Genomic DNA, 144179 nt, shown 5'->3' with positions numbered 1-144179 from the left:
TTGAATCTTACCACTACTTCAGGGTAATAAGTAAAAGCATTTATCCTAAAATACTCTTCAAATATTGTCTAGATAAAAGCCAGAATGAAGCATAAGGACCCTTATAACTGTAGCCTTTCTTTGGCACTAGCATCATCAAATAATATTTTTTTCCAAAATCTCAACATATAAAACATTGCCTCTACTGAAATATCTCTTTCTTATCCCTTGCTTCTGCAGTCAAAACCTGCCCCAAAACACTAAATCAAAATAAAATAGAAAAAAAAAGTCTTGAAAGACTGCATTAAATCAAAACTGTAGCTATTCCCAACAGCCATGAAGAAGCAGGGAAATCCCAAAGGCCAAAAGAACCATTAGTTTATCAAGTTTCACATTTTAAAGTAGTACAGTACATGCTTTGAGGCAGCTGGTTCCAATTGCAAACCTTGAATTAAAAATGGATAGCTATTCCTAGACCTTTGGAGACCCAAAGCCATTAAGAGCGGGCAATAATTTATAAACTTCCTATGTTCCTGTTGTCAATAATATAAAATTCAACTTACTCGCATATGAATTTCTTCATTTATTGATTCTTTTTTATTGGTCTTCTTAACATCTAGGTATTTTACCAGTGGTCTAATAGTGATTCCCTTCATTTGAAATAAAGAAAGAAAAAATCCAACCATTAAATTGTGCAACTAAACAGTACAAATGAAATGCCTATAGTATTAATTGAGGCCTAGCATTCTTCTACCTCCTGATTATTTCACATGCCAAAAAAGCTTCTAAGGAGGAAAAGTACCGTATTTTTTGGAGTACAAGACTCCAAAGTAAGACGCATCTTAATTTTGGGGAGGAAAATAGGGGGGAAAATTCTACCTACCAGGTGTTCATCTGGCTAGCATCCTTAATCTGGTCAGCTTCAGCATATTAGTTTGCTGGTTTTGAGCCCATAAAAAGCACGCGCTAAAAAGCACGTTGGGGATAAAAAACAGCTTCTAAAGTACAGCTGATCATCGGGAAAAAAAGCAATGAGAAGAGCAGGCAAAGCTGAAGATCGCTTCATCTGCTAGTGCCTCGTTACGGCTGAAAAAAAGCTTCAAAAAGGCTATATTCGGAGTATAAGATGCACCCAAATTTTCAGCCTCTTTTAAGGGGGGCAAAGTGTGTCTTATTCTCTGAAAAATACAGTACCTGGTATTTAAAAAAGCCATTTTTACCAGCATGATGCATTTACCCATGTGCACAAAATCACGAGTCCATTTTTGTAAGAACACTGGATCCAGTTCGATGAATGGATGAGGAAGCTCTCCAGGGGAAACATGCCTCCAATAAAATTTGCTCTAATACCTGCAAGATGCATTGATGCTTTGTGATGAAATATTCTCCTTACCTGAATGAAAACAGTAAAGTATATCACCACAATAGTAGATGTGATAAACATCTTCTTTCTAGGGAAAAGGCTTGTAGGAAGCAAAAATGCAAGGGAGAAGCTGCTGGCTCCTCTTAGCCCACTATAGGTAACAATAAGTTGATCCTTGAGAGTAAATTTGTAAGTGCGGAACTTGTTGCAAATGGAGAACAGAAAGAAGACACCTAGGAAACAAAATAATAAAAAAGCATAACCTCCTAATAAAACAGAACTGGAAACATGCATGTTATGCAAATTATTCAAGGCAAACAAAGAATGCTGTATAGTGATGAAGGATCTAACATAGCTTGCTTATCCTGCCTTAAGCAATATATCCAGAGGAGTTCTATAGGTAATACATTCTCTCAGCAAAGAAAATTATGCGTCAATCTATCTTAGCTAACACTGTACACCTGAAGTCTTTGTTAAACTGGTTAGACCAGTCAGATCTGAACAGTCCCAACATTTCTCTTTCTGTTTTACATTCTCTCCCTCTTACTTTCTGTCTCAGCTAGCAATGTTCAAAGCCTTTTATCCATCCAGTTTGTTTTCATGTTGCCCATGCAACTTACTTAGTGCTCTCCAAAGCATGCAGAAGAGCAGGGTGAAGCCAATGAAAGCCCAGTTCCATTCGTGGTTCCGACCAACTGTAGACACTCCCATGAACACAAAGATCAGGGTCTCACTGATACTGCTCAGCATTTTCATGAAGTATTTTATGGTTATGTAGGAATTTTGAGAAATATTGGCTTCCACGTATTTCTTCATTGTCACTGCACATGCTGTGATCCTGTTGAGTCATAAACATTGAAGAAAAGGAGTAAGAGCCATTGGAAACAGGAACAGGAAAAGAGAATTCTTGCAAAAATGGCAGATTTCTACATTCATTGTGAGGGTTATTTTATGGTGTCAATTAGAAATTTGAATTGGGGACAAAAGGAGACACTGAGAAACAACAGAAACTTCTCAATCAACATGCTTGGAGCAACATGGAGATTTGCAGAAATAAGCATCCATTAAAAAAATAAACATTGGGGAATTGGTTGTCCTCCCTCAGAAAATCAGCATGGATTAAGCATGGTTTGTGGGCATGCAATTATTATGCATCTCCTAGTAAAGAAACTTGAAAACTAGAAAGCAGTAAAACTCATATCCTCCAAAGTACAGCTTCCAGTTTATCGTGTCCTTAATTGCTTGTCATTCTTTTGGCTAAGGTCTACGTAGTATAGCAGCTTTCCTAACACTCTGATCTCAAGATGTGGAGAAGTTACCACTTACAATATTTATGCATTCTCTAAAGAGGTTTGATGTCACACTTGGAGGCAAACAGAAGCCTGGACCATAACATTTCGATTCAGCTTCTGATTATGTATGACTATTGTATGCTCCCCCACATAGCATACAGTTTTCTACCAATAGGTACTTTGAAAGCAAGAAAAAAAATAATTTTAAGGGAAAATGAAACATGAGACAATCAGATGAAGAACAGAGTACCTGCCACCTGCCATATGTAATGTTGTTTAGTTGTGCATTGTTGAGTAGGGTAGGGAAGATTAAAGAGTGGAAGGGCTTCAGAAAGTGCCAAGGAGGAAGAATGATCTACAATAATTTTGTTTCACTAGTGCACAGGAATTTGACTGCTATTTCAATACATTGCTGATGCTAAGGCTATCTAAATGGGAAATCAGTCTACAGATTGTCCACTGCAGGGTTAGTTGGCACAATTAATTTTGTTCATTCTTAGCAGAAGATGTACAGCTGAACTCATACCCTTTGAAATCCTGACATCCCCAAATTCTTATGGTCTTGTCATGTTTAATGAAACAATGAAAGAAAAAACAGGTAGTCCTTGACTTACAACTATTCACTTAGTGACAGTTCAAAATTACAATGGCACTGAAAAAAGTTACCTAATGACCAAGTGACAATGAGCTGTGGTGGTACAGTGGAGTGCAGTACTGCAGGCTACTTCTGTTGACTGCTAGCTGCTGCAGTTTGGCAGTTCGAATCCCACCAGGCTCATAGTTGATTCACCTTCCATCCTTCCGAGGTCAGTAAAATGAGGACCCACATTGTTGGGGGCAAAATGCTGACTCTTACATTCAGATGCTTGATAACTGACTCACATTTATGACATTTGCAGTGTCCCAGGGTCATGTGATTACCTTTTGCAACCATCTGACAAGCAAAGTCAATGGGGAAACCAGATTCAATTAACAGCCGTGTTACTAATTTAACAACTGCAGTGATTCACTTAACAACTGTGGCAAGAAAAGTTGTAAAATGGGACAAAACTCACTTAACAAATTTCTCACTTAGCAACATAAATGTTGGGCTAAATTGTGGTCATAACCTGAGGACTACCTGTCTTTAAATCCATGGAAAAGAATAACCATGTTATCTATGTTTAGTTTAAATTGTTTAAATGAATCAAAATCAAACATGACTTGGTTCTAATATTTTCCTACACTGTTCACAATCTTAAGTATAATCCTTGGTCCAGAAAAAGCTAGGTTCTGCTGCAGTTCCAAAAGTCTGTTCATGAATGGAGCTCTGCAACCATTTCACCCTGATTTTATCTTGAAATTTGGTTAATAGCAGAAATCACTCTAGTGTGAGAAAAAGTATCCAGCATGAAGATATACTCTGACCTTGACATAAGCAGCACTTAATAAAGATGTAATTCAGTACCATATGCTGAGTTCATTATCATCAAAGGAGGGAAAGGCCTAAAACTCATTTGTTTAAATGAATCATTGCCTGGTGCCTAAAGCCTTGTGCTTGCTCAAATGTTCTTTCTTATCACCCAAGGCAATTACTCAAGGGTGTAAAACTAGGAAATACTAAGTTAATAAGAAGGTGCCAGCTACGAAAATAAACATTGCAAGTTTTACTTACGCCAAGATGCCAGATATGTAAAGTGTTTCTGCGGTTAAATAGGACAGGTAACTGAACATGAAGACCAAGAGAGGTTCAATGGCAGAAATGTTTTGAGTGAATCGAGTCATAAAAGCTGCCACAAATCCAAAGACGATGCCAAACAGCAGCCCTCCAAGACTGACTACAAAAAAGCGAGCACAACCAGCTAGAATGTCAACAGATTCAATTGTTTCGTATTTATGCATCTGGGTAAAGTCAATGAATATATTGTATAGGACCTGCATAGGAGAAAGAAACAAAACATTTCATCCTTAGTTCTCTCCAGAGTTGCTCATTGCCATTATCCTTTAGACCAGCTATTACAGAGCAGTGGATCAGTGGTAGGTTGCCCCCAGTTCGGACCGGTTCTTGCGAACCGGTAGTAAAATTGGGGGAGGCTCCACCCACCGACCCCGACATCATCAGGAAGCTTCTGCGCATGCGCAGAAGTGCGTCTGCACACGCACATGCGGTTCCTCTCCGAACCAGTAGTAAAGATAAGTAGAACCCACTCCTGCAGTGGATGCTTTGCAGGAAGATGCCACCTCCACGATAGCTTTAAATGAACAATGAATTATGAAGAACTATTTTCCCTCCTATCATTCAGTGTCCCAATGTAGTAAAGAAATTCAAATACACTTTAAAAAAAATTTTAAAATGGTTTTCCAATCCCTTTTAAGAAGAAATTGAACAGCAATTTATCTGAAATGGTATAGGGATTCCTGCTTGAGCAGAGGGCTGGACTAGAAGACCCCCAAGGTCCCTTCCATCTCTGTTATTCTGTTCTGTTAAAAATAATACAAACACCTGAGAATAAAACTAGATCTGACTTCATTGTATGGCATCAAAAATACATGACATTTCAGTGATATTTATATCCATTTTATCCTCTCCTGCTAGAGGTATCTTTGATTCAGATTGCTGCAAAATGATCATCTGTCATAAATTAATAAATTAGTCATGTGCAGAGGCATCAAGGATGCGGGTTTTTTTTCTGCTGCTGCTTCATTAGACATGAAAGAAACTAAATACATAGAAAGTATGAAATACATTTGCATTCTTTGCTAGAAAGCAGGCATGCATGCTAAATGAGTGATCTGTATATTTTAAAATAAATGAATGAATGATTGGAGCCTTTTTCCTCTTGCTAACTAACTTTGTTTTTAGTCAGCTGTGTGAAGTTAACTTTGGTGCTATCATTCTGGTCATGGAAAGTCCCTCCCAAAGAAATGACGCCTTCTCTACATTTTTTGTTTTGTTTTATTTCTATCTACCATTTGAAGGTTTGTTTTGAAAAAAAAATGACCTGTGCAAGATACACTGCACATTTGTACTCATGATATCTAGATTTAACTTAGATTTTTATTTACATTCTAAAATGTGAGTTTGTCTTTTTACTGTTATAGCAGGTCCTCAGGGGACTTTGTTAGTGGTGAATGCAAACATTATAACAAAATAAACCAACTAATGAGTGAAATACTCTTTATTTGCAACGCCCAGCTCTGAATAATTCACTGCGATGATATAAGTACTCGGAGAAGCATTATCATATACTCTCACTGCTTCAGCTGGCAAATTTGTCTGACTTGTAAACAAGGTTGGGTTGATCTTAGGTAAAGTTTGTATGAGAAAGTAGGAGGAATATTGGAGGCTATGGATTAAACTAAGCCAGTGATGGCGAACCTTTCTGGCATCAAGTGCCCAAACCAGAATGCATGTGCATGTGCATGCACATGCACGCACCGGAGCGCTGGAAACCTGAAGACCAGCTGGCCAGTGCACATGCCTGTTTTTTGGCCGTTTTGGCCATTTTCTGGGCTGTTCTCAGGCCCTTTTTGGCGCAGAAAATGATATGAAAACAGCCCAAAAAATGGCTGGAAAATGGTCAGGAAACGGCCTGGAAAATGGCCCCAAAATAGCCTGTTTTTTAGCCATTTTCAGGCCATTTTCTGGCAATCCGGTGCCCGCAAAGACCAGCTGGCCGATGTGCATGTGCAGCTGATGATAGTGCGCATGCCCACAGAGAGGGCTGTGCGTGTTACCTCTGGCATGCATGCCCTAGGTTTGCCATTACGGGACTAGGCAGTTGAAACAGGTCCTGGAAAAAAAGAGTAGCAAACAACTTTCGTATGTTTGCCAAAAAACAGCACAACAATCCTAAAAGATGCAAGAGGGCTCCTGAGGAACGCCATCCACAAGGACTCAGGTTTGAAGTTTCCCAGTGATGGTTCTCTTTTATGGATCAGACTATCTGGAGATACTCAGTTTTCCTTCACTATGTTGGGCTTCCAAAAGGCTATAAAGGCTTGGAAATTTATTAAAAGAATTGGGCATCACTGTCATAGCACATCAAGGAGCCAGAAAACTCTCCTTTAGGCATGGAGGCCAGCTGGGTTACTTTAGGCTAATCATTCTATCTTAACCTCCTATTTAGATGCAAAATAAGTATTTACCAACTTGCACTGGGCCAGTATGGGAGATTATGCTCCAAAATGTTGAATTAAGAGTCTTCATGCTGCAATGGATTGATTCAGCTGGCTATAGATAAGTATCTGTACTCAAAGCAATCTCAATTAACAATGGTATCACTGATTGTAGTTTAAAACCCTAGTGAGAATCATTACTTGATAATAAAAATATGTGATTGGAATTCTTAGTTGGTATGAGACAAACACCATGGTTCTTAATGCTTAATGAAATGGTTAGCTGTAAATTAATTCCCAACTGTAAAAACTAAAGGCATGATTTGTTGCTTAGGTATCGTTTTGATTAAGGATCTCAGTCACTGCTGTTCCTCAACTATAAAGTCAGCATGATCTTTGTAATTAAAGTTTTCTAAAGGCAGTACAACGAATGTACATTTGGTAGTTTATTTGATTGTAAACTTGGCAGATTGTAGCTTAAATCTGGACAGTATTGTATTTTTCACTGTTCACCAAGTAAGAGGTCTAGACTCCATTTGACAAGAGAACCAGTTCTAATCCTTGATCAACCACCAAATATATGGGTTATTTTAGGCCTACTTCAAAAGAGTATTCAGATAACAAAAGAGGGACAATTTGAGTTCCTTTTTCCTACTTGGAAGAAAGAGAGAAATGTATATACCTGTGCATTACAAAAGCTCAATTTTTACAAAAAGCTGTAACATACTTACTACAGTTATCCCATCATTTAATAAGGATTCTCCAAATATCATCATGTAAAGTTGTTCATTGACAGACATCTCCTCAAAGACAGTTAAGACGGCTGTTGGATCCACTGCTGAGACCATGCTGCCAAATAACAGGCTGTCAAGCAGGCTAACATCCTTGAGGCCAAAAGGTGTGATCTGGCAAATTCCATAAAGTGACAATCCAATGCCAAAGGAATTTATAAGGGAGCCCATTGCAGACCACCAAAGAATTGAACCAAAGTTTTCAAAAAAGGGACGGGTGGACATAAAATAGCCTCCTTCAAGGATAATGGGTGGAAGGAGGTATAAAAAATAAATACTGGTAGTCATAACTGGTGGAGATTTGTGCTTGGTGCCAAAAATAATCCCGCCAACCAAAACACCCATGGCAATGTGGACGCAGTTTTCTGGCATGAAGTGTGGAAGACGATGGTAGAGATGGAAACCTTGAAAGGAAAATAAAACCATCATGATATTATATTGGGGTTTGGGAATTAAAAAAAAAATCTTACTCTGCCCTTTGCTCTTCATATTGGATATCAGCAGTGCATTAGCCTGATGGAGCTCTAGGATAGATTACTCACACTCTTGCTAAAGGTAAAGGTAAAGGTAAAGGTTCCCCTCGCACATATGTGCTAGTTGTTCTGGAGGGGGGGTCATCTCCGTTTCAAAGCCAAAGAGCCAGAGCTGTCCAAAGACATCTCCGTGGTCATGTGACCAGCATGATTGAATGCCAAAGGCGCATGGAACACTGTTACCTTCCCACCAAAGGTGGTCCCTATTTTTCTACTTGCATTTTTACGTGTTTTCAAACTGCTAGGTTGGCAGAAGCTGGGACAAGTAATGGGAGCTCAACCTGTTACGTGGCGCTAGGGATTCGAACCGCTGAACTGCCGACCTTTCAATCAACAAGCTCAGTATCTTAATCACTGAGCCACTGCATCTCTTTTGCTAAAGGTGGACAATTTGTTGCCTCTCCAGCAACAATTCTACAGAGGGCCCATTCCTTGAATGAACGGAAAAATTTCTGAGCAGCCAAAATGCATAAGGAACATTGAAATACTACACAACCAGAGTTATCAGATAGCTTAATTGTCATTGTGATTAATAGATTTAAACATTTAACTTTCTAAGTTTTTTTTTAAACTTAAAGTCCTTAATATAAAGGTTTTATACCACACAATGGTTTGTGATCCTTAGATACTTCCAGTTTGTAATTCAGATTGACCCAGAATGCATTAGGAAAGTTTCCACAATATGAATTTCCCTTCTAGATAATGAATGAGAAGATGGATCTCAACTGATACTTTCAAACACTTCCTTTGAATCAGAAGGAAATGGATTGTGGCCATACCAGAGAATCTGATAAATGGTCTACACAGATTTCACTGATTAATTAAGTACACAGGCAGAGACACAGCTTGTTTTTTTGCATCCAGCAACCTAGGAACAAATATGTGATCTGCCTTTCTGAGTAAATCAGTAAAAACTTGATGTTGTATAGCTAGACTTTTTTTGTGTGTTTTGGTGTTATGTTTCCTTTTCCTTTCAGTGAAGTGGCCTTGTCCTTCACTTATTTTCTTTTTAATCCAATACTCCATCATATGTTATCCTCTATTTTTCCAGAGAAAAATATATTGTGTCTAGGGTGATTTTTATGAAATATCTTCTCAGCTTCCCTGTCACATCCTATGTTTTCTAGCATGACTTTCTTAGACTTCAATATACAAAAATAGCAGCAATTTTTGTGCATTTTCCTCATAGAAGAATGCAGCAGATACACTAGCATTTTTGTTCCGTGACTCTTAGAAATTATTTTCAGTTGACTAGATAAACAGATAAATAGGTAGACAGACAGACAGACATCAATTAAATAATTCTTCATTATATCAGAGCAGTTTTCACAACTGGAGCTAAAGTCTTCATTATCACCATAAACATAATATAATGTAGACTGTTCCTTTTTCTGTAAGCAATCTGCATATGGTTGTATATTACTGAGATCTTTTAAAAGTGTTCAAGAATATTGTATTGTAACTTCACAGAATTCAGGCGAAACACTAGTCATCAAGGACAGTATTCTTAGTGATAAAAAAGGGAAACATTATAAAATAATTTAAATTTAAATTCTGTGTATCTGTGACAATCGTCAAGTAAAAACTAAATTATTTTTAGTTATTTTTAATGTAAGAATTTTAAATTATTTATAATTTAAATACATATGTAGAATGTACTTTTCTTAAATTTATATTGATCTTCTTTGAATTTATTTTCAAAAGTTGGGAATGAAAAGTAACCATTTAAAATATTAACAGAATATATTTTCAAGTACTGTGATTTGAATGAAGCAAATCATTGCCTTCCTTTGGAAAATGTAAACTGTTGTTAAAATTGTAGGTCTGTTCACAACCATCAGTGTAATAAAACCAATCTATTATAAGTATATTTACATCCAAATAAAAGTGCAAGGTATTTTACTTTGTAAAATCCTCACCTTTCATACATATTATAACTGGAAGATTAAAAAAAAAACATTTTACGTTTGAAAATAGAACTCCAAACTGCAAAACCATCAGTGCTTTTCTAAAGTTAGTTTATTGAAAGCTGACCCCTTTGATGTGCTTTTCTAAAGTTAGTGAAGTGAAACTTTTAGAGCAAATTTTAACTTTTTCACACTAAATGTTGCATATGCTCTTGAAGGTGTCTGAATTAAAAAATTGCAACACAGCTCTCAAGTTTTTCACATTCACAATTTCACATTTCAAATGTAAATCACATAGAGGTTAATTCTAGGTTCATCACAAAGTAACTTCAAGACCTTTAGCAATGTATCTGTTCTCACAGGGTGACAAGCGTATTTAATTTTTCAAGCCTCAAGTAGAATCTTCTTTGCAACCTAAATTATCTCACTAAATTGTTATTTCCTTGGTAACAAGCTGATTCCCTTCCCCATTTTTGCAGTTTTACTTTTTCACACCGACTTTTATTAAAGAAGCATTTTTCACTCACCTATTTTTGCAAGAGAAGCCAAGAGAATCCAAAGTGTAACTTCATATGGTATTTGCACATATTCATAGTCCAAGGTGAAAATGTGTAGCCTCTCATCTCGTCCTGATTCTTTAGCATCAAAGGGGTCAGCTTTCAATAAAGCACTAGCATTTGTATGAGAACGTTGCAAAGTCAGGTCTCCAGCAGCAAAATAACTATCTAGGTTGGATAGCAGCAACAAGCAGCTAAAAACATTTGGACACCCAAATATCTTAACAGCCATGATGAGAAAAATTTTATGTATGGGACGTCTTCAAGGCTTTCAACTGAAGCCTGTCACTCCATTTGGAAGTAAAGGAAAAAATACAATTTTATGGCTGGTGGTACAATTATTAGTCTGAGTCTACTACAATATAATCCACCAGACTTTCTGAGTTACAAGGAATCCAGAAACAGAAATATTTGACAGGTCCACCTCCAACAGTAGTTTTTCCAGGTTTACTTACAGTGAATCATTTCTGGGTTTGTGGCAGAAACACATCAAATGTTATGTTAGAGACACCTAATGGAAGTCACAAGACTTGCAGCCATGATTTTACCGGAAGACACCAGGATATGATTGAGATTATCAAGGGATCACTTGTTTCTTTGTTTTGTTTATTTATTTGTTTTGTAGATTTCTTTTTTATTGCCTCAATTGATTGCAATCTAAACAACGTACAATATTAAACTTTGATAAAAAGTACATTTTCATTACAGTATACAATAATAACATCAAAATGGCTTCATTACACCAACAAACATACATTCAGATGCTGGAAGATATGTACCGGTAGCTATAATCTCCAGTGCATTTCACAAAAACCAGGGACTTTACAGATAATAGCCAAAACCTGGAACTGTATTTGGAAACAAATCATAGGCAATGGTAACAGGTCTTACATTATACAGGTAGTCCTCAAGTTATGACCACAATTGAATCCAAAATTTATGTTGCCAAGTGAAACATTTGTTAAGTGAGTTTTGCTCCATTTTATGACTTTTCTTGCCACCATTGTTAAGTGAATCATTTACTAAGTTAATAACATCGTTGTTAGGTGAATTTGGCTTCCCCATTGACTTTGCTCATCAGAAAGTTACATGACCCATCATATATATGAACCAGTTGCTAAGCACCTGAATTTTTAACATGTGACCATGGGGATGCTCCAATGGTTGTGTGAAAAATGGTCCTAAGTCACTTTTTTCAGTTCCATTGAATGATCACTAAATGAACTGTTGTAAATCAAGAACTGCCTGTAGTAACCAGGCTGACCATAGCTAGTCATTTTCTATTTCTTTGAATGAATGATTTTTTAAAAAACTAATGTATTTTTTCTCTCTCACCCTCTGTATATATGTGCATATGCCACTTTTAATTACATTACAACCAGAAGCATCTTTAAAAGGATAAATACGAGTCAAGCAGCCCCATCACATCCAACTGAATAGCATGTCTATAAATAAATATGGAATAAACAGTACATTTCCATTTAACATTACACAATACTGCATTAAATAATTATAATAATTTTTGTGAAAGACTAAAGACACAGTTATTAAACTGCAAACTGGGAATGATCATCAATTGACCTAGTAACTTACAGAGCCCACTTAGAGATGGCTGAATCTGTCCATTTTGGCTTTTCCATACTATACTTCCCATTTTTCTACGGATAAATGTGGTTCTTCCTGTTTCCATATTAGAATCATCATCATTCACAGTTGTAAATGAAGTGCACATTTTTCTATTTCAACAAATTGTGCATGAACTGCCTCCAATATGCATTTGGGATCGGGGAGGGGTTTTTGTTTGTTTGTTTAATGGTCTTTATTACGGGACCGCCTGCTGTTACCTCATGCCTCCCACCGACCCGTACGCTCACACAGAGAGGGACTTCTCAGGGTGCCGTCCGCCAAGCAATGTCGGCTGGCGGCCCCCAGGGGAAGATCCTTCTCTGTGGGGCTCCTACCCTCTGGAACGAACTTCCCCCGGGTTTACGCCAAATACCTGACCTTCGGACCTTCCGCCGCGAATTGAAAACACACTTATTTATTCGCGCGGGGCTGGCTTAAATTTTACTGGTTTTAAATTTTACTTTTAATTTTTTAATGGGTTTTTAGTTTTATATGTTTCAAAGTTTTTAGGCCAATTATGTAATAAGTTTTTTAATTCGTATTTTAATTTGTATATTGTACTGTTTGTTTTTACTTTGGCTGTACACCGCCCTGAGTCCTTCGGGAGAAGGGCGGTATAAAAATTGAATAAATAAATAATAATAATAATAATAATAATTTATTTTAAAAAAACAGTTGGTAAAATGGATGATAACATTCACAGAAGAATGACTTTCAGAGTTTCAGTTGAAAGCGGTCATATTATAAGTAAAATGCAAATGAATTTTTCTCAAATTCCCAGCTTTACCATCTAATAATCCTTTATAGCTGTGGAGAGTTTTGAAGTACTGAGCTATGGCCTCTACTGTATTATACTCTACTTGCTCATCCTTTGTTTCTCATTTTCTGTTACCAACACCAACGGTTGCTGATGGGAAATGAAGACCACTTGTCCATGGCACTGTTGCTGTGTTTCACTGGCAAGTGATACCGTAATTTCTTCCAGAACTGCTTATTAGCTGAAGGGGAGGTAGATGTTCTCCAGGTAATCCTGGGCAAAATCCTGAGGGCTTTCTTCACCTTAGGAGATACTGAAGGTAGCTCCTGAAAAGTCTCAACTTGTATTAGGATGGATTTCATTATTTTATCTTCCAAGGCAATTTTGATTGCTGCTTCAAGTTCAAAGAGAGCTTGGCTATTCTTAGCGTAGTTTGGACTCAAAATGATGATGACCCGTCTGCTTTTTTTCATGGCACTTACAATGTCATCAGTGTAGGCTGGCAAAAGAGAGCATGATTAATAACATACTTTATTTCTTTTTTCATGTCTTTGAAATGATGCCCTGAATTAGAGGTATAAAGCAGTATAAAATTCAACCAAAACAATAAATTCTGAAAAAGCAAGCTAATTAAATCTGAGAAGTAAAAAGTAAAAATATGTTCCTTCTTTTATCTACTGTCTCTAAGTCAGGAATGAGTCTGTGTTTTTTTGTATTTTCCACTGATCAATACTGTCAATGACTTTTATAGAATCACTGTATTTTATTCAAACAGGTCATATCTTAGTAAACATGATTTGGGTTTGGGTTTGATTTTACAGGCAGTCCTCGACTTATGGCCACAACTGAGCTCAACGTTTCCATTGCTAGGTGAGACAATTGTGAAGTGACTTTTTCCCCATTTTATGACCTTTCTTGCCACAGTTGTTAAGTGAATCGCTGCAGTTGATAAGTTAGTTGTTACCGTATGCCTCCCACCGACCCGTACGCTCTCACAGAGAGGGACTTCTCAGGGTGCCGTCCGCCAAGCAATGTCGGCTGGCGGCCCCCAGGGGAAGGTCCTTCTCTGTGGGGGCTCCCACACTCTGGAACGAGCTTCCCCCGGTTTTGCGCCAAATACCTGACCTTTGGACCTTCCGCCACGAACTGAAGACACATCTTTTCATTCGCGCGGGGCTGGCTTAAATTTTATCGATTTTACATTTTCTATTATTAATTTTAATGGGGTTTTAGTTTTATATATTTTAAAGTTTTTTAGGCCAATTATAAAATAAGTTTTTTAACTTGTATTTTAAATTGTATATTGTATTGTCTGTTTTTTACTTTTGGCTGTACACCGCCCTGAATCCTTCGGGAGAAGGGCGGTATAAAAATCAAATAAATAATAATAATAATAATAAAAAAAAAGTAACACGGTTGGTAAGTGAATATGGCTTCCCCATTGACTTTGCTTGTCAGCAGGTCGCAAAAGGGGATCACATGACCCTGAGACACTGCAGCTGTCATAAATATGAATCAGTTGCCAAGCATCTGAATTTTGATCACTTTTTCCAGTGCCACTCTAACTTCAAACGGTCACTAAATGAACTGTTGTAAGTCGAAGACTACCTGTACTTGCAAATGACGCTTTGTTTAACATTAGGCTGTCCCCTTTCTACGATGGAAAATATTATGCCGCTATTTTATTCTAATTATTTCATGAAATCAAAGAAAATAGTACCTCCACCTGGAAGGATGTCTCTTTCTGTGAGACATAGCTTATATCCATAATCGTGTTCTAAAACGAGTGGAAGAAATTCTAGAGCTAACTGCTCCTCAGGGCATGGTTCTTGGTTGGCTTCAATGAACTCCGGTTTTGCATAGGTGACAAAAGCATCAAATTCCTTCCAATCTAAAAATAAATGAACTAATTAAAATAATGACGATGAAAAGAAACAAATGGGTATTAAAACTTAAAAAGGAGGAAGGAAAGGCAAAGGAAAGGAGAAAGAAAGGAACATCTTTTCTGAATCAGGGTGATGGAGAAGAATGTTTTGCTTGTCTTGGCCACTACCACCATGTATACTCAGACAATGCAAGGAAGGAGATCAGGAAAAGCAGAGATATTCTGGCAACAGTGTGCCTGTGCATGCCTGATTGTATTTGGGTATATTATATGAGTCTCCCTCTGTGTGTGTTTATAAGAAATAAAAACAGCCACCATAGCTAGGGTGTCTTTCAGTGGTGGGTTGCTCTTGGTTCGGTCTGGTTCTTGAGAACCGGAGTAAAACCGATAGGAGGCTCCATCCACCGACCCAGACATCGTCATGGATGATCTGTACATGCGCAGAAGTGTGCATGCGCATGCACCCGCTGCAAACCAGTAGTAAAGGTAAGTAGAATCCATCCCTGGTGTCTTTTCATACCAAAACCGTATTAAATGTTGTGTTAGACAAACTATCCTACATATACAGATGAACTATAGTCAGTGGGTTGATGAGATGAGAACACTGAACTACGTCTGGATTTCAGCTTCTTTTTATACAGAGCCTCCATTATTGTACTTAAGAATTAAGGCTCTTAATTGTTATGAAAATAAAATAGTAATAAAAATAAAATAAAATAAAATAAATAAATAAAATAAAAAATCCTATCTCTCACACAAAATTAATTCGTTTTCTAATTCTAATTCCTTATTTACAAAATATTACTCATGAAAATAACACTAAAGTAACACATGAAAACAAATATACATGCCTCTTCTTTCATACAAACTATGTATCTGCCATGGTGATGCAATGGTTAGAATGCAGTATTGCAGGCTAATTCTGCTGACTGCCAGCAGTTCAAGTCTCATCCTTACGAGGTCAGTAAAATGAGGACCCAGATTGTTTGGGGCAATATTCTGACTCTGTAAACTGCTTAGAGATGGCTTTAAAGCACTATGAAGTGATTTTACTACTGCTACCTGCAAACAATGTCCAGAAGTCATTATTCGCCTACAGCAACATTGTGCATTACTGGACAAAGAGGGCATTAAACCAAGGTTTCTGCAATTTCAGTCAAGCACTCTACAATGCCACATTATTCTAAAAATAATGGCCTCTGTGGCTCAGACTGGTAAGACAGTCTGTTATTAACACAGCTGCCTGCAATTACTGCAGGTTCAAGTCCCACCAGGCCCAAGGTTGACTCAGCCTTCCATCCTTTATAAGGTAGGTAAAATGAGGACCCAGATTGTTGGGGGCAATAAGTTGACTTTGTATATAACTATACAAATAGGATGAAGACTATTGCTAACATAGTGTAAGCCGCCCTGAGTCTTCGGAGAAGGGCGGGATATAAATGCAAATAAAAAAAATATATATATATATGCTGATCTAGCTCACTGGAGTATTATATCATTTTTCATTTTGCCAGCAGAGGTTGCTCTAAAACAAATTCTGTAAGCCATCTGAGCAGTGAGTTAATTATTGCATCAGTATTCTTAATCCACTAATGGTCACAAATTTTGATCTTGGAGTATTTTCTTATAAAAAATTAAGTGGTTCCCATATCTAAACTAAAGTGCAGCATGCAGAAATGTAAATGGGCATTCAGCACCAGTGCTTGGAAACGAGACAGAAAATTTATGAACGGCAATTTGTAACATACAAAAATCAAACTATTTTATATTGACTGTGTAAGAATCTTGTGCAAATAAGATATTATCAAACAATTATGATTGCTATTTATTAAATTTATTATGGATACCCACGCCAGAATTTATCCAAACATAAATTATAAAATTGTTAAAAGCATGAAATAAACATGGCAGTCTAGACTGACAATAACCGTACTAATAAAAAACAACAGGGATTTCACAGACACACTAACTCAAGTCCTGAGCACAGAGCCAAATCTTAAAATCCTTTCAGAATCCCAGAAGACCAATCCTATCTCTGTAGGGATGCAGCTCCAGCAAGAAGGGGCAACAACAACACAGAAATCACACTTTCTCAATCTCACAAGATGATAATATTTAATGGAGAGATGTGAAATGCACTCTGTCTGAATGTACCATACAGGCAGAAACAATTGGAGATAGGCAACTCCTCAAATAACATAGACCCAGTGGTGGGTTGCTACCGGTTCGCTCTGGATCGGGCAGTGGCGGCAGGAGACTCCGTCCACCCACCCAGAAGCTTTGCACACACCCACGAGCGAACCAGTAGTGATAGGTTTTGAAACCCGCCCCTGCATAGACCTATGCATAGACCTATGCCATGAAGAGCTTTATAAGAAACAACCAGCATTTTGAATTGCACTCAGGAGTCAACTGGCAGCCAATATAGTTCATATCACAGTAATAATACATGGGCATAAGAACAAAGGCCTGTTACCATCTGCACTGCTGCATTTTGAATCAGCTGTAGTTTCCAGATGAGCAATTCCATGTAGAACACATCTACAGTTTAATCAGCCTTAATCAACCTGGTACTCTCCAACTACATTAGGCTTCAACTTGTAGAATTCACTGCCATCTGAAGTTCTAACATATCTAGACAGTACTCAATTGGAGATGTATTATAAAAGAAAAAGTGATTTAAATCTACATCAGAGCCTGATAGTATTATTTTGAACTGACCTACACTATGTAGATATATTAGATTCAAATTCCTGCTTATCTCTGAAATTTGGAGCTTTTCAAACTGGTGAGTTATAAGCAAAAAATTGCTATGCTATTGGTATGTATTTATGCATGTGGATATATGCATATTATGTGCATGTTTGTGTGTAAAAATTATCACTATAATTTTTATCTTTCACTTTTTAATTCTGTACATTTTTAAATAAGTAGATCACTAATGAGCATTTGTTCTACATTCACAGCTAGCTTATAAAAAGAATAATCAGAATTGCTTGACAATAAGAACACAGGAAACGAAATGTTTTTAGCTACCAGCTCCTTTCAGGTGTCCTAAAGTTTATTATACAATTCACTTTTAAAACTGATCATATACTTTAATTATAAAAACAGCTATATAGAAAGTTAAGGGTGGAGGAGGGATGAAAGTCTTTTTTTTTTAGAAAATGAACATTTTTGACCTACATTCATTTCCTGAATTTAATATCTCTGTGGTAAACTAGTATTAAAAACATGTTAGTTAACAGGATTCTGTAACAGCCGCTATAGATTCATCTAGGGTATATTCATAGCAATTCTCCCCTCGTTCTACTTTCTCCAATATTTTTATGAAATCTGCCCAATGTTTCTCTATTGTCTCTGTTTTTAAGATTGAAGTTTAACTACTGTACTTTATTTGTAGTTTTTAATTTTGTTCATTGAAGTTGTACAGTAATATTTGAAATGTTTGAAAGTTGAAGCTTCGATCAACTGAATTTAATAAAAGAAATGGAAAAAAAGAGTTCATCAGATTTTTCTGATGACTTCGATAAAGATTTTCTTCCTGTGTATTTAAAAGGTCACATTTTAAGAAATGTGGGTATGTGCAGTGTTTTGATTTGGGTTTTTTTTTCTGGTACAATCTGATTCATACTGAAAATTCCATCTTCCTAGGACTGACTTTCCCTAATTTTCCTTTACCATATCTGATTGATGAGTTATAAGATGATAGCTAAGGGCTTATTAATAATCATTTTTTTCCAAATGATGACTAAATGCTACTATTCAAATACTACAGACTGTGTTGAATATTGTTGCAGTATAGCTGTGCATTGGGAATGGGGGCAAGAGGATTTGAAACATAGTTTCTTAAATTTCAATCCAATATTTCATTCACTGGGTCAGGAGAGATGCTTAATTCTACAACCATTGTATTAGTATTCAATATTGGGAATGGGTTGCTGAAATCCCTGTATGTCAAGTTAAGATACTTTGAAACAATGGGTGAGGTAGCAGCAAATATAAGTAAGATGGGGAGAGAGAGAGAAAGAACTGATAAGAACCAGTAGTATTGACCAATCTTCTCCCATTAGTAAATTGGCCAATAAATGCTATTGTAATATACTTACCACTCAGAGTTTCATCTTTGGCTAGGTAATTCCGATAAAATAATACAAGTTCAATCCAGTGCCTATAAACTAGTAGGCCTCCTGAAACCACTCCAAATAGTATTATAATAGTGCCACACAAAGTAAGCAAGAAAAGAATTGCTAAAGAGAAAAGAAAAATAGATAAAACATAATGCAAACTTAATGATGAAATTAATGATTAACAGTGAAGGTCAAGATTAAATATAACAGTTGAGAAAATGTGTGCTGGATAGTGACCTGAACTTGTCCCTTGAAGAAATAGATGTATTTCAAAGAGCAATAAATTTTGTTTGATTGAAGATAGACATGTTTACAACACAGAAGGTAGTTCTATTCAGGTGCATCAGCAAATTGTACTTCCATTCATAGAAACATCCAAAATTCTAAAGTTTTAGAGGGCTCTATGAATGCTTAAATTTAAAACCTTAAACTCTTCCATTTTAGGCAAACAGACAAGAAGTGCAGCGGCTTGCTTTTCTGTCAGGGCTTTTGGGAAGGAAGAGAAAAATCACAAGAAGTTGCTGTATTTCTCTAGAAACCATTGAAGTATGGCAAGTTGTTGACACCTTAGAACGCCAATTAGTTATTTCTCAGATTTCTGATGTGCTGAAGATAAAACCTAAAGTAAATATACCACCACAGTATAGTTAATGTTGTGATGACAGTTGTTCATGAGATTCTCAAGGAGTCTTAACCTTCTTCAAGGAAGATTATATAATTTTATCCAAGATAAATATCAGGACTATCAGCAGCTATCAAAGTATGGCACAAGAAACTGGAACTGTTTTTACAATAGGAAATTGAGGTTAAGGCTCATGAAATTCATGTAGATGTTTACCCCATAACGTAATAGGTCAGGAAACCAAAGAAAAATGTTAATGAGGTCAAGTAGAGCAGTGATATTATCTTAGTGGTTTGACATTTTACCTTTTTCTGTTTTCCTCTTTAGTTTGATCACTCCAGTAGCATTTCCAATAGAATTTTGGGCCAAGCAGATGAAGTGGCTGTTTAGATCTTCTTCAGTTATTTTTATCAGTTTGAAGGTAAGAGTAAAGGTTTGTCCATCCAGTCCCTGTGGATGAACTCTAAAAAGAAAAATACTCTCATCAATCATCAGTCATGCTCCCATCCAAGTGCAGATATTTGCAGCTTTTCATGATACCAATGAAGAAATATTTTAAATATGGTATAGAGGACTCTTTCTATGTCAGACACAAAAGGAATAAAAAATTGTGGCAGTCACATCTACCAGTCATATTGAAACTCTTGTTTTTTTTTTAACAAGAAACAGCTCTATTTATGGTTGGTCAACATGGTCTTCCAGAAGCCACCTCATGAATCTGCCACTCAAGTACTAATATGTTTCTTCTATAACCCAGCGTTCCAGTAAGAATCTTAACATGCGATGCACTGAACCACTTTATACCGTATTAATTTCCCCAATTCCTATAGCTAATTCATGTGTTACAGAATATACACAACTGATTGAATAAAGCCAATGAAAAATTAAACCCCAAACAAGCTTGCTAAATTAAATGACTAAATCGTAGGAAAAGTCATGGACATAAACTCGAACAAGCCACATTAGGATTTAGCAAGTTATGAACTGAGGGATAATGCACTTAAAATATTTGGGTTTTATGATATTTATTAATATGGAAGTTTGTATTTTATATCTGTTGCTTTTTATATTTGTTTTATTTTATTGTTCTATGCGGCCCAGACTTGCTTTTTGACAGATGGATAGTTATATAAATTTGATAGATGAGAGGGGAGGGAAGAAGGGAGAAAGAGAAGTATAATAGGCCATAATCATATGCTTCTGACCATATAATTTGCAAGTTCTAGTTTCATAATCTACCTACTAAAACATGGTGATATCTGCATGTTCATATACCTTTCTGCTTGCTATACTTATTTGCAAGTATAAAAAATGAACAAGCAAAAAATGCAAAGTCCTTTTATTTTTTCTGCAAAAATAAAAGCAGAATTAATTAAATATCCACAGAGTAGGGCAAATTAAAGAAGATTGAGATGGCAATAGACAATGTACTGGTTATTTTTTAAAAGTTGTAATTTCATCTGCAGTTCATAGTGGCAAATGTATGAGAAGACATATTTTATGTCTGAGATATAGAACAATTTCCATACTTGGAAATTGGAGGACCACATATTGACTTTGAATAACATGTCAGGAGTCTTCCCCAAAAAAACTTGTGATGGGAATAAAATTCTTTTCAAAATTAAAAATTAATATTTGAGGTTTAAAAAATTTAAACTGACTTCATCTAACTGAGATTAAAAATAACTCTGAGTACTCAGATATATTTAATAATACAATGTTAAAAAATACAATTTGAAGACAACTTTGGGAAATACAACTAAGGCCTCCAGGGAGTATCTGGACATCTGGAATTTCAGGGAGATAATCACTGGTCTACAAATTTTGGGAAATGTTCTTCCTTCCTTCCTTCCTTCCTTCCTTCCTTCCTTCCTTCCTTCCTTCCTTCCTCCCTCTCTCTCTCTCTCTCTCTCTTTCTTTCTTTCTTTCTTTCTTTCGACTGAGACATTTTCTTTCCCTACCTCTCTTGCTGTACCAGTTGCTTGGTTTTATTGGTTTCTTGGTACCACTCTAGTGAGGACGAAACATTCATTTCAAAACCAAATTGTGCTTTGCATTCAAGATCAATCGGTTGACCTTAAAAAAAAAAAAGATGAGGGTGGGGGGGAAACAATATGAATATTTTCCATGGATCTGAAAATATTTTAGAGTAATTTGCAAATGTTTATGAGTTTCTTTATAAACGTCTTGAAAATTCACCAATTACTAATATTAAGTAGCGTATACAAAGGGTCTTCAAAAAATAATACATGTAGCTATGGACTTTTTTACACAAAAACAAATCTTGTTGCATCTAAAAGACTAGTATATTTACTATTTCATTAGATTTCATCACACACCACCTCCAATCTATCTTTCATGCATTTGGTGGAAAGGAGGTGATACTGAAGCACATAGGATAAAAATTATACTAGATGTGTGTGTGCTTGTGTGTGTGTGTGTGTGTGTGCGCGCGCAAGTCTTGATTCTTAGCAACTACTTGGACAATTGCAGTTTTCTTGGCAAGGATTTTCAGAAGGATTTGCCATTTCTTGCTTTCTATGGCTGTGCGAGTAGGCTTTTTGCCTAAAATAGGATTGCAATTTACAGTCTTCCAGTTTGTAGCCTGATGCCTTAATCAATACACCAAACTGTCTTTCTCCTATTAGGTTTTAACAGTGACATATTTGAAAAATGTTGCATTTAATTTGATAAATGTGTGTCTTCTAATGTAATGTTACAGATACATATTAATTAGAACAAATTGCTATAGAATAATAATCTGCAATAGTTCTATCAAATGCATATCATTAAGAGGCAGTCATTAACTGGTGAATGTACATATGGGAACCAGTTGGGAGTTAGAATAAATTGTAACTTTTCTCCAACTTTTCAGAATAGAATCCTGCTGTTTTGCTAAAACAATAGACGATCTGTGATTTTTATCATAAAATAATTAATCCAAAAGTACCCACAGCTAGTTCATTTTTGATGAGATTAAGCTCAAGCTTAGAGTGGAATGCAGTCAATGTAAGATACCTATTATATCATAGGTTGCAAAATAAATGCGAACATTTAATTATCTTACCAATTTCTACTTCAAGGATCATCCCATCATTGGGATTTAAAACCTTTGGAGGATGGATAGTGTCTTTTGCTAAAACATGAAAAACGGTGTGTTAGAAGTTAAAAATATATATGAAATAATAGAAAATACTTGTGGCTTGGGTTTTAGATTTTGGCAGTGGTTTGCTCTCCAAGCTTGTTTTAATTTAGTTTCTGAACATTTCATTATCAGACTAGATAACATCATCAGCAGAATTTTCTTGGTCTATTCTTCTTTAGCTTATATATGTCTTGTGTGTCAGTATCGTCATGTGATTGGTTGTTTATTTGGAGCCATCCAAGTTGCAACAAACTTTCTCAGCTCAATTGGGAAAGAACAAAAATCACTGGCCATGCCAACACCACCACACACGTGAATGTATTGAAGCCTAGTATTCTACCAAAGGCACGATTAACAAGCTTATTGATTTATATTCAGCATAGGAATATGTAAGAAACTAGATCATTCAAATGACCAATCAACAAGAGAACCAATCAACTGCTCAGAATTTAAATGTACTGTAGCTCCAAACAAACAACCAATCACACCACCAACTGACCACACTGTCACACAATGTTATGTAGCCCTACTTTTGACATCTCAACCAAGTAGCAGAAGAGAGTTATTTCCATAGGCCTGATAGATAACAGACTTTTGAAATCAAGCAGAGAGCAAAGAAAAACAATTTGCTTATATAAAATAAAAATAATGATTTTCAGAGTATTCCCTAGTAATGGAAAAGATTTCTCCTGTCCAGTCATTTCTGACTCTAGGGGGTGATGCTCAACTCCATTCTTGGTCGAGGGAGCCAGCATTGTCTGAAGGCATTTCTGTGGTCATACGGCCAGCATGACTATATTGCATAAACTGTTACTTTCCAATTGAAGTGATGCCTATTTATCACATTTGCATGCTTTCAAACTGTTAGTGGGCAGGAAATTTCATAGTCTTCTTACACAAATTCACACACACACACACACACACACACACACACACACACACACACGTACTGCAAGACAAATGGCATATCAGGGTTTAAATTGGTGCTGCTCCTTTAACAGAATTTTTTCCATACGATATATAGACTTTCCACTGAAATTATCTTAGCATGCATAATTGAGCTGCCATAATAATCTGCCATAGCAGATTAGCTCCATCAATCTTAAATAAGAATTATCTGAATGCATTCTGGTGAAGTTTTCCAAAATAAAATTAGATCCATTTTGAAAAAGAAGTGCAATCAGTGATTTATTTACTTAATTAGATCTCATTTTTTCTATTTTTAAAAAAAGTTTATTAAACACATGTTTGTATCTTCTGAGTAAATTGCTTTAAGGGACTGTCATAACTGCTTAGACCAGTCAGGAATGAAAAAGATAAGCAAATAATTCAAATAGTAATTGAATGTTACTATATAATGATAATTTAACAAAATTAAAAAAAACACTAAATAAGTCTGATATAGTATATCATAACACCTATTTCACTGCCAAAATGTAACACATTCTATGAAATGATTTATTATGCTGAATTTTGTATTGTGACTCACAGATAACATGCAGATTCAGTATTGTTCTCATTTTCCATTGTATTCCGTGGTCAGTCAACATGTAATCACATGTATAAGTGCCATTATCTTTATCATACACAGAACGCAGCACTAGTTTATCATGGTAGAACTGAAGGCCAGGTCTTTTCTTTTTAAGTTCTACTTGTATTCCATTCTACAAGAAGATAAAGATGAACAACTCAAATATTATGATACATAAAAATTCTCAAGTTAACCACCAGATACTTCATAGCAACTGGTATTTTCATCCTCAAATGAATTATAAAACTATCATGATTATCAGTCATTATCAATCTAAGTTCTTTAATCATCGTGTGATTAAAGAACTTTGAGTGAAAAAAGTTTTAATCTGGTTTTCTTCCTGCAATAGCCTTCCCTTTACCAGTGGATGCCAAATATGTGGTATTCCAGTTAATATGAATCCCAATTTGGTTTTGACCATGCTGGCTAGGAACTGCACAAATTGTGATCCATTCTAACCAAAGAGTGTCAGTTTGTGAAATCCTAGGCTACATAAAACGAGATCCTACAACTTTCTCCATCCCACCTTTCCAACAGCAATTAGGAATAGCACTTAGATTTATATACCACTTCACAGTGCTTTACAGCCCTCTCTAAGCAGGGTCAGCCTATTGTCCCCAACAAATTGGGTCCTCATTTTACCGACCTCAGAAAGATAGACGGCTGAGTCTGTCTTGAGCTGGTGAGGATCGAATTGCTGGCAGTTGGAAGAATTAGCCTGCAATACTGCATTTTAACCACTCCACCACCATGGCTCTTAAAATAAAATTTAAATTAAATTAAAACTAAATGACTTTGTGGTTGCCCAACCAATAGCAGCCTGCCTGGCTAATCTTGAACGTACATCAAAGTACTCACAAGATCCAAACTTGCTTAGATTTTCAAGAAACCAGGGAATGTTAGGGTAAAAGGTTAAACTGGGAAGTCAAAGAAAATATTCCAGTCAAAATAGTGACAAACAATCTCTCTATAATTTTTCAAACAAATCAAAGCTATTTGTTGTGAAATGCACAGCAATTGAATGGATTCAAAGGAGTTGTTACCTTAAAAAAACTTACTTTGTACCATTTCACTGATGATTGTGGAAAATTAGAGTAACAGTTTTTCCCTGGGCAACCAACAGATGTTCCTTGATCCACAAAGAGATAAATGTCATTTCTGTTGTTGACTGAACAATTAGCCATATATTTTGTTTGAACATTTATTAAAATATTGACACATGGTGATATGTTATCCCTGTGTGACACAAAAAGAAATTTCAGGTGAAATAATCCAGAGATTAATTCTGTGCAGGAAAATAAAAAAAACAAATCAAATATATTGCTGAACCTGAAATGTACTGTGGTACCTCAGTACTCATCGTTAATTGGTTCTGGGAGGTGAGGTGAGTACCAAAACAAATTTTCCCATAACGAATAATGTAGTGAATCACAAGGCAGCTGACACTGACAAGTTCTAGCTTGTGATGTACCAAACAACCGATGAGTACCAGACAACATTTTCATGTTAAAATGCATTGAGTACCAAATTTGATGAGTTTCAAAGCAGTTGAGTACCAGGTACCATGATATTATTAAAATCTTTGAAAAAAAGTTGTATTGATAATGTCCCAGTATATCTTAAGATTGTAGTGGAGATTTTATTTATGGAAGAAATTGACACAAAGGTTTGTAGATTTGATATGGCACAAAATTGTATGGAAATTGTGAGCCACAATTTGGGAGTAAATATTTTGAGTTTGTTGAGTTGTTTGAGTAAAAATTCCTGTTCACTATCCTATCATTGGATAGTTTTATATCCTGGCCTAATTTATCTTGTTCCAGAATTATATTATGCAGTATCATATCATTCATAAAATTATGTAGCTATGATCACACTATACAGCATCTGTGTATATTCTTAGTAGCTTCCATTCTTTTTCTGAATTAATTAATTAATATGAAGATGTTTAAATAAAAATGTATTTTACAAAGAATTAACTGCAGGTCATATCAGATTAAAATAAAAGGCCTGATTGCTATTTATTCTAGACATTTGGTCTATTGGCATAGTTAAAATGGTTAAAGAATTTAACATTATTACAGACTGCACAAGGGAGTGGAAGAAGGAGGGTAGGTTATAATTTTATTTATTTATTTATTTCATTTTATTATTTATTTTTTTATTTTTCAAATTTATATAGCTACCCATGTCACCCAAAGGACTCTGGGTGGCATTGGAAAACATGATCTATCCCAATTATTACCATTAATTCCCAGTTGTTTTTGAAATAAAGATAACTTTGTGCCTAAACCACTTCTTCTACCACCATCACCCACAAATTGTATCCAAAATAGTTAAGAAGTTGTTGGAATGGTAAAACATTAGCAAACTAGAAGCTCATTCATACAACCAACCTTTTCATACAGATGTATATTCCAGAATGTTCAGTTTGTATTGGGTTAAACCAAAGTGAATTCCCCCAAGGAGTAGGATTGGCAGTTTTATCACTGAGGATCATAGAGAATCTTCCATCACTGGATTGCCGAAACCACATCACATGATTTTCATAAAGAGGAGAATGGTTATAAATTGATGTAGTGTCTTCAGGTGGCAGGTCACATGATACAACAAATTTGTGGTTGCTGATGGCTCTGTACCTCACATTGATAGGCTTTTTAAGGCAATCTGAAAATTTTTTAAAAAGTCAGTATCTTTTTTTAGGACATTTTAGTTATTATAAGCATTCAGGAACATATGTAGGCCTTTCCTTTTGAGAAACAATCAAGTTCTCAACTAGTAACAATAAGGCATCAGATTTGCGAGTATGCGATATTTTATGAATTTCATTGCCAACATTAGTTCTACAGCCATGAATAAGATTAGCAAGCTGCATTCCTTAGATCCTCTAAAACAGTTTGAAGACAAACCACAAAGATATCAAATCACTGAGACATTGCATGTCCCAAGCATCTGCAGGTCCTGAAATAGCAGAAGTCCATTTACCCTCACTCTACTGGAAAAGAAAATGCTTACACACAGAGAGAGAGAGAGAGAGACACACACACACAAGCATGGACATGTCTTATTTCATACTGAGTGAATTTGGCAGCAGGTAAAAAAGGGAAAAAAAACTAATTAAGACTCCCCTCCCAATTCTGTAAGGAGAAGCCTAAAAGCCACCATTTGCCTGGTAAATCTATTTGAGGAGATTAAAAAAACTAGTACCAAGAAATGTTCATACAAATGACGAAATGGACTCCCCACAAACCATACAGAGCACAGCATTTCAAAGAAAATTCTGCAGTTTAAAATATACCACAACTGTCAGACAAAAAAATGGCTGAGTTATTGAAAACAGATGTTGGATTAAGATAACAGTCTCTATCTGATTCAGCATTAGTTCAAAGATTCTATAGATTCAACATAAATTAAAGACATATTGATCTTCAATATGTCTTCTTTCTCCAGGATTTCTAACAGAAACTTCCAGAATGATCAGGAAATGTTGGGAATTAAACTCAGAATCTTTTTTCAGATGAAGTGTGTTCTTTGCATTGAATCTTTGCATTGAAATCTTTTTATCATCAGGAGCTGAATAAAGTGTATAAATAACACATTTAAGAAAAGGTAACCCTTATTTGATATTCAAGACCAACTTTGATACTTTCAGAAGAGGATGGAGTTTTGAAGGGTGAAAAGTGGACAAGAATGTATGTATTCTTGAAAAGCCTTATATTGTTTATTGACATGCACAAGAAACTTTTGTAGCTAACAAGAAAAATGCATATTCCTGTCCACTAACCTATGAAGCCCTCCCTATCTAGAAATAATTAAAATCTGCTTTTGTGAAAGATATAAGTTTATATTTTTGGTAGGAAAATACATGTCAAATATGTGCCCTGTCGGAACTTATGTCCGAGGAGGCGGATGAGACAGCTAGGGCCGATAGAAGAATGAAAGGAACAGGATGAAGCAGTCCCAGGTCTCTCGGGCCTGGGAGGAGTCATCAGGGTGCAGGATAACCAGGCAAGGGCGAGGAGAGGGCAAGCAGTGGAGCAAACAAGCGACAGAGCTCTGGCGATGAAAAATTACCTCCCCACACCCCCAATCCCAGACCATAGAGAATGGAGACAAGGCGAGATCAGTGCAGGGCGATCTAATGACTCAGGAGGAGGGCGCCCTGCCTCACTTCACAAGGCTCATCTAGGGAATGATATTTAAAGAGATACTGTTGGAAGGGGCACTTGTCAGGAGTGTCACATGCTGTTACAGACATCTTTGCTTGCCTTGCCCTGTTTGCCTTGCCCTGCTTGTCTTGCCTTGCTTGCCTTGCCTTGCCATGCCCTGTTTGCCTTGCTCTGCGTGCCTTGCTCAGCTTCGTGTGAGTTTGCAGCGACACAGTTCTTCTCCAGGTTTGATGCATTCAGGGGTGGGTTCTAAATTTTTTTACTACCAGTTCTGTGGGCGTGGCTTATTTTGTAGGAGTGGCTTGATGGTCATGTGACTGGGTAGGCGTGGCCAACTCAGTGTCTCTCATGTCAAGGGGTACCTCGCCTGGCCCTTCCCCTCCCAGCCATTCCTTGTCACACCCAGCCTCAACGTATCTATAGTTCTGCAAAAATGTTGTTCACCTTTTTTCAACTTTATTATCTACATACTATAGATCAGGGGTCTCCAAACTTGGCCAGTTTAAGACTTACGGACTTCAACTCCCAGAATTCTGCTAAGACAGTCTGTTATTAACACAGCTGCTTGCAATTACTGCAGGTTCAAGTCCCACCAGGCCCAAGGTTGACTCAGCCTTCCATCCTTTATAAGGTAGGTAAAATGAGGACCCAGATTGTTGGGGGCAATAAGTTGACTTTGTATATAATATACAAATGGATGAAGACTATTGCTTAACATAGTGTAAGCTGCCCTGAGTCTTCGGAGAAGGGCGGGATATAAATGCAAATAAAAAAAAATATCGTCAGCCAGTTTTGCTGTCTTAAAGTCTTGAAGTGGCCAAGGTTAGAGACCTCTGCTATAGATGCACTTTCATGGACCACTGAAAGGAGGAAATGGCTCACATGCTTTGCCCAAGAGTGTGATAGTCAACAGTCTTTTAAGGGGCTGCTAGAAAGAAGGGGGGGAAGTATTTTCCAAAGCACCAGAAGGCAAAACAAGAAGCAATGGATGGAAACTCAACAAAGAGAGAAGCAACCTAAAACTAAGGACAAACTTCCTGGCAGTGTGAACCTATATAGGTTTCAGTCATAATTTCACATATAAAATAGCCATTCATGTAATACAACCTGCATATTGTTCAAAACAATCATTAGTATTATGGCTGATGTTTGACAGAAAGCCTAAAATCCCCATTCCCTCCCCACTCCAGGGGAAGGTTACTTCAAAATCTCCATTTCCTCCCCACCCCACTAATCTGTTCTGGGAAGGAATCAAACTCCCCCCTCTTCATTTCCCAAATAAAATATCCCAGATAATTAAGGAATAATCAAGCTGCTAGCAAGGAACCTGCCTGGAATTCCACATTCCTGCCAACTGCATAAAGGAAACTTCGTAAGCAGAAATCATAGAAAGTGGAAGCCGGAAGTTCGGCTCCATTTACAAGCAGGCAGAAAACTCATTCAAGACAGGATACTTCACAATGGAAATCGCCCAAACCTTTTTAGAAACACAAAGCCCATGTTGCACAAACCCCAAAACTTCAAAAACATTGAACCATATAAGAATTCTTCCTCTTATCCAATTTGTTGTTTAGCTGACCCAGAAAGGAGCTTCTAGCCGCTCTGCCAATTTAAAAAGACAGCGTTTCCCCCCACCCCCCACTTCTTTGCCAAGCGATCTCCTGGCTGAGAAGCGAGCCGATCAGTTGGGAGGCTTCTTGGCTTCTCAATTTAAAGGGACGGTGTCTTGTTTTTTTTTCCTCTTCTTCGACAAGTGAGTCTTGATTTTTTCCTTCTAGCTGATCAGCTGGGAGTCGGGAGGCAGCAATAGATTGGGGGTGGGGCCAGGCAGAATTTTTACTACTGGTTCTCCGAACTACTCAAAATGTTTACTACTGGTTCTTGCAAACTGGGGAGAACCGGTAGCAACCCACTACTGGATGCATTCCCAGTGAACTCTTCCTGTGATGAGGATTCCTTGGAAACAAATTCCCTGAACTGTGGCTGCTTCAGAACTGTGCTGCTCCTCTGGACTAATAGCAGCCAGGAACTATTGGAGGTGCATGTTTAGAGATTTGCTCCTAGACTTGCAGTGATCAGTGGGACTTTTGGAGGAAAGTTGGAGCAATAAAGGGGAGTTAAGCCTTCATTCCAGTTGTGTTGCTTCTATGCCCAGCCCTGGGTCACAAGGTATCACAATACCAGGGGTGAAATGCTCCTGGTTCGGACCGGATCAGACAATCCTGTAGCCATGGGGGCAGGTAGTTTGGAGAACCGGTAGTAAAAATCTTTGCCCCCCCCCACCCTGCTGATGCCCACCCAATCGCCCACTTGCCTACTTGGCAGCTTGCTGCTCACTCGCTGCCTTGCTTTGCTGCAATCAATTGCATCAGCTAGCAACTCAATCTGCCTGCCTGCAATCCATCTCATTGGTGAGCAAATCAATCTGCCTGCCTTGTCCCATCAATTGGGTAAATAACTGGGAAGGGGGAAGCTTTAAAAAAATAGTTAACTGGGGTTTTTTTAGGAGTGTTTTTTTTTTTAGACATAGCAATTTAAAGTTAAGGAAGTTTTAAATTTAGCTGCTTTTATCTAAAAATATAAATTAAATAAAATAATAAAATAAAATAAAATAAAATATTTGTGCAGCTTTCTGAGATTTGGTGTGTTTCTGTAGTGTTTCACTCTAACTACACAAACACACAAAATCTCACAAAGCTGTATGTGGCATTTTGTGTGTGTGTGAGAGAGAGAGTCAGTTGTATTGTTTGTGTGTAAAGTGTGAAAGTTGGTTTTTGAGCTTTTTGTGGCTGTGTGAGGTTCGTGCTTGTTGCAGGGGTCATTTTGGGTGAAGTGTAGTTGCTTTTACATTGTGTGTGAGTCAGTTGTGTTTTTTTTTAATTTTTTATTTACATTTATATCCCGCTCTTTTCCGAAGACTCAGGGCAGCTTACAGTGTATAAGGCAATAGTCTCATTCTAATTGTATATTTACAAAGTCAACTTATTGCCCCCCCAACAATCTGGGTCCTCATTTTACCTACCTTATAAAGGATGGAAGGCTGAGTCAACCTTGGACCGGGCTTGAACCTGCAGTAATTGCAGGCTACTGTGTTCTAATAACAGGCTCCTTACAGCCTGAGCTATCCACGGCCCCTTTTGTTGTTTTGTGTTGTGTTGTGTGTGTGTAAAGTGTGAAAGTTAGCTTTTGGTTCCTTTTTTTGTTTTGTGTACTTTGTTTATTATTTTTATTATTTATTGTTATTGGCTATGCCCACCCGGTCACCTGACCACCAAGCCACACCCATCAATTAAGCCACGGCCACAGAACTGGTAGGGAAAATTTTTAGATATCACTCCTGCACAATACCTTTAAAAACACAACCCCTTATAGCGAGGGTCCCACTACTGGGCCTGGTTCAGAACCAGGCTGTTCCGAAGTAATGAGTGAGCACACACACATCCCCATTTGCTTGAGCAGTGGAAAAGCGCAAATGGAGCTGTGCATGCTTGCTGGCCACTCGTGCAGAACCATTCCCTCACACACACACACACACACACACACACACACACACACACCCCACTCACTGGAGAAGTTGGGGGATTCTGCCTTATAGGAAAACTGAGAAAGTAACATCAAACAATGAAGATTTGCAGTAAGTGTAATGACATAGCTTACCAGTAACAGTAATATCACCAGCTTCCGCTCTTGCCACAAGTAATAGAAAGCACCCAAAAAAAATAAGCATTGTCGACTAAGTTTTCATTTCTGCAGCATTAAATCTTTGGCAGTAAGCTCCAGTGGCAGACATTGAAACTCTTTTCATTGCTATGAAACAATCAAACATAGTTACCTGAAAATAATTTATTCCAGACAGAAACTACATGGAAAGTGTATAGAGGTAAGCAGAAATTCTTTGTGACATATTTCATACTTACTTTATGGAAAAGGATTTCTTCTAAAACATCTTTTTAAAACATGAGACCAGTAAGGTTCATAAAATCATAGACTCATAGGACTGGAAGGAATCTTGGAGGTTTTTTAATCCAACCCCCTCACAAATTGTTGTCCAATCTTTTTGTGAAAACCTCCAGGGATGAAACAGCCATAACTTTAGGAGGCACACTGTTATATAACTGATTTCATTTAGGATCTGAGAAATAAAAACTACTACATTAGTCTAATTAACACAGAAAATTTACTTAATGGAGATAATAGATTTATAGGTATGCTTAATGAAACAAATCCAAAGGCTTTTCAAGCCAACTACTTGCATTCAAATAAAAAGTTAATTCAAATAGTTAAATTAAGGAATTCAAAGGAAAGGAAACAATATGTACGTATTATTTGTGGCATTTTAAAAAAACCTTAAATATTATTTGAGGTAGTAAATCTGAGAAATTGTAATTTGAAAAGGGATTATTTTCTGAATGAAAAATCTTACCTTTCAATCTTATCAGATGCAGCAAGTGTTGTGTTCCCTTCTAAACGGAATTTCATATGCATGTTTCCTTTTAATCAGCTTCCTTGACCTCAATGTCATCATTTCTTCCTCTTTTACCAAGTCATGTTTCCGGCTTCATTTTGTGAGCAAGAGGTGAATCTGTATTTTCTTACTATACAATAAGAGCAGGCAAATATTCCTTTCCCAGATCTGCACTGATAGAAACTAACAAACTTTAGTACTGCCTATGATAATAAATTCTCCTTCCCTTATATGTGTCTTCTGTCTCTGCTCACAACGCTCTAAAGTGCTCCTTACTTTTTCAGGCAGGTCATCTGAGTAATTGATTTTTTTAGATCTAGGTCTGAAGTAGGAAACCACAGCCATTGCTACCATTAGTTAAATCCAATTCACATTTGTGTAAATAGTGACATGACAGACACTGCCAATAAACCACAAACAGAACACACTGTCTTTTTTTCCACACTGTCTACATTTTTTGCCCTATTTAATTTAATAACTCAAATGTCTTAGGTTGGTTAGCTCTGAAACATTAACAATTTTTGAAAACATAAACTCAAACCTGGTTAAAAATCCTGATAGTCCAGGGTTAGACTGAGAAGGAAAAGAGGATAAATACGGGAAAAAGATAAATCACTTCCCTGTTATCATGAAATACAGTGATATATCCTAGTAGTTAAGGCAGTTGTTATTTGGGTTCTTATTGCCAGAGAGTGGTGATACACTTCTCCCTGGCAAATGGTGAAGTCAAAAGTTTGACTGATTGATAAAAATTCATTGGCTGCACATCTTACCATCTGGGCAGTTTACAAATACATCTCAGTTAAAACATAAAATATTAAAATCAAACCTTACAGCCAAGGTTTGGGGAGGGCAGAGGCAGAGGGGGATCTGTTATTACTCAATGGGGAGGGTGGGGAGAGGAGACAGGGGAGAGTGGGGGTGGAGCGGTGGGGAGGTGGGATCTGTTATTACTCAATCAACTACCTCCATTGTGCTGATCCCCCACTAGAGCCCCAGGCTGACTGGCACAACCACGTCTTTAGGCCCTTACAGAAAGATAGGAGGGTTCTGGCTAACCTTACATTGGGGAGAGGAGGGCAGAGAAGCAGAGAAGATTGCTTCAGGAGAATAGCCCATTTAGAAATCAGTCTGGGATTGTACATACATTTCGCTTCAGAAGTGCATGCAAATCACTGTAGCTGAAAAGAAAGAGGAAATTCACAATTCATATCTGATCAAGAGGGATTTAGATAATTTGTAAAGATATGAGGATGGTGAAGCAAAACAGCGTAAGAACCTTGAACAACAGCACTAGAAATTCTCAGCAATACTCTCTGCATGTATGTCTAATTAGCTAGTCAGCTAGAATCCTGAAATCATCAGCAAAAAGCCTTCCATATTTGCCAATTAATACATTGAAGTTGAATTTTTACCACCAAGAAGGAGAAAAACACTTACGCATTCACCCTAAGCAAGACAAATGTTCTATATATATTCATACAACTGAAGCCAGGCTAGTTTTACCTCAACTGATTGACTCATTGTTTTTCCATTACCTTGGACTATTTCCTGTTGATGTCTCACTTTTCAGTTTCAGAGGCTTCAGATCTCTTTCGTACGAGACTTCATGGAACCAGCTACGGGGTAAACAATATGATTTTGCACCTTCTTTAAAGCAAATAATACTGTGCTATGTGCACATGTTTAAGGCTAGGAAGTGATGATCAGCCTGCAGAAAGGTTTTATCCTTCCCTGTGTTGAAGGCTGGATGAAAATCATCTTGCCTTTGAGGAACGTTATCATGGACACCATGGGCATTTGTCCATATGTATTGTATGTAGGTGGCTAAAGGCATTGAGATAGAAGTTAGGAAAATCAAGATGACCCACTTAAAAAAAAACGAGTAGGGATTCAGTCATGCCATTTTGACTGCTGGTTTGCTTTTTTTGGACCTCCCCTGGACCTCCCTAATTGATTATTACAGAATCAAACAAAACTCAGATATCTATGTAACTACTTTTGAAAAGAACAATTGTAACACATTTTTTCTGTATTTTTTAAAATCAAAATTGCAAGAGTCAGTAGCTATTAAAATCGAGGCATACTGCAACTGAACACATTTCAGTCATTAGACTTCAACATTTGAATGCAATGAAATTTTAATACAGCAAAAAGTCAGTCAGCTTGTTTAACAAATGTCTAATATGGAAATCACAGCAAATCAATGTCTAGCACGCATTTAGTCTTAAAGTGGCCTTTATTCCAACCAGACCTACATTCCCTTGGTTGTCTCCATGCTTCTCTGCTACTTAAAGGTGTGTGTGTGTGTATGTGTGTGTGTGTGCGTGTGTGTGTAAGCTGAGAAGTGACTATGCAGAAATGGTTTTCCGTCACAAACTGGAACAGGATTGCATAACAAAAAAAAAACATGGGTTCAAGGTAAAGAAGTAGGGAAAATCAGGAACAACCCAAATTTAAATAAGAGTTTATGACTTTGAACATTATTTTCTTTCTGACACAGAAAAAAACAACCTACAAGGACTTGAAGACCTGCAAACTGAGGTTAGGTACCCTTTTACTGAAGATTTTTGTTCTGGAGAGAAATATTTTATGTAAAGAGAAATTCCTCTATTAAGAGCATCCAGTAGACATAATCCATCAAATTTAATGTGTTCTCACATACAAACCTGGGGAATTCCAGGGTAATAAGTTAGTATATATTATAAATGTATTTTAGTCACCTTGTAGCAGCAGCATTATGTTAGATGAATTTTCTCAGGCTGATGCCAACCTGATCTGATAATCTAGTTGTGAATGATAGATCTGTACAGCACTCCATATTTGAAAGCAAAAGGATGCTTTAGAGCAGGGGTCTCCAACCTTGGCAACTGTAAGCCTGGTGGACTTCAACTCCCAGAATTCCCCAGCCAGCAAAGCTGGCTGGGAAATTCTGGGAGTTGAAGTCCTCCAGGCTTACAGTTCTCAGGGTTGGAGACTACTCCTTTAGAGCACATATAGACTACATATGCAGCACCAGACTCCAACTAGCAGCCATTCTCAGGACTCTTTGACAACATTAGGACTTCAGGGAATACACCAGTACTTTCAAGAGTTATAGACAGATGCTATGTTCACAGTTATAGACACTTAAGGGTAGTGTCAGCATGAAGTTTCTGTAAAAGCAGAGTATTGCCATTGCAGCTGGTTCTTTTAAACATATTTCATATATGCAATACCCAGATGAAAACTAAAATTGTCACTGATTCCTGCCCAAGTTAAATAACACAAGACCAATGAATTCACATGTATTAGGTATCTCTCAGTGCTTTCTTTCCAATGTCTCTCTCTCACATACATAAACAGAGCTGAATTCCAAATATAGTTCTTGTTAATTGGGGATAATGTAAATGGTAAGTCAACCATCTTTCAACAAATGTTTGCATTTTATGCACCGTTCTAGTTGATGTTGCAATGTTTTGATTGTCTCTCTTGGGCTTCTGATTCTTTTTTCAGCATCTGCTGCATTTAAGGTTCAAACAGCAATAAAATACAAAGAAAACATGATTGTTCTTTGACATGTTGACATTGGACCCCCACTTTACAAATAAATCTGTAAGACAGAAGTTCGGCATTTTGACATATTGTGTAAAAAAATGGACAACCATAGGGAATATACTTTGAATAAAACAATATATAAAGGTAACCAAGTCTAATGACACAGATAGAACAACCTGAAGCCCCCAGCCTCAATTCTGCAGCTTCCAAGTATCTATGAACACATTCTTATATTTTGCTTCCAAAGCAACAGTGATGAAGACCTATTAGCAGGCAAGTGATGGCTCAGAAGTAACATAACATAACATAACATAACATAACATAACATAACATAACATAACATAACATAACATAACATAACATAACATCAGAGTTGGAAGGGACCTTGGAGGCCTTCTAGTCCAACCCCTTGCCCAGGCAGGAAACCCTACACCATCTCAGTCAGATGGGTATCCAACATTTTCTTAAAAATTTCCAGTGTTGGAGCATTCACAACTTCTGAAGGCAAGTCGTTCCACTTATTAATTGTTCTAACTGTCAGGAAATTTCTCCTTAGTTCTAAGTTGCTTCTTTCTTTGATCAGTTTCCACCCATTGCTTCTTGTTCTACCCTCAGGTGCTTTGGAGAACAGCCCGACTCCCTCTTCTTTGTGGCAGCCCCTGTGATACAGATGGCATTTGTTCTTTTTCTTCTATCCTGCAACGTTACCCCTTGGCAAGCAGCTGAAATAGTTGGCTTGGCAGGCATGGCATAGCAAAGCTTTTTCCAAAATTTAGAATTTAAAGGCAGTGATTTTTCTTCTTTCCATTTCACCACTTGGCTGGAAGAAAGAAGTCCCAAAGACTTGGGCAAGAAATCAAAATATTTTTTTGGCATGTATTCTATTAATATGACTTTGGTTTTTCTCTCAACTAAGGCTTTATGAAGTCCAACCTCTAGCTCGAACATGACTTGGTCAGATACATAGTTTTGGCTCAGAATAATAATTAATCTTCGACTTCTGTCAATGGATGATTGGATGTCATCAATAACAGCTGTAAGTAGAAGAGGTTATATTTTATTTCTATGTAACCCCACTTATTCATATTTTACTCATTTTACTTAATGTTTTATGCAAAAAAGATTTTGAATATTTTATTTTAATTCATTAATCAAATTTATATAGTGGCCCATCTTCTCCAAAGAGACTGGATGGCACATATTGATAAATAAAGTAATATAAAAAATTTAAACGGTTACAGGAATAAATAGTTGTGTGTGTGTTAAACAATATAATTATGCTAAAGTAAGTCAGTAGCAGCCAAATTTGAACATTTCAGAGCTTTAGGACAAATTCCGATGAGAGGAAGGAAGGAAGGGAGGAAGGGAGATAGATGTTATCTGCAACATTTTCAGAAACAACCATAAACCACATCTAGAATCATTGCTTAATTCATCCCAATGCTTTTGATTTGAGCAAAAGAACAACCCAACCCAAGAGTTTCAGCACTTTTCTCCAAAATCACAGCAAACACACTCACATCTATGTGTGTGTGTGAGAGAGAGAGAGACTCTGTGTGTGTGTGTGTGTGTGTGTGTGTGTTTGTGTGTGTGTGTAAACAGTATATAATATACAGTATATAATAAAATCTCAGTGGTGCTATTTCTAGGAAACTAAATGGCATATTTAAACTAAGTGTATATTTTAAATTTAAGCAAAAGAAAAAGATATTTTACCAATATATTCAATGATCATTTATCTCATCTATTTACCTCCTCCAGGAGAAATATCTCGTTCAAAAATGCATAGCTTATATCCAAAATGATCTTCTAAAGTTTTAGGCAGTATCTCCAGAGCAAATTTTCTCTCTTCACCACATATTGGTGTACAGTCTTTCAGGTAAGACACAAAAGCATCGTATAGTTTTCCATCTATAAATAAATAATTCACAACATACTTTTCTGACAGAATTACTTATAGGAATGACATTCAGGCAGGCTCTCCTATTCCCTTGTATGATTGGCTAAATAGCATTTATTTATTCTGAATTTATTTCATTTATCAAACAATCAAATAAAGATTGTTTACTCCATATTAAATGCGGAGCCAAAGGAGGGCAGAAATAGAGTGAACAGAATCAATAATTTCCCATTTTGGAGACTTGTTGAACAATTATGTATCTGTGTTACCTCCCAAAAACAACTCCATATCCCTAATTTCTATTTTCTTTCAGAATAGAGAAAGACTGTAATAATGAAAAGTGAAGAAGTTACAATTTCTTCTTTTTCCCCCCTTTGATACTTATGGGTTTAAATCAGTGCTATTCTTTATTAAATCAAATCAATCATTTTACCTCCCAGTGTTTCATCCTTTCCTGTTATATCTCTGAACAATAAAACAAGCTCAATCTTGAATATTATACAGAGAATCACTATCATTACAGCAATAAAGGAAAACATTATGGCCATTATCATTCCAGCAGTAAAGGTGTGAACTGGTAAATCTGGATTAGATTCTAGGAGGGGAAAAAAAGAGAATAGATGATTGCATAGGAAGGCAAGCTTCTCCAATAATCAGAAGACAACGTTAAAAGTATTTTCTAGCCAAATGCCTGTCTAGTATGCTTTGATACAGAAATATATGTAATAATATTTTGCCTTGTACTTGTCTCTTAAAATAGAAAAATATTCTTACAGCCTATAAAGATATGAAACATTTTATCTATTATTAGGTAACCTTTATATAACGTACTAAGTTTATATATTATCTTATATAAATGAAGCGACAAATTCAGAACTAGAAAATCCATTTGCATTCACTCAAGATTTGGCATTAAAGAAGCAACTAAATGTTGTCAAATTTATGTACCATATAAAGGTGCAGAACACTTTTGCTGAGGAAAATAATATTATTTTGTACAATAATATGGAGGTCTTTTCCATTTTTAAGAAAACTAAACCTTCAATTTATTAAAATAATTCATAAATTTCAGAAAATTGATGTTTCTCCGTGAATTACATAAGATATTAGATGACAATTCTAAAACATGGCCATTTTTTAATAAATGTTTTTATTCCATTAGGAAAGGGGTGTCAAAATGGCAAAGCGTGTGTGTGTGCACGCAAATATATGTGTACATGCCTGAACCCCCCAATGCAACATGCGTGCTGCCCCCTGCACACACCCCAAGCATGCGCACGCAGGTCCTAGCACCCACCCCGCCCCATGCGCATGGTCTCACCTGCATACCCCCTCTCCCCATGCATGCGTGCCCAGCTCCCATACACACATAATCTGTCCCCCATGCATGCACAGAAGAGACCCAAAGACCAGCTGGCTGGCGGCAGGTGCAGGTGCAGGCGCATGCATTACGTAGCTGAATTGGGGCGACGGCATAATTTTCAAGTTCTACTATCAGCTACATCCAAAATTATCTGCCCACTTTCTAAGAATTCTTTTTAGTCTTTACAGTTTATTTTTCCTCCATATCAGTTTAGATTTCTGGGTCATATGGAGACACCTGTATTTACACAAGTTATTTTTTATACTATATTCAAGTATACAATACCTTTTTGCAATATAAATGTTTGCTGTTCAGAACCATTTTCAGAAAAGACACATTTGTATGAAGTATTGAAGTTCTTTTCTTTCACACGTTTAAACCAAAGTTGTTTCATAACATATTTTTTTCCATTTTCATCACTGTTAAGAAAGGAGAATTGAAAAAATAACAATGCTATAAGCATTTACTCTGGAGAAAAGCTCAGTGAATTCAATGAATTTTACTTTTAAATAAACAGTGGAAGAGAGCTTATTGAATTCAGTTAATTAATTTGCTCTTCAGTCATAAAAGTTAGTTCTGCTCTCTTCTTCAGGCATTTTGATGTATCTGGAAGGATTTTGGAAGCTCCCAAGTATGTGAAGGGCAATTCTTCAGTTGACCACTGTGCTAATCTTGGAAATATATACCTTAAATTGTTTTCTTTATCCTGAACTTTTCTCTTTGAACTCTATACTATTGACAACTTAAAGTTCCATATCTATTTACTACTTAAACTTCTCACTACTTAAAGTTCCAACATCCATAGATTGAATTTCAGAAATTGCATTTCCAATGTATCTTCAAGGTATTTGAAGAAAGTTGTTAGATTATTAAAGTTTATAAAGATTAGTTTAAATAACTAGCTTATTCCCATCTTTTAAAAATGGCTGGTTTATATTTTATGAATGAATAAAATAGGAACAATTTCATCTATCCATAAAGTCCCATTCCTATGTTATGGAATTTTCATTTGGCAAAAATCAGGAAACAGTTGTAATTCCCTCTCCAAAGAATAGGACTAGCTATTTTTTTTTAATATTTTTATAGTACAAATATGCCATTTTATTATATTGGATCTCAGTCATAGTAGATCACATTGCAAAACTTACCAAAAAAAAATTAAAATACAAGTAGTCCTCGACGTATAACAGTTTATGTAGTGATTGTTAGAAGTTACAACGGCACTGAAAAAGTCAGAGTCATGTGATCACTTTTTGAAAACTTCTGACAAGCAAAATCAATGGGAAAGTCAGATGCACTTAACAATCATGTTATTCACTTAAAAACTGCAGTGATTCATTTAACAACCATGGTCGCAAAATGGAACAAAACTCATTTAACAAATGACTCACCAACAAAAATTTGGGGCTCAATTGTGGTCATAAATCAAGGACTACCTATATGTCTAATTATGTGTACAAAATATTTGGTTATGAATAATACTTACTATTTGCGTTCTACCTTTTGACACAGTGAACTATTACTCTGACATATTTCTATATTTTCATCATGCACAAGCCAATAAAGTTCATAGGTGAATTCAACAAAGTTCTTCGAATAACCTAAAAATGCTGTGCAATTGAGAATTTCTTCTTTACCTAACAGAAATAATTATTTAAGATTAATAATTTTAATGAAAGACTTCTAAAAATTACAAGGGAGGAATCACAATTTCATACAATGATCTGCCAACCCAGAAATATTATCCTTTTTAATCCTCTTCAGAATTTAAATTTTAAATCATTGATTAATAGCTTTACTTCAATGAATATTTCCTACCTGCTGGCATTCCTAACTTGGTGATATATTTTAACATAATTTAACAACTACAAATAACAACAAATAAGAAGTTTGAAATTAAAAAAAAACATTGACTTCACTGGCACTTCAAACTGAAAATATTAGAATTCTATTTCTACAACCATTTGTTATGAAATACATATATATTAATCTATGTACCATAGGTCTTGAGAACAATGTTTTGATACCAGTGTTTCTTCTGTTTGATTCTTATACTTTTATTCTCAAAAGAGGAAAAGCATTGAAGGGTACTGAAATACATTAAGTTTTCTAAAATTTCAGAAAAAAATATTTCCTCATAGTACAACTACAATAGAAAAGCTGTATATTGTTGTGTATCACAATCCTGCACATTACATCTATTGTTCACTGAAACATGAATATGGTAAAAATAAAATAGTTTACATGTTACAGAACTACAACATTATTGGAAAACTAAAGCTCCTGGATGTCCTGAAATCTCTAAAGCCAGTTGTTTTTTTAAAAATGGCAGTGGATATAGACACATTCTTTGACAAGAAAAATAACTAATTCTTTAAATTAAAATATCGCTCTTCATTTCTCTACAATTCATTCAAAGGCTTGCCAGCTACTTGCTTCTAAATGCTTTCTTCTTACTCTTATAGAAGGAGTGCGGACTTTGAAGAATAGATCTTAGATATAAACCAAGAAATATCATTACTTGGTTTATATTTAGTAATATAATATAGTGATATCATTCTAGCTCAAGTGCAGAAAAATCTATGGTATTTTAAAGGTAATTTATACAGCCAGCTTTTGAAAAGGCACACTTGTTGATAATATAGCCAAACATCATCACACATTAATAATAAAGAGAAGTACCTATTTCAGTTTTGAAAACATTATGACTAGGTCCAATTAGCTTTGGAGTTATTTCTTCAGTACCTTAAGAAGAGAAAAGAGAATTACTTAAACTAATTTTCTTAAAGTCCATCATGATGATAATCGCTAACATGTTGTCCCTACATAAAACATTTTCATTTAAATTTTTAAGTAATTTATTCAAAGATGATTCATCATTTTAAAAAGATGATTTTGGACTGCCCCAGGCCATTAGGATTTATTCTCAGAATTACACAGTGTTCATTTTACAACTACCTCATTTACTTAATGACCGCTGTAAAGAAGGTTGTAACATTGGGACCAATCACATGGTGACCCATTCACATGACCATAATGGACATAATTGACTTATGGTCATAAGTCAAGGACTACCTATATCAAGCAATAAAACTTACTTCACCCAGTTACATAGCCAACAAGCATGAAGAACTTAAAGCGGAGATAATTTCTGATCGAGAGCTGCTGGCATGAGATAAAAATGAAGGGCTGTACAGAGGACTGTTAGAAGACTGTTAGAAGGGGCGTGCATAAGTGCACAAAAGTGCCTACCATTCCTGTCCTATTGTTTCCTTTCAATATATGTTCTTGTAAATAATGTTGTGACAAAATAAAAATAAAAAAGAAGACCCTGTCTGTGCACACAGTCATCTATTGGGACTCTGTTTCTCCAGCACAGCTTGCATTACTGGCTAATACATGTACAAACATGGACACCTTAAGCAAATGTAATCCATAAAGATAAGAGGATCGGAAAGTGTTGTGTTTTCTTAAATTCTCCATTATTTCATAATATACTAAAATTCAAATCTATCACATTAGAGCAAGAACACCACTGATTGTAGTCCCAAATCATTTTACAATTTTACACAGCCTCACCTTTAATTTTTAAATTGGTGGTACTTGTGCTGTTATATTTCTTTCCTGCATGAAGAATTGTTTTTACACATGTATATTTTCCCCCATCTTTTTCTGTTAACTGATCAATGTGCCATTCTTCTTCACCTCTCTTATTAATATTCTCTATGCAGTCCTGTTTCAATGGAGATGTTTACAAGATGGCTTATTATAAATATAAAATATGCATTTAAAAAAAAAAAAAAGAGGTCATATTGTAGGATAAAGTTCCCGACCCTATTGGAAAAATGCATCAATCCCTTTGTTCTAATCACTTGGATAAACATGATTGCATTCAGCATTCAATTTGTTTTATTCAAAAATTATTCTGCTTAGAGTTCTTAACCTGGGAATAAGCCCTACAGAACCCAAGGAGACTAGTATCAGGTTTCCAATTAATAGCTCCATAGAAAGAAGAACTCTAAGGCAGACAAGTTCCTCAAAGAACAATTTTATTGGAGATATCATATTGGCACAAGCTGGTGAAAACCGATTCTGAAAGTTCCTACCTGATTAAAAAGTAAGTTTCCCCTTTCCCCAAACAATCAGCCACATTGTCCAATCAAGGCGCTAGCTGGTTGCTTGGATATTGTACTCATCCTCTCTCCAGCCACCTGTTGGAATGTCCTTGGTTCCCATAAGAAACTATTTTGTTTTGGCTACAAATCCCCATCTATGTTCTCCCCTCTCTATCCTTTCTTCGCACTGTGGCAATCCTGAAGCCTCCAAAATGGCCCCAGCCAGGTTCATTTCAGAGTTGACACCTAGTATGCATAGATTTTGATGTTTAAACTAATTCCCCAGAATTAGTTGCTTAAAATCATTTCTTTAATTCCACTTCAGGAAAATGCAAGAACTTTTGAAAAGAATGAGTGCAAGGCAGAAACAACCTTCTTATGTTAATATTCATTATTTTTTTAGTGAAATATGTAGTTATTACTAGAATGCATTACCAACAGAAGGTTGTAACATTGGGACCAATCACATGGTGACCCATTCACATGACCATAATGGACATAATTGACTTATGGTCATAAGTCAAGGACTACCTATATCAAGCAATAAAACTTACTTCACCCAGTTACATAGCCAACAAGCATGAAGAACTTAAAGCGGAGATAATTTCTGATCGAGAGCTGCTGGCATGAGATAAAAATGAAGGGCTGTACAGAGGACTGTTAGAAGACTGTTAGAAGGGGCGTGCATAAGTGCACAAAAGTGCCTACCATTCCTGTCCTATTGTTTCCTTTCAATATATGTTCTTGTAAATAATGTTGTGACAAAATAAAAATAAAAAAGAAGACCCTGTCTGTGCACACAGTCATCTATTGGGACTCTGTTTCTCCAGCACAGCTTGCATTACTGGCTAATACATGTACAAACATGGACACCTTAAGCAAATGTAATCCATAAAGATAAGAGGATCGGAAAGTGTTGTGTTTTCTTAAATTCTCCATTATTTCATAATATACTAAAATTCAAATCTATCACATTAGAGCAAGAACACCACTGATTGTAGTCCCAAATCATTTTACAATTTTACACAGCCTCACCTTTAATATTTAAATTGGTGGTACTTGTGCTGTTATATTTCTTTCCTGCATGAAGAATTGTTTTTACACATGTATATTTTCCCCCATCTTTTTCTGTTAACTGATCAATGTGCCATTCTTCTTCACCTCTCTTATTAATATTCTCTATGCAGTCCTGTTTCAATGGAGATGTTTACAAGATGGCTTATTATAAATATAAAATATGCATTTAAAAAAAAAAAAGAGGTCATATTGTAGGATAAAGTTCCCGACCCTATTGGAAAAATGCATCAATCCCTTTGTTCTAATCACTTGGATAAACATGATTGCATTCAGCATTCAATTTGTTTTATTCAAAAATTATTCTGCTTAGAGTTCTTAACCTGGGAATAAGCCCTACAGAACCCAAGGAGACTAGTATCAGGTTTCCAATTAATAGCTCCATAGAAAGAAGAACTCTAAGGCAGACAAGTTCCTCAAAGAACAATTTTATTGGAGATATCATATTGGCACAAGCTGGTGAAAACCGATTCTGAAAGTTCCTACCTGATTAAAAAGTAAGTTTCCCCTTTCCCCAAACAATCAGCCACATTGTCCAATCAAGGCGCTAGCTGGTTGCTTGGATATTGTACTCGTCCTCTCTCCAGCCACCTGTTGGAATGTCCTTGGTTCCCATAAGAAACTATTTTGTTTTGGCTACAAATCCCCATTTATGTTCTCCCCTCTCTATCCTTTCTTCGCACTGTGGCAATCCTGAAGCCTCCAAAATGGCCCCAGCCAGGTTCATTTCAGAGTTGACACCTAGTATGCATAGATTTTGATGTTTAAACTAATTCCCCAGAATTAGTTGCTTAAAATCATTTCTTTAATTCCACTTCAGGAAAATGCAAGAACTTTTGAAAAGAATGAGTGCAAGGCAGAAACAACCTTCTTATGTTAATATTCATTATTTTTTTAGTGAAATATGTAGTTATTACTAGAATGCATTACCAACAGAAGTTTGTATTTTAAAGCAGCATTTATGGAATTAACAAATTAAACCATTTGTAAACATTAATAAAATACTCCCCTTATACAAATCTCTGTTAAAAAGACGTTTAAAGAAGGATTTATTAAAAAAGAAATTATTTTTCAACAACATATAAGTTGACTAGGAGTTGCTACCCAGCTGTAGAAGACACTGGCAGTGAAGTTTAAAATTCTAATCAGCTTCAGGCTAGGATCCTTGATGTATTTTTTTCCACCATTCATGGAAACAAGGAAATGAATTTTAGCTACATTCAGAGTTTTTTGAGTAAGTGTGTAGCTCCTCAAATGGGTAGTGGTTGACAAAAGTCCTCTGTACACCAATTCTACAAGCAGAGTGGAAATGTTCACATCGGAGAAAGTATCATTGCACTGAAAGGTTCATGAATTGCTATTCAAATGATGCAGAATTTAATACTGTCTGGAAGATTCTATATACTATCCCTATAGGTGATGGCCCCTGCTGAACTTTATGTTATATGCATAGAGACTGAGTCTTCATTGAAGCCACCAGAACCACTAAACAAAGAGGAGGACAATGTTGTTTGCAACTTATATGGTCATTTGTATTTTTGTTGTTGTTCCAGTGTTTGAATGTAGTGAATGACAATTTCCATTGTGATATATTATCTCCACCTTCCTGACTATAAACTATTTCTTCTATAAACAAGAAAATATTTTAAAAGTACCTTATACCAGGTTATGTTGATAACATTTACACTATCATTTGTACTACTGCACGTGAAAAGATAGCCTGTTCCAATTATGCCATCTCTTCCAGTAAGCAAATGTTCTTCAGTGAAACAATTGTTTTTATTTCTCTTGATGACATTTAAGGACCATTCCTTACAGGATATCTTCCCGTTTCCATTTCTGCATGGGGACAAGAAATGTAACACATAAAGCAGAATAGTTGTTTCAAGGAGATCTACATCCAACCTCTTCATATTATCAAACTAAACTTATGAAATCCATGTGAAGAAATTAAAGGGTCTAGATTATAATCACAGATTATAAATTGAACTAAACAAATATATACACAAAGATGTCTACTTATTCATTTTAAAACTGTGTTATGGATAATCCTTGCTTAATAACCACTTGTTCAGTGACCATTCAAAGTTATGATGCTGCTGAATGAGTGGGATTTATGACTGATCTCCATATTTGTAGCTGTCACACATCCCTATGGTCATATGATCATAGTTCAGGAACTTGGTGACAAGCTCAGAATTACGAGGTTGCAGCATCCCACAAAAATGTGGTCACTATTTGTAACCTTCACTGCTGGACTCCAATAAGCAAAGTCAGTTGGGAAGCCAGCAGGAGGTTGCAAACGGCAACAATGTGACATTGCACTTAAGAATTGTGTAGGATTTGCTTAGCAATGGCAACTAGAAGTGTTGGCACTGCCATCGTAAGTCAGCACAGTCATATGACATCATGCTTTATGATTGTGTTGCTTGGCAACGGAGTTGTTGCTCCCAATTACCATTGTTAAATGAGGTGTATCTTTATCCTTTTCTAAACAAAGTGTTTAGAAATTGGATAAATTGGATGTGTTCATGTCCAATTAAGTGTGTTTAGTATCACAGCAGAATATTCTTGAATACACATGATTAAAATAGAAGACATTTTGGTGGTTGTAAACCACATAATGCTTGGGACAGGAGGAATAAGAGAACAGAGGTTAAAACTACTATACAAGGTAGGTTATAGGTTTATTTTATCAGTTTTTCCTCCATTTTTTAACTGATATCCCCACATTTTTTCATTCTTTTTAGAGGTCTATAAATAATACTAATAAAAGTACAATAAATGGTGCTACGTTTTGTAAATATAAAAGACTATTATTTTCCCTGTTATTATTAAAAGGAAGGAAAGATAATACTTCAAATACTTCAAAAGTGGAGAGAAACTACACTTTAGTTTTGATTAGAGACCTTAAGAAACAGGAAGCTATTTAAGAGGTTAGAATGACAGTGGAGAAAATAATCAGTATTGCAGTGGTGGGATTCAAATTTTTTTACTACCAGTTCTGTGGGCATGGCTTGGTGGACGTGGCATGGCTTGGTGGGCGTGGCATGGCTTGGTGGGTGTGACAAGGGAAGGATACTGTAAAATCTCCATTCCCTCCCCACTCCAGGGGAAGTTTACTGCAAAATCCCCATTTCCTCCCGATCAGCTGGAACTCAGGAGGCAGAAAATAGATGGGGGCGGGACCAGTCAGAGGTGGTATTTACCAGTTCTCTGAACTACTCAAAATTTCCGCTACCGGTTCTCCAGAACTGGTCAGAACCTGCTGAATACCACCTCTGCAGTGTTGTCTCCAATATAAACAACTAATACAAACGAGAATATTTGGAAATTCCATTTTAAAACAATGAAAGGTTGAATTCATCATTTTCTAAAAATGTGATTGCTGAAATATTTATGTAAATCATAGCAGTGAAGTGTTTAAGTATCATTTAAGTGACAGACAGACTTACTCATAATTTTTGTAACATTCTTCCTGTTGTAGATATGCTGAGAAAAATTTAATTTGCAATACCCTTCCTGTTATACACACACATTGCGGCCATCACCTTTGGAGCTAAGAAAATGGAACGAACAAACCACAATTTCTGAAGCAACAGGGTAATTATTTATCTCTGCTCTGCTACAGAATTTACTGATATTATATTCAAAGCTTCTTAATGCTTTAAAGTTTTAAATACCCATTGCACCAAGAAGATGATGATATTCAGAAGACTTTGGCTAGCTTTCTTTTTCAGCAAATTCTAAAAGATTTTGAAAGGTCTAAACTGCTGTTTGGATGTACTGTAGGCCAGTGACTGAGAAAGGATGAATAAACTGAGATTTCACATAAAAAAATTCTACCGATCAAGTCAGTCCTGGATGGTCATGTGAAAAGTTTGGATGAAAGGACTTAAATGTCCCAAAATCCTTTTCCCCAGATTTCTCTGAGATAAGTTGCTCTATTTCTTGAAGAAGGAAGATAGGATTTTGGGGATTTATTTTTTAATCATTTCCCCTGTAGACTATCCTTAAACACTCCAAGTGGGGCTGTTTTTGAAAATGAAATATTTGACCCCTTATTATCATTTCTCCATTTCAGATTTGTACACAGTCTAAGGCAGGGGTCTCCAACTGGTGGTCCATGGACCACTGGTGGTCCGTGAGAAAATTTTGGTAGTCTGCAGAAAAATTATTTGCATTTTTTTATATTGCACTAAATCAGGGGTCCTCAAACTACAGCCCCTGGGCTGGATACGAGCAATGAATGTTTATGTTGCTGCAGAGAGTCTCCCTCTTCTGGGTCTTTTTGTGCTGGTTGGAGGGGGGAAGAAATTCCAACTTGGGATCTACTTCAGCCTCCTGGTGCGGAGTTTTGGGTGAAGGCTGGAGGGAAGTGCCGCTCGTCGCGAAGAGCCTGAGACCCTTGTTCCAGTGGGACTGCATCATGGCCTGAAACTGGCTGACCATTTCAGCCCGCTGAGTTTCCAGGTGCCTGTACCTGGCCTTGCAGTCCTGCAGGTCTTCCCTCTATTTGGAAAGCCTATGCTCATAATCCTAAGTGAGGTGCTTCTGCTGAGCCTCCTTCTTGGCCAGATCCAATTTGAACTGACCCAGCTGTTTTGCCAAGTCTTTCTCATGGTGGCTGCTTAGCTCCAACAACTGCTTCCTGTTGGGGCCCTAAGGAGCCCAGGTGGGCAGGCGGGGAGTGGCTGGGAGGGGAGGGGTGAGTAGTGGCTGGCAAGACACCCCTTGACACGAGTGACATCGAGTTGGCCATGTCCACCTAGTCACATGCCCACCTAGCCACGTCCACCCAGTCATTAAGCAGATCATATTAGTGGTCCGCGGGATTTAAAATTATGAATTTAGTGGTCCCTGAGGTCTGAAAGGTTGGTGATCCCTGATCTAAGGGACCTCTTGAGCTTTCACTTTCTGCTCAAAGAGCAGATGGAAGATGAAATGGTAATTCATTCTTTCCACAGATATAGCTAGCGCACCAGTTCTGCCCTTTCCTGCATTGGGAGGTCCTACATATTGTTGTTTGTACAGTAGTCATCTCAATAGGATTACAGTAATATGCTCTATCTGGAGCATATAGGATGACCTGCGGTCAAAAATTGATGTTTCACAAGTTCCAAGGGTCAGGACATCCAAGTGTAATTCAAGGTCCTGATTATCACATTTAAAGTCATTTATGGCATAAGGCCTGACTATCTGAGGTACTGCTTGTTTCCAGTCATCCCTGCCATCTGATTTTGATCCAGCAGGATGGGTGCCCCAAATCCTTTCAGTTAAAAAATGTCATCTGGCCGGACACAGGAGAGGCAACTATTCTGCTGCAATTCCTGACATTCTCTGGAATTTGCTTCCGCCCATAAATTTTTGTGGTTCCCAAGCTTACGTCACTTCAAAAATTGCTGAAAGACGTGATTATTCTCCAGGCCTTGGTGACAGTTGATTTTACAGCTGCCATTTTGCTTTGGTTTGGTTTTCTGGTCTTATTTGTTTTGATTTTGCTCTGGCATTTTGCCTTTCAAGTTGATTTTACTTCCTGTACACTTTTTTACTTGTAAATTTCCCAAGAGTCATTTAGGAATAGGGCAATCTAAAAAATAAATTAAAATTAAATTAATTTAATACTGTAGGCTCAGTGCTGGGACACAATGTAGCAGCTAAGATTCTAACAGGAATGTCTTTTGCAGATCATATTATAGTGATCTTGAAAAAAAGACAGTTGATACTGAGTTGGAAACTGAACACACATCAAACAATTGCTTTTGCTCTAAAGCCTAAATGCCTGGAGATACGCTAGCACACGGGTCTGAAACCTTAAACACTGAAAGGGCAATTTGGACCTCTTTCCCACAGGAAAAAAAACACCGGGAGCCACAAAACCTGGATAGGCGCGGCCAACTTGACATCACTCACTCCCACTCAGTCACATGACCCTCCCCAGCCACGCCTACGCAACCGTTCATTAGGGCAGAGAACCAGTTGTTAAATTATTTTCAATGCCCAGCCCCATCTAACTCCTCCCCTCCCAGCCATCTCTTATCACACCCAGCCGCTCACCTCAAAGGCCTCAACATATTGATAGTTCTGTAAAAATGTTCACTTTCTCTCTCTCTCTCTCTCTTTCTCTCTCTCTTTCCCTCCCTCCCCCTCTCTTTTCCTCCCTCTCTGTCTCTCTTTCTCTGTCTCTCTCTTTCTCCATCTCTCTCTGTTTCTCTCTCTTTCTCTCCCTATGTCTCTTTCTCTCCCTGTCTCTTTCTCTCTGTCTCTCTCTCTCTCTTTCCCTCCCTCTCTCTTTCTTCCCCTGTGTGTGTGTGTGTGTGTGTCTGTCTGTCTGTCTGTCTCTTTCTCTCTCTCTATCTATCCCTGACTCTCTTCTCTTCTCTCTTTCTCTTCCTCTTTATCCCCCGCTCTCTGTCTTTCTCTTTCCCTCCCTCTCTCTCTTCCCCCTCTCTCTCTAACTATCTCTGTCTATTTCTGCCTCTGTGTCTCTTGTCTGTCTCTGCCTTTCTCTATTTCTCTTCCTCCCCCATCTCTGAATTGATGAGCAAAATGGCAAAACTACTTTCAGGACTTTCAGGGACACATTTACCCTTAAAATACACAACATCTCTCTCCCTCTCCCTCCCTCCCTCCCTTCCTCACTTTCTCTCCCCTGGGGGGGAAGGAAACCTGAACTGGTTGTGGGTGGTGGGAATCTGACATTCGGAGGTCGACGAGTCCAGGAGCAGTGCCCCAATGATCAGCTGGTCGGCAAAGAGCTGAAGACCAGCTGGCTGGCAGGGCATCACAACACCGGCAGTTCTGCAGGAAAAGCAAGTGGCATCTAGGAAGCAACAGCGAGCCCACGATGTTGCAGGCTCCATGTCATAATGGCTTCTAGGAAGAGGGGACCCCACCTCCCCCATTGTGAACTGTGCTAAATTTCACTTTGCTGTTGAGGAGGAAATGATTACTAAATTTAGTAATGGGAACATGCCGCATTAGCTCCATTGCGAAAGAGATGGTTTACCTCAAATTACTAAACTGGGTAAATGAATATTACTAATATGGAACATCTGGAACAAAAATATATATTTTATATACCATGAAGAATCTATACCTTTTATAGCACATATAACTAACATTGTTTTAAAAAATGCAATGCACTATTTCAGAAGTTTACTTAGGATAAAATGCCTTTTTTGATTCAGGAAGTTTCCATTGTCATTTAAAGAATGAAGTTTGATTTCCATATTAAATTTATCTAACTAAAGGGTGCATTTTCTTTTTCTGGTTCCTGGATGGCAAGTTTTACTGTTGCAACTTTTTCCCAGTAGCTATATTGGAATTGTTCTTTAGGTAGGACATTAATGTTCAACTACCTTGGAACTTATGGGGTTCTCCCCAACCCTATTTTAATTACTGGGTTTGAGCCTTCTGATAATGCTAAATTAATATCATGAGGGAACCCAAACTTGGTAACAACAAGACAACTTTTTTTTGGGGGGGGGATAACTTGTATAGCGTATGAACTTATACCTTAAACTAATAAATAGCCTTAAATTGTGGGGTTTTTTGTTGCTATTTGAGGAATTGGAACATAAATGTATACAAACTCATGCAAAATAGAAATATATTCAGTTAACAAGTTTTTACTATTGGCCAGCACCAGGGGTGAAATCCAGCAGGTTCTGACAGGTTCTGGAGACCAAGTAGTGAAAATTTTGAGCAGCTCAGAGAACCGGTAGCAGAAATTTGGAGTAGTTCAGAGAACTGGCAAATACCACCTCTGGCTGGCCCCAGAGGACGGTGGGAATGGAGATTTTGCAATATCTTTTCCCCAGGAGTGGGGAGGGAATGAATATTTTGCAGTATCCTTCCCCTGCCACGCCCACCAAGCCACACCACACCCACCAAGCCACGCCCACAGAACCGGTAGTAAAAAAATGGATTTCACCACCAGTCAGCACTACAAACTCCCCCTAGTAATAAGGGATTTACCATGTAATTTTCAAATTAATAAAGTAAATTATTTTTAAACAGTTGTTAGAAAAGATTAAATAGTTGTTCAAATGAACATGTTGTTCTGGTTGACTTCTGACTTGCTGAAAATCTCATTTCTACCTTTCTCACCAACTGAGGATGGACCATTAGGCTGGAGAACAGACAAATATGGACATAACTTTCTTCTTAAACAAACGATCCTTTTATCTATGTACATAGTGCACCTACCTGAGACAGCATTGATAGATTCCAGTATCATTCAGTAAAATTGGCCAAAATCGCAAATTAGACCCATTCAAATCAATTCTGCTGTCTCCATGAATTAGCGCTTTTTCTCCTTTTTCTCCTTTATAGAACCAATGGATAACTTGTCCTTCATGCTGTGGTTTTTTAGGGCAGCAAAATGAAAAGTATTCTTCTTCTAGCACATTAATAGGTGAGTGCCTTTCACAAAGCTTTCCTTCAGAAAATGAAAACATGTAGAAAATAATAAGACTATTTGTTATTATTAGAAGTATGATAACACTTGGGCTAGTGCAGTTCAGCTTTATAGCACAACTTGCCCATGACAGCATTTTTGTTTTTGTTAAAAAAAAGGTGTTTGCATATATGCTAGAAGAAAAAGTATAATATGGCAACAGTCCTCATTTTGACTTCTTGCTCTACCCTCTTAAAATTCCAATTTAAATATTGCATCTATTAACAATTCCATTGCATTGTATGTTATGAAGCTAACAAAAGCTTAACATTTTAATAACGTGTTTAAGAGAAGACGTAATCACCTTCTGATTTTGCCTTCCTACTCTTTAGAAGGTCAGATCCTGAAGTTTAAAATCAAATACTTTGGCCACCTAAAGAGAAGGAAGGACTCACTGGAGAAGAGCCTAATGCTGGGAAAGATTGAGAGAAAAAGAAGAAAGGGACGACAGAGAATAAGGTGGCTGGATGGAGTCACTGAAGCAGTTGGCGTGAGCTTAAATGAACTCCAGAGGATGTAGAGGAGAGGAAGGCCTGGAGGAACGTTGTCCATGGGGTTGCGATGGGTCAGACATAACTTCCCAACTAACAACAACAACAACAACACTAATACAACTGTCTACAACATTTAGAATTTTAGAACAGGGGTCCCCCACAACCCTGGGCTGTGGCCTATTCAGAACAGGATGATGCGAGCAGTGGGCTGGTGCACATGTGCATATGCACAACGTGAGCAGTGTGCACATGCATGCATGCGCAGCTTGACTTGCATAAGTTGAGCTGTTTGCACATGCTCATGCATACCAGACAACCATTCATGCAAGTCGAGCTGTGTGCACATATGCACGCTGGCCCACCACTCATGCGGCATGGTTTCCCCCTCCCCTCATCAGTGGGGCCACCAAGCTGCAAAGTACCACTGCTGTAGAACATTTAGAATTCCAGAATTATCAGCTAACAAAGCTGCATTATTATGTTTGTTCTTTGTATTTGTCAACACGATTCTGGCAGCCTGCAGACATATTTTTGAACAGCTTGTGCCAAAAGGCCAAGAAGCAACTAACTAATACAAGGGCTGCCCCATTTTTACACATGTTGTACCTGCCATTTTGACTTTTTAATATCTTTACCCTACCCATCTGCCAAATCGCCTAGGAGACCTATCATATTCATACTATGTAATTGATATTTTTCAAGGAATATCATCAATATTTCATGAGTGTGAAACAGAATTCTAAACCTCAAAAGAATTTATGTGCTTAAGCATTTGTGTCACAAAATCTTGCAGACCACTGGTAAGAAGGAGAAATAGATCTTATTGATAATGATGCCACAATAACAAGCAAACTTTGGCTCATGATATATTCTTGCCTTATTCTAATTAAGAAACAAATCAAAAAGAGGCTAATGACAAATTGTTGTATTTCAAACTGTAAAATGTCACAATGGGGGGCACACACACACATTCACATTCTCTAGCATACATAGTTATGGAACAGTGCTATAAGATATTGTGGTTTGAGTAGGGGAGAAATGATATTTATCTTAAGTAGACTCAAATGATGATACTGCAGTGACATTTATTTTTCATTATTATTAGATAATTTCCATTCCCTGGAAATATTTAGAGGCTGAACCTCCAATCACTTTTGATTTATTATCCTGCTAAATGGTACATTTTTATGTGAAAGCAATAGATTATGATGAAACGAAAACATGTAAATTCACAACTGTCAGCTTATCTTGCCCGATCAACATACCTTTCTCAACTGTTACCCATATCAACTTTCCATTATTTTGATGTTTATGGATCATCTGCATATGATATCCAGCCTCCAATAGCATAGACAGTCTTAAAACAATCAACCCAAAGTGGTATGTTTTAAGATAAAGAGAGAAAACAAAAAGTTATACTTACCTGAGCTGATAAACCTAAGGATCAGTGTTAGCAAAAATGTCATATTTTCAGAACGCATTTTTTAAAAAATTTAATCTTAGTTTCTCCTGTAGAGCAAAACAAAAAACAAAAAACCCACATTTTTTAAAAATTCTACTTGAAATATAATTCTAATACTAGACTTGAATGTGATGATAATAACACACACATAATAGTTACATCTGAATCTAAGATTTGAACTAGGAATCAGACTTAAGTGGGGGGAAAGGGAACATTTGCTTAACTGATATGGTGAGCCGTTCTGCTGAGGCTCATTCTTACAAACATGGCTACCTACAAACATGGCAACAGTCAAAAAAGTCAAGATAGTGGCAATGATAGCATAATCAGAGCTTCACCCATTTTTCTGTGTGGCATACTATAAATAGGCAAAGCTTTGTTGCACCATCAAGGCTGCCACCTCAACTTCTCTTTTATATTATTTTTATAAAATAATATAAATAAAAATATAAATATATAATTTTATATATTATATATAATTGGCTATTATAGAGTTATTGTAGAATTATTGGGAATCATAAGTACTTGATGTCTTTTCTAGAATAAAAGCATTGACTTCCAATTCCAGTGCCAATGACCTCTCTGTTCATTATTTCCATGTAATGTTGGGTATTTTACACTTGAACCAACCATACCCTGCAAGCAGTTCATAGACAATTTATTTTTATTACATATATCTGTATACAATCCAGCTCTCATTCTGTTTCATTCATATAATATCTTATTTATGCCAATATATATATATATATATATATATATATATATATATATATATATATATATATATATATATATATATATATATATATATATATATATATATATGCTGTCCAACTGGATAGAGAACATTCATGATTCATTATAATTTAATCACTGATGTTTCTGACAGGAAATAATATTGCACCCTTTTAACACAGCACTTGTGTAATCATCACAGAAACAAAAAAATATGAGATCGCTGTCTTGTAGCATTGCATAAAAGCTTGTGTATACACTTAGTATATAAATCTGGTCACAGTTTACCAGCAAGAGCTGAAGATTCCTAGATGTTCGCTGCTGAATCTGTTTCAAGAGTTACAGCAGGAAAAGCCAATGTACTGTAGTAGTTATGGTCCTGGACTAGGATAAAGGAAAACCAGGCTCAAGCTCCACTTTAGCCTTGGGGGTTCCTTGGATGACTTTGGGCCAATCGCTCTTCCTCAGCCAAACTCCTGTCTCTTGGACGCCTGAAGGAAAAGGAAGACATAAATCTAATAAACAAAAGCCCTAAATTTCTAAAAGCACAGGTAGTCCTTGCCTTATTAACACAATTGAACCCAAGATTCCTCTTGCTAAGCAAGAGAGTTGTTAAGTGATTTTTGCCCAGTTTACAACCTTTCTTGCCACAGTTGTTAAGTGAATCACTGGAGCTATTAAAGTCAGTAGCATGGTTGTTAAGTGAATCTGGCTTCCCCATTGACTTTGCTGGTCAGAAAGTTGCAAATGGTGATCACATGTCCTCGGGACACTGCAATCGTCATAAATACATGCATTCGAATTTTGATCACTTAACTATGGGGATGCTGCAACGGTCGTGTAAAAAACAGTTATCAATCACTTTTTTCAATACTGTTGTTACTTCGAATGGTCACTAAATGAATGTTAGTAAGTCAAGGACTACCTGTAATTGACTCCATTGCAGAGGTAGCAGACAAAGGGGGGGGAGTATCTGAGGAATTACAGGTGGTCTTTACGTAACGAGTCATTCAGCAATCATTTGAACGTACAATGATATTGAATAAGTGGCGATAGTCATTACATCTTTGCAATCATGTGATTGCCAATTGTGACCCTCACCGCCGGGTTCTGACAAGGAAAATCAATGGGGATGGTGGCAGGAGATTGCAAATAGTGAAAGTGTGACATCGTCTTAATGATATTATGGGATTCACTTTATGAAGGCAACCAGAAGTGTAGAACTGTGGTTGCTAAGGGGTGCAGTCACATGACATCACATTTTATGACGGTGTGGCTTAGTGATGGGAATGTTGGTCCCAATTAGTGTTGTTAAGTGAGGACTATCTCTATAGCATTACTATATGAAAAGATTGTAGAGCAGATCATAACAATAATAATCTGAAAGCATCTTAAAAACAATGTGATAATTACCAGAAGTCAGCCTGAATTAATCAACAAATCTTATCTAATTTTTAATTGTTACTTTGGTAATAGATTAAGGAATTATATATTCCTTATAGCAGCACATAATAGATTTAAAAATTGCACTCATGAAGCTCTTGTTAAAGGTTCCTCATCAAATCAGAGGGAAGGAGTGCCTCAAATTTAATCTTAAGTGTTTTAATCATCTTTTTAAAAATGTAATGACTTAAATCACAGATGTCAAACTCGCCACATCACGTTGCCATCACATGATGTTTTGCAACATTTTTCCCATTCACGGAGCTGAGATGGGCGTGGCCTAAGCGTGACACATCTGGCCCAGTAGTGGGTTGCCCCCGGTTTAGACCAGTTCGCAAGAACCGGTAGTAAAACCAGCGGGAGGCTCCATCCACCAACCCAGACGTCGTCATAGATGATCTGCACATATGCGGAAGCATACACACTCCTGTTGCGAACGAGTAATAAAGGTAAGTAGAACCCACCCCTGATCTGGCCCGCGAACTGCCAGTTTGACATCCCTGACTTAGATGATGTAAAATTCAGAGTAAATACAGAATATTTATCAATTTTGCAGATGATACATAAGTTGGATGAGATAATAGGTCATGAGGAAGAAATAAAATTCAATCTGACATTGATAGAGAAATTTGTTTAAAGTTACAATGAAATATAATCAATAAAATGTTGTTCACAGAACCAAAATTTAAATTGAAAAGTTATGGAATGAGAATACCTGTCTTGGTAAGGACTTTGAGAGAAAAAAGTATTTACAATAATAGCCAGTGGTGAAATCCAAATTCTTTTACTACCAGTTCTGTGGGCATGGCTTGATGGGTGTGGCTTGGTGGGCATGGCAACGGAAGGATGCTGCAAAATCTCCATTCCCACCCCACTCCAGGGGAAGGATAATGCAAAATCCCCATTTCCTCTCCACTCCTGGGGGAAGGATATTGCAAAATATCCATTCCCAACCCACGCTGGGGCCAGTATTTGCCGGTTCTCCAAACCACTCAAAATTTCTGCTACCAGTTCTCCAGAACCTGTCAGAACCTGCTGGATTTCTCCCTTGATAATAGCTTATTGCAAATGGAAAGCAGGTGAATATTGTGATGTGGTTGCAAACATTCCACAACATTTCCAAATCATGAAACTAACAATTGTTTTTTATTCTTTTTCGTTGTTGTTGTTAGAACTATATATAAAGTATTTAATCTGCTCTGTGGCCTAACTGAGAAGAAAGTTCGTTTATGTTTAATTTAGGAAAATGATTCTCCAATTGTACCGTGAGGCATCCATCCTCCTCCATGTTAACCGCTGGTGTAGATGTAGGCACATCTTGTTGGCTGCCATTGCCTTAGGAAAAAGGGATTTGTGACTGAAAACTTGTTTAGTGAAACACAGATGTCAAAGTATAGGTATTATAGCAGTGGAGTAGTAAAACTCAAAAAAAAAGTGAATAAGTTTTAGTTGTCATAATTATGAGTCCATGTGTGCCATCCTAAGGGGCAGCGTGATCTCAGACAAACAAGAAATGTGTTTATGGGATTTCAGAGAGATGGAGACCCAAATACCTATTAATAAAGATGTCTACTGAAGAAAATTTTGAGCCGCAAGCTTCTGCGTAGTAAGTTGTTATTATTGTACACCATGAGGTGTACACAGAATTACTCAAATGATAAATGGATGGACATTTTTGTGACAATATTTAGTTTCAAGATGCCTCCAAGGCGAGGAGAAAGTATACAACATAACTATAATGATCTAATTACATCAAGAAGAGTGAACCACAATGGGTTTTTTTTAAAAAAAATAAGGTAGAGAGGAAGTATTCATTTAACTGTGCCGTCTCTCTCTGCATCTTTACTTGCAAATCCCTGTCTGGGAAATACTGATTTAGAAAAGTCAAATTCGGGCTGAAACACCCACTATTGCTACTACAGGGCACAAGAGCGCTTCCTGTCTCTTTTTGTTGCCATCTAGTGGTCCTCCGAATCTTTGCAGCCCAAATCTAAGAAACCCAGGATGCCGAACTCCGATTCTCTGAACAGCGCGCGGCCCGAGAATTCTGGGAGCAGGAATCTCAACACCTTTTGCCAAGGTTGCATTGTGGGAAAGACGGTTCTTCTTACCTTAAGCCAGATGCTGCAGGTAGAAAGACAGTGGGATGAGGCTGAGAGATGGATGGGCTGCCAATGCAGGCGCTTTGGAGGAGAAGGTTTTTCCGCTGGCGATTCCCTGACGAGGATGTTATGCTTCTATCCTAGAACTTAGCAGCAAGAGAGCAAAAGAGGACCATCGGTTTCCCCCAGCCCAGAAGATGCTTTCGATCGGCCGGGAATTGACCTGTGGTTGCTAACTCAAGAATGACGAAGAAAGAGGAGCCTGAGGGCCCTCCCTGACTGGAAGCCCCGCCTTCCATCCGCAAAAGTCCCCCTCTTGCCTTCGCCCCATTGTTTAGACGAGAGACGTGAGCTGATTCAGATGTTCCGCGCGCGAGACGTGCCCCGAATCCGGGGAAATTGGGCTTTGGTTAAGCGGGGAAATTCTGGGAGAATTGCTTTCTAAACAAGAAAGGAGTGCAAGCATTTTATTTTTAAAAAAAATTAAATGCCGTTGTCTACACATCCTCCTCACCCGGGCAAAAGACCTGTCGAAATCCTCGGGAGGTTCAGAAGTGTATGGGAGTAACGTTTCCGATGTGGAAATGAGGAAGCGGCTTGGTGTAGTCAACTTTTTAAATACGTCGGTGAATAAATTGCTCTCGCCCCTTTCCCAAACAAGTTTGTCCTGCCACATTAAATGGTTTGACTGTCCTTATTGATGGTGTACAGAACACATTCAGGCAAGAATTGAAGGATTCCTCAGTTTTTCCCTCCCTCCCTCCCTCCCCAAATTTCTGAATAGCAGGAAGTATTTACCAATAGCTGGCAAGACCAGCTATTTCAGGACCCCTTCACAAATGGATATCTGCTTTTCTGTCTAACAGACAACAAGTGGTCAAAATTGGCAATGCTCTATCAAATCCTGTTCCTGTCAAGAGTGACGTTCCTCAAGGCAGCGTCCTTGGACCAACACTCTTCATACTATACATTAATGATCTTTGCGACCATATCTCAAGTAATTGTGTTCTCTTTGCTGACGATGTCAAACTATTTAACACCACAGACATCTATCATTCAAAAAGACCTTGATCATCTAACTGCTTGGTCTAAAACGTGGCAACTCCAAATCTCAACCAGCAAATGTTCAGTCTTACATATTGGAAAAAAGAACCCAAACACTAAGTACATACTTGATGGACATCACCTTACAGATGACCCCCATCCTGTTAAAGACCTTGGAATTTTCATATCAAATGATCTAAGTGCCAAAGCCCATTGCAACTACATAGCAAAAAAGGCTCCAAGAGTTGTAAACCTAATCTTGCGTCGCTTCTTTTCCAAAAACACTACACTACTAACCAGAGCATACAAAACATTTGCTAGCCCAATTCTTGATTACAGCTCGCCTGTCTGGAATCCATACCACATTTCTGACATCAATACAATTGAACGTGTCCAGAAATATTTTACAAGAAGAGTTCTCCATTCCTCTGAAAACAATAAAATACCTTATCCCACCAGACTTGAAATCCTAGGCTTAGAAAACTTGGAACTCCGTCGCCTTCGACAAGGCCTAAGTTTAACTCATAGAATCATCTATTGTAATGTCCTTCCTGTTAAAGATTACTTCAGCTTTAATTGCAGTAATACAAGAGCAAACAATAGATTTAAACTTAATGTTAACCACTTTAATCTAGATTGCAGAAAATATGACTTCTGTAACAGAATCATCAGTGTTTGGAACACTTTACCTGTGGTCTCTTCCCATAATCCTAAAAACTTTCTACTATTGACCTCACCCCATTCCTAAGAGGACCATAAAGGGCATGCATAAGAGCACAAACGTGCCTACCGTTCCTGTCCTATTGTTTTTCTTTTCTTCTTCCTATATATATATATGCTTATACCTCCTAATATTTACTCATATATATGTTTATATACTATATAATCTTTTTGTATGATACTTATATATATTGTTGTGACAAAATAAATAAATAAAAATAAATAAATAAAAAGAGCTTGGACTATAAAAGAGGAAAGCTCTGAGACCAGCAAAAACAAAGCCGTTCTAGTTTTGCATAAGTACTTTAAGGCAGGGGTCTCCAATCTTGGCAACTTTAAGCCTGGGGGATTTGAACTCCCAGAATTCCCCTGCCAGTTTGCTGGGAGTTGAAGTCCACCAGGCTTGAAGTTGCCAAGGTTGGAGACCCCTGCTTTAAGGGGTATGTTCAAAGGGAAATTAGCATCTGATAGCCCGGCTCTCTTTAGACACAGATATAGTGTTGTTTTAGAGCAGTTAAATGCCTGTTTGAAAACCATCCAAGTAACAGACCTTGAGAGAACTTGTGAAGCCAATAGCAGAGACTGCCCATCCCTCCTGGTCAGCTGTCCTAAAGGTGTGAATGTCTGTGGATCAGCCTGGAGGCATAGACAAAGCTGTTAGTAGAAACTGGGCAATCCCACTTTTCAGGAGTTCTCTTCGCAGGGGGACTTCGCTGCAGACAGAAGAAATGGTAGAACACAACAGATCCTAGCCATAGACAGCAAAGCAGCTGCTGCTGAAGGAAATACCACTTTAAAACTAGAACAACTAATTCAGTGGTGGAATTATTTTTTTTATTACCGCTGTGGGCGTGGCTGGTGGGCGTAGTGTGGCTTGGTGGGAGTGGCTTGGTGGCCGTGGCACGGGAAGGATACTGCCAAATCCCCATTCCCTCCCCACTCCTGGGAGAAGGATATTGCAAAATCTCCATTCCCACCCGATCCTGGGGCCAGCCAGAGGTGATATTTGCCGGTTCTCCGAACTGCTCAAAATTTCCGCTACCAGTTCTCCAGAACCTGCTTAATAGCACCCTTGAACTATGGGGTCTATGGGGATTCACAATCATCCGGTCATGGTTGTCCCAAGGATGCTTTTCCAAAAAGCAACTGGATATGCTTGGTTTTTTGGATATTTTGCTTCTCATCCAAGAAGCTTCTTCAGTTCTGCCTGGATGATGGGGAATTTAGAACTAAGGATTCCTTAAGGCTCCTTGAGATTGCAGCGGTGATGAAATGAAGGCAGCAGCATCATGAAGATATTACAGGAAAAAGAGGTTGCTGAGGATGGTTAGGTGAGAATGGGAAAAGGTTCACTGACATTGGTCATCTGATGTCCTTTTTTCACTCCAGGACTGTCTTCATTTTAGAGAGTGAATGAGGAGCACCTGTTGGCTGTCCCCTCTTATCAGGAGATAGGACAGAAGAAAGTATGTTACTTGGGAAATTCTGTGTGTGGAAGGTCATACATCTTCCTCAATACCTTGGTGGTACAGCGGTTAGAATGCAGTATTGCAGGCTACTTCTGCCTGCTGCCTGCAATTTGGCAGTTTGAATCTCATCAGGCTCAAGGTTGACTCAGCCTTCCATCCTTCCAAGGTCAGTAAAATGAGGACCCAGATTGTTGGGGGCAAAAATCTGACTCTGTAATCTGCTTAGAGAGGGCACTGTAAAGTGGTATATAAGTCTTAGTGCAATTGCTATTGCTATCTTAAAGTTGAGAAACATTCAGTTTAAAGCATATTTGATAGATAACACTGCAGTCTCTGTTGGAAGACCTCTACTATAGAAGTAGAGTTTAGTAGAATAATTAAGGCACCAGGCTAGAAACCAGGAGACTGTGAATTCTACTCCCATTTAACATAAAGTCAATTGGGCGACTTTGGACTAGTCACTCTTGGCACACCACTTCCAAAAAACCTAATCAAGAAAACTTCAAGGGCTAGTCCAGGCAGTTGCCAGAAGTCAAAGCTGAAAGAGAATAGAGAACAGAAGAGAATAGAGAACAGAAGAGCTCTTTATTTCTTCCAAATTTTCCTGATGTCCAGCCTTAACCTTTCATTTTAGCTCGTTGTTTCATTTTAGCTCATCATTTCCTTTGGGATAATAGAGAATATTCCCACTTCCTTTCTTATGCTACCTTTCAGTTTCATATTCCACAACCACATCTTTTTTTGTAAGCTAAATATACTCAGATCATTTAACGCAGGGGTGTCCAAACTTGGCAACTTTAAGACTTGTGGACTTCAACTCCCAGAATTCCTCAGCCAGCTTCGACTCTGGAGTCAAAGTCCACAAGTCTTAAAGTTGCCAAGTTTGGACACCCCTGATTTAACACTTTCTCCTGCAGCTTGGTTTCTGGTCTTATACCATCCTATAGTGTAGCCCTTCGCTAAACTTGTTCCAATTTGTCACTGTCCTTTTTGGACAGTGGTGCTCAGAACCCAGCATGAACTCAGATAATACTACTTTATCATTTCACAAAATGGACAGCAGGCATGTGTGTGTGTGTCTGTGAAAATGTTTGTGGTGCAGTTCAAGCATAATTTTAGGGAATAGTGCAGGACAAGCCTGCTTTCTGTGGGGTGGGAGAATCATATTTTTACAGAAACAAAACAACTGTATGAAAGGAAGAGAAGAAATATAGATGCCTTTGTCTACAGAACATCTGACATGTAGAGGATTAATTCTTTGATTATAGAAAGTGAACAGCCTATGTTTGCCAAATTCCAGTTCTCTTTGCAGTTGATTTATAACTATACCAGAGAAGATAACATGATAGGAAGAGAATAAGCAAATTAAATCTACATTGTTGAATTAAAATGAAACCCATCCAAATAAGTATTCTGTGTCCTATAATGCTACCACTCAGAACTACTGACAACTTTCTTGCTGTTATAAGAGTTCATAGTTTTCTTATGCAAGTAGCAATTCAGTCATCATGATAAACAGCGGTTACCTGTTTATGAATTTTGATGTGAACAAAACCCACAGATGACACGAAAAGCCAGAAAAAGCACAGTGAAGCTTGTCTTCCTGTAAAGGCTGAGAGGAATGCTGAGTTTACCAATAAGTCTATAAATCATGGGAGGGAGGGGTTTTCCCATACAGTTTTTCCAATGAAATTTTTTCTTTTTCAAAAAAAATGTATTTTGGTTTGCAAGTAGCTAAAGCCTACAGCTTAAGGGATGCGGTAGCTTAGTGGGTAAGAGGCTGAGCTTGTCAATCAAAAGGTCAGCAGTTCAGCAGTTCAAGGTAGCACCGCATAACGGGGTGAGGTTCCGTTACTCGTCCCAGCTTCTGCCAACTTAGCATTTCAAAAGCACGTAAAAATGCGAGTAGAAAAATAGGGGCCACATTTGGTGGGAAGGTAACGGTGTTCTGTGCGCCTTTAATATTTAGTCATGCCGGCCACATGACCACAGAGACGTCTTCTGACAGTGCTGCACCTTCGGCTTTGAAACAGAGATGAGTACCGCCCCCTAGAGTTGGGAACAACTAGCACATATGTGTGAGGGGAACCTTTACCTTTAAAGCCTACAGCAGCCTTACAGCAAGTGACAGAAAGAAAAAAGATCCTGTCTGAATGTAAATGCATAAAAATGAAACTGATGCAATACGAAGCACAAGCCCTTTTTCCAAACTACTAATCTTTAGTTATCAGATGGAAAATTCCTCTTTCACATAGAAAATGAAGGGAAAGTGTTTCCTGCAAAAATTCTTCTTTCATGCAGCTATTAACAACACATATCTCATCTCCTCATACGGAAGATGCTGTCCCTTCTGTTTCTCCTATTCAGAGGATGATTGCCTGCAAACAGACAAATCATAGCTAATAGCTACTGTAACAATGAAAACTAAATCACACTGAACATACATTAATCATATAGAGTGATTGTTGACAGTGTTGTGTTTTTTAAGAAAAAATTGCTGTCAAATATACAGTAGTATAGCTACAAAAAAATTAATAATAATGTAGGTCTTTCATCTTTGACCAAGGACTCAAATGAACCATTTATACTGCTTCAACTATTTTTCCAAGATACTGTAGTTTAATTTTTTCAGAGTACTTTCTGAATACTTTTTAATTTTTCATTATTTTTCTAACACAAATACAATACTGGAAGATGAAATCTACAGACAATTTGCAGCAGTGGTTTGTTAATTTGCATTGCTGTCAACCTTTAAATTAGTCTTTTTTTTTTCCAACCATTACAATCATGTTTTTGAGAATATTGTACGGTGACATTTTCTGCCATTTTTGTTCCCCACATTTCTATCTTTTAAAAAAATGTTCAGTGCTGATTAATTTTGAAGATGTATAGGTCCTTACTTAAGGCAGTTGTATACATTTATATTTCTAATTAATTCAGATAAAAAGAAAAAGAGTGAAACCTTTACTCGTGCATTGGTATAAACTGAATTAAAGAGAAGGCACTTCATAAATAGTCGCCCCTTTAGAAGTTGGATGTCTCATATCAATTAAATAAAGAACTTTACCAAAAGCCCAATGTATCCCAATAATATCCATTTCAAAAAATGGGAAAGTTTCATCCATTCAGGTGTCCATCCATTCAACATCCATTTCAAAAATCCCTAATGAAAAGCCATCAAATGCTTTCCCATTTTCCAAAGATATTATACCATAGGTGTCCAGTCTTAAATATGAAATCAATATTATCAATTAAAAGTCTGATAACATCAGAAGCTTTATATGGTCCGATATATCAGACTCATCTTAGTGTAGCACAGTTAACAAAATATTCTGTAGTCTCTGTGTTGAAATTAGGTGAAATCTTATCATCTTAGGTGAAATTAGGTGAAATCTTATCATCTACCAATTTCCCAGTGAGCAAGATTGGCTGGAGAATTCTGGGATTTGAAGTCCACACCTCCTCAAGTTGCCATGGTTGTGAAACACTGATATTTTATCATTTTCATCCAGCTGTATCCCTTAGAAACTTTAAATACTTTACTTAAATCAATAACACCAAAACATTAAACAGCAAAACTTTAAGGAACTTAAAGCTCATTTTCCGCTTCCATATGAAACCATCTGAGTTCCATTTGATAATTTCAGAGCAAGGATGGCTAGAAATCTAATATTATTTTCATAAGAGCTATTTATTGTGATATTAAACATTTTTTTGCATTGTTTGCTTTGTAAAATCATAAAAATGTATCAGGAGTTAAAAAAAATAACAAATAAAAAGAACCTCATAATATAAAGTAGGTTATGTGAGCTATATGAAAAGGAGACTCCAACTTTTCAAAACAAAACTTTGTCAACCTTTTCAAGATACCTGGATTAATGTACAAAATTGAAATGTTGGAAGGAAAGCATAAAGGCCATCAGAACTCTTGTCAATCATTGCAATAAGGTTCCAAAAATTAAACATAATGGGACCAAATTTAGAAGGGAGAGGGCAGCAAAAGGAACATCCAATTTGAAATGGGTTGAATTAAACTGAATTGCAAAGAAAAAATATAGAAAAAAAACAGAAATATCTATAGGCAGCAGTTGCTCATCAATTCCTCTATTTTGAGCCCCAGGACTGATCCCTTCAGATCCAAAATGGGATATACTATCCTTTGCATCAGCAACCAGTTTCTGCCCTTTCTTCAATATCTTTTTAATATAATTGTCAGTTTCAGGGCGTTCACTTCCGTGATCCCAACTTGTTTAAATCCAGCTTTACATCAATTCATCTGAAAATTAGCTTTAAAAAAATCTAGTCCACTTCTGAAGGTTTATTTTGTAACTATTTCTATACTTACAAATATGCAGACTACAAAAAAATGGAATTTTCATGAAAAATGGATAGAAAATATTCGATGTGACAATTATATTACATGATAGCCTGGCTGCCAAAAATTGTCAGTCCATAATGCAGCTTTGAACAAATGTTAAATCTCCCAAATGATTATGCTACAATATTCCAACACATATGTTCCTATCATACATTTTAAAAGTATGATAGACAAGGGAATCAATGCTTCAGGTAATTTCTAATCCGTCAAGCCTGTCATTAGATACAAGTATTGAAGATCATCATTTAATCAAGCTGGTCTCTTAGACAAGAGTTGGAAATTCAATAGCTAAGAGTGACATCTTGTGGGAAATGATGGTGCTGCAAGACATTCCCATAAATCATAGCTGACTAAATTCAGCTCCTCCCACTTCATTCAGCCAGGCAGAATCAAAATTTGTCCCAAATGAATGCCCAAACTGACTTTGTACGAGGCCAGACAAAATGAAATATCTTTCAGAAAACCAATATCTCTTTAAAGTATTCCCAAGTATTGACCTGTTGGAAGCAAAATCCGGTCCAGATCCAAGCCGGGAGAAAGACATTGGAAATAAAAGGGAGGCTGATTGGAAAGGTTTTATTGATGAGCAGAACCAACAACAGCATGTAGTTCCAGGACAGCTGACAAATTAGCTTGATGAGTGCAAGGATTTTTACAGTTTCTGAGATGTTGTAGAAGGTTGTACAATGTAGTGAGCCTGGTGTCTTTTGCTATTCTAATGGTGGTGGGTTAATCCTATTTTGTATCAAGGTCATGTCCTGTCCTTCTTAATCCCATGAGATGGAATTGAAGATGTTTTGTTTATGACTAGATTATCCTAGATTTCTTAATGGGCACAAAACATTAATCTCTGAAGACTTCAAGCATCTGCTGGAGGCTGTTGGGGCTGCTTTCTGCCTTTGTTAAGATGTTTCTCCATTTCTCCTTTGGGGAAATATAATACTTTGCCTCTTTTAATATTCCCCAAAATATTTCATTCTTCCGGGGGAGGGCGACTTCCCACACTCCCTTGAAGACAGGGTGAGTAACTCCTGCTTTTGTTTCAACCCTGATGACAAGGAAGTCATGCAGATGCATCAAGAGATCATGAATTTGTAGGAATGAAATCTGTAGCCAGATTTTAAGCTTTGGGAGGCTTATGGAGAGAAATCAGTGCAGTGTCTGGCAGAGGCTTAATGCAAAATTATTGTTCCTTATACATGTATCTCTGAAATTAGAAGAGCTGTTCTTACTCCTGGCACTGTTTAAAGGTTTTATGATATGCAATGGATGTCCCAAGACATTTTTTCAAAAGTCAACTGGACTTGTTTTTCCTTGAAGACATTTTGCCTCTCATCTTCTTTAGTTCTGACTGAATGGTGGAGAATGGAAGGATTTTTATTCCTTACAGTCATCTGGTCGTTAGCACTATTTCTGAGAGTTATTGAGGCCACTTTACCTGAGGCCCTAGGGCTTCGATAAATCTGCAAGTGGCTCAGATAAATTTAGGACTCAGATAAGACTCCATCATTCAGTCAGAACTGAAGAAGATTCTTGGGTGAGAAGCAAAACATCTTCAAGGAAAAACAAAGTGTAGTTGCCTTTTGAAAAAGCACCTTTCGAACAACCAGGATCTGGATGATTGAAAATCTCAATAGATGCAGTGGATGTTTTAACCTTCATTTCACAGCTTGCACAAAAGAGTTGAATAAAGTCAGGATCGGGCTGAAATCTACTTACCTTCCCTACCGGTTCGGAAGTGCGTGCACTGTGCGTATGTGTGCAATTTTGGATCTCTGCACATGCGCAAAGCCTTCTGTGCCTGTGCAGAGGGTAAAAAAAAGGTTACTTCCTGGTTAAAACCAGGAAGTAACAATGTCCGGGCAGGGGGTGGAGCCACCGCTACCAGTTCTCCGAACCAACTGCCGCTGCTGCTACCAGTTTGCCTGAACCGGTATGAACCGGTAGCATTTCACCCCTGATCAGGATATTTACTTTCTTTCTTTTTTATTTTGTCACAATAGTATACACAAGCATCAACATAAAACAACACATCACACAAGCATATATATGAGCAAAAGTATGCAACAACTATATCAATTTGATACAATGAAAGGAAACAATAGGACAAGAATGGTAGGCACTTTTGCACGCCCCTTATAGTCCTCTTAGGAATGGGGTGAGGTCAATAGTAGACAGTTTTTGGTTAAAGCTTTTGGGATTTTGAGAAGAGACCATAGAGTCAGGTAGTGTGTTCCAAGCGTTAACGACTCTGTTACAAAAGTCATATTTTCTGCAATCAAGATTGAAGCAGTTAACTATTGTTTGCTCTTGTATTATTGCGATTGAAGCTGAAGTAGTCTTTAACAGGAAGGACATTGCAATAGATGATTCTATGTATTAAACACAGGTCTTGTCGGAGTCGGCGGAGTTCTAAGTTTTCTAATCTCAGGATTTCAAGTCTGGGGGTATAAGGTATTTTGTTGTTTTCAGAGGGGCGAAGAACTCTTCTAGTAAAATATTTCTGGACGTGTTCAATTGTATTAATGTCAGAGATGTGTATGGGTTCCAGACAGGTGAGCTGTATTCAAGAATAGGTCTAGCAAATATTTTGTATGCTCTGGTTAGTAGTGTAGAGTTTTTGGAAAAGAAGCTACACAAAATTAGGTTTACAACTCTTAGAGCCTTTTTTGCTATGTAGTTGCAGTGGGCTTTGGCACTTAGATCATTTCATATGAAAACTCCAAGGTCTTTTTTATAAAAAAGTTTTATTTTTACATTCATATCCAACAACTTATTAAAAAAAAACCCTCCAAGGTCTTTAACAGGGTGGGGGGGGGTCATCTGTAAAGTAATGCCCATCAAGTTTGTACTTAGTGTTTGGGTTCTTTTTTCCAATATGTAAGACTGAGCATTTGCTGGTTGAGATTTGGAGTTGCCAAGTTTTAGACCAATTGGATACAAAGTCAAGGTCTTTTTGAAGGGTAGTAGTATTGTTGGTGGTGTTAAATAGTTTGACATCATCAGCAAAGAGAACACAATAACGTAAGATAAGGTCACAGCGATCATTTATGTATAGTATGAAGAGTGTTGGTCCAAGAACACTGCCTTGAGGAACACCACTTTTGACAGGAACAGGATTTGATAGAGCATTGCCAATTTTGACCACTTGTTGTCTGTTTGACAGGAAAGCAGTTATCCAATTGTGAAGAGGTCCTGAAATGCCGTAGGGTTTTAGTTTTAGGAGAAGTTTATCATGTACTACTGAGTCAAAAGCTTTGCAGAAGTCTATATAGATTGCATCTATTGCTTTGCCTTGATCAAGATTAGTAGTCCATATGTTTTTGCAGTGGAGAAGTTGTAAATTACATGATAATTTTTTTCTGAAACCAAATTGTTTATTAGAGAGTAGGTTGTTTGTTTCGAGGTGGAGGGTAATGGTTTGGTTGATGATAGATTCCATTACTTTGCAGGTGACGCAGCATAGAGAGATTGGTCTGTAATTTTCAACTAGGCTGGGATCTCCTTTTTTGAACTTACTTTTGAACTTACTCAGGTAGGGAGGCAAAATAAGCTACCATTGAGACACATATAACCTGTGATCTTTCATGAAGTCCTTGGTAGCTGATATTTTATCAATTTGCATTATTATTATTGCAGATTTCTAGAGGTTATGCAAAATCTTCTAAAAATGCTTCTGAACACTGGAAGCATTTTATTAATTTATTATTTATTAAAATTATATGCTGCTCATCTCTCAATCTAGCAACTCTGGGCAGCATATAAATTTAATAAAGAAATAAAACGTGAGAAATTTGAGAGAAAAATCAATCTGAGATCACCAAGAAAATCAGCCTATGATATATATTCTGATAGACTATCATTGCCTGTCATTAGGCAGACTGTGCAAGTGTAATAAAAGACATGGCTGAAATAGACGCTACTCTGAAGTTAGAATGAAGCAATCAGAATATAATATAAAAACACATGTAATATATAAATTGTAAAATGCAGAGTTACTGCAGTTTCACACTCCTTGAGACTTCCTGCTGCTTTCTTAGAAACACCCGTTGTTCTTTCCCCTATTCATAGAAATTGTAGACCTTAAACCACAGCTGACAAACATGTGGTAACAAGGACTTAAAGGGTGCAGTCAGCTCAAGAGTTGTGTTAGTAGGCAGATGTCAACAAGATGTCAGGACTATTTTGGGACAGGTATTAGGTGGTGGTATTTCATTGTTTATTAAATTCATGGGTTGCCTCTCTAACTGATAAGTCAACTCTGGGCAGCTTACAATCCATAAAAAGATAAACATGAAAATAATAAAAATTATAATTACAATTACATCACCATATAAAAACTAGAACCAATGAGATTGATGGCATGGAAATAAGATCTTCTTCTTACTCCATCAACCACTTCCAGCAGTGCACATTCCCCTCCGGGCCCCAAGTCAACCAGCCAAACTAGATTTTGATATGCTTCCGGAAGCCTGGAAAGGTGGAAGCAGTTCTTACTTTGGGTGATAGAATATTCCACAGGGCCGGGGCCACAGAAGAAAAGGCTCTTCTCCTTGCTTCTGCCAGCTAGAATTCCTTGGCTGACAGGGTCCACAGTAGGCCCCATCCACTGGAGCCAGTGGGCCAGACATTGGGGCCAGATGGCTGCTCATATACCCTGGTATGCCTTATGCATCTACAAGGTTAAACATACATGTTTTTCACCTTAAAACTGGGCCCCCAGGATCCATCCATTATAGAAGAGTCTGGGGCCCAAAAAAGAGACAGATATATTCCAATGAATATTTTGCACCAGTGGGATCTTTTTAAAGTGGGAACTGTCAGCTGAAAGTACAACAGAAATATAAAGGGACAGACGAATAGCAAAAACAACAGCAGTCCTAAAGCCCTAACTTTCAAACAAAGCATTCATACTCTATATATTGAAATCTTGCTAAATTTCAAACCAATGCAGTAAAAATATACTCTAGGTGACTTGCAACAGTAAAAACAGAGAAATGAAATGTAAATATAACAGTAACAAAATAATGAAATAATAAAATAAGCAATGAAAATATAGTAATATGAGATTAAAAGCTGGGGGGAGGAGCAGGAAATTCAGGGGAGAGGTGGGTTCTGTACTTTGGTACTCCCCCATTGGGTCACCAGGCCAATTGGCAATGCCAGGTCTTCAGACTCCTGCGGAAGGATGGAGGGCGGGGGGACAGATCTCACCCTGGCAGGATGAGACGGTTCATCAGGTAACCTGGACCCATGCAATTAAGGCCTCAAAAGTCATAGCCACCTCAAACTGCATTTGGAAGCAGACTGGCATCCTGTGCAATTTGTGGAGCAGAAGTGTAATATGGAGCATTCTAGGGGCCCCAAAGATTGTTCACCCTGCCACACTCTATACCAGCCGAAGCTTCTGAATGAATTTCAGGGGCTGCCCCATTGTTGTAGTTCAAGTAAAAGATGACTTGGACTTGAGCAAGGGCAGAGGATCCAGATCCAGGAAAGGTCATAGCTGGTGCACAAAGGGAAGCTGTGTAAAGGCTGTCCTAGCCACATCTGCCACCTGCTCTTTGAGCAGGAGTCATGAGTCCAGGAGAACTCCTAAGCTGGGAATTGGATCTGAACAGGGTAATGCAACCCCATTCAGAACTAAAGATGACGAAAACCTGGATCTCGAGGCTCCATGCACCCATGGCAGGGTTCAGAAAAAGCCTCCAGGCCCCTACAGTTTCCAAGCACCGTGAGAGGGTAGTAACATCACTCAGGTCATCAAGCATGGAGGCATGGAACTTTAGCATTATCAGCATACTGATGATATTTCAACCCATGATTACAGATGATCTCATTCAGATGCTTCAGTCGTGGTATTCAGCCGGTTCGATCCGGTTCGGGCGAACCAGTAACAGCAGTTGCAGGAGGCTCTGCCCACCCATTTTTGACCCTCTGCACATGCTCAGAAGGTCCTGCGCATGCGTAGAGATAGCACATGCGCTCATATTTCAAAACAGTAGCGAAGGTAAGTGAATACCACCCCTGAGATGCTTCATGTAGACATTAAACAGGACCGGAGATATTTATATGTTCTTTTCTTGTTCTCCAATGATATAGTTTATGCAGTGCTACGGAGAAAGATAACCTGCATGCTGAGAAAATTTTAACTTATGACCAACAATTCAACACAAATTACATCAAGTCTTGGTTTCTTCCAAAAGAGTGAAATAAAAACCAGATTAAATATGAAATAGAAAGGCCTTCTGTGGACATGTGTAAATTCTGCACCACTTTCCACCTATATGTGAGAAGCACCATCTACAAGTTATCAGTCAGAATGCCTGAAAAAAAGTTGTTCAGTTATCTTGAGTTAGAAGATATTTTCATGTAAATAACAATACTTTAAATATTGAAAGCTGGACCAATACATCCATCCCTACCTAAAGAAATAGATTGTGGCGTAGACCTTTTAGTCTCGCTATTGGGCCAAGAGTTCTAATTAAAATCCCTAATTTGCTTAAGACATGCAAATCTAAAGATGACACCAGTATACACGTTGCTCTTATTCTTATCTATTGGCCTTACTCCCTCATATATTTATAGACTATGCATTAAGTTTATCAAGAGGACAATGCTATAGTAAAAGGGTGTCAGTAACACTGTCTTTTAGAAAAACAAGACCTGCCTGGATAATTTTTGGTTTCAAGGTAAGACAGAAGTGAACCTTTGCAGTTACACCTTAAAGTTTAATAGCATTTAGCAAGTTACTAAATGCCAAAGGAATAGGAGCCAACTCAGATATCTCATCATCCTTATAGTGTCATTTTCCAAGAAAAATTGCTTAACCATCATGTTGCTATTTACCATTTTGTCTCTAGCGTACCAGAGCAATATTTCAATGCCTCTAGCAAAAACCTTCAATGAGGTTTGTAAAAAATGCACAGCCTTTCTGTAAAAATTGTCTTTGGTTAAATAAGTAGCAGGGAGACAACGACTCATGTTGCATTTGCCTTGAACAAAGAACAGAAATCCAATGTTGAGCAATAAAAAAGACAGTTCTGTAATACTTGTGTAATACACGCTATGGATCAGAGCTGTCTTTCTGACACCCCACCCATTATTATGAATAGTTTGCATCATTAGATGTTTTTTATACACTCAATCAGCAATGTATTACGTACGTTGTTAAATATAATAAACAGACTTGTGAAATCTTTTCATGAATATTTTAGTCAATTGAGCAATTCTTTGTTATAATTTTGTTCGCCATGGTATCAAGCCTTTTTGATTTTTTGCAACCATCTTTAGCTTAAACAATAAAAATTATTATACATTCATTACTTCATCATACATGTAACTATTTCATTCTTGCTAATAATTTCTTACACTCCAATATATTGGCAAAAGTAAAAGATAATACAACCTAATGTTTTAATTTACAACCAATGTGTAGATCTTTAATCTGAGCTATCACTAAAATAAAATATTTTTTAAAAATTCACCACTGTTATTTTTATTTGGGAAAAAAACATTTTTTGAGGGCATATTAATACCAAATTAATTAGGTTGCAGTATAGCTTATCCCTAATCTGAGCACATTTGTCAATCTATAGTAAGCACAAGCTCATATTTGTGACTAAAGGGGAAACAGTATTTATTTATTTAATTCTACTTAGGCATCCACATGGTTTAAATCAATTCTAGACAGTTCACATCATAAAAATAATATACATACATTAGAATATATTTTCAAGCAAAAAAAAGAGCATGTTGCATATATACTGCTAAAAACAGACTCTCAGCTGTGTTAAAATTTTAAATGTATATAGCAATGCAAAAAGACTCGTCTGTAGGTTTGAAGATTAATACTTTGCATTGTTACACATGGTGTAGGGCCTCTTTCTAATGCTTTAGAGAGCTAATGAAAGGAAATATTAAAGACAGGGCATTCAAAAATTTCAGGCCTCCTAACCAGGGGTGAAATCCAGCAGGTTCTAACAGGTTCTGGAGAATTGGTAGCGGAATTTTTGAGTAGTTCGGAGAACCGGCATATATCACCTCTGGCTGGCCCCAGAGTGGAGTGGGAATGCAGATTTTGCAATACCCTTCCCCCAGGAGTGTGGTGGGAATGGGGATTTTGTAATATCCTTCCCCTGCCACAACCACCAAGGCACACTTACAGAACCGGTAGGGAAAATTTTTGAATTTCACCCCTGCTCCTAACCTATTATGTTAGTATACCTGCAAAAAGAGTCTGCAAAAATAAAACTGTATCAGGGGCTTATCTAACTCATCACTTAGTACTCACTAAGGGGAGCAGAGGTTCAAAAATAGGATGCCAGTGGAAATGCAACCTGCCACAAGTGTATGCGTGCACATGCAGATTTTCTCTCTTGAAAATGAGAAAGCTCCAAAAATTGTATTAAAAAACAGAACAAGTCAAAATGAAATATTTGAGACGCTGAATCTGGTTAGGGCAGAATCTGGTTATTTAAGAAGCTTAAACGATACAGTAAAAATAAAACCTAAACATGCTTATAAAAAATCTAGAATAGTAAACAATATACTACAAAGTGAAAACAATAAAAAGCATATTTAAAAATGACTGTCTAAAAGAAGGGATAGGAGCATTACATGGTTGCAGGAGAGCATAAAAGGTTAATATGTGGAAAACTAGATCTACCAGGTAACAAAGCACTTTAATAACATGCTAAACTAGGTGCTCAGGAAATCTAGTTTATAGCACAGGTCATCATCAGATGAATTTTCCATGCTACTGCACAGAACCTGGAAACATACATTGAGGCAGGATTGGCATCTGAAACTAAAAGGATGGTATTAAATTAGCCAGTAAGTCATGGTATTTGTACCATATTTGTAAGCAGGAATTCTTTATCCCCCCAAAAAAATTCCTCTTCACATTACATTTTTTTTAAAAAGTGCAAATGAAAATGCTGTACAATTCGGCTTCTGGGAGTACCTTAATTTGGTGAATAAAAAAGAAAATAAGTTCCAACGTGACATATAAATTTAGGAATCCATCTCCACCATCTAGGACATGTTGCCTCAGCTTTAATGCAAAAGTCCTTCCAGAGGGATTCTGAAATGACCTCAAGACTATGCTTTTATCATCTAGGAGACGCTGCAAGGGGCTGGCATCAGAGCTAGTTCTTGGGATCCTTGATGTTCCGGTGGCATTCGGTATCGGACCTTTTTCCAAAAGGAACTATTGGCCGAAGAAGAATCTTTCTTCATGAAATCCCCTTTCCATCTGATAGCTCCCTGTTTTTGCTTGATGTATCTAATGGACTCTGGCATGTTGCTGTAATCCTTTATCTTACTCATTTCGATCAGGATAGTTTTCATTCCATCAGGTATCAGAGCATGATACACTGCTATATTCTGCTCAGGAGCTTCTTCTGAGCTGGATAGCCCAGGTACTAGAATCATAATCAGCCTCCTGCTTTGTGTAACGGTTTCATCAACAACGTTGACTAAGGCTATAAATCACCACAAATAAAGATTACATCACGTTAATATCCACAAACTTCTTAAATGGATTTTAAATGACGTAATAATGGGCCAAAAATGAAGCCTAGAATCAAGACCATTTCTATATCCAAGAAAATAATACTTTAAGAAGGCTTGAAATATAGCCTTCTTGAAAAAATAAAACAGGAGATTAATCACTGAATGCTTTCAAAGTGTTATTACATAAAGGCCAAACTAGGTGCTCTAAAAATGAATGCATCTCACATTCCTTGTCATATAATTCAACAGTAGGCACTATAAGATAGGTATTTGTGTATGTGTGTATGTCCTTGACTTACAGCAGTTCATTTAGTGACCTTTTGATGTTACAATGGCACTGAAAATTTTTCACACATGACCATTGCAGCATTTTCATGGTCACATGATCAAAATTCAGACACTTGGCAACTGAGTCATATTTATGACAATTGCAATGTCCTGGGGTCATGTGATCACCTTTTCCGACCTTCTAATAAGCAAAGTCAATGGGGAAACCAGATTCACTTAACAACTAACTTAACAATTGCAGTTATTCACTTAACAACTGTAGTAAGAAAGGTTATAAATGGAGCAAAATTCACATAACAACTTTCTCACTTACCAACAGAAATACAGAGACATATATATATATATGTGTGTGTGTGTGTACACATATATATATACATACATACATAAATACATACTGTTAAGATCCAATTTTATTCAACTAATATTTTAAAGCAGCATGAAAAGGTTAACTTTACAATTGAGAATGATTTGTAATATAATCTTTAAGCCATTTTTAAAGTGGAATCTTATGCAACATAATAAAATTATCCAAACTTTTAATTATAAAACTACTGTATGTAATCCTGCATTGTTTGGATACATGCATATTTGGCCCATTTATATCCTTGATCTCAGCTGCAGATTTCCTTGGGTGCAATCATAATGAGTGGCTTTTTAAATTCCTCATACTGCCTTCAACAAAGCACTGATTTGAGAAATTAAAATGATTTAAATGATAAAGCTGCAGATATAAAAGGAGATCAAGACATGGCATATTATTGTTACTGTTATTTTCTTTACTCAGATACACATGTATAAATTTATTGTAAATGAAAAATAGTTGTATTAGCATTTCACCCACAATTTAGTTTAGCACCTAGTTTTATAGTAAAAAGAATGGATTATTTTATTACGTTGCAAAAGATTCCACTGTAAAAATTGCTTAAAGATTATATTAAAAATCATTTCTCAATTGTAAACTTAATATTTTCATGCTGTTTTCAAATATTAATTGAATAAATTTGGATCTTAACTGTAGAGAACTTTCTACTGTTACTTAAGTAAGAAAAAATAGAAGTTAAGAATCTCAAGAGCTATTTTTTCTATTATTATGTGCATATGTTTTTATTGCTTTATATATGCTTACTTTGTATGTCACTATGATTATTTAATAATTATATAAACAAATCAAGTAAAATGTACCAATTTTTTTAGTAGCAGAAATGTACCTTCTTTAATCATTCTCCCCACTATCCCTGTTATTATTTTTTTTTAAATCTGCCTTTGTTTTCATATGATATAAAATGCTGCATGAATTGAAGTGGATTTTAAGATTTTGGACTGCATACATAATTATATCCATTGTACCAGACTGTGTGCATAGGCCACTTGCCAATTTGTATAGATGCTCTGAGTGAGATGGGAAATCTCAAAATTCAATACTATATATAAATAAAATAAATAGTAAATAAACAAGATCAGACTAAAAGTTACATTTACCTTTTCCTGGCAAATCATCCCTGCCAGGTATAAAGAGATTGTATCCACACCGTTTTTCCAGAACTTCAGGCAGTACTTTTAGTACAAAGTCAACTTGGCTGCTGATTTTTGGATATAACACATATGCATCATAGATTTTCCCATCTGAAACTGACAAGTATAAGACAAAACTGCTTCAGAAAGTATTAACAACCTCCATCCCCAATACACGAAATAATTGCAACTAGGATTGATTCCAGAACAAACTATGTCTGTTTTATATGGGATGATGATGAATGTAACGAATGGGGATCTATATCAATGTTTTCAAGTATGGCAATTTTAAAGTGTGTGGACTTCAACTTTCAGGATTCTCAAGTGTAAGCTGAGAAATCCTGGGAGCTGAAGTCTAATATCTTAAAGTTGTCAAGGTTGAGAAACCGTGGTTTATATAATGCTAAGAGAGTGACTGGTGCGGAAGCCGGCAGGTGAAGACGCTTGCATCCCACTCGGTTCAGAGTTCAATCCTAGGCAGCAACAGATGTTTCTCTATCAGGGCTCAAAGAGAAAATATCTGCTGCAAACTCTGCATAGGCATCAGGAAGGGCACCCGGCCAATAAACGCCATTCCAAAGCAAGGGATTACAAGGTCGTATAAATGAATGAATGAATGAATGAATGAATAAATATTTGTATGCATATGTATTCATATAAATGTATAAAATGTTCAGAGCTTGTGTTTTCCTTAAAACATAGAAATGAATTAAAAAAAATAGCAACTCCTATAACATTTTAAATAACTGTTATATACAAAATGTTAAATCGCTATTACCAGTTCTTCATCTGGTTTTGGTCTTCGTATGTATTGAGTTCTTCCTAACCTAATATATGTGTGCATCAGAGGTGGTATTCAGCCGGTTCTGATTGGTTCTCGCGAACTGTAGTGGAAATTTTGAGTAGTTTGGAAATACCACCTCCAATCCCCGCCCCCAATCTATTGGCTGCCTCCCAGTCTCCCAGCTGATCAGCTAGAAGGAAAAAAATCAGGGCTGTCTTTTCAGCTGGGAGATCGCTTGACAAAGAAGTGCGGTGGGAGACCCAAGATGCCGTTGCTTTAAATTGACAAGCCAAGAAGCAGAGGAAGGAGGTTTTTATTTGCAGAGCGAAGTGACATTCAGCAGTTCATTTCTGGGTCAGCTGAACAACAAACTGGATAAGAGGAGGGATTATTATATGGTTCTATGTTTTTGAAGTTTTAGGGTTTGTGCAACATGGGCTTTGTGTTTCTAAAAGGGTTTAGGCAATTCCCACTGTAAAATATCCTGTGAAATGCGTTTTCTGCCTGCTTGTAAATGGAGCTGAACTTCTGGCTTCCACTTTCTATTATCTCACCGATTATTAAGCACCAGCACTGGTAGCTGTTTTCTTCTTATAAAGTTTCCTTTATGCAGCTGGCAGGAATGTGGAATGAGCCTCAGGCAGGTTCCTTTTTTATCAGCTTGATTTTTCCTTGCTTTTCTGGGAGCCTTTTCTTTTAAGTAATATTTTATTTGGGAAAATGAAGAGGGGAATTGATTCCTTCCCAGAACAGGCTAATGGGATGGAGAGGGAATGGGGATTTTGCAGTATCCTTCTCATGCCATGCCTACCAAGCCACACCCACCAAGCCATGCCATGCCCACCAAGCTACGCCCACAGAACCGGTAGTAAAAAATTTTTAATCCTACCACTGGTATGCATCCAAGCACTGTGGCCTTTTGTAAATGACAGGTGGAAATACTGTCAATGCAGAGAGTTTTTAAGTGCTGTCCAAGATTTTTTGGTATGACACCCAATAATCACTGATTATTATTATCATCATCATCATTATCATCATCATCATCATCATCAAAAAGATTTCCAAAGTTAGAACTTGGTCTGTCATCTAACCTATCTTCAAAAGCTAAGGCTATTGATCTGGTTTAAACACAATTATAACCAGTTTATTTGTCAGCATGCTTTTTTCAGTCTAAGAAATTTTCACTTGAGGTACAAATGAATAGCTTCAAATTACCCTATTTTGGTGATTTTACACAAAGACCTAGTTCTCTGGAAATGGGTCCAAGTCTGGAAAAAGAGGATGAAAAGAAGAAGAGGACACCCAGCAACAAGGCATCATGGACTCAGGTATAGCAATTATGAGTCACTAGTGGAAGACCTAAATGACCAGGATGAGATCATGGAGAAAATCTATCTATATGATCTCTAAGAGTCAATACTGACTTGATAACATGTAATAAATCAATATGACTACTATTATTATTCTCTTTTAATACAAACAGTGTTACCTTTTTTATGAAAAAAAGGACGACATGATTTCCGATACCAAAGGACAATTTCAATCTTGAAGAAGATGCAGATTAATACAGGTATAATCAGTAGTAATATCAATATCACAAAAACTGCATGGTTTTTGACTAAATCAGAAAAAATAATAATCATATTAAATACCGTATTCTATGAAATGGTTAGAATAATGATTAGCAGTTAAAAATCACTGAGCCAAATTCAATTTTCCTCTGGAACTATTATTGTCTTGATTCTAGTTCAAAGATTATATAAAAATCCTATGTATGGTATGTTAAGAAAAGTAATTGTGGTGTTGGCAAACCAGGAAACATATTTGTATCTAAGGGCTAAATCAGATTCAATTTTCACAAATTTAAAGTCATTAAATATCTATATAGCTTTAAGTTACATTAGACACAAAATCAGCAGAATTTTGCACAGAGGAAATGTCACCCTCTTCTACTCTGCTAATGTTTTTGATGGTACAAGATATTAGGATAAAAAAAAACCCCAAAACCCAAAGATCTCATCTATGAAAAGAACAAGAGAACTTGTATCATACTCCACCACCATTTGGGTGGCAGTAACTGGCATTAGTTCAGGACAGCTCCTCCAAGATCTTACTACAGGTAGTTCTTGACTTACAACAATTCATTTAGTGATTGTTTAAAGTTACAACAGCACTTATGAGTACTTTTTACACGTCTGACTGTTGCAACGCTATAACTTAGACAACTTTCCATTTTTATCCCTGCATTGGTTTGGTTGTTTGTTATATTCTATGTGGTAAAATTGCAGCAGGCTAAATGAAATATAGGAAAAATATTTTAAAACTTTTAGAACAAACTTTCAGTACAACTTGAATTCTGATAGGCATAGAATTTCCTATGGCTGAAATTCTATGCATACCAGAACACATTTCACAACAAACTATGTGGCTTACTTTCCAATACATACCCATAATGTTTCCATTTCTAGACGCAAGAACAGTTTTTTTCCCAAAAGCCATCACTCTGCTAAACAAATAATTCCCTCAACACTGTCAAACTATTTACTATGTCTGCACTTCTATTAATGTTCTCCTCGTTCCCATCACCCATCTCCTTCCACTTATGACTGTAACTTTGTTGCTTGTATCCTTACGATTTATATTGATTGTTTCCTAATATGATTTGATTGCTTATTTGTACCCTATGACTATCATTAAGTGTTGTACCTTATGATTCTTGATGAACGTATCTTTTCTTTTATGTAAACTGAGAGTATATGCACCAAGACAAATTCCTTGTGTGTCCAATCACACTTGACCAATAAAAAATTCTATTCTATTCTATTCTATTCTATTCTATTCTATTCTATTCTATTCTATTCTATTCTATTCTCTCACTTCTATATTCAGTATTTCAGAGGCTGAAATGCTACAGCAATATTTCATTGTTTCTACAGCTATCTTTTTCCCTTTTTTTCTGTTCTAGATTTGCATTCTTCCCAGTAAGAAACATTTAGAAATCAAATATAAAATGGCATACTTGGGCGCTGTATTTTGATGTATGCTGCAACTTCACCTGCATGGCAAGTAAAGTGTTGATCATAATCTTCATTTTTCAACTCTGTAATATTCAGAGAGACTGTAAAAATCTCTGCTCCTTCCTTTGGAATACTTGTTCTATATTAAAATTGAAATATATTAGAAGTTCACATTTTAATTAGACTGTAAAGAACTGCCATATTTACATAAAGGTTCAGGTTCAAAATTTCAGCTTAAGTTAACACTTGAGCCAGAAAAATTAGCTATATCTACTCTTTGCACTGTTTCACGCATGCCAAGAATTGATATCATATAGCATTATGCTGTACAATGCCTATTCAACTTGCTTATGCCTTATGTGGTTAATTGCAAAGCTATGTCTGAATTTCATTATTGATACAGTAAACAGGGATTATATATGTCTATGGAGATTCTCGGTCATTCAGGCCACGGTTGTCCCAAAAGTGCTTTTTCAAGAGACAACTCAACTTTCTTGTTTTTCTTAGGCGACGTTTGGCTTCTCATTGAAGCAGCTTCTTCAGCTAGGACTGGATGGTGGGAAATGGAAGGATTTATATACCTTGCAGACAGCTAGTCATTTGCATTCTTTTAGAGAGTGGTTGAGACCATTTGAAGATTTGTCTGTGTCTTCAGGGTCACCTACCAGTAAGTAGTGCAAATGGACATGGAGCCTTTTTGGAACTGCTGAAAGAGATCCTGTAGTCCAGGGGTCTCCAACCTTGACAACTTTAAGCCTGGTGGACTTCAACTCCCAGATTCCCCCAGCCAGCAAAGCTGGCTGGGGAATTCTGGGAGTTGAAGTCCACCAGGCTTAAAGTTGCCAAGGTTGGAGACCCCTGCTGTAGTCTGAAATTTTTCTGCAAAATTCATACTCCCACATCATTCAAGAGTGTTCATCCCAAGGTGCATAGCTAAATGTCTATGGAGATTCTCATCTAGGTCACGGTTGTCCCAAAGGTACTTTTTGTCAAGTGGCCTCAATGATTCTCTGAAAGAATGCAAATGTCCAGCTGTCTGCAAGGAATATAAATCCTTCCATTCCCCATCATCCAGTCAGAGCTGAAGCAGCTTCTTGGATGAGAAGTGAAACATCTTCCTAGAAAAGCAGGAAAGGCCAGTCGTCTCTTGAGAAAGCACCTTTGGGACAGGGATTATATAAATATATCAGAATATTCAATGGTCTATATAATACAAAATATTCTGAAATAATTAATCATTTGTTTGGTCTGTCAAAACAGCACCAAGTTGTTCATTTGTTTTCGCAACAATTAATTAGGGTATGAGCACTAAATCTATTACAAAAGGAAAACAAATTGTGATTAATTTGTGTATTAAAATATATATCATACTTACTGAAATCCTTCTATAATTCTACCTTTAAATAGCTTGTCAACTAGAGTATTATTGACTCTCCAGGATATAGAAATCTGTGTGTCTCTGAAACTTGATACGTTACACTCTGTAAAGACATTGGATCCTAAAAATTGATAATAGAAAAGTAGTTGTTTTTTAAAATAAATAAATTTATAAATAAATAAATTTATATCCATGTAACTTAATGAAAGTATGTCATTTTTACTTCTCGCCCACCCTGAATGTCATTGCATCATTTGCATCATTGAGATTAAAATGTGTGCAAATTGAAAATGGTTTATAAGTTTTTTACTGTCTTTTTTAAAATTAAGATAATAGCAGAGAACTTACCAACATCAGCTTCAATAGTATGGTTTTTGGGGTACAAAATTTCAGTTCTTTTCCTGGCTAAACCTTCTGACAGAACACAAAAACATATATATAAGCCTTTATGTCATACATATGCAAAGGTCACGTAATTAGCATTTATTTAAGCCAAAGTTTTGTTAAGTTGATTTTAGCATATCAAAACACATTACAAAGATTATCTTAGATGTACATAAAGTCACTGATAGCTTGGTATGTATGAATTCAATATCTGTAGCATTTTTATTCCAAGAAAAATCCCCGGGACTTTCATACAGTTACTTAAATAAATAAAGTATTTTTTTAAAAAATAATATCATACCAAAAAGAATAGACAAGGAAGAATGGCAAAAGACATTCAGGCCCTAGAACTAAATTTTAAATACTATCCAGATGAATACTAGGACTACAATGCTTTGAAAATGATTCATAAGACAATATGAAAATGATTCATAAGACAATATGAATGAATAAGGGGCGTGCATAAGAGCACCAACGTGCCTACCGTTCCTGTCCTAATGTTCCCTTTGATTATATCCAATTTCATATAGTTATTACATACTTATGATTATATTTATGCTTATATATCGTATAGTTATTTCATGCTTATGCTTATATATACTGTTGTGACAAATAAAATAAATAAATAAATAAACTTGGAATTTGAGCAAGTACTGTATCTCACTGTCATTTACTGAAGCAACCCATCTTTTTCCAGATTTCCAAAATACAGCTGCTTTTAAAAAAAATCAGCCCTACAACATATTTCCTGCAATTTTTTAGTCTTTCTGCTATTATTGAAGCAAATATCTTACAGTCCACATTCAATAGCGATATCGATCTATAGTTTTTTATCTGTTGCAGATCTGTATCTTCTTTCGATATGAGAGTAATATATGCTTCCATCCACTAGTTTGGTACTTTCGCTTCTAACAGTAGTTCATTGAATACTTCCAACACTGAATTACCTAAAGTATCTTAGAATATATTTTCCTCTCTTTTTTTTTATTTTACTAGATTTATAGTTTGAGTCCACATCTACAATTGCATTAAAGTCTCCTACAATGCATGTTTTCGTATTCCAATAATAGCAGAAAGACTAAAGAGATTCTTGAATCAATTTATACATACAGACCAAAATGGTTTTTTTTACCAAAGAGACAAATTAAAGAAAGTATGAGGATAATTTTAAATACACTGGAATACTATGAAGCACATCCAGAGAAGCAAATGACATTGATTTTTCTTGATGCACAGACGGTGTTTGATAATGTGAACCAGCAGTTTATGCTGACGCAATTAAAAGTTACGGATTATGGGGACAGATTTATTAAGATGATTAAGACAATATACTATAAACAAACTGCAAAGGTAATGATAAATGGTGACATGATGGAAAAGGTTAGAATAATGAAGGGCACAAGGCAGGGATGTCCTCTGTCCCCATTATTATTCATGTTGACATTAGAAGTATTAAACAGAAACATTAAAAAGGACAAGGAGATAAGAGGTATGGAAAAAATAAAAAAGGAAGAATATAAATTACAAGTGTTTGCAGACGACTTGGTTTTTATTTTATAAGATCCACAAGAAACAGGGTTAAAGAGAATAGAAGAGTATGGTGAAATAGCAGGACTGAAAATAAATAAAGAAAAGACTAAGATTTTAGTGAAGAATATTACAGAAAAACAAAAAAAATGAGCTAATGAAGAGATTAGATATTCACAAAAAAAGTAAAATATTTAGGGGTTAACAGCGAGATGTGTAACGATTAAGGAAGATAATTACTATAAATTGATACAACAATTTAAGACAGATTTGGAAAATTGGAAAGGCTTGCAATTGTCATTAATAGGAAGAATAGCTACAATTAAGATGAATGTATTACCGAGGTTATTATACTTATTTCAAACAATTATGTTAAGATTGGAGAAAAAATATTCTGAAGACCTAAATAAAATAATAACAAAATATATTTGGCAGGGGGAAAAAGCAAGAATTAATTTAAAAAGGCTACAGGATGCAAGAAGTAGAGGTGGTTTTGGATTACCAAATTGGAAATTATATTACCAGGCAGTGGTGTTAACATAGATGAAAGAATGGATTGTACTGGGAAATACAAGATTATTGACACTGGAGGGACATGATTTGCAATTGGGATGGCATGCCTTTTTATGGCATGGGAAGAATAAGATACATGGTTACTTTCACAGACATTATATAAGAAATGTGTTATTGTTAGCATGGGAGAAGGTTAGAGAACAACAATATTTAAAGATACCAGTCTGGCTTTCGACGATGGAAACATTAATACACCCAAATATTGTTAACATGGGAAATATTGTTAGATATAAAAATATTTTGACTGAAACAAGGGAGCTCAAAAGCAAGCAAGAATTAGAAAAACAGGGGATCGACATGGCTTGGTATACACAACTGCAAATAAAATCTAGGCCTGAAAAAGATGCCAAATTATATGTTTTTTATATGGAGTTGACAGAATTAGATAAGATACTAACAGGAACAAAAGAGAGGATGATAAAAAAAACTACATAGCAATTTACTGATGCGGTGGTCTCTCATGAAGCAATGAGCCAGAAGCAAAGTCTTCGTTGGGATGAGAGCCCAGAACAAAATCTAAGCCTCCCCTTTTATTAGGATTCTTACAGGAAAGCATTTGCATAAAAGACAATAACATCAGAAGGCACATACATCAAAGAGAGTCTATCAGAAAGCAATACATCAAACAAAATCTTGTATATCGATCATGTAGCAAAACATAGCAATACATCCTGTGATATCCTAACCTTGCATACCAATTGATCTTCACATAAAGGGATTCCTTAGATCTTTGTGAGGAAGATCTTATCAAGTAAAGGAAACTGTAAAACTGTAAATGCATCTTCACACCATAGAGGTAAATATCCTGCTCCTCTGATGTGACTCTAACATCAAAGAGGTTTCTACCTATGTGATTCAACTAGCTGGGAGAATCCCACGCTAATCTAGCACATAGGTGATCTCTCAGATGGAATCCATATGGCTATATTGCAACATACTGAGTATTAAATTAGAAGAACAACAAGTGAAGGAAACAATGATACCCTGGGAAAAGAACTTTGGCTATACGATAGAACTAGCAAAATGGTGACAATTATGGGATAGAAATTACAGACTAACAATGTCAACTGAGTATAAAGAGAATTTGTATAAAATGTTTTACAGATGGCATTTGCCACCAGCAAGATTGGCGAAGATGTTTAAAGATAAATCAGCTAAATGTTGGAAATGTCACCTGGCTCATATTATCATATGTGGCAGTGGTGAAATCCAATTTTTTTCACTACTGGTTCTGTGGGTGTGGCTTGGTGGGCGTGGTGTGGCTTGGTGGGCGTGGCAGGGGTAGGATATTGCAAAATCTCCATTCCCACCGCACTCTGGGACCAGCCAGAAGTGGTATTTGCCAGTTCTCTGAATTACTCAAAATTTCGCTACCGGTTCTCCAGAACCTGTCAGAACCTGTTGGATTTCACCCTTGATATGTCGTGGACATGTGTAGAAGCTAAAAAATATTGGATAAAAATATGTACATGGTTAGAAAAGATGATACAACAACATATTGCCTTACACAATGTAAGCCGCCCTGAGTCTTCGGAGAAGGGCGGGATATAAATGTAAATAAAAAAATAAAATAAAAATTGAAACCTGAAATATTTCTGTTGGGGATACTGCCAGAAACTTATAGTAAAGAAATGTATATTTGATTATTCATGTAATAACTGCAGCTAGAATTGTATTTGCACAAAATTGGAAAAGTGAAGAGATTTCTACAGAGGAGAATATGATAAGGAAAATATTAGAATGTGCAGAAATGAATAGATTAACACTGGCAATTAAAGAGAAAGAACAAACTGGTTATTATGTGATATGGAGAACATTTTATCGATGGTTAGAGAACAAATATAAAAATTAGAAATAAAAGTAGATGAGTAAAATATAGAAAATAGTTAATATAGTTAATAGTTAAGCAAATTAAGAAGAGGATGTAAAGTATTAGATATTTAATGTATTGGTATTAAGTTAAGAGTGGATTAAATAATGAATATGATTGTAAATTTTAACTGTTATTGCACAAATACTGGTACCTAGATGACACACTGTTTAATGGAAGATGGATTATTTGTATTAAAATAAAAAATTTAAAAAAATTATAAAAAAATCTTTCCTGCAATTCTTGTGAAGAAATTTTTAAAAAGAGGAACTACTTTATTGACTAGCAAAAAGATGTTGTGCTTGTATGAGCTCCAAACTAATGGCAACACAATGGAGCAGGTGACAAAAGAAACAGCAATGCAAACTGTGCCTCTTCCCTATTGAACTTGCACAATGGAAGTAGGAAATGGTGAAAAGGGCATTGTGTACTTAATGTCACATTGGTGTCACTGTGGTTAGGAAGAGAAGCCTATAACCTAAAGCAATTTTTGTGAATCATTTTGATATGTGAACAGCTTGGATGCAATTCAGGGAGAGGAATATCATGGTGGATGTTGTCTTTTAACAAGGATGATTTAACAGCCATCACTACGTTCTTTCCCTCTGCTATAACCTAATGAAGGGGAGATTGATAAAAGAGTCAGTACTGTTACTTCTAATACTTAAAGGAATAACAGTGCTGGCCCCTAAACTACCATCTCTAAGGCATTAAAAAAATCAGCTTTTTCATATTTTTCAGTGGAAGAGCATAGGTTTTACAACAAATGGAGAGACTGTAAAAATTCATGTGTGTATAAACTGTGTGTGTAGATAGATAGATAGATAGATAGATAGATAGATAGATAGATAGATAGATAGATAGATAGATAGATAGATATACAGATACAGATAGAAATACAGATGCAGATACAATTACATGGTTACCCATCTCAAAAAAAAAATGATGTTGGGTGGCATACAAGAATTAAAACCAAACAATAATCCAGGATCCCTAATTGTGAATCCCAATCATCAACCACAGCAACAGCAGCAAACACCTATGATAAAGGTGACTTATCTAAATACATTATTAGCTCAAAGATTATAAAAGGAATCAACTAGTTTTTATTTAAAGAACCTTCATGCTGGCACAACAATTGAACTTCTAATACTTTTAATTGGAATAAAAAAGGGATTAATCTGTTGTAAACCATATTTAATTTTGAATTCTCCCCTGCAATTGCATGCATTATATACACTAACACTGATTAAAAGGACATTTGGAATATTAAATGTTGTTTGAGATTATGTGTATAATAGTGGCACAATATGTCTCAATTGCTAGATAGATTAATACATAACCTGATCATTTAAAAAACTGCATTAAATCTCTTTTGAAATGTGGTAAAATAAATATAAGTAACCAGACAGAAAAAAGAATGGAAAGCATTCATTGCCCAATTAATAAAGGAGCAAATTACCATTCTGCTGATAACACAATTACTTACCTAATACATTCATTAAAATACTATTTGAAAAATTGTATTTATTTCCTCTAAAAGTATAGGTTCCTTTGCATACATATTTTCCCTCATCATCTTTTTTCACATCTTTGAGAATAAGATTGTTTCTGAAGAACACAAATCGTTCTCCTTGTATTGGCTCACATTCCTAAATATAGCAAAGTAAAACATTTCAATGACAAAAAGAAGAAAATGCTTCTTAAATTGTAACATACTTCAGTAGGCCCTCCAATCACACATATTTATCAGTATGTAAATTTGATTACGCTGTCTATATGTACCTCCACATACATATACTCAACTACTTTTTGTAAACAGATATTAGTTCACAGTTTGGGTTACTAGACATCCAGATAATAACAGTGGCAAGTGGAACCTTTCACTAGCTTTTGATAATTAAGTGACTGTGACTCTCTTATCTACTAAAGCAGGAAACTTGCTTTCAGTGATAGATGTGCTAATAATCTCAGGATCTGGTTTCTAAAATCTGTTATTAGTAGGTCAACCACAGAAGGTAGTCAGAAAATGCAGCTGCTCAAGAATGCAGCAGCAAAGATAGCAAGTGGTACTGGAAGACCTTTATGTTGAAACAACAATATTAATTGCCTTCTGAGCTCAATGCAAGATTTTTTGCTGTATGGGGATATCCAAAGTAAAAAGGTATAGGTAGGTGTGTGTGTGTGTGTGTGTGTGTGTGTGTGTGTGTGTGTGTGTGTTATATCCCTTTTACTAATATATGACATAGGCCCAAATTATCTGGCATCCTGCCTATTGCTCTATTGCCCTTTTCACACTCTTAGGTCCGTAATAAAGCTCATTTTACCGGTCCTTTTAACTTGCAGCACATTGAATATAGATATGTAGCAAATGTGGCCCCTTTTGTGATAGGAATCATACATACTACGAAATAATAATAATTATTATTATTATTATTATTATTATTATTATTATTATTATTATTATTATTATTATTATTATTATTTATTAGATTTTTATACCGCCCTTCTCCCGAAGGACTCAGGGCGGTTTACAGCCAGAATAAAAACAATAGCAATGTACACTTAAAACAAAATTAAAAAACTTATATAATTGGCCGAGATTTAAAACATTTAAAATCTAAAAACCCTTAAAATTCATCTAAAAAATTTAAAATTTAAGCCAGCCCCGCGCGAATAAATAAATACATTTTCAGCTCGCGGTGAAAGGTCCGAAGGTCAGCCAATTGGCGCAAGCCAGGGGGAAGTTCGTTCCAGAGGGTAGGAGCCCCCACAGAGAAGGATCTTCCCCTGGGGGCCGCCAGCCAACATTGCTTGGCGGACGGCACCCTGAGAAGACCCTCTCTCTGTGAGCGTACGGGTCGGTGGGAGGCGTGAGGTAACAGTAGGCAGTCCTGTAAGTACCCAGGCCCTAAGCCATGGAGCGCTTTAAAGGTAGTAACCAAAACCTTAAAGTGCACCCGAAAGACCACAGGCAGCCAGTGCAGTCTGCGCAGGAGTGGTGTTACATGGGAGCCGCGTGCGGCTCCCTCTATCACCCGCGCGGCTGCATTCTGAACTAAGTGAAGCCTCCGAGTGCACTTCAAGGGGAGCCCCATGTAGAGAGCATTGCAATAATCCAAGCGAGAGGTAACAAGAGCATGAGTGACCGTGCATAAGGCATCCCGATCAAGGAAGGGGCACACTGGCGAACCAGGCGAACCTGGTGAAAAGCTCTCCTGGAGACGGCCGTCAAATGATCTTCAAACGACAGCCGTCCATCCAGGAGAACACCCAAGTTGCGCACCCTTTCCATTGGGGCCAGTGACTCGCCCCCAACAGTCAGCTGCAGCTGCAGCTGACTGTATCGCGGTGCCGGCATCCACAGCCACTCTGTCTTGGAGGGATTGAGCTTGAGCCTGTTTCTCCCCATCCAGACCCGTACGGCTTCCAAGCACCGGGACAGCACTTCAACAGCTTCGTTGGGGTGGCCCAGGGTGAAGAAGTACAGCTGCGTGTCATCAGCGTACAGTTGGTATCTCACCCCAAAGCCACTGATGATCTCACCCAGCAGCTTCATATAGATGTTGAACAGGAGAGGCGAGAGAATCGAGCCCTGTGGCACCCCACAAGTAAGGCGCCTCGCGGTCGACCTCTGCCCCCTGTCAACACCGTCTGCGACCGGTCAGAAAGATAGGAGGAGAACCACCGGTAAATGGTGCCTCCCACTCCCAAACCCTCCAACCGGTGCAGCAAGATACCATGGTCGATGGTATCAAAAGCCGCTGAGAGATCTAATAGGACCAGGGCAGAGGAACAACCCCTGTCTCTGGCCCTCCAGAGATCATCCAAAGCTGTCTCTGTACTATATCCGGGCCAGAAGCCGGACTGGAACGGGTCTAGATAGACAGTTTCATCCAGGTATCGGGGTAGCTGCCATGCCACCACACTCTCTACAACCTTCACAACAAAGCAAAGGTTGGAGACCGGACGATAATTTCCCAAAATAGCTGAGTCTAGGGAACGCTTCTTGAGGAGGGGCAGGGAAAACCCCTTCCAACAAGGAAGCGTTAATAATCCCCCGGAGCCAGCCTCGTGTCACCTCCTGTGTGGCCAGCACCAACCAGGAAGGACACGGGTCCAGTAAACATGTGGTGGGGTGCAGCCTCCCCAACAACCTGTCCACGTCCTCGAGAGCCACAGGGTCAAACTCATCCCAAACAATCTTAACAAGACGCGTCTCCGCCCTCTCACTTGGATCATCCCAATTTTGGTCCAAACCATCCCGGAGCTGGACGATTTTATCGTATAGATAACCACTAAACTCCTCGGCACGTCCCTGTAAGGGGTCATCCCACGCCTCCTGATGAAGAGAGAGCGGGTGACCCGAAACAGGGTGGCCGGGCGGTTATCTGCCGACACAATGAGGGTGGAAACGTAAGAACGCTTCGCCTCCCTCAATGCCACTAGGTAGGTCTTAGAATAAGACCTAACTAGTGTCCGGTCAGCTTCGGAACGGCTGGCCCTCCAGGTACTCTCTAGGCATCTTCTCCGGCGTTTCATCTCCCTCAGCCCCTTGGAGAACCAAGGGGCCGGTTGAGATCTGCGCCGGGTCAGAGGCCGCAAAGGCACGACACGGTCCAAAGCCCCAGCCGCGGCCTGTTCCCAGGCCACAACTAGTTCTTCAGCCATGCTGTGGGCCAGATCCTCAGGGAACGGCCCAAGCTCCGTCAGAAACCTCTCATGGTCTGTCAGGCGCCTGTGATGGAACCAACGCATTGGTTCCGTCTCCCTGCGGTGGTGGGTGGCGGTCCGAAAATCCAGGCAAAGAAGAAAATGATCTGACCATGACACAGGTTCTGTTACTAAATCTCCTAATTCCAGATCATTTAACCACTGTCCAGAGATATAAATCAGGTCCAGTGTGCCTCCCCCAGTGTGCGTAGGGCCATCAATTACTTGAATCAGGTCCAAGGCTGTCATGGAGGCCTGGAACTCCCGGGCCGCCGTCGATGACAAGCCGGTCGATGGCAGGTTGAAATCCCCCATGACCATAAGTCTGGGGGTCTCAACCGCCACTCCTGCAAGCACCTCCAACAAAATGTTATTATTACCAGTGTTGAAGCTAGTATATTCTTTTTTACAATTTAGGAAAGGGCTTAAAATAGTTTACGTGGGACTTTTTAGACTGCTAGAGGATGTAGTGTTTTGTTTTCACATATATCTGAGAATTTTATACATTACTTATGTAATAAATATTTATTTATTTATTATTTATTACATTTGCATACATTTATCAATCTGATTTATGCTCTCTGTGTATGTGTGTGAGTGTGTTTGTGTATGTGTCTAGGCAGGTTATTGTGGACAACTGAAAGAATATCTCAGAGAAGGTTGTATTCTTCATGTAGTCACCATTGAATTCAACTTGTGAGTCTTTATTCTATAGATGTATCAATGCATTGATTATAAAAAAGAAAAAAATGAAAATTATATGCCATTTTTTCTTTTTTTATAATTCTCAATGTTTGTGTTCCTGGAGAACTTTTCTTTTTAGTTTTCCCTGTAGCAACTCTTTGAGCTAGATTATACAGAATATAAGTGGTCCACAGACCTTGAGAGATCACAGCAGAGGCAATTCAAGGAATTAGTTTCTAAATTCAGTGGGCAATAAATCATAATTTCACTTGCTTCTTCAAAGTTTCTCCCCTGCCACTGTGCTAATACTACAAAGGGAAAGCGAGATACAGGCTCTCATAACTGCTAACGTTCATTTAACATCCACTAAACATACACACACACACACAGAGAGAGAAGGAGGAATTTTAAAAGATCTGTACCTTATACCAACGGATGGAAGGATAATCTACTTCCTGTCCAAACACATTCACTTGATGACACACAATCGGAGATGGTCCTCTTGGAAACAAGGTTTGCTTAAGGTAGTATTTTTCGTTAAAACAAAGCCCAGCGCTGTTATTGAGAGCTGTAATTGGGACGCTGTACTTATAACATTTTGTTGAATTCCTATAACTAAACATTAAAATGTTAAAATTATTTTTTTTCTACAGTCCAATTCTATTTTCTGCCCGAATATTTTACCAAAACTTTGTATTTTATTTTTTTTATACATTATTGCCACCACATCCAAAAGTACTAAACTTGGCAACCAGTAAATTATCCTTAGTCCAAGTTTGAGGTTAAAATCATTCACCATTTAGATCAATTTCTACAAAAATAGATGCAAAATATACATGTTTTTTTTCTTTTCATTGTTATTTTTAGGCCTTTAAAACATAAGCTGTGCCAGGTTGCTCTGGAATTGGAAAGACTTTAAATATAACAAACAATAAAAGCAAATAGATATAAATATTATTTGGGGGTATCTCAAATGCTGTTGGAAAAAAGTGCTTATTGTTGAGAAAGAGTGTGAATTTTAAACAACATGACTTTACGTCCATCCACTATCAAATTTGCTACCTTAGCCATGGATGGAGGCAGAGGGCAAGTGGGCTGTGTAAGATGTATATAAGATGAAAATGTAAGGTGTATTTTTTAATGAACCATCTTCCCTGATTCGTACTAGTACTTTTAATAAGGAGCGTTATTTGAGTTGGCATACTGCCTATGCCAACATAGGCATGGACTATGCTTGAATTTTGCATTATCTTTAAAGTTCATTATCTAGGTATAGCTTGCTTAGTTTTGCTTGAGAGTGAAAGTTTATCTGTGGTCTGAGGATCTTCTGATTCAGGGGACAGAGGTGTAGTTCTTTTCCTGTTTTCTTTAAGCTTAGGTCCATGATGGCAGACCTATGGCACATGTGCCACAGTTGGCACGAAGAGCCCTCTTTGCGGGCATGGGAGCCGTCACTCCAACTCAGCTCCACCATGCATGCGTGCATGCCTCCCACTGGCCAGCTGATTTTTGGGTCTCTGCTGAGCATGTGCAGGGAGATGTGTGCGCATTTGCATGGGGGATGGTGCACGCATGCGTGGTGGGTGTGGGAAGCATGGGGGGATGTGGTGCCCCCCATGGCCCGTTTTGGGTCCCAGGTTCTTCAATTATTTAATGCTGCCCAGAGTTGTGTGAGATGGATAGCTATACAAATTTGATGAAAGGAAGGAAGGAAGGAAGGAAGGAAGGAAGGAAGGAAGGAAGGAAGGAAGGAAGGAAGGAAGGAAGGAAGGAAGGAAGGAAGGAAGGAAGGAAGGAAGGAAGGAATAAATCACCCTGTAATGGTGGCGACAGAGTATTCTCTGTATTATCAAGATTCAAATAAGTTATCAACTCCACTGTATTACTTAACAGAAAGAGCTTATATGTGAGGCTCATTTTGTTCCTGGTATGTCTTCTACAGTAGTAGCTCTTAGGCATACAGGTAGTCCTCAACTTACAACCTTTTGTTTCATGATATAACACACTGCAGAAAGTGAATTATGACTGTTTTTCACACTTACAAACATTGCAGTATCCCCATAGTCACATGACCAAAATTTGGGCGCTTGGAAACTGGCATATATTTATGATAGTTGCACTGTCCAAAGGTCATGGGACCTCCATTTGTAACCTTCCCAGCCGACTTCCAACAAGCAAAGTCAATGGAAGAAGCCAGATTTGCATAATGTATGATTCATTTAACAACTGCATGATTTCCAACTATGGAAAAAGGTCATCTTATCAGCTATGGACCACAAGAGGGAAGTAGAATGTAAGAAGAAAGTTAAAGATTTATTCCCTCTTTGTCATTAACTTTGTTTGCAGTTGCCTAATAAACCGCTATTTCTGGGTCACTTCATTCCACCTTCTCAAGTTCCCATGCACAAAACACATCAACCTCTAGCAAGAACTAAGAATGCTGTGGTTTGTTTTTTCAAGAAGTTCCAATGCAAATTTATTTAGTCAAAAGCAGCATAGATTTTAAAGTGTGGTCATGCAATTTTAAAGTAGGTTTGATGGTAGCATGGAACACAGCATTGTTATCCCAAATATCATCTCTCAAAAACTTCTCAGTTTGACATTATAATACCTCTGTCCTAGTGCACAAGAAAGAAACATCTGACAAAAGTGTATTTCAGATTCTCAATAAACTAACAGTCATCATGGTGCAGTGGTTAGAATGCAGTAATGCAGGCTAATTCTGCCAGCAGTTCAGTCCTGACAGCCTTAAGGTTGTCTCAGCCTTCCATCCTCCCAAGGTGAGTAATAACCCAGGATTGTTGGAGGCAATATGCTGACCCTATAAACTGCTTAACAGTAAAGTACTATGAAGTGGCAGTAGCACTGCTAATGCTAAACTTCTGTCCCTTGTATAAACTGCTGTCAACAATCCTGAAGGCTTTATATACAACAATAAAATGATATGAAACATCATTGATCTCTAGAAAATGCTGGAACTGCTGAAATAAAAATCCTATAGAAAAACAGCTTTACCTACAAGAAAACTATGGATTTTCTGTTGTTTATGTAGTCAAATATTTCCCTAATTTTGGCGCTCTAATAAAAGAGCCATCAGCAGATTAATAGAATTAGTTATGATCTACCACACAGTCAAATGCCTGATTCAAACCACACATTGCAAATTAAGATAGACCAATTAAAATAGAGCTGGCACCATTTCCAACCACCGGTTAACTGATAATACCCAAGAAACAAGCTTCAATCATGAACCAATCCCACAAAATTCAAATTCCACACAATTATAAATGCTGCAAAGTGATACCCACTTCTCAACCCTTGCCAGAATGTAATGTGGCACTTCTGCAGAAAAACCCTGGTATCTACTTCAGTATAGATTTTGCTAAACTTAGATAACCCCAACTACAATTTCAATTCCCAATGATGTATCAAAATACAACTACTCCCTACACTCCCAAAACCAATAAATGCAATTCCTCACCTTATAATACAGTGATACAATCCTGAATCTTGAGCTATTGCAGGGATAAACCAGAGGCTGGTTTTCTCTTGGAATACTCTTGAAAAAGGTTGTGTAATTAAAGGCGTGTCATTTCCATTCATGTACCAGTTCACGGTAGAGTTTGCATGTTCATAGTGTCGAATTGAGCAGTCAAGCCTTAAAGGATTGTTTTCTTCAAACACCATCTGCCTTCCAATATATTCCTGGACACATTTCTCTACATGAAGGGGGGGAAATCATACATTCCAACAATAAGTCCATTGTTAAGAAAAAAACATTCTGTCAGGGATAGAGACACTCTCGATCAAAATCCATCCTATTTGGGTTTGTGGCTATGATCACTTTGGGAGAAGATCCTAAGGACGTCTTGTAAGACTGTTGCAGCCCTTGAGCTAAACAAACTCATACTTAATATTCCAAGACTTTACTTGGCAGAGTACTTTTTGTAGTACTCTGTTTTGCAAAATATTGACATGCAAGTCACATTTCGTTCAAAGGCGATTATTTTCAGAGTCAGATAGCTTTTGATAGGCAATCTTCATCTTATTTTGTTTATGGCTGCAGCTTGCAGTTTCCATCATTTATAGCTTGCAACATAAATTAAGAAATGAAGAAAACTTTCTTATCCCCTTATCTCTACACCAGGGGTCTCCAACCTTGGCAACTTTAAGACTTGTGGACTTCAACTCCCAGAATTCCCCAGCCAGCTTTGCTGGGGAATTCTGGGAATTGAAGTCCACAAGTCTTAAAGTTGCCGAGGTTGGAGACCCCTGCTCTACACAGTCACCTTTGCTTGCCTAACATTTAGGATGTTGGAGCAGCAGGGATTATCCAGTTTTCAGAGAAGAAAAGATCAGGGCATTTATAAAAGGAAGCTTCCTCATTTTAATTTGCCTGGGATCCATGCCAGTGTCATTAAGCTTTTCCATTACCTCAAAAAACTCAATAAGCACTTCAATGTATCAGTTATGGAAAAAAGTGCTACAATGAATGTGCTTATACAGGTAGTTCTCGACAGTTCATTTAGTGACTGTTCAAACGGCATAGAAAAAAGTGACTTAAAACCATTTTTCACATCTACAGCCACTGCAGCATCCCCATGGTCATGCAATCATAATTCAGATGCTTGGCAACTGGCTCATATTTATGACATTTGCAGCAGATCACCTTTTGTGGCCTTCTAACAAGCAAAATCAATGGGGAAGCCAGATTCACTTAACAACCATGTTACTAACTTAACAACTGCAATGATTCACTTAACAACTGTGGCAAGAAAGGTCATAAAATAAAGCAAAACTCATTTAAGAAATGTGTCACTTAACAGAAATTTTTAGATCAATTGCGGTTGTAAATCAAACACTCCCTGTAATCATAATCATAATCCTGCCACAAAACTACACTAAAACCTCTGCACTGAAAGATTCAGTTCATGTCATGTCCCACTCCTCCGCTGACGGCCGGGTCAGGGAAATCCGAATCAGGCTTGCCTCTGCAGCTCTGCCCAAAGTCCTAGCAAAGTCCTCAGAGCAGGCAGGAGACCAGAAAGTGACTTCAGCAAGATAAGTTCGACTTTGCCTGACTCAGAGACTGCCAGAAAGCAGATGCTTTATATAGGCCATGGGGTGTGGCTCTATGACTCAGCACTCATTAAGGCCTGCCCCTCCCTTCCTTCTGTTGCCTCCGCCTATCCAATCTTCTGATGCGAGGGTCACTCCAATCAGCTGTTGTTGGAAGTAAATTTTCCTCAGGCTCACATGCTGTGGAGGAGGGGGAGGGGTCTAGCTGCTCCGTTTGCCTGGGCATGGAGTCAGGGCTGGGGCCGGGGGATGCTCCCTCCTCTGCAGCCTGCTTGGGCATGGAGCCAGGGCTGGGACCGGGAGGTGCCCCCTCCTCTGCAGCTTGTCTGGGCATGGAGCCAGAACTGGGGCCGGGAGGCATACATTCCTCCGTGTTCGGGAGCAGATAAGCAGACCCCGGCTGCGGTGAGAGCGGACAAGACACAACAGTTCACTATTATGACTCCTTTATTAACCATGGTATAAATTAGAACTGAACAAAAAGAAGAGATAAAATCAGCATTACAGAGCTAACTGCAATAGGAATCTAAACACAAATCTAAAGTTACCTTTCTTTTCATGAAATAGCATCTCAGAAATCTACTTTGGAATTGATTCTATTATACCTAGACCAGTGTTTCTCAAACTTGACAACTGTAAAATGTGTGGAATTCAATTATCACCCTGGCTGGGGGATTCCAGGAATTAAAGTTTATGTATTATTAACTGTCATGTTTGAGAAACACTGAGATAAACTCTTTAATAAACCCCTGCTTACAAAAATAGCATAGCGCACTTTACACTTATTTTATACTACTGTACCAGAGTCTGTAATTCAGATCATCACTCCTTAATTTAAATCTAATTAAAACTAGGTCAGCATGCGTTCCACAATATTTTTATGAAACACAAATAGTTTTGTCCATTTGCACAGAAAATTGTCTACTGAATTTTAAAAGAAAAGTAAAAGCTTACATCTAATAACCAGGGTAATTATCATAAATACAATTGCTCTTTTTTTAAAAAACTCGAGTATTTGAAAAAGCTGTTTACAAGGAACTCACCTGATTTGAGTACACAGATAAATGAGAGGACTAGAATACAATAATCAGCTAAAGCAGATTTCATGGTTTACTGCACAAAAAGGAAAGAAGCAAAAGACTCAATACATTCAACCATAAATATTTGATACTTTTCTGTTTTCAATTCTTATCATTTACAAGAAACCTTGCTGTTTCTTCCTCCCCCCCCCCCCCCAGTTCTCCCACACATACACGTATCCCCCAAAAATGCCAGTATAGTACTCTACAATAAAACAGAACTAAATAAAACATCTCTGGATAATTTACTTTGTCAGACAACTTAAAGGGTTTTTTTTACTATTTTTTCCATTTATTGAATTTATTCAAGATTACAAAAAACAAAGAGAAATAAAAAAAGATAAACAAAAAGTGATGCAAATTAAAGACCACTAATACCTGAGAAATAAAATTAAACAGAACTAAAATATAGGATGAAAAAAAGACAACCCCTTTCAAATTTAAAAATCAGAATAAACATTGCCAATAGTAAATATATTGTCTATCTATGGGTGTGCATATGCACATGTATTAGTGTATTAGTAAAAATTAATTTACAAAAAAGTACTTTCTAACAGTATCTTGCTATTAACTAGAAAAAGATAGAAATAATTTAAATATATTACTTTATTGTTGAACTATCAACATGAAATCCACACCAAAAAAACCCCCATCACACTAAAACATTATCTATGAAAAGAAATGACATGAATGAATATTGGAATCTGTCCCCAAAATAGCCATCTCAAGATCTTCCTTGGCAAAATTACAAAAGTACATGGAATCTTAATTCAGCTACGTTTATAATTTGACTGATGATTAAGGACAATTACAGCTTATTTTTATTTATTTAAATGTACTAGCTGCCCAACTCCAATATTTTTACTATCTGCTCAAAAGTAAGTCAATTCAAAACATTTACTCTCTTGGTAATTAACTAAAATGTTGCTTACTTTATGTTCAGGTAATATAACAAACCAGTGTTCTATATTAGTGTCTAGTTTCATTTAAAACTGAAATATTGTCTACTTGCTGAAAGTTATTAGTCACAGAGAGTTCATAAACAATGCCAAATCTCATGTACTCCTAAAATATACACTACCACTGGTAAAATGTGCAATACTCCCAAAATGAACTGGATACATTTCTACAAGATTGTACCAACTGTTATGAATTGTTATGAATATTATGTCCATTTTAGATATCAATTAAAAACAAAAATTAACATGAAGCCTCTTTAAATAAAAACCTATGCATTTTAAAATATGCCAATATATTTAATTATGCAATTATTGTGGCAAAATAGACAATCCCATTACTGTATAAGAAAATATTTATGTTTCAGAAGTAACTCTATTATGTTCAATGGGATTTATATCGATAGAGCACAATAGCTATTTTCTAAATACTGTAATTTATTATGCTATCATTTCACGATTAATGACGATTAAATGATGTAATAATATTAAAATCTACTAACCTCAGAAAAAAGAAAGCTATTAAATAGGTTTAAAAAATTCGTAGCAATTTATGGTGAAATCCCGTAGTCTTTTCTTTTTTCCGGAAATGCTCTGCCTGTGAAGATAACGCCGTAAAACTTCTATACGGAAATGCAAGATGACAAGTGATACTTTTAAAGTAAGTGAACCGCCTTTCTCTTTTTAATTTTGGGCGAAAAATATGACTGATTTGCATAATCTCTGTAAAAAGAGCTTTTCGGCAATGCAGATGCCTCAGATTTTCTGCTGGCAAATTCTCCCTCCGGAAGGAAGCTCTCAAATCCATCATCCGTCAGGAAAGCGGTGGCAAATTAGAAGAGGGATCGCGGAACAGCTGCTTCTTTGCCTATTAAACCGGTTCCACCAGCTTCTTGACAAATTCACTGTTGCGGAATACAGGCAAATTCAGTGTTGCGGAAAAAGAAAGCAAGCTTTTCGCTAAAAAATCTCTCTATTATGTCTGTCCGTCTCTCGGTCCATCTGTCTTGTCTATCCATCCACCTGATAGAAGATCCATCGATCTTCTATCTATCTCTTGAAGTCGCCCTTAGTATGTTTGCAGCAGATGGCAAGTTTAATACCGTATCAGTGCCAGAATGTGAGATGAGCCGCATATCAATTTAAATAAACCAACAATGGTTTGAAGGATCGCACCCATCACCCCTCGATTCCTAGCCCCAGGTATTTCAGACACAGGAAGTATGGTCACCTGCCCTGAACAAGAACAATCTTAAGGCACCACGAAGGTGGAAAAAATAGAGAAGGATTCCCTCAAGTGGAACTTAGCTAATTTTCAGGTAACACAAAGGAAGTGGTTTGTCATTGCTTCCTTCTGGGGTCTTTTCTCGACTTCCACTGGGTGATCTTCTGGTGATCTCCCATCCAAAGGGTAATCGGGACCGACTTTCCTGATTTTGAGCAGCCAGCCGAGTGCGGCTCCTCGGTATAAACGCAAGTGCTTGACTAGGAACTGGCTAGACTTGCGTGACCATTTGGCTGTAACGCACCTGGAGTAGAGCCTTAAGATGTGTCGGTGATATGTCATGAGTCAACCTTTCGGAGCAATAGATAACCCTGCTCTCTCTCTCTCTCTCTCTCTTTTTCTGGAAGCTGTAACTCCAGTTCAGGATCCACCAACAGGACTGGAAAGTGGGTCGGACCTGAGGGGGTGGTGGTGAGTGAAAGACAGGAATAAAGAGGAATCTCAGTCTCATTTCAATGCCAGAGCCGGGACGCTTGAAAGCTCCTAGAAATAGCAGTAAGAAAGCAACAGGTCGTTTTGCTCAACGTTTTTGGAAGACTTTCGTGAGAACTTAAATGTTGCGGAAGAAGTGTGCCAGAAATGGTGCACCGAGTTTTTCGATGGGAAATTGCGCCATTGTGCGAATGCAGAAGCTGCTTTTGCAACCTCGGATACTCGTGCTCCAAAGTCGAAGAACTTCCGTGGCTTTTCCTTCCAGAGGCCCGCCCCACCTCCGCTCGGCCAAGAGCAGCGTTGCAGAGGCGGCAACGCAAGGAGGGCTCCGCCAGTTGCGGCGTTGGCGGGAACGAACAAATCGATTCCGCTCGGAAGCCTCGCCTTCCTCGCGAACCAGGGCAACTGTCAGTTGGCGCGCAGAAGAAATTACGCGCGTAAAAAGGGGAAAAGAAGGTAAAATTTCACTTACCCAAGGCGGAAATTAGAGGAAAGTACCGCCGTCGATAACATCGCAGGAGCGCTTTCGGACTACTTCGCTTAAATATCGCATATAATAATTCCAAAATATTGTAAGCAGTTTCGTTCCATGCGAGCTATTCCGCACATTCGTTGATAAAGAAAGTGGAGCGTAGCCAGTTCACAATTATGCTGCACTCTGCAAGGTTCCTGTTGAAACAGCTTGACTGAGCTGTTCAGGTTTGCGAGCTCTGTCGTCTTCTTTCCCTTTCAATTGGATCCTTTTCTTCCCCCTTTGCGTTGTCAGATCTGGGAGAGCGATCCACTTATTTGTGCTTCGGCCTTCTGGAAAATGAAGGCCTCGGCAAGGCTGCTGGGGAATTTCTGGAGCCCTCTAGAAGCGACTGAATCGATTTTTCCAACATTACGTCCAGATAGCTGCCATACTGTTGCTTTAGGTCCAAGAATGTGTGATGAAGTGGAGGATGCCAGTCAGTTCTAGTGTAGAAGCCTAGGTATTGCCTAAAAACTAATCGATGGCATATTGTGATGCTCTCAAGATTCCAAAATACCTTCCTGGGCTCTATAGACACATTCATTGTTCTTGTAGATACAGTGTCTCCAATGCTTGGTGACTGATGGGCAATGTGCTTGGAATTTGTCTGTTTTGCAGACAAATTCTTTGTACAAAGTAATCAAAGACCCTTTTAAGCATTGGCCTTGCTGTTTTCACCCAAGCTAGCTTGATGTTTAGGATAGCTGAATCTTCCAAAAATCACAAGCTTTTTAATTTACAAAAATGAACTTTCCAAACGCACTGTGTACGTTATCCCTGCTTTCAATTACATTTGCAGGAATCAATTTGATTTGAACAATTAAACTTAACTTTTATTAAACTATTAATTAAATTATTCAATTTTATTGGCAGCTACATAAATGCAGGCAGTTTCTGACTGCCTTTTTTCCAAAATGTTAGTTGAGCCTGCTTAATTTTTGGAGATCTGCCAGGATTTCCTAGGGGCTGCTAGAATGTCCACAGCATAATTCCTGTGAATTTTATAGTTCCTGATTATTCTTCAGTAAAGTAAAGGTTGATTTGTTTTAATTTTTTTACATTTTTCTGATATTCTCTCCTTAAGGGAAAATTATAAACAGTTGCCCAAATATTGCAATAGAGCAATAGCACTTAGACTTATAAACCACTTCACAGTGCTTTACAGTTCTCTTTAAACAGTTTACAGAGTTACAATATTGCCCCCAACAATCTGGGTTCTCATTTTACTGATCTCGGAAAGATGGAAGGCTGTGTTAACCTTGAGCTGGTCAGGATCGAACTGCTGGCAGTCAGCAGAGTTAGCCTGCAATACTGCATTCTAACCACCCCTTAGAGAGGGCTGTAAAGCATGTAAGTCTAAGTGCTCTAAGTGTTAGGACTCAGGGTTTTGGACAAAGTGATTCATGAGGGTTAAATACAAAAGGCTAAAAGTGATTATACCAGATCACTTTTTCTAAGACAACTCCACAATTTTAACAATGTCACAGGAAAAACTGTCCTATCTCCCCCGCATTCTTTACAACCAAAAAATTTTCAGAATCAAGTTCACATAAAGCATGCAATAGCTTTTAAGTAAGGTATTGTGATGAGCATTAATCACGTCCAGGGTTGTCAAACTCGATTTCATTGAGGGCCGCATCAGGATGGTGTTTGACCTTGGGGATGGGTGGGTGTGGCCAGGTGGGCGTGGCCAGCTCGACATCACTCATGTCAGGGGGGTCTGTGGTGGCCTGAGTGCTCTGCCAGTCAAAACAGGCTCCTGAGCTCCATTTTCGGCTACAATGGCTTCCTGCAACTCTCTGCCATTGAATACAGAGCTCGTGAGGGCCGCATATGACCTTGCTGAGCTCTGTTTTCACTTGCAGAGGCACCATGGGGCGGTCCTTCACTGTTTCTTGGAAGAGGTCCCATGGGCCAGATCTAAGCACCCCGTGGGCCAGATCCGGCCCCCAGGCCTTTAGTTTGACATCCCTGATCATGACAAAGGTTGCAGCTGACCGGTTTGTTATATCCAAAATTATGTAGGTTTTTTCAGATGAGTAGAGAAGATACTATTAATGAACATTATATGTCAGTATTTTCCCACTTAGGTTTTCAAAAGCCTTTGATACAGTGGTTTTAATTTTTTAAAATATTTCCCATTTGATTACATTGTTCAGGTGTCTTTTTAAAATCTCAAGTGAGTGTTGCAGCACATTACACAACAAAGACACAAAGATTTCATAGCCATAATTTTGTGGTTTATAAGATTTATTTATTTATATTTATATTTCACATTTTTGAACTACTTATCTCTCGCAAGGGGAGTCTCTGAGCAATGTACAATAACGTATCAAAATATAAAACAGTATATACATATTAAAATGTTAAAATTTTAAATTATAGAAACAATTAAGCAGGCAAGAATATTGTTGTATAAAGTAGTTACATTATAACTACTTTATAAAATAGTTTTACTTGTTATAAAGTAGTTGTCAAAGGCAAGGGGAAGCTCCCATGGCACCAATCAACCCCATGACTGTATGCTCTTTTGAATTCCCTACACAAGGCCACAGAACCATATTATGACCCCGTTTAATTGTTTTTATGATTAAAAATAGTATGCGAGCCAGTGTCGTATATTTGTTAAGGCATCAGGAGAAATCAGGAGATTGTGAGTTCTAGTCCCATCTTAAGCACAAAGCCAATCAAGCAAACCTTGGGCCAGTCACTTTCTTTCAACCTGAGGGAATGGCAAACCACATCAAAAACCTTGCAAGAAAACTGCAGGAACTTATCCAGGCAGTGTCTGAAAATTGGACATAACAAATACAGGAATAATTTGTACAATTGTACCCAAAGTGTACAAAAAATATTTGGTCAAATTATTAAATCTGGGCTCCCCTACTACAAAATACAATTTCTGAAAATAAATTGAAATGTTTGTATTGCATATATTTAGTGATTTGAAATATAACAATTGTTTCTGAACTACTGACAAATCACTCAATTCAAAATAATTCATTTAGTAACGAAAGTGTTTAATTAAAAAAGCCAAACTAAAATTATAAAGCATGCTTTACCCTTGCTTCCTGGTATGGCAATTTATTTAAATATGTCATTTCTATTTTTCTCCTTGGGAGATACTAAAGTAATACCCATAGTATATGGATTGTACCAGATTCCATATGTAGTGTATTTGGAATATACAGTAACTCTATAGAGAGAGTAAGTACATGCCGAAATATTTTTTGCAACTATCTTGAATCTTCCATTTAATTAAGGCAGTACAAGCAAAGGAGTACTATATAGACACTGTTGTTCAAAAGACAGAAATATGCCCATCTCATCAACTTACAGCCATACAGGCTGTTTTTCAATGGAAATTCTAGGAAGGATATCAGTTAAAGGAAAAATTAGAGTTTAAATCCTTGCTGATAGCTATAATAAACATCAGTGCTAGATCAATATTTACCATTTTGCTCAAACCCTTGGGGTCTTAATTTAAATTCTTTTTCATAATATAAAGTTTTCTTATAGAATAGCTCCTTATATACTCACTTATTTTGCATGTAAAATAATAGTATGCAAAAAACAATTTCAACTTCTTCCTTGTCCAGCATTCACATTATTTTGTCACTTGCTGAAGTAGCTCATGCACTTCACAGCCTATGAGTGAATCATCTTGCAGAAAATACTGTTCTGAATTGTGATTCTGTTGATCCCAGACTTGGAACAATCTCTAGCAGATGCACATGTTTGTGCATCTATAAGGATCCACTGGAATAGATTTCAAGTGTGGCTTTGACGTCATCCGTCTGATATCTGAGAAGAGTGAAAAGTTATTGGCAAAAAATGCAAGTCTGAGGCAAGTGGGCTTGGGCTGGCTGGCATCTGGTATCTCACATTCTTCCAAAACCGTGTAGTTGCCATTTCAGTGGTTTCTGTAAAAGTTCCCCTCCATGTGAGTATGCCATGCTTTTGCTTAAGATATCTGAGAGATTCTGGCATACTACTGAAGTCTTTTATTTTGTCTAGCTGAATCAGTATAACTTTGGTTTCCTCCTGGATAAGAGCACTGTAGACTGCAAGTTCCTGTTCAGACAACAAACTCTGCATGCCACCACAATATAGATCTGGCATTAAAATAATGATCACTCTTCTGCTTAGCTTGATCATTTTATCCACAATAGTAATGACAGCTGTGAATAAAAAAAAACAAAACCCCGAATCAATATGGGCCAGGTAAAGCATACATTTTAATCAGGTACTGATGATAAAAATTGCTTAATTTTAGAAAAATGGATTGTGTTTCTTGAATCTAAAGAAGTGACTGTATTGAATTGAATCATCTCAATTCCTAATGACTTCATGGAAATCTCTTCCTAGTTTTCTTGGTAACAACAGAGAAATGGCTTGCAATTGCCTTCTTCTGAAAAAACTTCATTTCCCCTTTTGTCTAGTTTAGTTACACCAGCGGTTCTCAACCTGTGGGTCGCGACCCTGTTGGGGGTCGAATGACGATTTGCCAGGGGTCGCCTAAGACCATCGGAAATATGGGAAGTATACTTGTGAGTCGAAGAATCGCGCTCCAACGGTTGACTCCACAAGCCAGCTGCAGGCTCTTCAAATCGCTAGCCGAATTCAGCTTCAGGCGTGATGAATTAAAAGAGAGAAATCTTTGCTCTGATTTTTTTGCTCTCAAGCCAGCTGCAATCACTCCCAATCACTAGCCTAATCTGGCTTCAGGTGTGATAAACTTAATAGGGGAGGAGTCTCTGCTTTAATGCCTCCATCCTCAAAGCAATTCAGATCGCTAGCCAATACGGCTTCAGGCGCAATAAATTCAAAAAAACAATTTGCCGCTTTTTTCCCCTTCTGCGGTTGGGGTCGCCACATCGTGGGGAAGAGGTCACAGCACTATAAAGGTTGAGAACCACTGAGTTACACAGACAAATCTAACTTTCTCCTTTTCTGGCCAAAAGTTTCATAGCAGATAGAACATACAAAGACAAGGCAGATGTCTCCAAGTAAAAAAGGCTTGTCATTTCTAATGACACTTTTTCAAAACTACCCAGAGACATTAGGACACATTTTGTCCAGGCAGACATATTGTTTAAACAATTAAACAATAGTGTGGAAAAGAAAGGGACACAACCAGACCAGTGTCCTCCTTTTATCCTTCTCTTGCACATCATTTATCACTTTCTTTTTTTACGTTATACAATTCTATATAATGCAATGTTGGTCTCATAATCAATATTCTCATATTGCCATTGAAAAATAAGTACAATAAAAGAAAGAGAAGGATATTGAGATAGCACTAGATTCAAGGGGTAACAGTAACAGAGTTGGAATGGACCTTGGAGGACATCTAGTCCAACCCCCTGCTCAGAACTGAAAATCCAAAAGGGAAAATATAAATGTGGAGAATAAAGAAGCTATAATCTTAGGGAAGAGACGCAAATAAAGAATACCAAAGCAAAAAGAAGGAAAATATTGCTTAATCCAATCCATGAAGGAGGAACGTGAAACATCTCAGACAGAAATAACCCAAATTCATAGCAATATAGGAGGGGGAGGAGGTAAACCACAAGGAGACTTGCAAGGTTCTATTTACCATAGCCAATTTGACTATATGTTTATAGTCTTAATATGGAATTGTTTTCTTGGTCTGATCTGTATCTTGGGGCTAATAGTAAATAAAAAGAAAGGGACATTTCTAAGGAAGTGAATTTCAGAAGGAAAGTACTAAGGACAAAATACTTTTTTAGTGATGTCAGGAATGCTATACAATATAATACACTAACACTTTATTAATTAGCTGTAAGGCCATATCACATTACAAAAAATGTGACAAACTTTAACAAAATAATTAAATACAAAAGCTAATCTCCTGTCCTTATCATCTTTAAAATTTACCTCACTCATAACTATATTATACATACTTCTCTGAATTGCATTATTTTAGTCAATAAGGAGACCAGTTTATGGATAACATTTATATTCTAACTGCACATAAAACATGCTGTTCTAAGATATGGGTCCCAATCAGCTTTTTGCCTTATAAATACATGGTTCAGCATAATGATCTCTCTGTATGCCATACAATTACACTCAAATAATATATGCAATATATATAATCAGTCCCTGATAGGCCACAAATACATGTACCTTCATAATAGGGGACTCAATTATACCTTTGCAGGTATATGGTGTAGGGTTTCCTGCCTGGGCAGGGGGTTGGACTAGAAGACCTCCAAAGACCCTTCCAACTCTGTTATTATGTATGTTATGTTAACCTTCCATATTTTACCATTGTATCTAGCTGCTCAAATCTTTTACAGGGAAACACCTTTCTAATATATTTTGGGAGTTAAATATTTGTACATTGTAAATTATATCTGTAGTAGCTTATCTCTGCATACCAGCCTTACTGACAGTAATTGTATCAGTTTGAATTTTTATAGCAGAAATTCTTTGTGCAACAATTTAACTTCTTATTGTCCAGGTATTTTTAAGTCAAAGGCAGGAAGACCATAACTCCTAATGTAGATTGTAAGCTGCACTGACACTTGGCAGGCTCACTAAAGTCAATTCTATTCTGTCAAATACAAACATGGGAATCTATCCATTTCCACAGAAGTCATTTTCTACCAATAATTATGTCCTAATCCTTGAATGTATATGAAGTTCTAACTGTGATAACAGGGAATTCTTTTATCCTTATCCATATATTGCTCAAGTGACACAACTGTGTTTGTTCTCAAAATAGTGCATATTTTAAACCTCAATCAGGAATTTATCACCAGATCAGCATTTCAAAACATTTACTTAAGAGTTGCCCTTTAAGGAACAATTTAAAAATTCTAAGCACAGATATTAAAGATACATACCTTGCCCCGGCACATCATCCCTTCCAAGAATAAAGAGCTTATAGCCACACTGTTTTTCTAGGATTTCAGGTAATAATTTGAAGACAAATGTTTCTGTCAAATATACATAGCCTGATATATTGTGAGGATATAACACATATGCATCATAGACTTTTTCATCTGAAACTAGAAGGAAAGAGAAAAACCAACTCTGTGTTAATCAGAACATTTATAGGAATAATTTATTACAGAAATTTACATTTCATGTGCCTGAATTATTAGCTAAGGCAATAATACATCCAGCTGAGGCATAAAAAGACATCAGCATAGATCAACCAATACTTTAATATCACTAATTAAACAGCTGGCGCTCATAATAACTTCAAGTTAAAGGTTATGGTGGGAAAAAATGCCACAATGTAAACTTATTAATCAAACATTCCCTCTCATTTTTTATGACTTAACATCTAACTTATGGAGATTAATATTAGATAAATGATTACATATATTTGGGAAGTCAGTTTAGGTTTGGTCGGGATGCGTTAAGCCTGGCAATTGGAACAGCAGAATTCAAATATTAGACCAGCAGCATTTCAAAATTTGACACCTACTAAAGCTTCCTGAATAATCTGGTATGAAAACTATCTTGAGTTAGTCTATTGGATTGTTAGAAAGCTAATACAGGTAACAATGCTGTATGTATGTTAGAGCTAAAATTCTTTACAGGAAAGGCAGGTCACTAATGAAAATCCAATACAGTATCTCATTTTCCAGACTACACCTTAAACAAAGTATTACTATTCAAATCATTTTCTCCATTCCTTTCATTTCTGACATAATACTAATGTCACTTAGTGTCGTTTTGGAGCATAGAAATATCTGTAATAAGTAAGTCAGCCAGTCAATTAGTCAGTCAGTCAGTCAGACAGACAATCAATCAATCAATCAATCAATCAATCAATCAATCAATATTTCATGCCTTTAAGTCAGTGTTCTTCCAGTGACTGCCTAGGCAAGTCCTGCAGAGTATACAAGATCATATACAAAGGATATAGCAGTTAATTGATATCGGTATACAGTACAAGACTTTATAGAAGTTTTATTTTCTATATTTCCTATATTCTTCTGCCCTTTTCTAACAATACAAGACAAGAAGTTAGAGTGTAGAAAAGTGTCCAAATCTTGTCCTCTTCATTTTGTTTTGTTTTTAATAGAGAAAAAAAATCCACAAAGTTCAAAATTACAGCTCAAAAATTCTACTTTGAAACAAAATCAGTAGATAAAACAATCAAGGAATTTCAGTTTTGTCATTCACTTTGGTTTCATTTTTTTCTACTGCTTTTATTGAATTATGAATGAAACAGATAAATTCTTTGTTTTTAAGTTCAGGCCTTATAAATGCATCAGGCCTAACATTTCAATCCAATGTTTATTGATGTTACTAATTTCCCTAAATATTTTACACCAAAAGGTTATAGATTTTTTACATAACCACCACAAATGAAAAAAAATGCTCCTGTTTTTTTAAACAAACTCATCAATATTTGGAAGAATAATTTTGAGATTTTATATATATCTGTAATAAGAAATCTTTGTTGCTAGAGCAGGTTGATTTTTCACAAATCTATCATTTATTCAAAAACACAGGCTTTTTATATAAGATAAAAAGGCCTTTTCTCTTAGTAACTATTGTATTTGTCTGCAAGACTGTATTTGTCTTAGTAACTACTGTATTCTCTCATAGAATAAATCAAAATAGCAATGTTGCACCCTACTGTCTGACTGACTATTCTCAAAAGTATGATAGTTTATCTCAAGAATTTAACCCAAAGGTGCTTTTCCAAAAGGCAACTGGATTTCCCTGGTTCTTTTCTTTGTCTTTTCCTTCTGGAAGTTTGAAGTTCCAGAATGTGTCCAGAATGTGAACTTCAAAGCTCAAGAATGTGAACTTTAAACTTTAAAGTTCACATTCTGGACAGAGAGGACCAATGATTTGAAAGAGGGTTCAAAGACAAAGGGGCAGGGATATGACACCACCTATCTATCTACAATACAGTCCTTTCAGCAGTCCCAAGAAGGCTCCACACCCATTTGCACTCTGATTCCGGTGACTCCGAGGATACAGATAAATCCCAAAGTGGCCTCCATGACTTGGATTAAAAAATGTTTTCAAGGAAAAATCAAGAAAGTTCAAATGCCTTTTAGAGAAGCACCTTTGGGACAACCATGACCTGGATGATTAAGAATCTCCATAGATACTCAAGAGGTTAAATTTCACAAGATTTATAATCAGCAATCCAATATTGGAGCACTTAGGGAACCCACAGTTCTTAATTCATTAATGCAATCCCAAAACATTAAAGTATATTCTTTGTATTAACAATAAATTGTATACTAGTCCCTTTGAGCAGAAATGGTAAGACAAAAAGTCAAAGAAAAGTTGCAAACTATTTAGAAAACATCAAAAACTTTATTCTTTATCAGAGGGCATCAAATGACTGAAGCTGAACTTACTTCCTTTGCTGAGATGTTGGCAAGAATCCCGGTACCAAAGGGTAATGTCAACTTTGAAAAATTTGTAAGTAAGCAGTGATGCTATTATAATAAACAATGGTGAAATCAATCCTCCAATCACATAAATCTGAACGTTTGGAGCTGTATTGGCAAAAAAAAAAAAGGAAAACAGAAGGGGGAGGGGAAGGGAGAGGAGAGGAGAGGAGAGAAGGGAAAGCATTCTTAGTAAGCGCCATAAGGTATTTATAAAATGAGCAATTTATACAATTTCTATTTTACTATCATTTTTTTACTATCATTTTTTCTAAGCAAATTCTCATAAAATATTTAATTCTTTTGAAAAGAGGCTTCTAACGTCTGAAGATTATCCAAGTAACACCTTTTATTGCCAAAGAGAAAATGATTAAGCTGATGATGCTTGGCATTACTTTTCATCATAGCTTTTAAAGTTTATTTATTCTTGTAAATGATAGGTCATTCAATCTCAAAAATTTTTATAAATGGTACAAAAATAAAATAACAAAAGTGTAATACCACTTCAAAGTCAATAGCAAAATAAACCTTTCGGTTTATTTTTAATAAATAAAAACATTTTTATTAGCAGGGAATTCTGATACCATCAAACTCCAAAAAGCTTTCCAGGTTGATATTAATCTGACCTTGGGTGGAGCATTGGTTCAAAAAGGCATATGCAGCCAACTTTGTCATTTAATCTGTCCTCTGGGCATTTTCATGGGCATTATCTTCTTTCAGAAGAGAAGGTCCACTGAGAAAGCCAACTGAATGTCACTGGTGGAAAGTACTAGCAATAACCTCTAGCCATATTATCCAACTCTGACTTACCTAGCTTTCCTAGTCTATCCCAAGTATTTCTAGATAGAACAAGTGTCAACACTTGCTTCTTCCTTTCTTTTTTTTTAGATAGTGACATTTTTTCTCATTGGACTATAGAATTAAGCAGAGCTTTACAGGATGAAAATACCTCAGGAATATTTTTCCAAACAATGTTTTTTTTATTTATATACAATTCAGTTCCCATAATCTAATAAAATATAATTCATTATTTTAAGTGGTTATGTGGCTATAGTTTGCAACTCCCCCTTACCATTTAGGGTTAAAGACTGTTTCTAGATTAGAATAAGTACAAGTCTACTGCGCCCATCCCAGAGCATAATCTAATATCCTCAAAAAGAAAAAAAAAGGTGTTTCATAAGAGAGTACATAAAGATTAGCAAAATTCTCATGGATGTTTGTTTGTCTTTATAAACAAGCAAAGCACCTTTTCTCTATATTGGGTATGTAAAAGATATACATAACTATATAGACTTATACATAAACTTACCTGGGTAGTTTAGCACTATATATGCTACTTGTGTCACATGTTGAGTCCATACTTCACACAGATATTTTCCATAATTTCTGTCTTTCACTTTGGAAATATTTAACTTTACTTCTATTATTTGTTTTCCAGAAAGAACCCTAACAACACCAAAAGAAAATATAAACAGAAAAAGAAAAGAAGGAAATAATTAAGTATAATTATATTGATTTATATAAATTGGGTCACGCTCAGCATCTTAATTTGAGCACATTTAAATTGAAGTTAAATGTATTCAGAATAGAAATTTAGATCTTGTCATTTGCCCAGTATTAAAGCAAAGCCTCATCTTTTGTTTCACTTACATACAGCACCTAGTTGCCAAGATCTACTGTGGCATAAGAATATCAGGATAATGTAATAGAAGAAGTCACTGAATCTAAAAAATATTCAAGTTGCACATAAACTTGCTCTTCCTGAAACTATTCTATGCGACCTGTCCCTTAACATCACACTTCGATTCTTACTATCTACAGAGCCCCTGACTACGACATCGCACATGCGAACATGTTAACCACACTACTAACATGGGCTATCTCTTGCCCATATCCTCTCATCTTCCTGGGTGACCTCAATCTACCTCTTATTAACTGGATAACAAACAAATGTACAACTGAACCCATCCATACTACTCTATACAACGCTGTTACAAATCTAGGTCTTGAACAACCAGTAACTAACAATACAAGACTAAACAACTGCCTTGACCTCATCTTCTGCAACAACACAAACTCAATTTATGGACTACAACATGATAGTTTCAATTTACCCCCTTACAAAAGTAGTTTCAATTTACCCCCTTACAAAAATCATCATAATAATGGTATTCCAAACTACAATTTCAAAAAAGCCAATGATGACCTTATAAACATCGACCTCTCATCTCTTGACTGGCAAAATCTATTCTCAACCTGTATCACTGCTGAAGACTATTATAAAGTTTTCCTACTTGAAGTCAATAGAGGCATTAAACTTTACGTACCACAAACCACCACCAAAATCAGAAAAAACAAATTACTCATACCAATAAAAAAGCTCCAATCCAAAAAAAAAATCCCTTTGGAGAAGAAACAAAAAGGGCTATGTAGCTAATTTCAAAAACCACTACAGAAATATATGCAACCAAATAAAAATTGAATGCACCAATTACCACACCAAGCAAGAAGAAGACCTTCTGCGCACTAATTCCAATCGTGCTTTTATAATTTTGTAAACAACAAAGTTAAAGACTCGAGATTCATCCCACCACTAAAAGAATCTAACGGCAAAGAATATAATGATGAAACAGTTAAAGCAAATCTCTTTAACACATTCTTTGGCTCAGTCTTTGTTAACAGTAATAGCTCATATCCGACATCCCCCAATCGTACCAACAATGAGTACAACGAGCTAACACAAATAGATTTCACAGAAGATAATGTTGAAAAAGCTCTTTGCAAACTGAAACCATCCCTATCTATTGGACCTGATGGACTACTTCATACTTCTTAAAAAAGCTTTCCACTAATATAGCAGAACCCCTAAGCATAATCTTTGAAAAAGCTTTCATGACCAGTTCCTTTCCCAAACTTTGGTCATTAGCCACGGCCATCCCTGTCTTCAAAAAAGGAGACCCCAGTCTAGTTGAAAATTACAGACCAATCTCTCTATGCTGCATCACCTGCAAAGTAATGGAATCTATCATCAACCAATCCATTACCCTCCACCTAGAAACAAACAACCTACTCTCTAATAAACAAATTTTCAGAAAAAAATTATCATGTAATTTACAACTTCTCCACTGCAAAAACATATGGACTACAAATCTTGATCAAGGCAAAGCAATAGATGCAATTTACACAGACTTCTGTAAAGCTTTTGACTCAGTAGTACATGATAAACTTCTCCTCAAACTAAAATCCTATGGCATTTCAGGACCCCTCCACAATTGGATAACAGCTTTCCTGTCAAATAGACAACAAGTGGTCAAAATTGGCAGTATTCTATCAAACCCTGTTCCTGTCAATAGCGGCATTCCACAAGGCAGCGTTCTTGGACCAACACTCTTCATATTATACATTAATGATCTCTTGTGAACATATTATAGGTAATTGTGTTCTCTTTGCGGACGATGTCAAACTATTTAACACCACCAACAATACAGCTACCCTTCAAAAAGACCTTGACTTTGTGTCAGAATGGTCTAAAACTTGGCAACTCCAAATCTCAACCAGCAAATGCTCTGTCTTACACATTGGAAAAAAGAATCTAAACACTAAATGTTTAGTGCAACTACATCGCAAAAAAGGCTTTAAGAGTTGTAAACCTTATCTTGCGTAGCTTCTTCTCCAGAAACACTACACTACTAACCAGAGCATATAAAACATTTGCTAGACCAATTCTTGAAAACAGCTTGCCTGTCTGGAACCCATACCACATTTCAGACATCAATACAATTGAACGTGTCCAGAAATATTTTACAAGAAGAGTTCTCCACTCCTCTGAATACAACAAAATACCTTATGCCACCAGACTTGAAATCCTGGGTTTAGAAAACTTAGAACTCCGCCGCCTTCGATATGACCTGAGTTTAACTCATAGAATCATCTATTGCAATGTCCTTCTTGTTGAAGACTACTTCAGCTTCAATTGCAACAATACACGAGCACACAATAGATTTAAGCTTAATGTTAACCACTCCAACCTTGATTGCAGAAAATATGATTTCAGTAACAGAGTTGTTAATACTTGGAATACACTATCTGACTCTGTGGTCTCTTCCCAAAATCCCCAAAGCTTTAACCAAAAACTGTTTACTATTGGCCTCACCCCATTCCTAAGAGGTCTGTAAGGGGCGTGCATAAGGTCTGTAAGGGGCGTGCATAACAAGCGTCCCTACCGTTCCTGTCTATTGTTTCCTTTCATTATATCCAATCAATATAGTTATCACATACTTAAGCTTATATATATGCTTATATGTTGTATAGTTATTTCATGCTTATGCTTATATAAACTGTTGTGACAAAATAAATAAATAAAAAATAAAGAAAGAAAGAAACATGAAATATTTTAATTAAATATATCTGTTTAATACTATCTACTCTTGTGATGACGGTGCGCCTATTGCCTAAAACTAAATAACTTCACAAATACTGGAAATTCACAGAACACATGCAGATTTCAATTGAAAGAATATGCCAGATACAGTTTAAAAATACAAAAACTTCTTGTTATCTGCTGGAATAAATACTCAGATCCTCAAGATAGGGGTGAAATCTACTTATCTTCCCTACCGGTTTAGAAGTGCACACACTCTGCGCGTGAGCGAAACCCTTCTGCGCATGCGGAGAGGGTAAAAAACAGGTAATGATGACCTGGAAGGTGGGCAGAGCCTTGTGCTGCCATTTCTACCAGTTCTCCGAACCATCCACCGCCATCGCTACCGGATCGGCCAAACCGGTCCGAACTGGTAGCATTTCACCCGGATAGTTCCATTTTGCTATAAAATGTCTGGAAAGCACTAAGAAGTACATTTTAGGAATTCCTATTAGTAATATACATTGGTACACTATTACTAAATCAACAAGCTATTGCAGTTAAATAAATTTATTTCACAGGGAGGCTTGCTTCATATTTATATAAATATCTAACCCCACAGCATTAAGTAAAAATGTAATAATTCAGAACCGCCTAGAAAAACAGCATATTGTACTTACTTATACTTCTCATCTGTATTTAATGTCTCATTATTGAACTTCCAGGTTACAATTACCATTTCATCCAGAGGATCTGCTGAGACATTACATACCAGGTCAAATCTGGAATCTGCAAATCACAAATAATTATAGTGGTGAATAATCATAACATTTTTGAGTTTGCCTAGGACTATTAAGAACAGTTTCTTTTTCAAATGAAGTAATTACTTACCTGGTTTTACTTCAATTGAGTTGTTATTTGGATAAATTATATCTGGAATATTTTTCTTTGGTATTTCTAAAACAGTAAAAAAATACTGAAAATAAGTAACTATAAAATCTATTGCAATGCTATAGATTAATTTTTACAAATGAATTTTATTACCAGTTAGAGCTTTCAGTTACTAAAAGGCTGTGCCAATACCTCATAGTTATACAATTGGAAAAGTAGGTTTGTGATATAATTCTATTATTAAAGCAATGATAGCCTGAAAATGAAAGCATATACTTTGTTCTGAACATACTTAGATTCTGTTAATGTAAATATAATCATTTACATGATAACTGGCAGTACTGACAATCTTTTTCTGCTAAAATATACGCTCAGAAGAACTTTAACCAAATATGTAGTATATAGTACCTCAGACAGCAGAAATAATGTATCAAGGCTATATTGCAAATTTAGGTTGCAGGTTCCATAGATTTTTTTAAAAAACCAATTTTATTTTATAAAATAAATTCTATGATATACCAATAACTACAAGATGAAAATTACATACCAAAAGTAGTTAGCTTGATGGCCCGTGAAATATTATATTCTTTTCCCTGATATATAAGTTTAGCTCTGCATATATAAATTCCTTCATCTTCCTTAGTTATATTATTAATTAGAAGACTTTCTCCAGAACTGCTAAATTTCCAGTCTTCATATAAATGCAAATTGCATTCCTGAAACAAAAATAAGCAAATATTATAAGAATAGTTAATACCAAGCTAAACTCTTTTATCAAACACATACTATATAACCAAAACAGAAAAATCAAATCAGTCCATTCCAGATCTGCAAGCTAAAGATAATTTATTAACAGGACTAGTGAACTGCAATTAACAAAAAGTTCATAAATGTAAATTAGGAACCAAAAGATTCTTGATATTTCTCAGGATAATCATTTTTTTTAATTGGATTGATTTGATTTGATTTGATTTGTGTACCACTCATCTCATCTAGAAGCAACTCTGGTAAACATTAAATTTCCCTCAAGTGCTTTGGAGGAATAGCTTGATTCCCTCTTTGTGGGCTGCCGCAAAGAAGAGGGAGTGAAGCTATTCTTCAAAGCACCTCAGGGCAGGACAAGAAGCAATGGGTGGAAATTAATCAAGGAGAGAAGCTATAAAGCTCCTTAAAACTAAACCACTGGTGATGTTACCTTGTTGTGTAATGAAATCTCTGAAAGAAAACAGCTAAGCTCAGAGAGCACCAAGGACCGCACAATAAAACAGATTTAAATTTATTTATTTATACCCCACCTTTATTTTTACAATTAGCTCAAGGTGGTGAACATAATCAGCACACCTTCCTCTTCCTATTACTTACCTGAATACACCACCTAATTATGGAAAGATGGATAACATATATGGAAGAATATGGAAGAATAAGAAGGATACAGGGAAAGAAGTGAAAACTAAAGAAAATGAAACATTTGTAATCTTCTTGGCCAAAGAAGAAAAAGAAAAAAAACAATGTCTTTATATCAGCATTGCAAAGACTTGAAAGCATATTTGAGGTTCATGTTGGAACTCCTCTCAAAAACTATTAAATGAAGCCAAGCAAGAAACAATCTGGCTCCAAAACAATATTAAAGATTCTCATTTTATAACAGAAACAATGTTTAGAATTGCAATTAATACAATTTTGCCTGAAAAATACATCCAAGGTGAAGTGTCGGTGTCATAAAAGGCCACAGGAGGGCCAACAGATTCTTGAATGGCTTGAAGACAGCTTCATCATATAAAAGGTGGAGGAAGAAATTAGGTAATCAGTACAGTGGACTTAATACTTCTCATGGGGAAAAATATTTTGGATGTGGAAGTTGCAGGGACCTTCTGAGAGAATGCCCATGTCATCTTGGAATTTACCTACTATATTATTATAGCATAAGCAGAGCAAAATGAAGATAATCAGATTAGGGTTCTAAATTCAAAAGAACTTATTCCAATAGGCTAAGAAAAAGCATTGGAAATATTCTATGGACAGAAATCCTGAATTATAAAAATTGTAAAAAATAAAATAAAATCTTGTGTTGAAAAATTCTGAAATATGAGACAATAAACAAGCATCCAAACACACACAGTATCAGAGAAGAAAAAGGAGAGGCACCCACTGAAAACAATGAACTGCTAGATAGAGACATCCTCATCTGAAATATTTGTTTATATATTTTTCTTGTTAAATAAGAAAAATTTTATAGCTATTTACAGACCCATTTTTGTATACATTTTTTATTGTTATTGTTACTGTTGGAGGTATATTTTTTCTTTTTTTCCATTTTGTATTTTAATCCCATTGATAAAACATAATAAATATATACATGAAAAAAGAACTATCTAACAAATTGAGAAGTAAAAGGTGAAAGTTTTTCATGTAGAAAAACTAAAGAGAGTCAGCCTTATAGTAAAAGAAAAAAAAAAAACAATGTCTTTATATCAGCATTGCAAAGACTTGAAAGCATATTTGAGGTTCATGTTGGAACTCCTCTCAAAAACTATTAAATGAAGCCAAGCAAGAAACAATCTGGCTCCAAAACAATATTAAAGATTCTCATTTTATAACAGAAACAATGTTTAGAATTGCAATTAATACAATTTTGCCTGAAAAATACATCCAAGGTGAAGTGTCGGTGTCATAAAAGGCCACAGGAGGGCCAACAGATTCTTGAATGGCTTGAAGACAGCTTCATCATATAAAAGGTGGAGGAAGAAATTAGGTAATCAGTACAGTGGACTTAATACTTCTCATGGGGAAAAATATTTTGGATGTGGAAGTTGCAGGGACCTTCTGAGAGAATGCCCATGTCATCTTGGAATTTACCTACTATATTATTATAGCATAAGCAGAGCAAAATGAAGATAATCAGATTAGGGTTCTAAATTCAAAAGAACTTATTCCAATAGGCTAAGAAAAAGCATTGGAAATATTCTATGGACAGAAATCCTGAATTATAAAAATTGTAAAAAATAAAATAAAATCTTGTGTTGAAAAATTCTGAAATATGAGACAATAAACAAGCATCCAAACACACACAGTATCAGAGAAGAAAAAGGAGAGGCACCCACTGAAAACAATGAACTGCTAGATAGAGACATCCTCATCTGAAATATTTGTTTATATATTTTTCTTGTTAAATAAGAAAAATTTTATAGCTATTTACAGACCCATTTTTGTATACATTTTTTATTGTTATTGTTACTGTTGGAGGTATATTTTTTCTTTTTTTCCATTTTGTATTTTAATCCCATTGATAAAACATAATAAATATATACATGAAAAAAGAACTATCTAACAAATTGAGAAGTAAAAGGTGAAAGTTTTTCATGTAGAAAAACTAAAGAGAGTCAGCCTTATAGTAAAAGAAAAAAAAATCATAGAATAATCAATGTACGTAAGAATGAGTTTGGAAAGCTAAAACTCAGAATGACCTGAAGCTTGCAATGAACACCATAGTTAATTCAATTCAAATCAATTCAGTTCAGTTTATTAGTCATAGACTAGAGACCATAACAAATAAAAACACTTAGTAAATATATAATTAAAAATTCTAGTATAAAATGATAAATAACAACTAAAAACTATGATAAAATCCAGTCTGTCAGTTATACATGGTTTACCTATACTAAAATTACAATCCATAAACTATGTGGCCAGTTATCAGTTTAACACTAAAAGGGAAAGGAGTAAGCAGTGCAAAGGGTTTGCCACCTTTCTAATATAACTATGGTGGATTAGTCACATGTTTCCAACGAATTCCCAGTGCTGCTGCTCAGAATCTAGCCACCTGTGTTGTATTATGGACTGTTCATCCTTAAGCAGCCACTGGAGAAAAGCGGTGTCAGAACGGCCAGGATACCCAGCAGTTATTGTCAGAATATGCTTTTTCTGAATCTCTGTATAAAAGGAACATCGAAGGAGTATGTGACCCACAGTGTTGTGACTCCAGCCCTCAAGCCTGTTCCTATGGAGGAGAGTGACTCGGAAAGTGAGGGAGAGGAGCCAGGAAGCTCCTCCCTCTCCAGGATCCTCCTCACTGGCACTGCCCCAAGTTCCAGCTGCAGGCCAGGAGGAGGAGCTGACAAGGCCTCCCTCTCCCGCACCCTCCTCTTCCCTGGCAACGCCTCAAGTCCCAGCTGCTGACGATCAATCCTGGATTGATCCGAGACAGCGATGTAAAGATAAGCGTGTGCAACAGAGGAAAAGGTGTGGCAGGCTCAGAGGTTGCTGAGTCACTGAGCCACACCCCACAGGATATAAAAGGGGGTGGAGCTGCCATGTGGCCCTTGTGACTGACAAAAAAGCTACCAAGGGTGCACTGCAGTTCGGTTGTTGGAGGGTTAATAGACTTTGTGAATGAGTTTTGGCAACGGACCTTGAATACAAGATAACAGACCCACTGCCAAGTATTTCCTCAGTTGAAGAAAATCAGGTCTGTAGCAAATAAAAAGACTGGGAGACACGCATCTTCATGTTTGCTCTGTGAAGTGGGAACGGGGACAGAACACACAGTCTCCACCTCTCCTGAGCCACAGGAACAGAGGCTTTCAGCCAATGGTATCTTTTTATATTTGCCGTACAGGACGGCCAAAAGAAGCGCATGGCACCATGCGAGTGAAAATGCTTTCTGGTGGTTTGCTGACTCCTATTGGCTAAGATAGCTGACAGGCGTAACAATGTATCTAATGGTGTCTGGAGCCAGAAACAGCAGAGCTTTCTCTAAGTCCGTTTGCCTTTCAATGTCCTCTACCCTTTGTCACAAGGTTTGTTTTGCTTGGTCATTGTCCATCTTGAATATTGAAGCTGGCGAGTAGCCTCGTTTGGCAAGGTTGGACTCAACATCCTTGATACACAATGTGTCTTGGAGGATTAATGGAGCAAGGCCTTGTGGAAAGAAGTTAAGTTTTAGTCAGAGATTTAAGTATGCTATACAGATTCTTACTTCGACTTTTGTCAATCCTGTCTCCAGGTGCAGAAGTGCATTTGAGACACTGCGCGGCATCTGGAGAATTGATGAATTTGGATTAAACTTTTTCCAGTGGTGTAAAACATGAAGCTGAGAGTCTGAGCAAGGTCCCATAAAGAAGCTGTGCTAGTGACTTGGCCAGAAAAAGCTTAATTGTGGCACGGACATAATATCTTCCCTTTATGCAAAAAAAATTAAGGATGGCGCTCGCCGATCTTTGGCCCAAGGCATCCACATATTCGTCATGTGGTTTTCTTGAACCAGTGGCCTGGATGACCACCCCCAGGTATTTGAAGGTGGCTTGGATTAACTCTATGCTGCATAGTGCTGTCTCTTTCTCCTTTTCACCATTCTTAAAAGTCAGATATGGATTAAAATAGGTTAAAAGTGGGTTAAAAGTATAAAAAGAAAAACATGTTTACTTTTGAAGAGCTCTTTACAGCCCCATAGTTAACAAAAAAGGTTATTTGGTTATGCATGGAATAAGAGGAAATTCAAGTAAATAGCTGGTCCAAAGGTTGTAGAACATGGCAGGATAGTGATGTGCAAAAATGGAAAAGATAAACTGCTTAATTGCTATTTTGCTTCTGTATTTATGGAAAAGGACTTACCTTATACCATTGTAAAGCAAAAGGAGCATTTTCATCATTTCTGAAATTTTGAAGATCTGGACAAGTCAGCTTCCCACTGTATTCTAATGGAACTTTCTGTTCAAAAACCATTCCTTTATTAAAACACAATCCAATGCTGTTCTCAAACACTATTAAGGTTTTGTTAACTCTTCTGGAATTACTGTAATAAAAATGGTAACAGTACTTCAGTTATTATATAATATATACATCCACAAAGAGAGTGATTGGCATCAAATTATCTATATAAAAGCGAAAACCACTCACGCATTAATCACGAAATCTCCAGAACCATAAAGCCTACAAACTTGAAATTTGGCACCTCTTGGCTTCTAGGTGCTCACTAAGAAAGGATTTTTTCAAAATGTCCATCAGAGCATTAGCATTTCCTATATTATTATAACATGCTCTGATGGTAATTAGTTAGATGTTCTACTCTTGAAAATAACTCTGGAGAGAATGGGATAGCATAGGACAGGCTTCTGTGGGGCAAGTCTCATGGAGACAAGGGGCTAGAAAGCCTGAGGGAGAGAAGGGGATAGAATAGGAGATGCTTCTGTGGTGCCAGCCTGAGAGAGAGAAGGGGAGAAGAAAGGATCTAGGGGGCCAATCTGAGGGAGAGAAGGGAGAGGAAAGGATGTATGGGACCAGCCTGAGGGAGAGAAGGGGAGACGAGAGGCTTCTGTGGGACCAGTCTGAGGGAGAGAAGGGGAGACGAGAGGATCTATGGGGCAAGCCTGAGGGAGAGAAGAGGATAGAGAGGAGAGGCTTCTGTGGGGCTAGCCTGAGGGAGAGAAAGGGAGAGGAGAGGCCGATCAAAACTACTCATTAATTTTCAAACTCTTAAGTGTTGCTTTATCAAGCCCGAGCACATAGTTTTGTAGCAAAGCATGGGCATCCAGCTAGTCATTTAATATTTAGGGGAAAAAACAATAACATCAATTAAGAGTTGGATATACTTCTAAAAATATGAGTAGATTTTGGACCAAGATTCATTAGCATAGGTTAACAACTTTTTATACCAATTTAATTTCTTATATTTAATTTGCTAATTTCAGGAATATATGTTTTTCAGGAAAAATATATAAACAAATGAATAATAAATAGAAGCAATAAAGTTCTGTTGGTCCTAAAAATTTAGCTAGAAATAAGACTCTAATCATTCAGAAGTGTTTACTCTCATTTAAGCATGTAAACTATTATAGAAGCATGGCCATTTTTATCTTCTACCAAGCATTGTTTGAACTCAAAATTTATACAATTAAAGCTAAAAATTAGTACCAATAAACATGGTTAAAATATTAATTTTATATTTTCTTCTCATTGAATTGTCTTCAATTATATTATAAATCCTTTTCATTTTTCAAATGCTATAACCAATGTAAAGTACTACTGTAATTATAATGTTGGAGTATGATCAAGTTATGTCCCTGTTTGTCGGTGGAGTTCATGGAAAATTTTAAGGAAAGTTATGGTTTCTCACTTGGATTAGTATCTGGTTTAGAATTGTTCTTATAGTATACATCTTTGATCACCCACAGAAAATGTGAGATATACAGGTAGTCCTTGACTTACAACCACAATTGAGCCCAACGTTTCCATTTTATGACCTTTCTTGTTAAATGAATCATTGCAATTGTTAAGTTAGTTACAGTTATTGAATCTGGCTTCCCCATTGATTTTGCTTGTCAGAAGATCACAAATGTAACACGTTACCCAGGGACACTGCAACCATCATAAATGCATGCCAGCTGCCAAGCAATCAAATTTGGAACATAAGATTATGGGGATGGTCAAAAGTGTGAAACATAATCAGTCACTTTTTTCAATGCCATTGTAACTTTGAATGGTCACTAAATGAATTATTGTAAGTTGGGTTGGGACTACCAGCAAATGCAAATAATAAATAATGAATCAATAAACTGACTTACTAAATGCACTGATACATTCCAGAATCTTCTAGTTGTGCAGGATAAAACCAAAGCAAGTTTGCTTGCTGATAAACCCGGGAGTTATCTGTAGTTGTAGGTATCTCAATATCATTTCTATACCAAGTCACAGCATGGTTAGACTGGCTACCTGATAGACAAGAGACAGTTCCTGGTTCTCCTTTAGGGAAAAAACTAACAATTTCCTCCTCACCTAACAAATAAATAAATATACATTACTATTTGTACAACTATAAACATACATTACTATTTATATAATAGTCATTATAATAGTATAATTGCCACATAAATAGATTATTTATCTATTTGAAATGTATAAGCAAATCTACAATTACGGCAAATATTTCTTGAATATTCCAGATTTGGATTATCCATCTTGCTACAAAGGGAATAATTTGTTTGCCAAAATAAAATTAAACTACACAATTAAACAAGTAACACATTTTTAAAGAGCAATCATTGAATTACTATGCAACATTTTCTACTGTTTCTCACATAATTTCAAATATTTCTACAATGTATGATAGTATGAATATTTAGGCTTATTTATCTCATAGTATTAATTTGTCTAACTTAATACTAGAATTTAAAGCAAACATCCTGTTTAAACTCAGAACTTTGAACTTGTCTCCTCGTAAGCTTCAAACATGAAGTAGAAGGGTCTTGCAAAGATTAGTTAGCACTGGAACTATGATATAATATATACCGTAATACATATTAGGATAGGAGATAATTTATAATAATGCCATAAAAATATAGAATAATGGATAAAATCATATTAATAATATAGGAAAGCTCAAAAATGGACAATCATATTTATCATGTATCAAATTGAGTCAGTAGGGGAAGTGGTTACAACTTGTGTTCTAGGTTTTTAAAACAGCTGTATTCAAAGCATGAAAAACATCCCCTTAATGAATTGTTGAAATTGAAGATGCAGTGGAAGATTTACCCAGAATATGACTGCAGTACAGCATTTATAAAAGAGCAAGGAAATTTGAGAAATCTAGATAACAATTGTCCTGGGATAGTGATAGGTGCTAGGTGAGAATGGGCATTGGCTTACCTGAATGCCCCTTCTAGGAGAGGGGAAAACGGCGGTCAGGTCTGGGAAAATCCTCTTGTATGCCTCAGGACCGAGTCTGCTGAATTTCTTATAAGCCCCGCCTCCAACAGCCGTTCCCCAGCTTTTCGGCGAGGAAGTGACAGCAGATGGATGTGTCGTCCGGAAATGAGAAAGAATTAGTGTGCTCCCCCCCCCAAGACCCTTCCAGTCGGCCGACCGCAAAGGGTGGGACTGACCGCCGTTTCCCCCTCTCCTAGAAGGGGCGTTCAGGTAAGCCAACGCCCATTCTCATTGTCGGGGGAAACGGCGGTCAGGTTTGGGACATACCCAAGCTTGATGTCCTCTCAGGAGGGAGAGGCCGACGATATTACTCCAAATCCTCCCGAACCGCCTGCAGGACCCGTCTTCCAAAGGCAGCGTCAGAGGACACGAAAGCGTCCAGTCGGTAGTGGCAAATGAATGCCGTTGGAGTGGACCAGGCTGCAGCTCTACATATCTCCTCCAGAGATGCCTGAGTAGCCCAAGCTGCAGATGTGGAGGCGCTTCTAGTAGAGTGTGCGGTAATATGTCAAGGGACTGGGAGAGCCTGCCTCTCATAGGCTATGACAATTGTAGCTCTGATCCATCTAGACAAGACCGATTTGTTAACTCTCGTCCCCAGAGATGTAGGCTGGAATGACACAAAGAGCGCTTTGGTCCGTCGTATTGACGCTGTTCGAAGTATATAAATCTTTAATGCCCGCCGAACGTCTAGATTGTGCCAGACGAATTCCTGCGGACGTTGAGGATTCGGACAAAAGTTCGGAAGGGAGAGTTCTTGGGTGCGATGAAAAATCGTATTAACCTTGGTGAGGAAAGTAGGATCCAGGCATAGGACTACCCTGTCCCTATGAAATACACACAGATCCTGCCGAATAGACAGTGTAGAGAGTTCAGAAACTCTGCGGGCCGATGTAATGGCTATCAAGAAGGAAACCTTGAAGGACAGGAACCAGAGAGAAACCTCCCTCAACGGTTCAAATGGGGCCCGCATCAAGTTGACTTTGTAAAAAAAAATATACAAATAGAATGAGACTATTGCCTTATACATTGTAAGCCGCCCTGAGTCTTCGGAGAAGGGCGGGGTATAAATGTAAACAAACAAAAAAAAAAAAGGCGGACAGAACCCTGTGTAAAATCCCTGAAGGAAACCGGTGGACCACTGGAGGTCTCAGATTAGTGGCTCCACGGAGAAAGTCCCGTAGAAGGGGTTCTCTGGAAAGGGAGTGCAGTGATCCACAGGTAAGTATTGAAGATATTGCCGCCAGTTGTCATCTCAGGGTGTTTGGAGAGAGACCGGACTCGAAACCGTCATGGAGAAATTCCAACACGTGGACGACGGAAGCAGAGGTTGGCGACCTGCCACGGGCCTCACACCAGGAGGCAAAAGTTTTCCAGGTCGCTTGATAAATGCGAGAGGTAGAGTCACGGCGGGCCGCCTGGATCATCGAGATGATCTTGGATGGAACGTTGGCCCGCGTTAGGAGGAGCCGCTCAACCTCCAGACGGCTAGGCAAAACCATTGTGGGTCCGAGTGCTGAAGGGACCCCTGACAAAGGACCACTTTGTTTGCTGGTATCCGCTAAGGAACCTGTACTGATAAGGCCAGGAGATCCACAAACCAAGGCCTCCTGGGCCAATATGGTGCCACTAGAAGCAATTCGGCCTTCTCCTCCAGGGGTTTGCGGATCACTCTGGGAATGAGGGGTATTAGAGGAAAGGCGTAAAGGAGGCCTAGTGGCCATCTGCTGCGTAGGGCATCCACCGCCTCTGACCCCCGGGATGGGAACCGGGTGAAGTACCTGGGGAGTTGGTGATTGGAGGCCGACGAGAACAGGTCCACCAGAGATCAGCCAAAACGGAAAGATAGGTCGTTGAACAAGGAAGGAGTCAGAGCCCATTCCACCTGATCGATAATACCTCGACTGAGGAAGTCTGCTGTAGTATTGGCTACACCTGAAATGTGGGAGGCTTTCAGGGACCTGAGGTGGGATTCTGCCCACTGTCCCAGCCGAAGTGACTCCTGAAGAAGGGAGTGAGAATGAGTACCTCCCATGCGGTTCACATGGGCCTTCGCCGTGGTGTTGTCCGTTAGAATCAAAATGTCTTGACCCACGATTTGCGTTGAGAATGCCTGGGGGGCCAGGAAAATGGCCCGCAGCTCCAGTAGATTGATGCTGCAACGGGCTTCTTGATCCGACCACTGACCCTGAGCCAAATGGGGCCCCAGATGCGCCCCCCAGCCGAATAGCTTGCATCGGTTGTGATGGTCAATCGAGAGGGTTCTCTGAAATAGGTCCCCTGGGATATGGCCTGAGACGTCCACCAATCGAATGAAGCTCGAACATCGGCGGGAAGAACAACCCTCCTGAGAGAAGAGCTGATGCGGTTCCGCTGATGTGGAAGCATGAACCACTGCAGGGGTCGGCTGTGGAGGCGAGATCAGGGCACGATGTCGTAGGTGGAGACCATTTTCCCCAAGAGCTGTGATAATTGCAGCAAGAAAATAGGACCCACCCACTGACAATGAACCGCTAAGTTGGCGAGGCTGGCTCGTCTATCCTCTGAAAGGAAAACCATAGACCGCCCCGTATCTATCTCAGCCCCCAGGTGAACAATATGGGTAGATGGGACTAGGTGGCTTTTGTCCCAGTTAATAGAAAATCCATGGTCCTGTAGAACCTGGATAGTAGTGCGTACATCCCGTTCCGCTGATGATAAGGAAGATGACATAATTAAATTTAATGATTAAATATATCATCAAGGTAGGCTTGAAGCCTGATGGGGAATGTACGAATGTGGGCAAGTAGGACAGACAAAACTTTAGTAAATACCCGAGGGGCCGATGATAGCCCGAAGGGCAAGGCCCTGTACTGGTAGTGTTGATTGCAATAACAAAAACTAAGGTATTTTTGGTGGGCAGGTAGAATGGGGATGTGAAGGTAGGCCTCTGTTAAGTCTATAGACGAGAGGAGGTCTCCTAGGCGAACACACTCTAAAATAGTACGGAGTGAATGCATTTTGAATTTGTGATAGGTGATATGCCGATTAAGTGACTTCAGATCTAGAACAGCCCGCCAGCCCCCCAACAACTTTCGTACTACAAATAGGCGTGAATAGAACCCTCGCCCTCTCTGATCTGATGGTACAAGATGGATAGCCCGTATGGCTATCAAATGCCGGATGGCCTCCGAAACCAGAGCCCTGGAGGTAGGATTACGGGAGACCGGGCAGCGTATGAAAGTTGTTGGGGGGCTGGAGCGAAACTCCAGGGAAAGACCGTACTGAATGGTGTTCCTAACCCAATTGTGGGAGGTTGATGATTCCCATTGCGCATAAAAATGGGACAGGTGAGCGCCAATGGGAAGACCCGACACGGGATCACTTAGAGCGTCTAAATGCTCTGCCCCTCCCCCCCAAAGGTTTTTCTGTTGGGGAAACGGGAACCCGTTCTGACCTGTCCCTCTCGAGGTTGAACCCCTCTGGGCGAGAAGTAGCGCTGTGATCACGAAGAAAAGCCTCCGAAGTCTGTTCCACGAAATGGCTGCGGGAGAGGATACAGTTGGTGATGAAGTTCCCCTCTTCTAGAGAGGGATGGAAGTATCTTTCGTTTGTCCTTGGTTTCCACCACGATGGGATCGAGCAAGGCACCAAAGACGTTGTCCCCTGCGAAGGGGGAAGCTGCCAGACGCCATTTGCTCCTGGTGTCGGCCTGCCAATTCCTGAGCCAAAGAAGCCGATGGATGACACTGCCGAGCCTATGGCCTTGGCCAAGAACCTGGCCGCATTAAGGGTAGCATCGGCCGAGAACTCCAACACGGCCACCACCTTATTTATGTCCTGATGTGATCGGACATCCGTTGAAGGTATTCTACTCTGTAACTGTCTGTAACTGTCTGAGCCAGATTAGAGAGGCCTGCTTGAAAAACGAGGCAGCCGTGGAGGCCCTGACGGACCATGCAGATGCTAAGTGGCCCTTGACGGTGGTGCGGTCAGTTCGTTTCTCCTCAGGACAGAGCCTCATCGGCCAGACCCGTAACGCAAGATGGGGTAGTCAGGGCTACTACAGGTGCGTCCACTGATGGGATCTGAAGTAATTTGTCTAAGTCGGGGGCCACATTGTAAAATCTCTTATCCAGGGCATTGGGGTTAGACCCAGAACCTGGAAATTGCCATTGTTGTTGAACTACGTCAACGAAAAGTTTTGGAGCCGGAATAGTCTCCAAAACAATAGTAGGTTCAGCAAACAAGTGGCCAGAAGGCCCCTGAGTATTCTGGGTCGTAGCCTGAGTGGGAGGGGATACGCCCAGCCCCGTTGAGGCTTGAGCCTTAAAAAGTAGTGACCTGAAAAGATGAGGGTTGAATAATCCCACAAAAGAGGGCTGGTCTGGGACGAGATCCTCGTCGTCCGACAGGGTTAAATCTTTGGTGTCCTCATCTTCTGATAAGGACTCTTGACTGATGGACTCGGGGGATTGATCCCGACGGAATTGTCCTGATTGTTCTCCCCTTGCCTCAGGGTTTTGAAAATGCCTACGTGAATGGCCACTGGTGGGTTCGGAAGAAGAACCCTGGTGTAAGTGCTGAGCTACGCCTTGGCGAATCGCTTCCGAAATGAGGAAACCGAAGGACTCTGGTAATTGGAGTAGTGGTTGTTGTGGAGGGTGAGGTAAAGGGTGCTGTGTCGGCTGAGCCATCATTGGCAAGATAGGCAATTGGCCCGACTGCATCTGATCTGAGGCTACCTGTTGGTCAATGGTTGGCAAGGGTTGAAACAAGTGAGCTGTCTCCATTTGCCCAGGCAAGATTGGGTGGGCCGGTAAGGTCTGAAATAAAGGGGCTGCCTCAGGTTGGGCCGGTAAAGGCTGAAATAAAGGAGCCGCTTCGGAATAGAGGGGAAGTGACAGTGCCCCCGAGTGATCTGGGGACCATGCTCCTGACCCCAAGGGGTTTGCTGTTTGTTGGGGCAGCTCCACCAAGGAATCCAAGGGCCCCTGTGGTTAGGTGTCCCTAGGTCTGGGCCCAGAAACAGTGTTGGATTCTTTTAGGGCCTTGTCAATGACCTTCTGGATCGCCTTGTGGCGACGTTCATCTGCTCTGGCATGAGCTTTAGATGAATTAGTTGTCTGAATTGGGGCCTCAATTGCAGGAGATGGGATAATGGCTGCCGAAGGGCCCTCCCCTGGGTCGCTAAAATGGCGGCTCCGCTCCTTGGTTGTGGAGCCCTTGGTTTTCTTAGAGCGACTGGCATCCGCCATTTTGTCGCTAGCCCGCCAAATTCCAACCGCTCCAAACGCACCAGCGCCCCGAAGGAATGAGCCGGTGATTACTCACAACCCCCTTTGTTTGCGATGAATTCGGGGGGCTTTGAGGAGCACTGAAGTTCTCCGAGATTCCTCACCTCCGATTTATTAACCTCAGGCTGATCGCTAGCCAAACAGGCTGAGAAACGCGATCTAGGAAGGGCTCTCTCTCTCTCAGCCGATAGTCCAGAGAGCCTGTCAAATCGCAAGCCATGAGGGTTTTTAGAGATCGCTAGCCACAAAGGCTTCAGGCGCGATCATAAATTGCGGCGCGGAAGCTCTCCAAGCGCCGAGGCTAGCAGCATTGTCAGAAAAAGGAAATAAAAACTGCTGCCTGCTCACTGCGATAACGAGCAGCGAGCCTTCTGGGCGCGCCTCAGGGTAAGCCTGTGAGCGCGATCCCAGGAATAATGCCGGGTAGTGAAATGAAAGCCGAGGGGCCCGGCCGTCCACGGGATCGGGCTAAAAAGCCTTTCACCCTGGGACTCAATTTGATTGTTAGAAAAAAAATTAAAAAATTTTTTTTTTGAATTAGAATAAAAAATAAAAAAGTCTGTAATTGATTGCAAGAAGGGAGCACTCGACGACACATCTGATCCTGGCAGGGATCAAGTCGAAAAGTTGGGGAACGGCTGCCGGAGGCAGGGCTTATAAGAAATTCAGCAGACTTGGTCCTGAGGCATACAAGAGGATTTTCCCAGACCTGACCGCCGTTTCCCCCGACAATGAGAATGAGAAAACAACTATGTAAGACTTGATTTCAGAAAAGCACATTGATTTGAATCAGTATATTTTATTAGAAGGAAGACTATATTTAACTTTTTTCCTACATTTCTTATGTTAAGGGAAATAGCCTAGTCTTCCTGGACTGTACAGTACATATTAAGGAAGACAGAAGCCTTAACATTGAAGTGTACAGAACCCCCCCACACACAAATCAATATTTACATTTTGATTCTCACCATCCACTGGAGCATTAAATGGGAGTCATCAGAGCCCAAGACCACTGAGCTGAAGGCCTGCCTACCAAGAAAGATGGGAAAGAAAAAGACCTAAAATACATCAAGAAAGCCTTCAGAACACGTGGCTATCCCAAATGGGGGTTTATCAAATCTTTAAAAAGACCCTACAGGAACTCCTCCATAACAGACAGCAAACTGAATAATAAACGAAGCAACGTTGTCATTCCATACATTGCGGAAATATTGGAAAACCTCAGGAGGATCTACAGCCAACACAACATACATGCACACTTCAAACCCAAGAATATATTAAGGCAGAAAATTTCCCCAAGGATAAAACACCCAGACACAAACTGAGCAACATGGTATATGCAATACAATGCAAAGAGCCATGTACAGATCTGTACATTGGGGAAACAAAACAACCACTTCATAAATGCATGGCACAACACAGGAAAACAAACCCATCAGAACAAGATTCAGCAGTGCATCTGCATTTAAAAGACAAAGGCCACTCTTTTGAAGACAGTAAAGTCCACATTTTGGACAGAGAGGGCCATTGGTTTGAAAGAGAGGTCAAAGAGGCCATCTATGTCAAAACTGAACAGCCCTCTCTCAACAGAGGGGGAGAGATATGACATCATCTATCTCCAGTCTACAGTCCTTTCAACAGTTCCAAGAAGGCTTCAAGCCCATTTGCACTATTCAGGTGTCCCTGATGATATAGATAAATCTCCAGGTGACCTCAATGACTCTCTAAAAAGAATGCAAATGACCAGCTGTCTGCAAGGTATAAATACTTCCATTCCCCACCATCCAGTTAGAACTGAAGAAGCCTCTTGGATAAGAAATGAAACATCTTCAAAGAAAAACCAGAAATCCAGTTGCCTCTTGTAAAAGCAACTTTGGGACAACCATTAACTTGATGACTGAGAATCTCCATAGATAGAAACCTTTTTCCTACCTTCATTTTCCATGAAGCAGCAGGAAAAAAAGCAGATTATGTAGGCAGTGAGAAAAAATTAGGAGTGGCCTATGATGATCTTATTCTCTAGAGTACAGCTTTCAAATTGAGATAATAAACCTCAATAAACCTACAGGCTTTGTTTGATGTATTATTACCTGTCACTCAGCCCAATAAACTCAATTTCTGAATAATTAGGAAGATATCTTAAATGATACTGACATTCCCTTTTGTACATCCATATTGGCTACTTCGGTGGCAGTATTTCATGGCTACCACAACAACCTTGAATCAGTTCGAATTAGTCTCTGTCTTCATTCATTGACCAGAAGTCAAAATGAAGAGATTATATCAATCTGAATAGGGAGGCACAGTTTATAGTTCAGTTGCCACAAATCACTACTTGGTGACATTTAGATTTACTGGGATGCAGAACTGTGAAGGAGGAAAATGTTGATTAACTTTAGTCCATTTTTTTGAAATGTTTCCTTGATGATATTTGTGGCTTTCTTTTAATCACAGCCAAAAGAGCTCCCTAATTTTCAAATATGAAGCAAGTGGAAGAACAGATCATGTAACTGACAGAAAAAATAGAATGGGAACTGATTATATATAGTTTATAGAAAAGATGGTGGTAATTAAAGAGGTAAGTTCTTCTTCATTGAAGAAGGAGAGAGACATACTAATGGATCCTATATCATCCCATAACAACAATGGAAATTTAAGAGCAGGCCATTATTTCAGCCTCATCATCTTCAGACAATCATCAGCATATCTGATTCTGTCAATCAGAATTCCCTACCAAAGAAGTAAGAAGATGAAGATAAAACTAGCCTTTCCATCTTATCTACAGGCAAAACATTTTTAATTAGGTGTATGCCTACACACATGATGTTATCTGTCTGATTCAAATGTTTTTGTTTTTAGTTTATTATTTGGCCCTTTAAATGGCAATTATTGGAGAAAAATGGATATAAATTAAATACATACAAGAAAAATGGACCATTATACCAGCAAGAGCAAAAATACAGTACTTATTCAAATGTGAAAAATGTATTCAAAGTATTTAAAGAATAAATGTCTTTTAACAATTAATTACTATAAGATCATCATCTTAGTCTTTCCTAATTTGTTTAAATAATGAGTTCAGTTTATATTACAAAATTGTGAGAAGGATTATTTCAGGAAAAACAAACCTGCATCTTATTTTAAATAGAGAAGAAACTCAAAATGAGACATGGAGCTATAAACTTCATCTCATATGCAGTGATTTTCAGCTGTACATCTCTGTTCCTGTATTGCCAGAATAACTACACTTCATGAGACATGAATGGGGGGGGGGTGCATGTGCAAATGAAAATAAACAAGCCAAATAGGAGACTGGTTAACTGTTGAGAAAAACCCAAATGTTATTATGCAACACTCACTGTGATATAAGATAGAAAGAAATATAGTATACTTACAACAGCTGAAAGAAAAATGAATGAGATAAATCCAAGAAGTATGCCACAGTGCAGAAAACATCTCCTAAAGAAATGAAAATACATATAAATGTGTGTTTACCTATATATATATATATATATAAACCAAGCTCAGAGAGCATCAAGAACTCCACATTCCACACCTGACCTACAAATATTCTCTTCTATCAGTAACTAACACGCTCACCTCCTATATGACCACTAGCCATACTGCTTTATCAGTTGAAAATGATACAGGCAGAGACATTCTATTATTTTATATGCTATTGGTTTAATGCTTTTATATATATCCAAACACAAACTTCAGCGTCCACAACTTAATATATTAAAAAAAATTAAAGCTAATCTGAAATTTAAAATAATGAAATTAGTTAAGCACAAATTCCAAGGATGTAAAACCTGTTTCTGCTTTTCCCAGCCCCTCAAATCTGCTAACTGTACTAATGAATTGAAGAAGCTTCTTGGATGAGTAGTGAAACATATTCAAAGAAAAACAAAATCCAGTTGCCTTTTGAAAAAGCACCTTTGGAGCAACCATGACTGACCTGAATGACTGAGAATCTCCATAGACAACTGCACTAATGAATTTTGGTGGCACAGCTTAATATCATTTTGAGATAGGAAGCATCTAATATCTATGGTGAAGATCCTAAAATAAGTTTACCATAGTTTTGAAGCAGGAAAAAAAACCTAATCCCGCAGAAGTCCAAGAAGATTTTAGTCAATGCAATATTGCATTCCATGTTTCATCTGTTTTATATCACTAATTGCCCATAACTTCAATTTTCTGCAACTTCTATTCATCAAATTAGCAAAAAGGAGACTTTCCAATTTAATATTTGCAGAAGCATTGCTTCCAATTAACTACTGCATCATATTTGGCACATGTAACAAAATAAGAGCATCATAGATTTATTTGCACATTCACAAGAGAAAGTAATACTACAGGTTAGCTGGCCCTAGGGTGTTTAGGGCTTTAAAGATTGTATCTATGCTAAATGAAGGTGTCCCAGTAATGGGAAAGTTCAAACAAGATAACTACTTTTCATGTCACAGACTAACCTACTTTACAGAACTAAGAGGACAAAATGCAGCCAAACTAGATAAATAGCCATCTGCAAAAGTCAAGGTAAACTCTATACTGCTACATCATTATCAATATTTGCACTCAGAATCTGGGAGATTTTCATGGAGATCTCTCATAAAAATACAAAGACGTTGGAATTTTTATTCAAAAAGTTTTACAAAAAAATTTTTCCCCCCCTTTCCCCCCAACCCCTCTCCCTTCACAACGGGGGTTTGTGACGTTGGAAGTTTTATATCAAATAATCTAAGTGCCAAAGCCCACTGCAACTACATTGCCAAAAAGGCTTTAAGAGTTGTAAACCTAATCTTGCGTAGCTTCTTCTCCAGAAAGATTACACTACTAACCAGAGCATACAAAACATTTGCTAGACCAATTCTCGAATACAGCTTGCCTGTCTGGAACCCACACCTCATTTCGAACATTAATACAATTGAGCGTTTCCAGAAATATTTTACAAGAAGAATTCTCCGCTCCTCTGATCAAAACAAAATACCTTATGCTGCCAGACTTGAAATCCTGGGTTTAGAAAATTTAGAATTCCGCCACCTTCGGCATGATCTGAGTATAACTCATAAAATCATCTGCTACAATGTCCTTCCTGTCGAAGACTACTTCAGCTTTAATCGCAACAATACATGAGCACACAATAAGATTTAAACTTAATGTGAACCGCTCCAATCTTGATTGTAGAAAATATGACTTCAGTAACAGAGTTGTTAATGCCTGGAATGCACTACCTGACTCTGTGGTCTCTTCCCAAAATCCCCAAAGCTTTAACCAAAGACTATCTACTATTGACCCCATTCCTAAGAGGTCTGTAAGGGGCATGCATAAGAGCACCAGCGTGCCTACCGTTCCTCTCCTAATGTTCCCTTTGACTGTATCCAATTCATATAGTTATTTCATGCTTATATATACTGTTGTGTTTGACAAATAAATAAAAAAAAATAAAAAAAGATTTTCATGGAGATCTCTCATAAAAATACAGTCCATGAAGTTCTTTTTCAATAAATAGTAGTGAAACTTTTTATTAGACCAACATCTCTTAGGAAAAATATTCTGTCGAACATAGAACTTTAAGGAAATTTCTGACTTTTTTCATAACAAGTTTTTTCTTCAGAAAAAGGCACAAGAAGATTAGGGAAAGTGAATATGTAACATTGGAATTTTCAGTATAAATAAATGTGTGAATGCTTATCTTGGAATTTATCTTGGAATTTAAGAAAGTATGTCAATGAATTCAGTGTAGTAATAAGCAGAATTGTAAAATGGGAGAAGTTAATGAGAAAAGCCTCTCCAGATGTGTAGAAGATATTAAAATGAGGGTCAATAAAAGCACAACTGAAAACAAAAACAGATGTGTAAAACAGAAAGAAAAACTGAAGTATCTGTAAAAGAAGTAATAAAGTAGTAGGAAAAGAACAAAGGAAGAAGACACAGAAATAATCTGGAATTCTACAGATGGTGCCAGAATGTTGAAAGAACTTGTTTAAATATACTAACACTAAATATTATACCAGCTGTTCAACAGTGGTGGTAAAACATCAATATGTAAATGTAACAGAGAAAAGACAGATATACTCAGTTTTCTTCAGCTTTTCCAAAAGCAGCAACAACTTTATGACAGTTTTAGTCCAAGACAGAAATGTTACAAAACAACTTAATATATGTCAACTAGTGTATTCTAGACACAGTTCATATATTTAAAAAATAACAGAATATGTACATTAACAAGAAAGACAAAAAGGATGCTGGTTTCCTGCAGAATGCATTGATGTAAATTCGAGCAGTAAATAATGTTTTGGATTTATTGGTCTACATAGCTCCTTCTTGATCCATATTTTTGGTGTGTCAAAGAATATACAGAGTTGGTATGAAACAGAAAGTTTCAGTGACATTTTTGCCAAAAAAAATAATAATCCATAGATAATCTAAGAAACAATACATAGAATAGACATAGGTTAACAGGAACACACTCCTCTGTGAAAGAATGTGAATGAAATCCAATTCCTTAGCTAAAATAAAAGGATTATTTAAAAAAAATCAGGGAAGGCATTGGAGGGAATGCCTTGTGTAATAATGGAAAAAATTAATTAGCCTTGTAGTTATCAGAAAAGAAGGACAGTTGGTCACTACAAAGCTACAGTAAGTAGTTATGGTCTGATACAAAAGTAATTACCTAACCAAGAAAAGTTACACCAGGGCACTTAAATCTAATACCTTTGGAGAAAGTTGTTCAGAGGTGAGAGGATTTATTATAGGAAAAAAACTGAAACTGAAGATCCATCTATAATCATCTATAATTTAAAAACAAAATGTTTTAAAAATTCAGATAGAGATTAGGAAACCTGAAAAAGTGCATAAAATAGCCCAATTGTATTTGTTTCAGGTTTATGCTGATTCCCTTTTTTTTAGGAAGTGCTTCATTTCTCCAAAGTTTTCCTATATACAATAAAACTAAAAAATAATTGCTACCTACCAGTACTTAGATTTTGTTATATTTTTCTCCCATTCATAATCTCTTTCACTATGATAGTATTTGATCTTGCATATGAGTATAGTAACTATTTCTTTTCTATGTTTGTGTTTTAGATTTTTTTTCATCGCTTGGATATACCCCTCCTTCTATTTCTCCACATCCCTATAAGGGGAGTTGGATTAAAAGAGTGACTGTCACCCAGCCAGCTTCCATGCCTAAGGCAGAACTAGAAGTCAGTTTCCTCATTTTTTAAAAATCAAGCTTGTTGATTTGTTTTCTTTTTTCTACCATTATTAATTCTGTATTTGTAATTTCTCACCAAGCTCATTAGTTTCTCTAGATTCTCATCTAGAAGATTTAAAAGATACAATAAACTGTTTCATGTTCGCCATGTATTATTTATTCATTTTTGTTCAAATTTGTTTTTTCTATAAACATGATCGCAATAAGTGGTCATTGACTCATGACTCATATAATATTAAAAGCCAATAAGGCACACACACACTCAGTACAAAAGAGTGATTAACACACAACTGTTTTTTTATTAACAAACAGGAAGATTTGTATAAATTAGATCAATTTACATTTTCTTTATTCAATACATGCAAGCAAACAAATATTTAATTTAAGTTGGGTACAAAAATTTCTAAGCACGACTTTTTGATATTGACTTTTTGATATTAAGTCATAATTGGCTAAGTTCAGAAAATGTGCTATTATGACATACCCATGATGGTAGCGCAGCAAATTAAGCTAAAACGCATACTGTAGATAATAGTTCATATTATTCTTCAAGATTTGTAGGGGCAGAGCTAAATGCAATTGTATTTGTTTTGAGTATCTGTACTTTCTGATCACTAGTCTGATTTTCAATAATTCTATACATGATACCCTTCAGGCAAGAACATCAGGATATTTTCTGTTAACTGTTGGTCTTGTTAAGTAATTGTAAACTTGTTAATTGTTAATAACTGGTCTTGCTGACTAATTAATGGAATGACTTCATTTTTCAACAAAGTGACAAGAAAATAATTACTGGAAGCAAGGCATTTCTGGGTTCTAAGGATTAGCTGGTGACATCACCATTGCCCAAAAGACAAAAGAAGGGGCTCCTTTCATGTCCTTGTTATTTTTCTCCACCAAAATGATACCTATTGATCTATTTGTACTTGCATGCATTTGAACTGCTAGGATGGCAAGAGTTGGGACAAATTGATGGGAGTTTATTAGTTATGTGGCTTGCATTCATGGTTTTCAAACTGCTAAATGGTCTTCAATAGTCTTCTGCTTCAATGTCCTAGCCATGTCAGCTACTGTAGCCCCTAAGAAAATAACTTACTTATCTATCCCCCACTCATAATCTGTATAAACTATAAATACAATGCAAACATTCAAATGGAAGCAAGATGATAACTAACTCCAAAAGTTAAGCAGAAAGGGAAGCATAGCTGAATCTTAGAAAATTAACTCCTTGGATATAACATCTCAAAAGGGCCAAGAAGTGTGTTTGAGAATGTTGAGATATTTGAAGATTAGTGTGAATATGGTTTATAGTACAAAAATGTTTTACTGTCATCATGAATGCAACTCTTAAGTTCTGAATCAGAGAGATATATTGGTGGTAGGTATTCCAGGAGGGAATTGTTATATGGCAGCCACAAACTACTCACATGGTACAATTATAGCCTTAAAATTTTTAAATTAGAATGCACAAATTGTCTAGGCCTGACACACACTTGGCTTTTAGTGGTATCCTGGAAGGAAATTCTGCAAAATAAACAGAGCTAAGAGAAATACTAATAATTAAATATAATTAAACATTTACATTATCTTAAGTCAATCTCCTTCAAATAAACAAAATGATGCCTCTATACATGGACATAGCAAGATGGAGCGTGTTAAATTATTGTTAAAAAAATGGTATAGGAACTCAATTGCAGCATCAAAGGCATGGCTAGGTGTTGATTGCTGAACTGATCAGAATTGTTGTTGGAGGAGGAGGAGGAGGAGGAAGAAAGAGAAGGAGAAAATATTGTACAACAGAGATGTCAAGTTCCAAGATATCTTAGAAGCTATTCCTTATTTATAAAAACTTTTAGTACTTGAAGATGATGTTAGATCAGTACATTGGTCATTACAAAGTCAGAAGGCTGCAAAAGTTGATGCAATACCCATTGAAATATAGCAAGCAACAGAAGAAGAATTGATAAAATTTCTAATCAAGTAACACAGTGGCACAAATAACTGAAAGAGTTAAATCAGTATTTCAATACCATAAAAAGAGAGATAACATAGTGTACAAACTATCCTGCACTATATTTAATTACAGATGCTAACAAAATAGTGTTTAGAATAATCCAACACAGATTAAAGCCCTACATGAAAAAGAGACACTATATGCTCCAACTGGTTTTAGAAAAGCCTAAGGAATATGAAATATTGCTGATATATGCTTGATCATTGTGAAAGACAATGAATACTAAAAAAAGTCATTATATGCTTCAATTATTATAGAAAGAACTTTGATTATGTTGCTCATGGCAGGCTGTGGAATGTTCTCAGAAAAATGGGAATCCTATAACAACTTATTATGCTTGTAAGAAAATGATATACAGGTCAGGAAACTATAGTATAAACAGAATACAGTGAAACACATTGGCTCTATATCGGCAAAGGAGTGTGACAATAATGAATATTACTTTCCCATCTTTATTCAATCTATATGCTGAATATATATTGTGGGAAGCTAAATTTGAAGAAGATAAACATAGTTTTAAAACTGAGAGAAGAAACATCAATAACCTACCCTATGTTGATGATTGTACCATGATAGCCATATACAAAAAATAAATAAATAAAAGAAAGCAAAGGTTTCAAAACCAGGTATTAGGTACCACTTATTAAAATCTAATTATGTTCTCTATACACCTTTCAATTATTAATCAATATCTTTGATCACAGTCAAGTATTTCATTGTTGACATGGGAATAAACATTAAATATCAGTCAATAAACTATCATAATCTCAGCCTGGAGACATGGAATTTCTATCCTGGGCAACTGCCTGAAAAGTAAAAATATTTATTGGCTTTACTAGGACCACTATAATAATAGGTTTGGGCTTCACTTCTAAAGAGCATACTGGCAATACTATATTTCTAAAAAACATCCATTAACAATGCAATCCTTGGATTTTCTAGGAGACAATATTCCCAGTTAAGAATAGTTTCTTCCATCATCAGTTAGTTATTTTTTTCTCACCCCATTTGCTTTTTACCAGGCAAATGAGAAATAATTTCTCCTTTTCAACATTTTTATATAACTCCAGATTGCAAATTCGAAATCAAAGAATAAATAAAACCACAAGCCACATGTCATATTGGAAAAATAAACCTGTAAATGATTCTCTTTCTACAAATATTTCGGCCAACTTTATGAGCACTCTGTATCATGAGGTAGAATTAGTCAGAACCTCGCATTCCCCTTTCCCACTTTTTGACCAGAGAGGAACAATTAAAAGGATTTACCCTGGATTTGTCAGGCTGTGACTTTTGGTATGTCATAAAAAGTTACTCTTTGACCGTCTGGAAGTCCTCTGTAAAAGCAAAATCAACAAGCCCCCTTTACACCCATGCCAGATCAAAGCTGCAGCCAGCGGACTTTAACCATGAAAATAAAGAAATCAATGGGTCGAGAAAATTATATCAACGGCCAGTGTCCGGCAAGAAATACCCAAGAATAAAACAGTCATTCTACGTCTTTTTTAAAATGAGGTTTAGATGCACTGAATTCTCCTTCGAAGAGCCGGAGGTGGAACTAGAAACGTGCCCCGTTGAGCACATCAGGTGCCCCTGCCTGCCAACGAAGGCAGGAGGAGGTAAAGGCAAGTCGCTCCAGACGGTCGGTCGCTGACATGTCCGGGCGAGAGAAGGAGAGAAGTGCCCGGCATCCACGGGATGAGTCACTCCCTTTCGGGGAAGGAAAAAAAAACAAAAACCGGGGACGAATTGTCCGCCGCGAGTCCCCTCTCTTCCTTCCAGCTGAAGAAAAGTCTCGGGACCGATATTGCTCCGCGCTTCTCCACCATCCCCCCGCGAACACCTCAGCCAAATGATCCCCTGGCGCGCAAAACGGAGCCCCGCTCTCGCCCCCCCCCCCCCGCCGCAAAAAACATCCTAACTGTCCCGCCATCTTCCAGGCCTTACCCGGACTCCAGCGCGCCGGCAGAACGAGCCTCCTCACCTGGGCTACCCCAGGCGTCAACTTTCCCCCGTCTCGCCTCAGGCAGAGAGGCGCGAGGAAAGCTCCGCCCCCGGAATTATCTCAGCCTCGCTCCTGCCAGCTTGATGGCGCGCAGGACTTGGAGGGGGGGGGGAGAAGGAGGGAGGGAGTTCGGGGGAGGGGATCCGCGCGGTCGGCGGTTGAAGGCGGAGAAGCTGGAGGACGGAGGCAGCGATGCCCGACCTTGTGACCTCCCTCTTAGGAGGCGATCCAGGCTCAAAATCTCTGCCCCTCCCAGATGTGACTTTGGAGAAACTTGTCAAAGCAACGGCCGGATCCTCGTTTGAAACAAGTACAGTATTTTTTATTTATTTTTTATTTTATTTTATTTTGTCAAGCATATATACGATTACAGAAGAAGTATAAGCATGATTGTGAATACATGAAATGTATAAACACGGGTATGAATACATGAGATGGTTACGAATACGTGCTTTTAATCTCCCATCTTTATCAAACGGATTGGGAGGATTTCAGTTGCTCCCATAAAATAAATACACCTAAGACTTCATGGAAAACTTGAACCTGTTTGCAAGGTTCAAGATAAGGACAACCCAATTTCAAAATGATAAACACAATCAGGCCTATGGTGGCAAATAGTTTCTGCCCTGTAAGCATGCGGGCAGGGCGTGTGGGTGTGGGTGTGTGAGTGTCAAATGTCATGGATATAAAATTTGAGAATAAATCTAAAGACATAAAACAGCCATGTAACTTTGCAATTGTTCTTTCTGTTAATGCTCAATAAAAAGTTTTGTATCATCCTGTAGGAATTTAGCACCCACCCCCCTCCTAGAAGAATGAAAATATTTTAGAAAATATTTAAAAGGCAGAATATATTTCCCTGAATGAGAAATGGAGAAACATGTTTTAAAGTCAAAGCAACTTCCTGCCACTCCCCACCTTTGTCAATGGGCAATTAAGGCTTCAGCCAAGCTCACTCAATCCCCCCATCATTTGCAACACAATAGAACTGAAACTCACCACATGGCAAGGCTCAGGCAAGCTTGAGGGACAACCTACAAGGCTAGCTAAGACCCCCACCCCTGGGAGTTTGACAGCCAATCAGGGTACTCTTCCTGTGCCCCAGAAAGTTCAAAGCTCAGAAAAAGCATAAAACCAGGGAGCACACAGGATCTCAGCCCTTTTTCTGTTCAGGATCTCAAGCCATGTGATCCTGACCACCATTAAACCATCTTTCCAAGCAGCCTCCATGTTTCCAGTGTCTTTGTCCCCACTTGGAACTGAACCCAGATGGATATTTCTTCCAACAATCCAAACCAGTGAGGTTTCAAACTTCAGCCTGTGGAACCAGTTAGTTAACAATTTCCCAGAAACTTAAATTAAGAAGCAAAGTGATAGAAAATTGGCTGCGTTTCTCTGATTGTTTTTTCTTTTAATTTCTCATAGAGTCCATCAAGTTCTCATGAAACCCTAGGGACATTCCAGAAGTCAACGTCAAGAAGTCTTATCTACTTTTCAAGACAAGTTCTTGCTGTATTACAGGATTGAATTTATGCTGTTTACATCTTTTAATATAAAACTTCTGCTTCA

General features: G+C 37.5%; 5 protein-coding genes and 2 long non-coding RNA genes across 11 annotated transcripts in view; 2 read left to right on the top strand and 5 right to left on the bottom strand.

The window, feature by feature from the left end:
* SLC9A4 (solute carrier family 9 member A4) overlaps positions 1-10885 on the bottom strand; it is a 25568-nt gene extending 14683 nt beyond the window's left edge. Inside the window, exons 1-6 of one of the 2 annotated variants that reach the window (XM_058186191.1) lie at positions 10491-10885; positions 7464-7927; positions 4289-4548; positions 1963-2180; positions 1373-1575; positions 543-629 (exon numbers count right to left, since the gene is read on the bottom strand). In XM_058186191.1, the coding sequence (XP_058042174.1) occupies positions 543-629; positions 1373-1575; positions 1963-2180; positions 4289-4548; positions 7464-7927; positions 10491-10752 (1494 nt within the window). In that variant the 5' untranslated portion in view covers positions 10753-10885. The remainder of the gene's footprint in view (positions 1-542; positions 630-1372; positions 1576-1962; positions 2181-4288; positions 4549-7463; positions 7928-10490) is intronic. The other variant, XM_058186192.1, reaches the window with a different exon arrangement.
* A 257-nt stretch (positions 10886-11142) lies between these two features.
* On the bottom strand, positions 11143-33271 carry IL18RAP (interleukin 18 receptor accessory protein). The gene is made up of 12 exons (XM_058186194.1): positions 32809-33271; positions 32303-32517; positions 32043-32192; positions 26613-26883; positions 25275-25452; positions 24175-24349; positions 22608-22676; positions 21502-21616; positions 19846-20003; positions 18898-19038; positions 14624-14794; positions 11143-13402 (listed from the first exon to the last, which is right to left on the bottom strand). The coding sequence occupies exons 3-12, from the start codon at positions 32110-32112 to the stop codon at positions 13035-13037; spliced, it is 1716 nt and encodes a 571-aa protein (XP_058042177.1). The 5' UTR covers positions 32113-32192; positions 32303-32517; positions 32809-33271; the 3' UTR covers positions 11143-13034.
* Positions 33272-34446: 1175 nt separating this feature from the next.
* Positions 34447-59762, bottom strand: IL18R1 (interleukin 18 receptor 1). Its single transcript, XM_058186193.1, has 12 exons — positions 59546-59762; positions 56280-56482; positions 55218-55303; positions 53051-53282; positions 46495-46678; positions 44801-44954; positions 42333-42395; positions 41137-41287; positions 39936-40069; positions 38721-38882; positions 38140-38298; positions 34447-37421 (listed from the first exon to the last, which is right to left on the bottom strand). The coding sequence occupies exons 3-12, from the start codon at positions 55273-55275 to the stop codon at positions 36967-36969; spliced, it is 1752 nt and encodes a 583-aa protein (XP_058042176.1). The 5' UTR covers positions 55276-55303; positions 56280-56482; positions 59546-59762; the 3' UTR covers positions 34447-36966.
* LOC131199914 (uncharacterized) lies at positions 37298-55309 on the top strand. Its single transcript, XR_009155470.1, has 5 exons — positions 37298-37423; positions 38149-38266; positions 48327-48442; positions 53177-53258; positions 53633-55309. It is a non-coding gene; the product is annotated as an uncharacterized LOC131199914 (long non-coding RNA).
* Positions 59763-74344: 14582 nt separating the features above from the next.
* On the bottom strand, positions 74345-101290 carry LOC131199319 (interleukin-1 receptor-like 2). 2 transcript variants are annotated; one of them, XM_058184983.1, is made up of 11 exons: positions 101011-101290; positions 99516-99585; positions 96875-97112; positions 93816-94008; positions 89486-89648; positions 83991-84056; positions 83640-83763; positions 82267-82403; positions 80737-80865; positions 78431-78580; positions 74345-75956 (listed from the first exon to the last, which is right to left on the bottom strand). In XM_058184983.1, the coding sequence occupies exons 2-11, from the start codon at positions 99577-99579 to the stop codon at positions 75865-75867; spliced, it is 1356 nt and encodes a 451-aa protein (XP_058040966.1). In that variant the 5' UTR covers positions 99580-99585; positions 101011-101290; the 3' UTR covers positions 74345-75864. The 2 variants fall into 2 exon arrangements, with proteins under 2 accessions (XP_058040966.1, XP_058040965.1); XM_058184982.1 differs by having other exon boundaries at positions 74376-76632; positions 101011-101288.
* A 176-nt stretch (positions 101291-101466) lies between these two features.
* LOC131199320 (uncharacterized) lies at positions 101467-117169 on the top strand. The gene is made up of 3 exons (XR_009155326.1): positions 101467-101826; positions 102140-102680; positions 113578-117169. It is a non-coding gene; the product is annotated as an uncharacterized LOC131199320 (long non-coding RNA).
* LOC131199318 (interleukin-1 receptor type 1-like) lies at positions 104789-142669 on the bottom strand. Of its 3 annotated transcripts, none has more exons than XM_058184979.1 (11): positions 141875-142417; positions 134765-134828; positions 124950-125160; positions 123001-123181; positions 117938-118106; positions 117391-117456; positions 117180-117288; positions 113449-113585; positions 112107-112247; positions 109614-109778; positions 104789-106919 (listed from the first exon to the last, which is right to left on the bottom strand). In XM_058184979.1, exons 1-11 carry the CDS (start codon positions 141908-141910, stop codon positions 106528-106530), a joined length of 1671 nt encoding a protein of 556 aa, XP_058040962.1. In that variant the 5' UTR covers positions 141911-142417; the 3' UTR covers positions 104789-106527. The 3 variants fall into 3 exon arrangements, with proteins under 3 accessions (XP_058040962.1, XP_058040963.1, XP_058040964.1); XM_058184980.1 differs by lacking the exon at positions 141875-142417 and adding an exon at positions 142553-142669 and having other exon boundaries at positions 104790-106919; XM_058184981.1 differs by lacking the exons at positions 134765-134828; positions 141875-142417 and adding an exon at positions 132338-132394 and having other exon boundaries at positions 104790-106919.
* Positions 142670-144179: the final 1510 nt, after the last annotated feature.

The sequence above is a fragment of the Ahaetulla prasina genome, chromosome 5, assembly GCF_028640845.1.
Source record: "Ahaetulla prasina isolate Xishuangbanna chromosome 5, ASM2864084v1, whole genome shotgun sequence".
Classification (NCBI taxonomy): domain Eukaryota; kingdom Metazoa; phylum Chordata; class Lepidosauria; order Squamata; family Colubridae; genus Ahaetulla; species Ahaetulla prasina.
This window is presented reverse-complemented; position numbering and strand designations above follow the sequence as displayed.

Bases quoted from the DNA above. Each gene is read 5' to 3' on its own strand.
- LOC131199319 (XM_058184982.1), bottom strand. From the start codon at position 99,579: ATGAAATCTGCTTTAGCTGATTATTGTATTCTAGTCCTCTCATTTATC. The intron at 89,649-93,815 runs GTACAGATCTTT...TGCTATATTTAG, and splicing joins CTTCCATCCGTTGGTATAAG to GAATGTGAGCCAATACAAGG. The intron at 84,057-89,485 runs GTAAGTAATTGT...GTGTTCTGTCAG, and splicing joins TATTTTAATGAATGTATTAG to AAGGTTTAGCCAGGAAAAGA.
- IL18RAP (XM_058186194.1), bottom strand. From the start codon at position 32,112: ATGCTTATTTTTTTTGGGTGCTTTCTATTACTTGTGGCAAGAGCGGAA. The intron at 26,884-32,042 runs GTAAGCTATGTC...AAAAATTTTCAG, and splicing joins TGGTGATATTACTGTTACTG to ATTGCCTTAAAAAGCCTATC. The intron at 22,677-24,174 runs GTGAGTCACAAT...TTCATGTTTTAG, and splicing joins ACTGAATCTGCATGTTATCT to CAAAAGACACTATCCATCCT.
- IL18R1 (XM_058186193.1), bottom strand. From the start codon at position 55,275: ATGCGTTCTGAAAATATGACATTTTTGCTAACACTGATCCTTAGGTTT. The intron at 44,955-46,494 runs GTACTTTTAAAA...CCATTGAAACAG, and splicing joins TCAACATAACCTGGTATAAG to GACTGCATAGAGAATATTAA. The intron at 38,883-39,935 runs GTATTGTATACT...TTCCCCTCCTAG, and splicing joins AACATTTATATTGCAAAAAG to AATCTAATCCAGATTTACCA.
- LOC131199318 (XM_058184979.1), bottom strand. From the start codon at position 141,910: ATGACATACCAAAAGTCACAGCCTGACAAATCCAGG. The intron at 118,107-123,000 runs GTAAGTCCTTTT...TTTTTGTTTCAG, and splicing joins TTGCTTTACAATGGTATAAG to GAATGCAATTTGCATTTATA. The intron at 117,457-117,937 runs GTATGTAATTTT...TTACTGTTTTAG, and splicing joins CATCAAGCTAACTACTTTTG to AAATACCAAAGAAAAATATT.